At 58.4% G+C, this 136,248-nt stretch overlaps 5 protein-coding genes and 1 non-coding gene across 16 annotated transcripts in view; 4 read left to right on the top strand and 2 right to left on the bottom strand.

The window, feature by feature from the left end:
* MTG2 (mitochondrial ribosome associated GTPase 2) overlaps positions 1–1,479 on the top strand; it is a 12,641-nt gene extending 11,162 nt beyond the window's left edge. For all 4 annotated transcript variants that reach the window (XM_054724182.1, XM_054724181.1, XM_054724184.1 and 1 more), the window contains exon 7: positions 290–1,479. In XM_054724182.1, coding sequence (XP_054580157.1) covers positions 290–684 — 395 coding nt within the window. In that variant the 3' untranslated portion in view covers positions 685–1,479. The remainder of the gene's footprint in view (positions 1–289) is intronic.
* Positions 1,480–6,591: 5,112 nt separating this feature from the next.
* HRH3 (histamine receptor H3) lies at positions 6,592–9,745 on the bottom strand. Its single transcript, XM_008157098.3, has 3 exons — positions 9,484–9,745; positions 8,407–8,573; positions 6,592–7,564 (listed from the first exon to the last, which is right to left on the bottom strand). The coding sequence occupies exons 1-3, from the start codon at positions 9,743–9,745 to the stop codon at positions 6,641–6,643; spliced, it is 1,353 nt and encodes a 450-aa protein (XP_008155320.1). The 3' UTR covers positions 6,592–6,640.
* A 14,376-nt stretch (positions 9,746–24,121) lies between these two features.
* Positions 24,122–63,884, top strand: OSBPL2 (oxysterol binding protein like 2). Of its 7 annotated transcripts, none has more exons than XM_054724175.1 (15): positions 24,123–24,220; positions 24,750–24,892; positions 33,924–34,088; positions 37,237–37,381; positions 40,198–40,273; positions 47,518–47,652; positions 48,313–48,410; positions 51,644–51,826; positions 53,931–54,038; positions 54,711–54,800; positions 56,235–56,358; positions 57,934–58,062; positions 58,913–59,036; positions 59,922–60,012; positions 63,685–63,884. In XM_054724175.1, exons 3-15 carry the CDS (start codon positions 34,052–34,054, stop codon positions 63,785–63,787), a joined length of 1,443 nt encoding a protein of 480 aa, XP_054580150.1. In that variant the 5' UTR covers positions 24,123–24,220; positions 24,750–24,892; positions 33,924–34,051; the 3' UTR covers positions 63,788–63,884. The 7 variants fall into 7 exon arrangements, with proteins under 7 accessions (XP_027989362.1, XP_054580150.1, XP_027989359.1 ...); XM_054724176.1 differs by lacking the exon at positions 24,123–24,220 and adding an exon at positions 24,249–24,629; XM_028133561.2 differs by lacking the exon at positions 24,750–24,892 and having other exon boundaries at positions 24,122–24,220; positions 37,273–37,381.
* Positions 63,885–76,394: 12,510 nt separating this feature from the next.
* ADRM1 (ADRM1 26S proteasome ubiquitin receptor) lies at positions 76,395–82,940 on the top strand. Of its 2 annotated transcripts, none has more exons than XM_028133586.2 (10): positions 76,395–76,598; positions 77,407–77,620; positions 78,455–78,571; positions 79,910–80,033; positions 80,551–80,637; positions 81,169–81,250; positions 81,708–81,829; positions 82,180–82,337; positions 82,471–82,573; positions 82,712–82,940. In XM_028133586.2, the coding sequence occupies exons 2-10, from the start codon at positions 77,408–77,410 to the stop codon at positions 82,816–82,818; spliced, it is 1,113 nt and encodes a 370-aa protein (XP_027989387.1). In that variant the 5' UTR covers positions 76,395–76,598; position 77,407; the 3' UTR covers positions 82,819–82,940. The 2 variants fall into 2 exon arrangements, with proteins under 2 accessions (XP_027989387.1, XP_008155324.1); XM_008157102.3 differs by having other exon boundaries at positions 81,708–81,940.
* LOC114228236 (small nucleolar RNA U3) lies at positions 81,328–81,538 on the top strand. Its single transcript, XR_003614378.1, has one exon. It is a non-coding gene; the product is annotated as a small nucleolar RNA U3 (small nucleolar RNA).
* A 307-nt stretch (positions 82,941–83,247) lies between the features above and the next one.
* On the bottom strand, positions 83,248–131,540 carry LAMA5 (laminin subunit alpha 5). Its single transcript, XM_028133532.2, has 80 exons — positions 131,248–131,540; positions 126,008–126,160; positions 117,483–117,600; positions 117,131–117,249; positions 116,883–117,053; positions 116,664–116,761; positions 113,492–113,607; positions 112,971–113,089; positions 112,768–112,858; positions 112,423–112,557; positions 112,257–112,316; positions 107,256–107,396; positions 107,041–107,178; positions 106,821–106,955; positions 106,596–106,730; positions 106,368–106,505; positions 105,835–105,887; positions 105,519–105,624; positions 105,333–105,385; positions 105,134–105,239; positions 104,621–104,720; positions 104,328–104,484; positions 104,060–104,198; positions 103,709–103,851; positions 103,532–103,638; positions 103,289–103,442; positions 102,749–102,909; positions 102,567–102,675; positions 100,612–100,709; positions 100,319–100,520; positions 100,107–100,233; positions 99,422–99,561; positions 99,035–99,150; positions 98,738–98,949; positions 98,189–98,393; positions 97,838–97,982; positions 97,491–97,631; positions 97,193–97,354; positions 96,931–97,032; positions 96,755–96,838; positions 95,850–96,080; positions 95,433–95,546; positions 95,152–95,279; positions 94,913–94,993; positions 94,601–94,815; positions 94,122–94,222; positions 93,740–93,920; positions 93,486–93,635; positions 93,005–93,156; positions 92,828–92,938; positions 92,593–92,704; positions 91,893–92,057; positions 91,573–91,769; positions 91,257–91,373; positions 90,964–91,118; positions 90,587–90,728; positions 90,401–90,503; positions 89,780–89,890; positions 88,830–89,009; positions 88,592–88,740; positions 88,343–88,513; positions 88,107–88,243; positions 87,877–88,030; positions 87,595–87,728; positions 87,358–87,520; positions 87,150–87,272; positions 86,907–87,055; positions 86,678–86,810; positions 86,458–86,601; positions 86,137–86,267; positions 85,860–86,036; positions 85,635–85,776; positions 85,360–85,505; positions 85,097–85,289; positions 84,854–85,024; positions 84,587–84,749; positions 84,334–84,467; positions 84,159–84,252; positions 83,853–83,972; positions 83,248–83,713 (listed from the first exon to the last, which is right to left on the bottom strand). The coding sequence occupies exons 1-80, from the start codon at positions 131,497–131,499 to the stop codon at positions 83,550–83,552; spliced, it is 11,079 nt and encodes a 3,692-aa protein (XP_027989333.2). The 5' UTR covers positions 131,500–131,540; the 3' UTR covers positions 83,248–83,549.
* Between the last annotated feature and the right edge of the window lie 4,708 nt (positions 131,541–136,248).

Genomic DNA, 136,248 nt, shown 5'->3' with positions numbered 1-136,248 from the left:
GAGAGCTGGGTCCTCCTTTTAAAATCATTTTTGAAGCCAAAAAGACTGGAATGTGTAATTCCAGTGAATAAATATTCCTTATTAGATGGATCTGTCACTGTGCCTGTCACCCAAATATTTCCAAGCATCTGTGAAACTCAAACCTGAAATGTCTTTGTGGCAATTGGCCTGATGAGTCACCGAGACAGTAACTCGATTGACTTGGGGTTAAGGTGTTCCTTGAAAGGAAAGTCTTAGACCTCGGGGAACGGGCCGGAGGTGGCCCGGCCCCCTGCTCTGTCTCCCGCAGTGGCTGACGTGCCGGGCATCATCCGAGGCGCACACCAGAACCGAGGCCTGGGGCTGGCCTTCCTCAGACACATCGAGCGCTGCGGCTTCCTCCTGTTCGTGGTGGACCTGGCGGTGCCGGAGCCCTGGACCCAAGTCGAGGACCTGAAGTACGAGCTGGAGAAGTACGAGCAAGGCCTGTCTGAGCGGCCCCACGCCATCGTCGCCAATAAGATTGACCTCCCTCAGGCGCGAGCCAACCTGCCCGCGCTGCAGGCCCACCTGGGCGGGAAGGCCGTCGCCCTGTCGGCGGTCACGGGTGAGAACCTGGAGGAGCTGCTGCTGCGCATCAAGGAGCTGCATGACGAGCACATGGCCGCCGGCCTGGCGCAGGGCCACCAGCTGTTCAGGTGGTAGCATGTGGCTCTTTGCGGTGGGAGCTACAGGTGGCACCTTCCCACTCAGCTCGGGCCACCTCGAAGGCCCCGGCGGCCTGCTCCCGGTGCTTCCCGCGCCCTCGGCCTGCTCTCCGGCCCCTGAGATGGGCTTGTCCCTGAACTACCCCCTGAGTAGTAGGAGCCATGCTGCCCTGTGTGCAGGGAGCCAGCACCGCCAGATCCGAGCCAGAGGCATTGGTCCGGTTCCTAAGCGCCAGCCCACACATGAGCGACTGTCACGCTGGACCTGCGAGTCCTTGGCTGTCCCCACGCCCTGCAGAGCGGCCGGGGACAGGAACGTGCTCTGTCGGATGCCGCCATCTGAGCAATGCGGCGCCTCCCCTGTTGTCCTCAGACTGCGCCGAGCTCTGGGAGCTGAACATGGCATTGGCTTCACGACTGAATGCACCCAATATCCGGCCGGAGACGCAGCTTCTGACGCTCATCTGTGCAGAGAGTTATTAGCTGATGGTGGCCGGGCTCCGAGAGGACATGGGCCGGGTCCCCCCTGCGCTGTCCCTGCAGGGAGCAGAGAGACTGCTGGGCCTGCACGCACCACCAGCCTATTGTCAGCACATAGAACCCTGGGGGCCTGGCCAGCTAGGCCATGGAGATTCTGTCTGCGGATTGGTGGCAGCTAAGAGGCTGGTGCTCCATAAGCCACCCTGCCCACCGGCTGCAGGGGTCGGTGAGGGTGGCGCGCTGCTGCCCACTCGCTCATCCACCAGAGCACACTGCAGCCACTGTTTCCCCAAATAAAATCTAATGCTTCTGACTTGTCCCTGAGGGCCCTTCAGGGAGGACGTGGAAGGGACGGGAGGAGTCAGGAGCGAGTGGCAGTCGGCACACTGAATGGGTATTCAGGAGCTGAAGTGTGCAGGAGAGCATGAGCCCTGTCCTGCTCCCTGTCTGCACGCCAGGGCCCTGTGTTCTAGGACCAGCGGTGGTGTTCGCGTCCGGTCGCTCGCTCAGGCCCACAGGCTTTCACAGGACACGAGGCCGTTGCCCAAGGCCTTGTGTCTCGGTGGCTGCCCGGGGAGATGTGCCTTCCCTCCGGGACCCAGGGACCCTGCACGGAGAAGGCACGACAGACGTTTGGGGAATAAGGTGTGAATGATGGCCTGTGTTAGCTGCGTCCAGGTTTCCTTTACTTTGAAGATACTTGTAAAAGGCAAGTAGTGGGTGCCGAGTGGCTCACCTCCTGTGCCGCCGCCAATCCTGCCCCTGCCATCCCTCTGCCATTTCTGTGAGTCATCTGTCCTGAGGCTGGTCAGCTGTTTCTTCATTTCAGTCTGGGCACCCGCGCCCACCTCCCATCCACGGACAAGGACTGCGCTTTCTCACGTCCCCTGCCCCTCACCCCAGTGACTTGGGTCTGCATGTGAGGCTGGCCGTGTGCACAGTGGCACGAGGCGCAGACCTGGTCCAGGAGCTGCCTGGTCCTGCGTTTACTGCCTCATTTTCTCTGCCTCTGGGTACTGTTTCTGTCCACGGTGGCCGTCACCTGGTTGCCTCTCTGGAAGCAGGTCTGAGGATGGGGACCTGTGCTTCAGGATGCAGGGTTTCCTAGATTCCCCAGTTTCCAGCCCTAATTTCCAGAGTTCCCGTGTCTAGCTGCAGGGCTCCCCAGGGGGCAGCCGCTGCTTTGCCCTGTCCCCACCCCCCACAAGGTCCCCACCCTGCCCGTCTCTGGAAAGCTCTCTCATTCCTCCCTTGCCGTTTGTGGAGGCTCATGCCTTCCTCACTCCTTTCGTGTTGTAGTGGAGCCTCAGCAGGAGCTGTGGGCACACAGGTGTCGCCTGGGTCTCTCAGGGAAAACCAGGGAGCAGCATGCTCGCTCGGAACTAGAAATCTGTCTTGGAAAGCACCTCGGCCTCAGCAGACATAAGCAGGGCCAGTGGCACGGCTCTGCCCTTCCCCTCCTGCTGGGCCGCCTGCCCTGCCCTGACAGACAGGGTGCGAAAGCCACTGCTGTCCCCGCTGAGGCGGGCCTTGCCGCTCTCCTTGCCTGGCCACTGAGGGGAGGACAGTTTGTTGACACCATTCAAAGGAAGCCCAAGGACCCTGAGGTCGCCAGGGAGAGACCCGAGAGGAGCACTGCCTGCCCGCCCGGCCTCCTGGCCTCTCGGGAAGCTGAGGTTCTGCACGCTGAGGGACCAGCCGGGCGGGAAGAGGGTAGAAGGCAGAGGACTGCCCTCACCCCTGCAGCTCAGCTCTGAGCTAGGTTTGCTGGAATTGCATTTAAAGATCAACTTGGTCCTGTTTAAATCTGGGAACTAAAATTTGGGGTGACTCTGGGGGTCACAGATGCATTTTTAGTCCATTGCAGTTTCCACAGTGTCACCCCTTCGTCCTCTCATCCAAAGCCACCATTCTCCCTTCTCTCCTTTCTTTCTCTTCTGAACATTTTTGTGCTTCAGAGATTTGTCTGACAAACTTCCAACTGGGGCACTAGGTCTGGACACAATGCCCATTTCCCTGGGGCAGTGCCCTCCCGTGGGCCCCACAGCCTAGTCCCAGGCTCTCGGGGGCCCTCCTGGGATGTGCCTCCCAACATCACTTTGTTTCCCATTGAGGGAGGGGCACTGAGATGGTCCGTGCGAGGGCACAGTGCTGCGGGGACCACCTTGCGTGCCGCTGCCCATGGTGCCCAAGGGAGGACCCAGCGGAGTGGGCGGGTGGAGTCCTGGCCCCCCTGACTGCTGAGTATGGGTGCATCACCCTGTCTCTGAGGCCCTAGTTTTCGTGTCTACGTAGTAGATGGGGTGGCTACAAGGATGGGGTGCGCCAGTAAATGTTGGTGGAAAGATTCTTTGTACCCCCAAGCCCAGTCATGAGGGTCAGGCTGGGATGGGGGATGCAGGGAGGTAGTGGCCAGCCACATGGGTCCCGTCCCCCCCCCCCCACGGCTCAGGGCTCCAGAGTCCCTGCCCTCCCTCATCATGGCCCTGACTCCCCAAAGGAAGTGTTGGTTAACTGTGCCTTTTTTGAAAGATCAGGGTTGCCTGCTGGGCACCCTGAGAGCTTAGGGTCTTTAGTCCAAGCTGGAAAGGACCCTCACCCCACACAGAGCCAGCACCAGGGCACCTGCAGCCAGTGCCAGCCCGAGGGGCCCAGGCAGGAGGACGCTGCAGGCTGTCTGGTCCTGGGCTGACCCTCAGCCCCTCCAGCCTGGCCACAGCCCCTCCTGCATCTGGAGAACTGGCAGGTGCCCTGCTGGGAGCCAGGTCGCCCACTTCTCTCCAGGCACTGCTGAGCTCCCCACCCTGTGCCTCTGGAGCCCAGGGAATATGGAAGGAATGAGATGTCGGCTGCTCCGAGAGGCTACCTTGGGTTGTGAGCTGGGCCACCCTCCTCTGGGGCCTCTGCCCTGTTTACAGCCCTGCAGCCCCCAATCTCATGGAAATGGCCCCACTTATCTGCCAGATGTTTGTTTATGCGTCTCCTAGCAGCCAGCCTGGCACACAGTAGGTGCTCAATAAACATCCGCAGCAGGAGGTCGGCGGTGGTTGAGGGGCTTTGTCTCTGGCCCATTGTGGGATTCGGGAGAAAGGCCCCCCGGCTTGTTTGTTTGCTGCTGGGCCAGGCCCAATGGGCTTGGTGACTTTCTTCTCTCCTCCCCCTCCCCTTGCGGAGCAGCACTTTCCAGAGATTGAAGGCAAAATTGCTTGAAAGCCTGTGCTTTTATCCTCCAATTTGTAGCCATTTAGCAGGGCTGGGCGGAGGGGCAGTGAGGGCTCTGGCTGTGCTGTGCAGGAAGGTGCCCGCCGCTGCTGCTGCAGAGAACGGAGAACGAGTCCTTTGTCCTAGCTTGGACAGCCCTGGGCTGAGGGACAGGCGCCTGCGGGGGCTCAGGCTGGGTCCTGTGTGCAGGCAGCATCAGCCTCCAGAGCTCTGGGCCCCGCACATGGTGGTGTCCACTGTCCCTGCTCCACCTTGCCCTGTAGCTGCTCCAGCCTCTGCTCATGCAGCACCCAGCCTCCAGGGAGCCCCTTTCTCTGGTCGTTAGGGAGGGGCCTGCCTAGACCAGAGGGGTCCCCATGGTACAGGGGAGTGTGAGGGGCGGGTGCCGGCTGGAGGAGTTTCCGGGGCTCCTGGGAAATAAAGTGCAGTCACCTGGGGTGGCACGGTGTCTGCCGGAGGGTTGTCATCCTCATGTCTCCAGGCGGCTCTCTGCAGAGCAGGACTCCGCGTCTGCACTGACCTGCCTGTGCTGTGGAGAGGCCCTGGGACCCATGCCCAGCTGTCACTGTCTCTGCGTGGGGAGCGAGGTGTGGGCAGGGCCAGCACCATGGGGACAGAGGGGGCGCTATCTGTGAGGGGCAGGGAGGGCCCTGTGGCTTCCCACCCCGGAGTCTGGATCTCCCGAGTCGGGCTGCCCTTGCCCCTTTCCTGGGGTAAGGCCGAGGTCTGCTGCCACGCGGAGCCCAGGACTCATGCAGGTCCTTCTCCATTGTCACCCCCAGTCCTGTCTCCAGGCCTTTGGGCAGGACGGCTCCTCTCCCAGAGATGCCTCCCCTCCCTCTGCTACCCCCTCACCCCCGGCCCTCAGCTCCAGCCCCAGGAGCCCAGGAAGCTTCCTAGGTGGAAGTCATGGCCAAGAAAGATGAGAACCTCATCCTGGGGGCAGGCAGGCTGCGGCGGGTGGGGCTTGGGGTGTCTTCTCAAAGCAGGAATGAGTCCCCTGGGCAGGTGATGGTCCAGCAGGGGGGCACTGCCCCTTACTAAGAGTAAGCCCTGGTGTGCCAGCCAGGCTGCTTTCTCCCCACTGCAGTCCCCCACTTAGAAGAGAACACTGAGGCCAGGGGAGGGGCAGGCCTGGGTCTCACACCCAGCGTGGCCTGGTGTCTCCCTAGCACCCCGCTTCAGCCCACCCCCCCACAAAGTCCTCAGGAATCAGCACCAATAAAAAAATACACTTTACTGTGGACCTCAGAGTCTACAGGGCCGGCTCGACGGTCCAGGGGGCGCGGAGCATGCAGGGTGCCACAGGGTGCACAGAATGTGATGAAGGGACCCTCCACTAGGCACCCGGGCTTGGTCCCTCTGACTGCCCTGCAGGCCTCAGGGCCCTCGGGGCAGAGCCAGCCCTCGGACCCGTCAGCCCAGCAAACGCTGGTTGAGCAGAGGAAGTGGGTGGCAGCCTGCTGACAGCAGGTGTCCGGGCTCTGGCCACTCTCAGAGCCACCAGTCGGGCCCAGCACCCAAGCCGGGGGCAGGGTGGGCAGAAGCAGCTGGTGCAGCTCAGCCGGAAACAGCAGCATGAGGAGAGGGCGTGGGAGCCCACACCTGCCAATCCTGCCCTGAGCTCCTCTGCAATCTTGTCTCTCTTGATTAAACATCCAAGGAACATCGAGTTCACAGATGTGTGTTCTTCTTCTTTGTCTTCCTGAAACACCCAGAATGGAAAAGCAGAGAACAGCAGCAAGCTGTTGGCACTCTGGGGACAGAGAGAGTTGGAGGAAAGAGGGCTGAAGGAGTCGGGCCGGGCATCAGAAGGGGCAGGTGGCCGCAGAGCCAGTGGCCTGGGCTTGTCTGGAGCAAGGGAGGGTGTGCAGCTGTGTGCAGGTGTGCGCACATGCAGGAGCAGACTGCTGGGCAGGAAGCATGGAGCACACGCCATGCGCTTGCTTTGGGAAGAACACCACGCGGTAATGGTGCAAACGGTGGACCCGCTGGTTGCCACACTGTGTGTGGGGAGGTGGGCATTGTGGCTGAGACCCCTAGATTGTCTCTCCTGGGGAAGAGTTAGGATTTGGGAGGCAGGGCTAGCCACTCACATTCCAGTTCAGGCAGCAGGGTCCTCGGCCAGCCCACCAAGCTGCCTCCATGGCAGGCAGGTGGTCTAAGAGAGGCCACATGGCAAAAGTGTGGGCCGAAGAGGAGGCGGCAGCTGCCCAGAAACCAGGTGTGGGCAGAGGAGCCCTGGGGCCCGCTCACTTCCAGCAGTGCTCCAGAGAGCTGTGAGGCTGGACCTTGAGCTTGTGGGGGCACAGCAGCTTGGTGAAGGCCCGGCGAAAGCTGTAATGGCACAGCGGGTAGAGGATTGGGTTGACTGCCGAGTTGGCCCACAGTAGCCAGAAGGATGTCTCATACCAGTAGTCGGGGACGCAGTGGCCGTGGCAGGCAGCCCGGATGATCATCAGGAGGGTGTACGGGGCCCAGCAGAGTCCAAAGATGCTCACGATGATGGCCAGCGACTTGGCCACCTTCTTGTCCCGGGACAGCCGGAAGCGCTGGGTGATGCCCTGGGACACCATCTTCATGCGCTTCTCCAGCGATGCGGAGGACGCCGATGGCTTGGAGCCCCTCTTGAGCGAGCGAGGCCGCTCTGTGCCCCGCGAGGAGCTGCCTGAGCTGGAGGTGGGCGAGTCTGCGGTGCCCCCCCCACTGCCCCCCAGGGCTGCCTCCCCTGCCTCAGTGCCAGGGGCCACCTCGCCGACCCTGGCGCCATACCTGTGCAGTGGCATGGCCTCCCTGTGCCCCCTCTGCCAGCAGCCCCAGCAGCCAGGTGCGGCTGGCGGAGAGGGCTGGGCCTCTGGTGGGGGCTCCAGGCCAGTGGCCTCTCGGACCCCGTCCAGCCGGTCGCGGGTGCGCTTCTGGATGTTCAGGTAGATGCTAAGGTTGAAGAAGGTGACACTGAGGAAGGGCGTGAAGAACTCGAGCGTGGAGGCCGTGATGAGGAAGTACCAGTTGTAGAAGAACTCTGCGTAGCAGTGGCCCTCAGGGATGGAGCTGCTGCCCGACAGGTGCTCCCAGCTCAGGATGGCCGGCCCATACAGCAGGAAGGCCAGCACCCACACCAGCGCCATCTTCCACACCGCCTGCCGCGTGTTGCCCTGCTGGGCCCGGTAAGAGACCTGCGGGGGGACATGCTGGGTCAGGCACCTTTTGGATATCATCTCATTTAATCTTCACAACACCCCCTTCACTCTCCCCACTTTCTTTCTGGATGGTTCAGGAGGGAGGGACAGACCAGGTGGATCGACTAAGGGGGAAAACTGGGGTTCAACCCAGGCCTACTGACCTCAAACCCATGCTCTTTGCACTCTGTCCCATGCCCTTTTAGATAGGACACATGTGGCTCCTGAGCAGAGAGCCCCTCAGGTGCCCAATAAAGCCACCAAGGAGAAGACATATGGGCAAGGTGAGACTTCTGCTCCAGTGCGCCAGCCTCGGGCCCATGTGGTACTGTCATGGGAGCCCAGGCGGTCCAGGGCCCCAGCTAATGGTGGCCACTCACACCAAGGGGAACTGGTGGAGCCAGGAGCTGATGCCTGTCTTCCTGGGATGCACAGAGACACACAAACACACACAGAACACATACACACATAGAGGCTGAGACACACACACACACACACACAGGGCAGGGGGGTGTCACCAAGGGCCTCTGGCTCAGGTCCTCCCTCAGCTCCAAAGATTTTGCACCTGCCCCAAAAAGGAGGCTGAAGTGACCCCCTTCCTTCAGGAACATCTGATGCCAGGGCCAGGTGGTGCCTCCTGCCTGTCCCAGGACCGGTCTACTGGCAGCAAATGGCTACTGAGTGGGCAGCTGGCTGTATAGAATGCCTGGCATGTCAGGTGTGAGGCAAGCGGGACCAAACTCACCTGGCACTGCCCACATCCCCTGCCGGGTGCCTTCTGGGCCCTCCTGACCACCGCCCCCCAAGAGTGAGCATGGGCACCTGCATCCCAGACTCACAGCGCGGGTGACCGACAGGAACCGGTCATAGCTGATGAGCACGATGTTGAAGACGGAGGACGTGCAGAGTAGATAGTCCACCACCAGCCACAGCTTGCAGAGGCCCCTGCCGAAGGGCCAGCGGCCAGTCAGCACATAGGGCACGTACAGTGGAATACAGAAGGCGCCTGTGGGAGAGCAGGGCGTGGTGGGTCAGAGCCAGACCAGGGTCTGTAGTCAGACCCTCCACAATGCAAAGACAGCCAGGACCTGTCAGTTGCCACCCTTCTTGGCAGCAACCTCACCTTACCCACCCCCTCCACCCTGTCTCCTAAGACACACCCTCTGACCTGGAACTGGCCTTCGACCCTGTCCAGCCCTCCCAGGCCCCAAGAGAGGAAGAGGGAGAATTTCCTCCCTCTAGCCCCCTGGACCCCAGCCCCTATCCTGGCTTTGGACAGCCTTTCCTCTTCAGTTCAGAAACCAAGAAAGCCTTTTTCCTGATTCGGAGGGCACCCGGCCACTGCCACGCCAGCCGCTCCCGCCGCCAAGCCCCTCTCCAAGCGCCTGGCAGATGCACGCGCAGCCCCAACAGGTGTCTGGCGCTCCAGCCCCCTCCGCGCGCCCGCCCTCAGCCCGCAGCAGCTCACGGACACGTGAGAGCGCTCTCCGCCCCCCCTCCCAATGCCCCCTCCCACAACACGGCTCTAAAACCCCCATTCCATGTCCCCTCCCCCAAACCTTCCCGGCGCCCTCCATGAGTCCTAAGTCCCCCATAGCCTTTGTTTGCTCCAGCAGGAGCCGGCGCTGTACCCGCGGCGCTGCGCCTGGCGCCTCGAGCGCCCGCCTGCTCCGGCCCCTTCCCCAGGAACATCATTCCCAGCCTCCGCAACGCGGCGGAGAGGCAAGGAACTTCGGCCGCGCCCATCGCCCATCGCCCCACGAGTCCCAGGCGCCCCCTCCCCAGGCCAGCCCGCCCCGCCCCGCCCCCCACTAGGGCGTGTGCCCGTACAAAAGGCACCCAAGTCCGGCGCTCCAATTCCCGCTGGTCTGGTGGGCCGAGCGCTCCAGGACTCGGGCAGGGGTTGGGGGCTTTACCCACGAGAAAGTCGGAGATGGCGAGGTTGAGCAGAAAGAAGTTGTTCTGGGTGCGGAGGCTCGAGTCGGCCACGAAGGCGAGCATGACCAGCGCGTTGCCCAGCACCGTGGCCACGATGAGCAGCGCCATGAGCGCGGCCAGCACCGCGGTCCAGGCGGCGGAGAAGCCGCGCGCCCCGCCCGCCGCCGCCGCCGCCGCCGCCGCCTCTCCAGCCAGCGCCCCCGACGCGTTCAGCGGCCCGTCGGGTGGCGGGCGCTCCATGGCCCTGCCGGCTCACGCAGCGCTGGTACTCGGGGCAGGGCGCGGACCGCCGGCTGGGCAGCCGGGAGGGGCCCGGGCCCGGGAGCCTGGTGTTTGAGGGCTTTCAGCCCCGCCGGGTTCCCCGGGGGATGCCCGGCGCATGGTCCGCGGGCGCAGAGGCCGGGGCGGGCAGCGCCGAGGAGGCCCAGGCTGTATTCCAACCCGAATAGGGCCAGTGGCACAACCGCAGCGGCCCGAGCGGAGACGGAGCCCGAACCGCTGCCAGAGCGTCTGTGCGCCCCAAGTGCAGCGCGCTGCCAAGTGCGCCCCGTGCCCAGCCGGCCGCCCCCCGCGCCCCGCGCCTGGCTCAGCTCCGGCACCATTGGCTGCAACCCTCGCCCCGCCCCCGCTCCCGCCCCGCCCCGCCCCCGCCCCACCCGGCGCCGGCAGCACCACGGACAGCGCCGCGTGCCCGCCAGCCGCCGGCTGGGAGCCTGGCCAGGGCGCGATGAGGGCGGGGCTGGGGGCTCCGCCTGCTGTCAGCCGGCCCGTGCGCTCTGGAGCCAGGCTCTGGGCTGCTTGGCCTGCCCCGTGCCCTCAGCCCCGTGATCCCTGGCCGGCCCTCGTCGGGAGTCGGGAGCCGGGATGCCTGAGGGGACCTGGAGTAGGAGTAGGGGAAACACCTGCACCCGCGCGACCCCTCCTCATTCATCCTTGGTGCCAGCGAGTCTGAGGGGAGGCACGTCTTAAAGAAAAAAAAGGGAGGGATCGCTGAGAGCTTGTGCTCTGGTCAGGGTCAGTCCCCCCTCCCATCTGCGTGGCACTCTGGGTCTCAGTCTCCCCGTGGACAGGGCCCAGCGAGGGGGGCAGGGTGACCTACAAGGCTCAAACAGATGTGGAGTTACATAAGGAAAGATGGGGAGCCTGTGGGCCCTGCCAGGAGGGGAGCTTGCCCACCAGGCGCTCAGGCGGGGCCCCAGGTTGAGGGGGGAGTGTTCAGCAGCTTGGAGCCCATGGCCCCTGGAGGACAGCACCATGAGGTGGTCAGCGCTGCATGGACAGAAGAGGCCACTGTGCTCGCTGGCACAATCAAGGCACCAGTAGCTGCAACTGCATTAGCGCCTGCGGGAAGGGGTGGGGGAGGAGAGGCAAGGGAGGGAATGCCCCTCCCTCCAGGGATGTTCAGATAGACAGGGTCAAGGACAGATTCAGCTGGAGACACTCACAGACAGACAGACACGCCCACACGCAGATACACAGACACCCACACACCAGGGAAAATCACCCAGCATCAGTCTGGGGCCTAAAAACGGCAGTTAGACAGACACACACGTGAGACAGCGACAGCAAGGGGAACAGTGCCCGAGGGGAGGGAAGCAGGGGCTCCCACTCCTGCAGCCACACCTCTGCGGGCCGTGGAGAGGACAGAAACGCAGTGTCCGTGTGTGGGTGGGGGCTGGGAGGCTGGGGCAGAGGCTGCAGACCGGACCCCAGGCGCGGGCACTCCTATACTTACAGCAGTTTCCGGATCCTCTGGGGACCACCCCTCCCACTAGCCCCAAGAGGTACTTCAGAAACTTTGAGGAGTGGGGGCTGGGCTCCCTCTGCCCTCTCTCAGAGCTGGGGGCGCGAGGGGACCCACACTCTCGCTGCAGCAGACCCACTATGCCGCAGCTTCTTGCAGCCTGTGCTGGGCATGTGGGGCTCCCAGAAGCCTTGCTGAGCACCTGGCTATGTCCCTCCCACCACCAGCAGAGCCTGCTCCTCTTACCAGCTCCCCAGCTCTCCCTCACTGCACCCAAGGTGACTGGTGGTCACCCAGGACCAGGCACTTACTTGGTGGTGAGACAAGCAAGGTGAAGAGTTCCTGGAGTGGGCAGTGCGGGCTGCTGGACCCCATCGCTCTCATCACCAAAGCCTTCCTGTGCCTTTGGTGCTGGGCCAGGGCTCACTGTCCATGCTCCCGTGGGATGGACTCCACCAGGCCCTGCTCCTCCCCAACCCTCCCGCGGCTGGCTCTGGCTAGAGACGCTGCATGCCCCCACCCCTGCCCCAGCCTTGGGAGATGGAGTCGAATGGGGTTTCAGAGGGGGCTCTGGCTCTCTCACTCACTGGCTGGGAGCCTCCTCCCCAGTCTCAGTGGAGGAGTATGTGTTGCTTACCATCCAGGATGGAGGGCCCATAAAGGGGGCGTCTGTGTAGTTGATGGCTCCTTCTAAGTCTCAGTGACCCTGTGGCTATCAGTATTCTGGAGATTTCCCTGGTGGACTCACCTCACAGCAGCTGGGGTGGGGGATGGGCTCAGTCAGACTCAGGGGTGGTCTTCCTCTGTAAATTGAGGGCTTTGGGAGAGGAAGGGCCAGGGCTGGGCCAGGGGTTTGAGAATGGCCGTGGCCCACGTGGAGAGCACCATCATTACATGTATGATCTTATTAGCCCCCTATTTACCCTATGAGGTTGGTAGGACCAGTGGGCCCTGTACAGAGCTGGACACCAATGCCCAAGGTCACACAAGGCCAGGCACCTCTCTCTTAATGGCCACACTCCTGGCCAATTCCTGAGGTCAAAGCCCCTGAGACCAGCAAATGCACCAACCGTTGGGGCATAGTGTCCTCTCGGTCCAGCCCAACCCAGCCAAGGCAGTTCAGGGTGAATAGGGCAGGTCCCTATTGGCTGTCCACAGGGCATCTTGCCCAAGGAGTGGGCATCCAGGCCCCAGTTGGTGGGGAACCCTAGGAAAGGCTGGCTAAGGGCTGGGATAGAGGACAGACCCCGACTCTCCACTCACTCAGACCCCCAAACAGAGGGAGTAGCCTGGGGCTCTGGTTTCTCCATTGTTGAAACAGTCGACATTTTGGGTGAAATATGTCCAGTCCAACAAGGAGGCCATGGGGAAAATGCCCCATTCACACCAGCCCTAGCCAACTAGCAAACCAGCGCCTGCAACTTCCCATGCTGGAGGAGGCACACCCGCTGACTGAGTGACCATCCATCCACCCATCCATCCATCCAGAGCTCTTACTGCCAACCCTCAGGCACCCGGCTGTCCTGTGACAGAGGGAACGCAGTCAAGCAATGTGTGTGCAGGCTCCAGGTGCTGGCTGGGAGGAAGGAAGCAAGGCCAGGGACGGAGAGCACCAGCACAGGGCTCCCCTTCAAGAGACAGCCTGCCATGTGAGGTGAGGTGAGCTGACAGCCCCTGGTGGCAGTCTGGCCTTTGGGGTCTGCTGCTGAGCTGGAGCTGAGGCAAAGGACACATCTTCCCAGTGGGTGGGACTTGAAGCTCCTGGTCATGCACTTTGTGTGGGCAGGAAAGTGGCCCAAGTGAGAATACCTACGCGTTCAGAGGCAGTGCCCAAAGGCCTGGAGGGCTGGTCAGGGCCTGGAGGGACAAGGACCTGGTGGAGGCAAGGGGTTTGGGGCTGGAGCCACGTGGGTGGACATGTGATTGTGGACCCCAGCGTGAAGGCCCTCATGTCAAATGCAAACACCCACCAGGAAGCTTTCATCAGGAAGAGGCGGTTTAGCAGGCCCCTGGCACAGGCCACCCAGAACTGGCATGAGGTGGTCACGCTGGAGGCCCTGCTGGGGCGAGGAGTGTGGACACCTCCCCAGGTTGATCTGGCTACTGCCACCTCTGAATGTCCACCCCACCAACCACACAACCAGGCCGAGCCCCCACTGTGGCATGTTTTCCAGGAGAAGAAACTGCCACCTGGTGGCGAGTTGACCACATTGGGCCCTTCCTCACATACCTGTTCAGGTGTGGGCTTGACCCTCTGCCCACAAGGCTGCACCAGCGCCCAGGTGTGGAATCCCACACGGCCTGGGGCCCACTTCCCAGACAAAGATGCACTGGTTGCACTGCCTGACACACCGTCCTGGAGCCACTTGCTTCACAGGACACAAGAACAGCCTCCCGAGGGCACACGGCACAGGTGGGCACCGCCCTGCTGATGCAGTCTACAGCCCCTCATCTCCAACAAGGAGAGCTAAGCACCTGGGGCCGGGGTGGAGGTGGGCCTGGGCCCACTGGCCCCTCCCAGTGACCCACTGGGGAAATTGTGCCTCCACCCTCTGGGCTCTGCAGGGTTAGAGGTCCCCTCCCCAAGGGGTGCACTCTGGCCTGGGCACATGGGTGTCTTTTGAAGCTGACATATGAGAGGTATGGGAGACAGAGGTCAAGGCTGACTACAGGGTTTTGGCTCAAGCATCTCAGAGGATGGCGTTGACAGGAATGAGCTGGGGAGTCTGTGGGTGGAGCAGGTTGAAGGATGATGGAGTGCTCTGATTGGAGTGTGTCGAGCTTGATGCCAGTTGGACATTCTGGTGGGGAAGTTGTTAGGCCCCCAGGGTCCAGTCCCGGACCTGGAATCAGAGCTTGGGCCAGCCGCGGCCTGCCCTATTCCTTCTGGGTCTGGGGCCAGGGGAGCTCTGCACTGGAGACACAAAGTTAGGGTCACCAGTGTCAGGCCAGCAAAACACTGTCCCATGTGTCCTGTGCTTCTGCACGTCCTGTATGTCCGGCGCTGTCACGGGCAGCAGGCTGTGCCTCCACGCTCTCGCTGTGCTGGAAAACCTTTCTCCTCCAACCAGCTGCAGGCCCCGCTGCCCCCGCAGTGCTCTGCCCTGTGCGTGGGGATGTGGCCCACTGAGGAGAGGAGCCAGGGGGCCGAGGCCAGCTGCCGGGCAATTGTCCTGCCAGCATGGCCAAGGCATGTTTCCAGGGTCAGCGCTGTGACCGCTCTGAGGGGACCCATGTTCGCTTTCTCCTTCTGTGGCAGCTCACTTAAATAAGGAAATGCAGATTTTTCTTTTTTTGTTCCTTGTCTTTTTTTACCTAGTGACATTCTGAGCCAGCTATGGGTGCAGCCTGATGAGCTCAGAGTTCGGGTGTGATCAGAATGGCTCCTGATACCACAGATTTGAAATAAAAGCCAAGTCTGATTTCCCTGCCTTGAGGGTCAGGGCTGAATTGGGACCAGGCCCAGTTGGCAGGAAGGCGAGAGAGGACAGGAGAACCAGGGGCACAGTTGCCGTGGTTTGGCTACAACTCAAAGAGGCTTCAGGAAGGGAATGTTTCTTGTTTGTTATCCACGGCTAGAACATCTAGGAAATGGGCTTCAGACACAGCTGCATCCAGGAGCTCGGAGACAGCTGCTTCTTTCCGCCTGTCTTTCCCTGTGTTCACCTCCTTCCCAGCAGGGACTTTCTCCCTGACATCTCTCCCTGCAGCTCCGCTGCTCTCCTAACTTTCTCTTCACGCCCCAGGAAGAAGGGGAGCTGCCAACAGCACCCCAGAATGAGCCCTGCTCAAACAATCCTGGTGGCTGGCTTGCGCATGCAGCAGTGTGGGTCTTAGGTTGTGGGTCAGTGTCATTTGAACCACCCCTGTGGATGGAGGGGAGGCTGTCCGGCAGGTGGAGACATAGTTCTCCCCAGCAGCTGCCCTGGGGATCCTGTGAGGGGCCTCTGTCTGCCCTTCCCCCAACAGTGTCTTTGTTGGCAGTGCTGAGGAGCCGGGGCACTGGGCCTGGGCACTGCGAGCTCTATAGGAGACCCCCAGGGGAGGCCCAAAGCTCCCTGCCCTCAGCCTTGGTTGGGTGGTGGCCAAGCCATTCTTTTGTCTGGACTCTTGGCCAGCCCCTGGCCCATTGCTGGCTGCCATCTGCCTGCCCTTGAAGGTCCTGCCCCCACCGGAGAGTGTCCCTGCTCTGAGCCCTCTGCCCACAGTGCCACCATCACAGCGAGTTGGAGCAGCCTGACCATCCACAGCCTCGCCCTCCCTTTGGGGTTCCTGTCCTGCACTGGGCCTCTCCTGCGGTGACCAGGTTGGGTGGCCCCGATCACAATGCTGATGAGGTGAACTGGGCCTGGTGTCCTGATCCACTGTGCAGACCCCAGGTCCACAGTCCCACCCTGACCTGGTCAGGGCCCCCAGCCCGGCCCAGCCTGCACGCCTCTTCCCAGCACACACACTGGTAACCCCCACCCCAGCCCTGCCCGTCAGGATCAGCCCACCTGATCCCTTCCCACCTCGCCTCTCGGAACCTTCAGGACTACCCCAGGTCCCTGAAATCTTGCCCGTGCAGTTCCGTACTGGGGCCCAGACCGCGCATATGCTCCTGCATGTGAATGTGCCTGTGGCGTGTGCCTAGTCCCAGCCCCTGGGCAAAGGAGCAGCGCCCTGATCCCCATGTCGTCTGGGCTACCCTCCCTCTAGACTCTAGAGTCCAGGGGCAGCCTTTGGGGGAGCCCAGGGGCTGGAAGGAGGGCCCCGCTCAGAGAGCTGCTTCCTGCAGGAGAAGGCAGAGCTTGGCCCCAACTCGCCTCTGTTACTCCCCAGGCTCCGGGGATTCAGGCAGCTCCCTGGAAAGCCTGTGCCTGCCAGGACAATAAAGACTGAGGCGCTGCCTCTGTGTCAGGGGCTGGGATCAACTAATGAAGACATCCCCTGAGGTCCTGAAGGAGGAAGCAGGGGGCCTGGGGCGACCCCCAGGAGCAGGGCCAGTTGTGTGTGTGTCTCTGTTTATGTCTATGTGTGTCTGTCTGCCTATATGTGTGTTTATGTATGTGCATTTCTGTTCATGTGGCACGTGGGTCTGGCTGTTCTCATGTCTGTGGGTCAGTGTGTATGTCTCTGTGGCTGGGTTTCTGACTTGGGCCAGGAGCAGGGCTCCTGGAGGAAGCTGGTGCTTGTCTTCCTTCCTCCCTGTGGGGACAGGCCAGGTCAGAGAGATGTCCCCCTCCACAGTGCCCTGGCTATAGGACCAGGTCGTGGGCCAGGGCAGAGGTCAAGTGATTACTCCCGAATCAGCCCCTCCCCTGGGTCGGGGCACGGCTCTCAGCCACTCACTAGCCACGCACACTCATACAGCAACCAAACACCGGAAACAAGCTGTCCCTCCTGGCACATCCTGGATGCGTGGGGGCCACCAGGCCAAGGCGGGCAGGAGCTCAGCAGTTGGAGGGGCTGGGGGTCAAGGGTGTGGCAGGGCTGGGGTACCCGAAGCAGCCCCTCCTCCAGCCTTGCCGGGGCTTCGCTTAGGAGGCTGGCTGTTTGCTTGGGACCTGCCTGGCCAAGTGGCTTTGTGCCTTTGTCCCTCTCACCCGCAGCGGGAAACCAATGGCAGGGCCGGGGCAGCCAGCGCAGCTCTGGCCGTGGACTAAGGACATGGAGTCGGAGCCCTCAGCCCCAGACCAGAGCTCTGCCTTCCACACTGTCACAGAGGGGCCACCTAGCTTCTCCCTACGGCCCTGGGTAAAGGGCAGCTTGCCACTCCAGTGGGACCCGCTGCCCTCTCTCCAGCCCCCACTCTCTCCCCCACACCCTGCCAGGCCTCAGTTTGGGCCCACCTTTGCCGGGCATTGCCTTTTCCTTTTCCTCTCACATTTTCTAAATGTGCTGCTGATTCCGGCAGAGCTGGAAACGCCCTGTGACCAGTAATGAGGCTCACCGGGAGGCCCCTCTCCTCCCGAGGCCCAATTTTCCCATGTGTTCGATGGCGCAAAACTGGATGAGCCAGTGGCTGAAAGCCACCTGGGGAAAACATCTGGGGCTTCCTGGAGCCTGTCCTTGAGTGACTCACCTGTGTGCCATCTGGAGGGGGTCCCAGCCTGGGATGTCCTGATGGAGGAGGAGGGGCCCAGAGGCCTGTCCAAACAGGTGGCTATGCTCCTCGCGTGTGGAGAAGAGGGCATAGAGACCGTGGTTCCACAGGGCATACATCTGACAGCACACCGATGGCGTATCTCCTTCAGGCTTGGCTGGATCCAGGAACCCGATAACTCTCATCAAAGCCTGTCTTTCAGCCCTTGGCGCAGGCCTGCTTCCCGCTCACGCAGCTGTCCCCTCAGGGTGGCACCTCCAGGCTGACATTCCACAGCCCCCAGCCCCAGAGCAGATGCGGGGCCTTGTGCCCAAGCCCACGGCATGACCAATCATGCCAAAGCAATGTGCCAGGGGCCAGTCACGTGCCCCTGTCGGGAGCTAGCAGTGAGGTCAGCCTGGAGGGGTGGGGGCCCCACTGGAGAATTTGGGGTTGTTCCTAGAAGACGGGGTGGATGCTGGGCAGAGCACCAGATGTTTGTCAGGGGGCCCAATTCCATGTCCTCTGCCCCCCAAGTCCATCCTACATGGGCTTCCTCTACCAGGGGCTTTCCATGCCTGACTTCCTTGGCCTCACCAAGCCCTGGGGATACTGAGGCTCCTTGAGACTCTCTCTTAGCAAGTGGCAGAGCCTGGACTTGCATGAGGTTGCTGGCTCCATCTAACCCTTGGTCATTGCCCAGATCAGACCATCCCACCCATCTCTTGCAGGCATTTATTGAGCACCTACTATATGCAGCTTGACTAGGAACCCAGAAGGTCATGCTGTTATTGAGGCCAGTGAGTGACTGGAGGTGCCAGCTAGCTTTGCCTCCCGGGGGTACCTTGGAGAGGATCTAGCCCTGAGGGTCCCCTGAGCCCGGGCTGTGGGATTCCCGGTAGACTGCCTTCCTGGGCTGGGGCAGTGCTGGCTAACTGCCTAGCATGAGGCCTCTCATCAGCCCCTTTGCCTTGTCCCCAGAACAAGCCTGGCCTGCTCGCCAGCCTGCCACCCTACTGGAGGGGTCAGAGCCTCCCGCTGGCGGTGTGCAGCTTCTGAAGCCCCGAAACTGGAGAGCAGCACCCATGGGCCCTGAGTCCTGCACTGAGCCCACCTCACTTAGGATGGCTACAGAACTGGGGACCCCACCCCCAAGTTAAGAATTTCAAATGGTGACAGCAGAGCAGTCAATTTAGCACGGAGCCCCACGAAACCACCCAGGTTGCAGCCCCGTGGCCCTGGCACTCCCAGCCCACACTCCAGCCTACTGGGCCCCCTCTCACCCCTCCACTGTGAGGGCAAGTCTGGGGTGTACCTGGCAACCGCTCTGACTGGCTATCCCCCCGATTGTGGCTGTCGCCCCTTTCCCCTCCCCTGCCTTCCTCTCCCCTGGATGGAGTGATGGAAGTAGGGAGCACGCCTATCCCCAGAAGGACCCAAATGCCCGCTATTTCTTACCCCACTCTCCAGAGCAGGGTGCTCCTGCCAAGGATGGAGGTGGGGGCCCTGCCACCAGTCCCCACCCTGCCTTCCACACTGTCACAGGGGGGCCACCTCAGTTTTCCTCATGACCCTGGGGAAAGAGATGGGCTTTGTTTAAAAAGCTTTCCCAGACCCACCGGCCTCCTAAGCAAAGGCCCGGCAAGGCTAAAGGAGGGGTTGCTTCAGGGTACCCCAGCCCTGCCACACCATTGACCCCCCCCCAGCCCCTCCACCTGCTGAGCTCCCGCCCCGCCTTGGCCTGGTGGCCCCCACGCATCCGGGGTCTACCAGGAGGGACAGCTTGTTCCCGTGTCTTCTTGTTGTATGAGTGTGTGTGGCCAGGAAGTGGCTGAGAGCCGTGCCCAGACCCAGAGAAATGGATCACACTGCTCCCCCCCATACCCCACCCCTACCCCCCAGGTATGTTTAAACTCCCCCCTCACCCCACTCCACCCCTGCACCGGGGCTAGCCCCATCTGGAAAGTTAAAGCCCCCCCCCCCCGCTCCCTCCTGCCTCACTGGTCCCTGCTCGGATGTGCGTGCAACCACCGGAACCCCTGGGAAGGGTGGAGAGAGAAGGGCAAAGCCCCCTGCTTGCCCTGTGGCCCCAGGTCTGAGTCTGCTCACGGGGGCACGCACACCTGCCCCATGCAGGGCAGCAGGGCAGCAGGTGCTCAGCAGGCACTTCGAGAGGAAACTAGCGTTCAGGGCGCAGCCACGAGGGGGACAGCGCTGAGGCTCCGCCCCACAGGCTGCTGGAGCGCAGTAGGGCCCAGTCTGTGTGGCAAGGGTGTCAGGGCCTGAGAGCTGAGGGTTCTGCCTTGCACCTGGCACCGCCCCTCTTCCCAGGCAGTGATGTGATGGTGAACCCACACCTTGAGAGGTGTCCAACTCTGGGCCTGCCCTGGCCGAAGCTGGAGGACACCTGGAGGCCAAAGGCAGGCCTAGGTGGTGTCAGGGGTCTGCACAGGTCCTCTGACAAATGGCCACCCGTGATCTCCTCCCCTGAGTCCTCTGTTTTATTCAAGCTGGCAACGCCTCAGTAAAATGCTGCTGTGGCACCAACAGCCCTATGGGATGAAGTTCTAGCCAGTGAGATGTCAGCAGAAGTGCTTGGTGTATCTTCAGGGACAGATACACCAGGGACCTGACTCACCTGGTGGGGCAGCACCTCTGTCCTTGTTCTTTCCCCCTCTCCTACTTCCTGGTCAAATGCACATGTGATGGCTGGAGCACAAGCAGCCATATTGGGCCATGAGGTGACAATGAGAATGGGAGCCAACACTAGAAGCGTGGTACAATAATATAGAAACTGGGTCCCTGATGATGCCTGGTACCCTACCTGCCTGCAGCTCTAATTAATTCTAAAGGGCAGGCAGCCAAGTCGGCTCAAATGTCCCCCAGCAAGGTGGACGGCCACTCCAGCACCCTACAAGACATTTCATAGAAAAGTCTCCCAGTGTTTAGTTTTGTATTGATTTCAGAGAGGAAGGGAGAGGGAGAGAAAGATAGAAACATCAATGATGAGAAAGAATCAGTGATTGGCTGCCTCCTGCATGCAACCCAGGCATGTGTCCTGACCGGGAATAGAACTGTGACCTCCTGGTTCATAGGTCCAAGCTCAACTGCTGAGCCACACCAGCCAGGCTCTCTTTCATTATTGGTGTTTCTATCTCCCTCTCCCTTTCCCTTCCTCTCTGAAATCACTACAAATATATTTTTTAAAAAGTTGGCAGAATTTAATGGGCGCAGATTGCTCAGGTCCCGAAGCCATGGGAAAAAAAAGAAAAAGCCCTTTGAGGCTGCTATTGATAACTTGTCTCTCTTCAGGTGGTGGGTTCAACACTAAAAATACCCTCTTCCGACAACAGGGCGCCAAGCACTGTCACGTTGCACAGGAGATTAGAAAGTTGTGGGGGAAGGATCAGCTTGGGCCACGTGAGGGGCAGGGCCAGGCTGCAGTGGCCACCGCCCTGTGCTGCATCCAGGTAGCAGATTCCCCAGCAATCCACAGAAGCGAGTGGGGGTGTAGGGAGAGAAGTGAGCCTCAGGCCGTGCTCCCGGGGGCAAAGGCCGGGTCAGCAATGCCGGGCCCCAGCATTCTTGGGTGCCCAGCCCTGCTGGAGCGCAGGAGGCAGCTCTGGCCACAGACAGAGATAAGACATCAGCTCAGGCCCAGAAACCTGCTGAGAAGGTAAGAGTGGAGTTGGTGAAAGGGCAGTGGGTTATGGGTAGGGCTGGCATCGCTGACCTGCTCTGCTGTATGGCCCTGAGCAGGCTGCTCCCCTCTCTGAGCCTCAGTCTCCCCATCCGAAGTGGGGAGCAATTGCCTCTGCTCAGCCTCCTCGAGGATGATGGATGTGAATGTGCTTTCTCGGGGCAAAGCCCCGGCATGCACTTCCATGTGGCTGGAATCTCTGACCCCAGCAGCCAGGCCTCAGCCCGCAGGGTCCGCTGGCTGCCTTCCGCAGGCGGGGAGTCATAGGCCATTATAGTCCCTGATTCTGACTCGGAAGGAATTGTGACAGGGAGGCTCTAATCATCCCTGCCTAGGGAGTCACAGACTGGCAGGACTGTGGGGTTCACTCTTGAGGATGGCCTGGTCTGAGAGTAGTTCTGGTGGGAGTAGTCACCCCAAAATGACTAGACCAGCATGTCTCAAGCTCTGAGGACCACATATGGATGGGTCCCTGGGGTCCTGAGAGGACTCTGGGACCTGAGCCAGGCCCAATGCTCAGGATGGAAGGGGACACCGTGATGACCCCCCTCCCCACTATGTAGCAGGTCATCAGTTAGTTGATATCATGACCCATGAGGCCCCTAAGGTCCCAGCCACCCAGGAGCACCCGGGCATCTTGTTCAGGTGTAGATCCTGGTCTGGGACGTGTCGGGGCTACTTCCGCAGAGCAGGCCCAGTCGTCTCCTCATCTGCGAAGTGGGAATGGTGACACCGTGTCACTGGTCGGCTGCTGCAAACGTGAAACTGGATGAGGCATAGAAATCACAGGCCCTGGATAATGTCAGCTGTCACTGTTGTCATGTCATTACTGCATGGCCCAAACCTCTGTCTCCTTTTCTGCTCCTGTCCTTCGTCCCATTCCTGCAGAATTTTGCCTCTGGAATTAGCCTCCTCATCTAGCAAAGATTATGAAAATGTTCCTGAGTTGCACCTTCTCTCCAGCCTCCACCTGAGGGAGGGTTCCCCCCTAATCATTGCCTCAGGGCCCGGAGGAGGCAGCAGTGGTTGGGAACCCAGCCTATTGCCTCTTTTTAAAGGGGGTGGCATGAGGTGATCCATGGGCAGACTGGAGGCTCACTGGACCCCAGCCTCTCCTCTGGCCCCAGCTCACTCACCTCCAAGTTCATGGCCAAAGATTGGGTTGATAGATCGAGCCTCTCTAGGGCTGGTCCTTTTTTTAAAATATATTTTTATCGATTTCAGGGAGGAAAGGAAATTGAGAGAGAGAGATAGAAACATCAATAATGACAGAGAATCAATGATTGGCTGCCTCCTGCACGCCCCACACTGGGGATGGAGCCCACAACCCTGGCATGTACCCTGACTGGGAATCAAACCGTGACCTCCTAGTTCATAGGTTGACACTCAACCACTGAGCCACACTGGCCGGGCTAGGGCCTGTCCTTTGAATGAGGGTCAGAGCCTTAGGGATTAGTCAGGGTGAGGGTTGTGGAGGGTGGTGGTTTTCCAGGACTCTGCCGGGTCAGGGCCAGGCCTGCAAGGGAAGCTGCAAGCATCTCCCTGGCAACTGTCCTTGTCCTTGTCCGGGCTTGGGGGCCGGCATGCACTCCATACCCTTCCCTCTTCTGTTGCAGTCTGTTTCTTCAAGGGTAACCATGGAAACACCTTTGTTTCTGAGGCCCAGCCCCGCCTCCCTCTGGTTTCTCTCAGCAGCAGAGGCTGGGAGAGATTCTTCTCCAGCACTGGCTGACAGTGGGCCCACCAGTGACCTGGCCCAGCCTGGGGATGGAGATGGCTGGCTTTCTGGTCCCAGAAATGCTGCCTGAGCTCCACCCTTGCTACAGAGGCCCTGCCACTCACTTATGCCCTACAGTTTACAGGGAGCACCAGTGTCTGCCAATAAGGCCTGCTCCTGACCCCCAGGCACCTTGGTCCTGCTGGGGGCGACATGTGTGTCATTCCCCACTGCTGAAATGGAGAAACACTTTCTGAGAGGGAGTGCAGAGACCCAACTGGGGCTGGCTTTGTGGGACAGGTAGTGGTGAGCAGGGCCTTCAGGATGCGCTCTGTGATCGCGGGGACCAGCAGTGCTCTGGGGGTCCATTCACTGGCTTTAGCAGAAAGGAAAAGGTAGCTGGCCAGATAACTGAAAAGTCTAGAATACAGCATGCTTAAGGTGCAGCGGGTCCCAGGTGACTCGGGGTATTTGCTCTTGCTTTCCCCTGGGTTGGCTTCATTCTCAGGTGCTCTCTCCATTCATGGTGACAAGATGCTTCAATAGCCCCATACTTACATCTTTCTGTCACCTACCTCAATTCTGGGAAGGTCTGTGAGCAGATGGGAGAGTCTCAGCCATCCCTCTGGCCTGAGCTCTCTGATCTCCAGCAAAAGTCCCAGGGCTGACCCTCCTTGGCCAGTACAGGGTCACCTGCTCACCCCTGAGCCAGCCTGGTTCCTGTTACTCCACCCACCCCAAATCAGACCCAAGACAAATGAACAAGGGTGGGAGGCACTGATTTGCAAAGGAAAATTGCGGTGCTTATAAGCTCAAGGCCACACAGCTAGTAAGGATGCAAGCTGGGGTCTCATTCCAGAGCTCCTGGGCTTAACCATGGAGCCACTGCAGGTCAGGAACTCCCAAAGATTTCAAAGGGAACGGTCAGGAATGCAGCCAGGGGGTAAATAGGCGCCGGGTTTTGCTGAGCAGTGAAGGGCATGCCAAGGAGTTTGGGCGGTGGGGAGGCCAGCAAGATGCTTGCGTTGACGGAGGCACCACCCGCCCTAGGAGGCTGCGAGCCTTGGGCACAGAGCCCGCGCCAGCCACCTGACTCGCTGTTTGTAAACTCAGCTCTCCAAGCCTCGCCCCTTCCTACCTCTCGCCCGCCCTCTTCGGGTCAATATCTGCATAACCCCGCCTCTTCATGCTATGACTGGCTGTCCGCGTCGTCACTCCTACGTATGGGCGGGACTTTCGAGGAGCATAGACGGTGTCACTCCAGCGAAGTGATTAGTATAGTCCCGCCTCCCAGCGCTGCTCTCGGGTCGAGCGCTGATTGGGCGGGCGGCGGTCTACGCGGTGGCGCGGGGCGCCTCAAGTGGCCGGCGCGGGCTGTCAGTCGGCGGGGCGGCTGGCCGCACTTCCGCCTCGGTGTCAGTGGGTCGCGCGGGCCTGCGGGGCGGGGCGGGCAGCGAGGCTAGGCGGCCGCCGGACGGACCGCAGTCCAGGTGAGTGACCCAGCCCGGACCCCTGCCCGGAACCCGCATCGCCAGAAACGGCTCCCGGCACCGGGCGGTCGGGCGGCTGGGAGGCCGGACCGGGCCCGGGTAGCCGGAGCCCGGCGCCCACCCCTCGGCAAGCAGGCCCCGGCCCTGGAGTCTCGGCCGCGAGGGAACTTGGGAGGAAAGTTGGTGCCGGTGGCGGGGCGTTGGGCCTGGGTCCCGGGCGGCAGCCGAGACCCCGCGTCGCCAGGCAACTGTGGCCCCAGTCGGCCCTGCCGCCGCAGCCGGAAGTCGGGTTCGGGGTGAACTTGGAGGCCGGGGCGCCTGCCGGCCTCTGTCGCGGCCGGGGTCATCAATACGGTGGGCTCGCCGGCCGGCGGGCGTTTGGACCCCTGGCTTCACTCGCATATTTGAGGTGAGAAGTCGGTCCCCGCTGCTGGAGACCCCGCCCCTCCCCAGGGGCGACCACCTGTGGAGACTTCTCCGCAGGTTTGTGCCGGTGTCCACCCCCCACCCTGCTCTGTCTTATTTTTAGTTTGTCGACCGTAGCAGACTCCGCGGACTGTGGAGAGCTCTTACCTGACGCGTCTGTTAGCTAAACTAGACATGGCATCAGATTTTAAAAGGTTCCTTCCTTCAGCTACAACGCGGTAACCGGGAGAGTAGGACTGACACTTGGTAAGTTGTAAGCACAGATGGAGACCGGTTTTCAAAGGTTCCTTCCTGCTCTACAGTTAAATTCAACAGTTAATCAAAACCCGGTGGTTGACTTTATAAGTTGGTGAGCCCAGAAGCTAGGTGGCCCCTTAGTTCGGGTCGCTCCTGAGTGTGTGTGTGTGGCGGGGGGCGACGGGGGGCGGGGACACCTCTCAGGAAACCGTGCTCAGGTTTTTGGGGTTTTATCCTGAAGGGTCAGTCTAGGACAAGCTCTGGACCAGGAGCCCGCAGCGCTCGCTTTAGTCCCTTTCTGGGTCTGCCCGTGCCCATCTGGACATGGGTCTCATTGCCTGTGTCCCCGGAGATGACCGTTCACAGCTAGAGAGCAGAGGCCCCTCCTGACTGTGCTGGGCTTGCCATCTCTCCTGGCCTCCGTTCCTTCCTCTGACAGGTACCACCCACCTGGTGGGGCTGATCAGAGAAGCGGATGTAATGATTGCCCCAGCAGTCTCTGGCACGTGGAAGATGCTCCAAATTGTTAGTTCCCTTTCCCTTGCTGAAGACAGGAAACTTACTGGCTACACTTCCTCCTTGACCAGCCGCCCGGTGCCAGAGCTGGTGTTGTCATTTAAAACATGGCAGTGAGTGATGAGTAAACAGATGGATCTCCTTAGTCGAATTTACCTTTCCTGTTTGCCTTCTGTGCCCTCCTGTGAGCAGCTCTTACCTGAGGTGATGATGCCATGTAGCAGTTGTTCCAGGATGGCCAGAAGCACCTATAGTTGCTTCATCCACGTGGTCTTCACAACAACCTGCGAGACCAGTACTAACATGAGCCTCCATTCACTCATGTGGAAGCTGAGGAGTAGAGAGGCTGAGTAACACACTCTACATCCCACAGCAGTGAGTGATGGAGCAGGGAGGCATTCTGGCTCTGGAGTTCACACTCTTTGTTGTTTTTGCTGTTAATCCTCACTGGAGACCGCGAGAGAAATATCGATGTGAGAGAGACACAATGATGGCCGGAGCTCCAGTGGCGCAATCGGTTAGCGCGGTACTTGTAAGAGAGAGACACATTGATAGGTTTCCTCCCACGCACCCTGAGGCATGTGCCCTTGACCAGAATCGGACCTGGGACCCTTCAGTCTGCAGACCGACACTCTAACCACCGAGAAACCAGCTAGGGCCTAAGTTCACACTCTTAAATTCCTCTCTGTACAGCCTTTTAAAACCAAAATTTTCATTTACAATGGCCCCTTGACATTTTCCTTTAAAACATTCTAATTGTGCTGCATTACAATGTGTCCGAACTTTGTTTCTTGCCACAGAGATAATAGATTTTCATTCTTTTGTGAGCACAAATATTTATAAAACCATTTTATTTCTTCTAAAATAAAGTGGTTCTTGGTGAAAAGAATATCATAACTTAGAATAAATAGACTGAGAAAAAAACAATAACATAAATGATTCTCTGTCGTGCTATTCCAGATTTAGCCAAAGCCCCTTGCCTTAGTCAGTAGCAGAGTCATTACTGTTCACGGTGTGAGAGGGGGAGTTGGAGGAGCAGAGTGATGATGGATGTCCACAGTGTCAAGGACGAGGTTGCCCTTGGGGATCCGGCTCTGAACGGTCTTAATGCAGGTATCTGTTTAGTGTGCACGGAGGCACCTGCCCTCCTCTCATGCGTTCAGGGCTCAGACTCTTACCTGTTTGACATTTTGATGTTCAGTGTTACTTTAGTGTTTAAGAAGTGCCACTTGCTTCTCATCCTAGACTCTCTTATTCATGCCCTCCAGCAAACGGTAGCAAATGAGTCTTAGATAGGATCTGTGCTAAAAGGTTGCTCAACTTTCCAATTGTATTACATCCAGCTAATTACATAAGTAACAACTTTTTTTTTTGTTTTTGGTGGGGAAAGTTTTGAAACATTTATGTACTTGTATACTATCTTCCAACGGGGAATTAGCTGTCTCTTGCAAATGACTGCTTTGGTATTCCCTGAGAAGCCAAGGCCTCCTCTTCTCCTGGGAGTTTGGCTGTGGCGGACATAGGCTTATAGAGCTTATGTATTTGCAGGAAAGCTGTGACAGTGGGCCTCGAGGTGACTAACGTGTTCCATTTAAGAGGTTAAGAATCTTTCTGGAGATCAGAGGGACGAGCCCAGGCTGGGGGCTCTCGGGTTCTGGCTCCCTCACTTTCTAACTTTGCCCGCAAAATGGATTATTGTGTGGAATATGTGTGAAGAAAATGTGAGGGAGTGTCTGGTGTTGTACTAGGTGCCCAGTTCACCTTCAGTCACTGACCTGAGAGCATTGAAATTGACCCCACCCGACAGTGACGCATAGACACACACAAAAATTCAATTTAGAAGTGAAGCCAAATAAGTCTTTGTTAGGCAGATTTGCATGCTATTGAATGTTACCGTGATGCTTTATAATAATGTCACAGTGATACTTTATAATAATGATGACTATAAAAAGACCCCTGGACCCATGAGGACCTGCTGTCACTCAGCTGAGGCCCTGGACAGTATGCGGACAGTGTGGGTGTGGCTGACTCCTGGTCACTGCTGTACTTCCTGCTGGAAGGCTGACGTTCATAGAGTTTATTTATTTATTTTTTATTCCTCACCTGAGGATATTTTTCCGTTGATTTTTAGAGAGAGGGAAAGACAGAGAGAAACACCGATGTGAGAGAAACACATTGACTGGTTGCTTCCTGCACAAGCCCCAACCAGGGCCCAGGCTGGGGAGGAGCCTGCCACCGAGGCACTTGACTGGAATTGAGCCCGGGACCCTTCGGTCCACAGGCTGATGCCCTATTCATTGAGCCACACCGACAAGGGCGGTAGAGTTTAGCACTAACAAGGGCGAGGCTTGATTCTGAAACTCGGTGTACTTCAAGGTTGGTCTTTAGCTTATTGAGACTGAACGGAAGTCAGTATTTAAACATGACTTAAATATTAAGAAATACTTAAATCCTAAGTGTTAATATTTCAGGGACTAGTTCGACACTTTAAATGCAGTTTCCATGGACAGTGGTTAGTTTGTATCTCTGCTATAATTTTTATGTTTTCAAAGTGTTTTTGATGGTAAATCTCAGGTGTTGGCCCTGCCAGGGTCAAGCCCACCGTGGATACATGGTGTGGAGGACCCACCCATGCCCGCAGCTCTCCTTAACGACCATGTGATTAAATGGTCACCTAGCCATGCCCATGAACATCATGTTGCTTCTTTCCTTTTCTACCCACATTCAGAAAAGAACTTAGCGTCCCATGGCAGAATCTCAGAGCATGTCGTGCTATCACTGGGACCTTCTGGTGACAAGTACTCTGACCTGTGCCCTGGGCTAAACAGTGCAGCACGCCTTCCGAAAGGACTGTGAGCAGCAGGGACGCTGGTAGACTTTTGCCTGGTGTTTGCGTCTGTCTCTCCTTGCTTTTTCTGCGTGTCAGTGGGATCTTGCGGGGTTGTTTTGAGACGTGGACTCTGGGATTGTGCTGACTGAGCTAGCCCTGGTCCGGCAGCGGGTCTGAGAAGAAGGGCAGTGGGAAGGTGTGCTTCTGTTGACCTGGGCATCTCCCTCCCACAGCTCTATCGAGTCATGCCGGCATGGGAACCGCTGAGTGGCTCTTGGTTGGGCAGACCTGTCTGACTTGAGCTGGTCCCTTGACCAGAGGGTGGAAGCACTGGCCTTAAAAGGTGCCAGGAGAAGCTTGTTCCAGGCTGGTGTCAGGTGCTTGGGGAGAAATGGTCTGCGGATGGTTTGTGGGGAAGTTGTCCTGACTTCGGGTTCCAGAGAGGACGATGGCAGCCAGCGGGGAGGGCAGGCTGTGACACACCGGGTGGGCGCTGTGTGTCCCACTGAACAAAAGAAGGCTGCTCCCAGGCTGAGAGAGAAAAGTCAGCTGTCATCTGGCACCTCTACACTGGACTTGGCTGCAAAGTGACTTCCACTAGTGCCTTAATATCAGGGTGGCTGTGTGATCTGATGTCCCGCAGCAGCTTTCAGGACTGCAGCGGTGGCAGATGTTAACAGGCACCTGTCTGACACCGAAGAGGGGCCAGGGCCACCTCGTGCTGAGCTCGGGTGAGTTAGGCTCAGAGTGCCAGGATTCCACAGAGGAATTAGCGTGGGAAGTGTCACACCACCCTCGGAGCAGGTAGTGAGGAGGGAGGGGCGTTGTGGTTTCCCGTGCAGGTGCAGCACCCAGTGTTGCCACGGTTCTGTTTATAAGGCAGTTCTGCATGCATGGGGTTGACTGCCGATGCTCATCAGGGTAGAAGGTCCCTGGCTGACTTTGTAGGGTTTTCACTCGGCTGCTGGGAACCTCATAAGAAGTGTGGCTTTGGCCCGGCTGGTGTGGCTCAGTGGTTGAGCATCAACCCATGAACCAGGAGGTTACCAGTTTGATTCCTAGTCAGGGCACATGCTCCGATTGTGGGCTCGATCCCCAGTGGGAGGCATGCAGGAGGCAGCCGATCATGCTTCTCTCTCATCATTGATGTGTGTGTGTCTCTCTCCCTCTCCCTTCCTCTCTGAAACCAATAAAAATATCTTAAAAAAGAAAGAAGTGCAGCTTCGGGAGGGAGGCCCAGGGATGGGCACATCCCACCGTGTTGCTGTACCCTCCACCGTGCTTGGAACCCCTGGTGGGGGTCTTAACCCTATTCTGGATCAGCGACCCCTTTGAGAACCTAGTGGAGAGTCTGAGTCATCTTCCTGGGGAAAAATGAACACAAACAAAAGTTTGTCATTTTCCCTTTTTTATTTTTCTCTCTTTTGGGGGAGGGTGTAGTAATTCAGGGATTTTCCTGACCTTGGTTTAAACCCCACCCCCATTAGTGCTCAGGAAGTGTAGTTGGGAGTGAGCGGGCAGGTCTCATGTTAGGATGACCAGTTTCTCAGCACAGTGAAACTGGTTCGGAGGCTGAGCAGGTGGAACTCGTATGAGAACTGACAAGGAAGGACCTGGGGTGGGAGAGGCAGCAGGTGAAAGGGCGAGGGTCTCAGACTGGATTCTGTCAGATGGAGATGGCATCCGAAGCATCTGGCCTGATTGCATAGATGCTTCAGGCAGGGCAGCGGGGCTCTGGGGACATGGGGGTCGGGGGTGGGAGCGTGGGCATGCTCCACGCGCCCCCCCCCCCCAGGGCTTCCCACTGTCCTCAGGGCTGCAATGCTGGGTCTTCCAGTTGTCCAGCCGCCACCTGCTGGTTCAGGGCTCTGGTTCTGCTCTCGAAAGTGGACAAGCAGAGGGCAGTGAGTGGCCCTACTGACGGTCTGATTTCTCTGACTTCTCCGCTGCTCTCGGCGCATGGTGCCCGGGTGGGCGGGGCTGCTGCCCTGAGCTTCCTTCCTCTCCCTGCATTGGAACTGCTTTTCTCTGCTGGAACAGAATGACAAGGTTCATCGACACCAACACTTTGCGTGGAAGAGCCTCCAATTCACCTTGTCTGGGTTTTGAAGCACTTCGTTCTGGATTGTTCTGGATTCATGTCCCTGTTCCTCGAAGTATCTGGTGTGTCTCTGGCGCTCACTGTTGAATATCAGTTTCCAGGGGAAGAAGGGACTTGGGGAAACTTGTGGGTGGTGGGTCTCTAGGCCATCACCTGTTGGGTCCCTACCAGAAGTGCTGGTCCCTTGGCTCCTTGGGTCAGGCTGGTGTCCCCTCTGCCTGCCGGTCAAGGCCACCCTGTTGGCCATTTGTGCATCTTCCTTGGTGAAATGAAATGTCTATTTAAGTCCTTTGCCCGTTTTTGAATCAGGAAATTTTTTGTTGTTGTTGAGTTTTGATGTCTTTCATTTCTTTTTCTTGTCTGATTATTCTGGCTAGAACTTCCAGTACTACGATCAATAGCATTGGTGAGTGGGCATCCTTGTCTTGTTCTGAACTTTGAGGAAAAGCTTTCAGTCTTTCACCTTTGAGCATGTTGTTCCCTGTGGAGTTTTTATCTATGGCTTTTATTATGTTCTGGTAGTATCATTCTATTGGTAGTTTATTGAGTGTGGGTTTCGTTTTTGTTTTTATCATGAATAGTGTTGAAGTTGGTCAGATGATTTATCTGCATCCATTGAGATGATCATGTGTTGTTTTTCATTCTGTTAATGTGATGTATTACATTGATTGATCTTCATGTGTTGAGCTATCCGTGTATTCCAGGAATAAATCCCATTTGGTGTATAATCCTTTGAATTTGTTGCTGAATGCATTTTAATGTATTTAGTTTGCTAGTATTTTGTTGAGGATTTTTGTGTCAATGTTCATAAGGGATGTAAGTCTGTAGTTTTCTTTTTTGTAGTGTCTTTATGTGGCCTAGTGTCATGGTTGTGGGCTGGCCTCATAGAATGAGTTAGGAAGTTTTCCCATCTCCACGTTTTTTGGAAAACTTTGAGGAGGTTTGATGTTATTTCCAATTGAAATGGTGGAATTCACCAGCGAAGCCATCAGATACAGGGCTTTTCTTTATTGGGAGCTTTTTTATTACTGATTCAACCGCCTTGCTTTTGTTGTTGTTGTTGTTAATCCTCATCCGAGGATATTTCCCTTGTGATTTCTTCTTTGATCCATGGGTTGTTTAAGAGCATGCTATTTAATTTCTGCAGTTTTGTGGGCTTTTCAGATTTACTTTTGTTGATTTATAACTCATCCTCTTGTGGTCAGAGAAGATGCTTTGTATAATATCGGCCTTTTTAAATCGATTGAGGTGGATCTGTGGTCTCACATGTCCTGGAGAATGTCCTGTGTGCACCGGAGAACGCGTATGTTGCATGTGTCTACCGGATCTTGTGGGTTAGTTTGTTGTTGAAGTCCTCTCTTTATCCCCTGTCTGGTTGTTGCTTGTTAATGCATTTTTAAGTTATTAAATATAATTTATATTATTTTGAACAATTCAAATTCAGAATTCATAGTTAACCTCCAAAGAGGACCCAGAGTTTTTGTATCATTGGTGAACTTTCCATGCTCTGTGAAGATTACATCTCGGTTGCCTTGCCCATTTTTTTTTTTTTAAATATATATGTCTTTATTGACTTCAGAGAGGAAGGGAGAAGGAAAGAGATAGAAACATCAGTGATGAGAGAGAATCAGTGATGGGCTGCCTCCTGCACGCCCCCTACTGGAGATTAAGCCCGCAACCCAGGCACGTGCCCTTGACTGGAATCGAACCCGGGACTCTGCAGTCCGCAGGCCCACGCTCTGTCCACGGATCCAAACCAGCCAGGGCACCTTGCCCATTTTTATAGAGAAGAGAAAGAACACGCAACTCTGCTCTTTAGTGAGCTGACTGTGGACATAAACCCTCCAGGTCCACAAGCTCTTAGCCAGTCGCCTGATTCCCAAGTGACTAGATCTGTTTTTCTAAGAAAAACGTAAAGGTGCATTTGTTAGACTTGAGAGAGAATCATTGATTGGCTGCTGCTTGCATACCCCGCACTGGGGATCGAGTCCACAACCTGGGCATGTGCCCTGACTGGGAACAAACCGGTGACCTTCTGCTTCATAGGTTGACACTCAACCACTGAGCCATGCCAGCTGGGCTGAGCCAAAATAATTTTGAGGAAATTTAAGTTGATTTCAGTTATGCTGATAATAGCTAACTTATATAGCAGCTTCTCCAGAATTGAAAATTGGCTTCCTGTTGATGTGAAACAAATATTTTAACATGATTTTTCATTTATAACCACCTGCCTGTTCTGAGAAAGACTTCAGCACAATCCCTGAGCTGTGTCTGGCCTCTGATGTGGGAATGGAAACTAACCTGCTCGTGTGACTGTCCCAAGTCAGTCGTTTTACCATTTCTTATACAACTGTAGGTGATGGTTTTATTTTTAATTTATTTTTGTTAACTCACCCGAGGATATTTTTTCCATTGATTTTTAGAGAGAGTGGAAGGGAGGGAGTGAAGAGGGGAAGAGAGAGAAAAAAAAACATTGATGTGAAGGAGACACATAGATTGGTTGCCTCCTGCACATGTCCTGACCAGGGCCAGCAGTTCAGGTATGTGCCCTTGACCAGGAATCGAATCTAATGCTCTAACCACTGAGCACACCAACCTTGGCTGTAGATGAAGATTTTAAAATAAAAATAACTTCAAATAATGATTACTTATTGATGTTGGATATTTGTATTATAAATGTTTCCTCTCATATTTTCTGAGATGAATTTTGTTATTTTTTAAAAATATATTTTTATTGATTTCAGAGAGGAAGGGAGAGGGAGAGCGATAGATACATTAATGATGAGAGAGAATCATTGGTTGTCTCCTGCATCCCCCCCCCCAGGGATCGAGTCTGCAACCTGGGCATGTGTACTGACCAGGAATCAAACCTGATCTGGTTCATAGGTCGATGCTCAATCACTGAGCCACTCCGGCCAGACAAATTTTGTTATTTTTAAATATTTTTGTTTAATTCTCGCTGAGGATATGCTTGTTTGTTTTTCATTGATTTTTTAAAATCCTTTTTTAAATCATGTTTTTTTGTTTTGTTTTAAATATATATTTTTTATTAATTTCAGAGAGGAAGGGAGAGGGAGAGAGATAGAAACACCAATGATGAGAGAGAATCATTGATCGGCTGTCTCCTGCACGCCCCCCACCAGGATCAAGCCTGCAACCTGGGCATGTGCCCTTGACCGGAATTGAACCCAGGACCCGTTAGTCCGTAGGCTGATGTTCTATCCACTGAGCAAAACCAGCTAGGCCTGTTTTTTATTGATTTTAGAGAGAAGAAAGGAGAGAGAGAAACTGATGTGAGAGAGAATCATTGATCAGTTGCCTCCCATACGTGCCCCGACCAGAGAGTGAACCCACAAACTAGTTATATGCCCTGACTGGGAATCGAACCCACAGCCTTTTGGTGTAGGTGATGATGCTCCAACCAACTGAGGCCCCTGGCCAGGCTCATGCATTTGTCATTAAATCATTGATTTTATTTCTTTGCTAAGATGTAATTGAGATTGATTTAAAAAATGACAAATGGGTATTTGAAAAATGTTTCTAAGCCATAAAACTTCTGAAAGTTAAGTATGCCAAAATGTTTCTCCTCTTAGATCTCCACCACCTATTGGATTTTACCCCACAAAGCTCCCCGGGTGAAGCACCTGTCACTGTCAATGTAGACCCAGGCAATGATTCAGTAGGAGACTGCAGATCGGGGCAGGGCTCCTGGCTGCCCAGCATGAACGGGGACGAGGAGTTCTTTGATGCCGTCACAGGTGAGCACAGAGAACGGGTCCATCATTCGCTAGTTCATGGAGCGCGAAGCCCCCACCCGGGTCTCAGACCTACTCTTCAGATTGAGGATGGTCAGGAAAGCATGTTCCCAGGCTTGACTCTCAGATCTGGGGAGAAAGCTCAGCTTTAGACGACAGGAAATAAAAAGAAAGGGCAATTCAGTTTTTAGTCTTTAAAAGAATTGCTCTTGCATGTAAATGCTCTAAGTTCAGTTATTTTCCATTTCCCCACAGCCTTTCTAAGTAGCGGCACAGAGCCTGTAGTTGGAAAGCTGCTTGGGTGTGCCCGAGTGGAAACAGCGTTGATGGAGTGTTTGTATGAGGGCGGTGGGGCAGCCGGCTGGGTCACTGGGCTGGGTGGGACATACAAACATAGAGCAGCCCCTTCTCCCCATCACAGTGACCACTTGAGGTCCAAAGCTCTTAAAGTTCAAGACAGCCATTTACTTTCTACCCGCCACCCTCACGGCCCACTTTTGGAATCTTGTTTTGGGTACCAAGGTGTTAGTGACAGTCTTTCCAAGTGCAGTCAGGGGGCCACCTGTGTAGTTACTGCCAAAACGACATGGTGCCCAGCACAGCACAAGGTTCTTTGTGACGGCTGTCACTGTCCCTTGACACGCTTCGCTGTCCCCTGAGCCTTGTCAGCACGTTCTTGGGGCGTGCGTCCATCACCACCAAGCTTCTCTTTCCCAAAGCAGGAGTGGGGGCCAGTGCATGGACAGGCAGCCCAGATTGCTGATTTATTCTTGTGGGAAACCCAGGAGGAAGGAGGCACTGGGCACGCCGCCATCCCTCACGATCAGGTGCGCCCTGTGGAGGTTCCCCCAGAGGTGTGTCTGACTCACCCGCCCTTCACACTTCAGCTCCTGATGAGACTGAGCCCCCACTCAGTGGCCGGCTCAGGGAATTGCCCTCAGGCCTCCAGAGAGGCTGGCCTCCGTGGGTCCCTCTCTCCTGGGAACCAGTGTGACCGAGACTGGTGGCCGTCTGAGTTTCTGCCAGAGGACTCCCCCGGAGAGGTCTGGAGCTCACGTGGTGTGGTGTTTGGGTGGTGCCTCTCGTCTGTCTGCACGGCAGTAATGCTCTGCATGGACTCAGGAAAGGGGGAAAAGGCAGGTGAAATGATTTGTCGCCTCCATCCTTTGGTTCCAAAGCAAACAAGGGGAGGAATGGCAATGGGAAGGGTCCCCTTGCAGTGAAGTAGCCGCAGAGATGCAGAGCAGCCTGCTTCACTGTCTGGAGCACTGGGTTCCCCTTGTAACTCACCTAAAAAGTCTCTGAACCCAGCAGTTATTAGAGGAACGACTTCAACAGGCAACCTCTTCCTCCGGGAAGGTCTTCAAGTCCATGAAACACGTACCGCCTGAGGGTGAGAACTTCCCGAACGGGCCTGTTGGAGGGAGGAGCAGGTCACAGTGATTTCAGGTTTCCTCCTCTGAAGGAGCAGGTCACAGTGATTTCAGGTTTCCCCTTTTCTACAGTCAATACATGTTGACAGAGCACTGGCTTAATTAGAGGCAAGACCTTCACATAACTGTCAACGACATGTGGCCTGTTTACTGGGCACACGTCCGGCTGTAGTTGAAGCAAACGGTCCACATAAATCTCTCAGCACTGAGGGAGGGGTGTGGAGATGGGCCGCCTGGCACAGGGCAGTGGGCAGGCCCTGCCGACATTCTCTTAAGTCAGGATGCTTCAAGCTAAGTGTAGACTGGGGGTCAAGTAGATGTGCTTTTGGGATTGGCCGTGAACTTTAGAGGCTCTTTCAGAAGACAGTGGTCAGTTAAGAGGTTCATTTCTTTCTTTCTTTTTTTTTTTAAATATATTTTATTGATTTTTAACAGAGAGGAAGGGAGAGGGATAGAGAGTTAGAAACATCAATGAGAGAGAAACATTGATCAGCTGCCTCCTGCACACCCCCCACTGGGGATGTGCCCGCAACCAAGGTACATGCCCTTGACCGGAATCGAACCTGGGACCTTTCAGTCCACAGGCCGACGCTCTATGCACTGAGCCAAACTGGTTTCAGCAAGAGGTTCATTTCTAATATATCCTTTCAAAATCATCGTGCAATTAATCTCACTCCTACATTGTATAAATTTGTCAATGTGGGAGAATATGAAAGGATATTTTGCTTATTCTCAGGCTTAGCAGCAGAGGTTGTAGGTTTGGGGTCTGACAACAATTAGCCCCTAGCTTTACACCTGGGCCTCCCCTTACTTTCTGTGAAATGGCGCTGTTGGGGGAACCCTGAGCTCCTTGTGAGCGCAGGCCCCTGCTGAAGTAGTCTGGGTCGTCACCGTCACTGGCAGGAGCCACCTCGCCCTGGCAGCCCAGTCCCTTTGCCTTGCTCGGGTGCAGAGCGCCCATGCTCCAATGCCTGCACCAGCTCTTTCTCGTGGGAGGGAGCATGCCTTTCTTCCCCACCATTGCCTGCTCCTTCGGGAGGAAGCCCTTTGGGGGGAAGGGTACTGGAGCACGTCCCAGTGGGCGCTCTTCTTGAGGAGTCTGGGTGGCCTGGAGAACATACTCAACTGTAGTTTATGTGAGGCCTAAATAGCTCATTTCCCCAGTTTTCTATGCTATGGAGGAGTGCTCTAGTTAAACCAGTCACTCGCTCTCAGTGACCATCAGTCCGATCGGTTCTGGTAGTGGTATGGCACAGTGTCTGCCTTCCTTAGAAACCAGGCCAGTGGGCTGGATCTTAAGATGAGGTGTGGAGGAGGACTGCAGATCTTGTGCAGACAGGACACGCTGCCTCCTCGAGGCCCATGTTAGAGCGTTGTAGAGGCTCCGGCCCAGAAGGGTGTGAGCCATTGAATAAAGCCACAGGAACTTTGTTCTAGGGTCCTGAGGCTGAACCTCAGGTCAGTGACAGTCCCCAGCAGGCCCGAAGGAACCTGGTGTATGTGAAATTCCGGTCAGAGTGGACGGTCTGTCTCCCTTGGAAGCTCCCCCAAGTGCTCCTGCTTCTCTGCCCTTCGTTCTTGGGAAGCAGACTTAATTAATCTGAATGTGCCCGTAGAAGCAATCTAGACCTTCAGGGTTCTGCTTGCACAGAATTCTGGGAGGCAGGCTTTTATCTTCCACGTCCTGCAAAAATGACCACTCTGTTTGTCTTGCGCAGGCTTTGATTCTGATAACTCTTCTGGGGAATTTTCAGAGGCCAGTCAGAGAGCCCCCGGAGGGCTGCCTGTGGACACCAGCAAAAGCAACGGCATTGGGGAAGCTGGGGAAAGGCCCCCCCAGGAGAATGGGATTCAGAGGCACAGGTATGGCGTTCCACGTGTGTGATTTAGAATCTTCCAGTGTGTCCGTGACGGCCCCCAACACGCCGAGTCCTGAGGGCCATGTGGGCCAGCTCCTCTGACAGAACCCAGCATCCTTGCACCCAAGATTTCCAGAGATCAGTGATGGCGCTTGTGCGACTCCTGGTCCCATCATCTGTAGAATGGCAGGATGGCCACCCTGCCCCACAGTGCTGGGAAGCCTGAGCGCAGCGGGCGACCTGGCACCACACCTGGGGCCTGGCACACTGCAGGGGGACCCTCCTCCTTCAGTGCAGGGAGACCACATTCCAGTCTCCTTTCAGTGTTTCATTCATAGGCCAGGAGATTCTGACGACAGTGACCTGATGCGTCAGCGGGGTGGAGCTCGTGAGGTGGTGTCAGTGAAAGGTGGGCCTCTGTCCACCCCGAGCTGGCTTGCATCTGGGCTCCAGGGCGCCATCCACCTTCACCCTGACCTGTTCTGAGCTTTAGGCCCAAATGCTTACTCCACGCCTGCCCTGGAGGACTCAGACTTGTACTTGTTCGGTCGCTTGCTCGGCAGATGTTGGCACACCTGCATGCTAAGGTGACCTGGCCCATGCAGGCCCGACCTCCGCTGTCAGCCCCTCCTCCGCACCCCGCGACTGGTCCATAGCCAGACATTGGCGAGTCAGCCCGGAAGCTTCCCCTTTTCCTCCCCTTCCCATTACCCAACTCTGACACACGCCTGGGCCCTTTCAGTCCTTCTGTCTGCTGTCACATCCACCCCATCCCCTGGGTCTCCTGCAGTCACCCTGTAACTGCACCCACACCCCCTCTTTCTTCATGCTGCAGCAGTCACTTTTTCAGACAGGTCTAACCAGGCCACGTCCACCCCCCACTTAAAACTCTCAGGTGGGCCCTGGCTGGTATGCTCAGTGGTTAGAGTGTCAGCTCAAGCACCGAAGGGTCACAGGTTCCATTTCCAGTCAAGGGCATGTACCTGGGTTGCAAGTTTGATCTCCAGCTCTGCCAGGGCACATGCAGGAGGCGACCAATCCAAGTCTCTTTCTCTCCCTCCCTGCCCTCCCTTTACTCTCTAAAATGGAAAAAATATCATTGGGAGCCCTAGCTGGTTGGGCTCAGTGGATAGAGCGTCGGCCTGCGGACTGAAGCGTTCTGGGTTCAACCTGGTCAAGGGCACATGTCCGGGTTGCAGGCTTGATCCCCAGTAGAGGGCATGCAGGAGGCAGCTGATCAATGACTCTCTCATCATTGATGTTTCCCTCTCTCTCCCTCTCTCTGTCTCTCTGAAATCAATAAAATATATATTTTTAAAAATATCCTTGGGTAAGGAATTAAAAAAACAAAGAAAACCATCTCAGGTGGGTGTTCACATGGTACCCCTCTTTGGGATTCACGAACAGCACCCTTTTCCTCTCAGAAGTATCTCGGTGTGGACAGTGAACTCTAAGGTCACCTCCTCTAGGCTGAGGGCCAGCATCCTCTCCTCCTCTCTGGCCCCCTCCCTATTGTCTCTGGGCCCAGCCACAGTGGCTTCTCTTGGGTCCTCCAGGGCCCCCACATCGGGCGGTGCCTGCCTGCCCCTCTCCACCTCCATCTCTGCGGTCTTCTCCCCCCTCCTGTTTCCATGCTCCCTTCTCAGCCCCCTGCAGTCCAGCCCAGATGACAGTTGCCGATTGACCAGGTGTCAGTTGCTAGCAGCCTGGCATGTGGCGCTCTGTAAATGGCAGTTTTTCTCATTTTTTCTCCAGCTGCCTCTCTCTTTTCCCTCCCATCCCTGAAAATGAGCAGTGTGCCCTGACTCAGCTGCCCTAACTGACATCCCAAGGGGGAGCTTGGGGTCCTTATGGGGCGAGAGCACTGCTGTCATCGTTCCAAGCAGAGTGCTGGAGCGGAGGCGCTGGCTCATGGTCTTCCCGCCCTGAGAGCACTGACCCGTCCAGGGGAGCACCTGGTGGCTTCTGGGACGCAGGGAACCACTGGCTCAGTCTTCAGTCTCGGGTCCATCTCGCTTCCTGCAAACCCGCACCTCTGTCCCACTGGGCACCCCTCCCTCCCAGATGGAGTCAGGGTCTCATCCCAGCCAAATTCCCAGAAGGGAGACCAGGCCCCGCTTGGGCCAGGGGTTCCCCATCCCAGTCTCCTGTGAACTGGGTCTCATGGTGCAGACATGCCTGTGGGGCTGCCTCTGGTCTGCAGGGAGGTCACTGGGCAGGAATGTGCCTCAGGAGCACACACACATTGAAAGGGGCAAACAATGCATTTCTGAAAAGGTTTTCTTTCTTTTAAACTATTTTATTAAACATTTTTAAAAATATGTGTTGTTTTTTATTAATTTCAGAGAGAGGAAGGGAGAGGGAGAGAGAGAGAGAAACATCAATGATGAGAGAGAATCATCGATCAGCTGCCTCCTGCACGCCCCCGACTGGGGATCTAGCCCGCAACCTGGGCATTTCAGCCCACACTGGCTGGGCTGAAAAGGTTTTCTTAATGTAGTTCCCTCTTGGGGACCTTGTGCCCTGGCCTCTGTCCATGGTTCTGCGGTGCTGCAGGCGGCTGGTACACTCCTGCTCTGGGGACAAGGCAACCTGTCCCCAGCTCTGGAAGGAGAGTCATTGGTGTGGTCATGGTCATTTTCTCCCAGGGTTCCTCCCACAAGTCCATTCCTTTGGGACTGAGCTAGCAGGCTGATCTTTTTCTCCCCAGGCATGCCAGGAAAATTAGAGAAAAATGGTCATTGAGCAAAATCACCAGTCATAAGGGAACCTCATGTTGGATTAATAATAACATGTGTTGCTGTGGTTACTGTTTTTCAGGACGTCCTTGCCGGCCCCGATGTTCACCAGGAGTGACTTCAGTGTGTGGGGGATCCTGAAGAAGTGCATTGGCCTGGTGAGTGGGCAGCCTGTCCGAGCTCAGCGTTAGGCAATGTGAACCCACAGAAGGGTTCACTCCCCACATTTTTTTGCTTTGTTTTGTTAATCATCACTCAAGGATTTTTAGAGGAAGTGAAAGGGAGGGAGAGAAACAGAGAGAGAGAAACATTGATGTGAGAGAGACACATTGATTGGTTGCCTCCAGGGCCAGAATGGAGCCTGCAACCAAGGTACCCTTCAGTCCATGGGCCGATGCTCTGTCCAATGAGCCAAACCGGCTAGGGTGACTCTGCAGATTTATAAACAGCATGGAGTAAAGATGATGAAACTGGGAAGGCACAAAGACGTAAGGGGAGGAGGTGAGGAAGCGAGGTTACTGATGGACAGGAGGAAACAACTCTAGGTTAAACTTGGAACGTTTCCCTCAGTGTTCTGTGATGTGCTCTTGGTAATCGGTGTGAAATGGGGGTGTTTGTGGGGTTCCTGGACACACACAGAGGGTGAGACCCAGAAGGCCATCCATGAGGGCTGCAGGCAGAGTTCTGATGCTTGGAGTCTGTGAAGTATTTTCCCGTGCTTCATCTCACTTAATCCTCACAGAAGTCCTGGAGTGGGTAGATAGGAGACTCGGTAGAATCCTATTTTCTTTTCATTAGCCAGAAAACAGAGATTTAGAAAGCTTAGAAACTTGACCCGACTGAAAAGAAGTAAGAAATGGTGGACCTTGAAAATGACTTCAGGCTTTGTCACTGCTGCAGTTAAATATTTACCCTTTGTTCTCCCTGCATGATCTACAATTATAATCTGCTTCTTGTTGATATTTACTGCTGTGTTGCTGACAATTACCTGAAAGAGAAGTTGGGGTGCTTCACTGGGCTGGAAAAAGTTTAGCCAAATCAGAAAGCAGGTCTAATTAAGCAAGTTTATTCTATATTTATAAAAGGCTAAGTTGACTTGTGCACGTGTGATACATATAAAGCTCTCACTGTCGCCAATCACACGCATGTGTTTCCATCTGTCATTGTTGATTGTGAATTTGGTTGACACTTCTATTATAGAGAAAGGGTGAATAGCAATACCAAAATATTTCTTCTAATTAATTTCCTTTCAATGTGCACGAATTCGTGCTCCGGGCCACTAGTCTATATATACAAAAGGCTAAGTGGCCATCTGTCCGTCCGTCCAACCGACTGACCGGCCGGTACATATGATGCGCACTGGCAATTTAAAAATAAACGTTTATTCGCGCATGCGCGATACGTATAAAGGGCTCGCTGGTGCCAATCGCACGTGTGTGTTTCAATCTGTCATTGTTGATTGTGAAGTGGGTTGTTTTTGTTGACATTCTGACGCTGAAAGAAAGTGGCATTGTCGACAAAATATGTCTGAAGACCAACTATTGATACTTCTATTATAGAGAAAGGGTGAATAGCGATATTAAAATATTTCTTCTAATTAATTTCCTTTCAATGTGCATGAATCTGCACTGGACCATTAGTATTTCTTATATTTTGCTAAAGGATGGGGCCCTTTTTTTTTAAAATATATTTTATTGATTTTTTACAGAGAGGAAGAGAGAGAGGGATAGAGAGTTAGAAACATCGATGAGAGAGAAACATCGATCAGCTGCCTCCTGCACACTCCCCACTGGGGATGTGCCCGCAACCAAGGTACATGCCCTTGACCGGAATCGAACCTGGGACCCTTCAGTCCGCAGGCCGACGCTCTATCCACTGAGCCAAACCGGTCAGGGCGGGGCTCTTTTTTAAAATATATTTTTTCATTGATTTTTTTTAGAGAGGAAGGGAGAGGGAGAGGGAGAGAGAGACAGAAACATCAATGATGAGAGAGAATCACTGATTGGCTGCCTCCTGCACGCCTCCACTGGGGATCCAGCCTACAACCTGGTCATGTGCCCTGACCGGGAATCAAACTGGTGACCTCTTGGTGCATGGGGCGACACCCAGCTGCTGAGCCACGCTGGCCAGGAAGGATAGGGCTCTTTTTAAACATGACCACCATGATACCGTCAGGTGTGCACTCTGTTCAGGGTTCCCGTTGTCTGTGGGTTTGCATCTGTGTGTGGGGTTCTTCCATCGGGAGACAGCTTGTTGCTCTTGCTCTGAGTTTTTTTTTTTTTTTTTTTTTTAAATGAATCTTTATTGTTCAGATTACAATTGTTTCTCCTTTTTCCCCACATATCTCCCCACCACCCAGTTCCCACCCCTCCTCTGCCCTTACCTCCCCACCCCCCGCTGTCCTTATCCATAGGTGTATTTTTTTTTTTTTTTTTTTAATATATTTTATTGATTTTTTACAGAGAGGAAGGGAAAGGGATAGAGAGCTAGAAACATCGACGAGAGGGAAACATCGATCAGCTGCCTCCTGCACACTCCCCACTGGGGATGTGCCCGCAACCAAGGTACATGCCCTTGACCGGAATCGAACCTGGGACCCTTGAGTCTGCAGGTCGATGCTCTATCCACTGAGCCAAACCGGTTAGGGCCATAGGTGTATTTTTGTCCAGTCTCTTCCCATACTCCCCACACAGACACCCCTTTCCCCCTGAGAATTATCAATCCACTCCCATTCTATGCCTCTGATTCTAATAAGTTTATCAGTTTATTCTGTTCCTCAGATTTTTAATTCACTTGACTTTTAGATTCACTTGTTGATAGATATGTATTTGTTGTTCATAATTTTTATCTTTCTTCTTCTTTTTCCTCTTTTTAAGGAATACCTTTCAGCATTTCATATAATGCTGGTTTGGTGGTGATGAACTCCTTTAGCTTTTTCTTATCTGTGAAGGTCTTTATCTGCCCTTCAATTCTGAATGATAACTTTGCTGGGTAGAGTAGTCTTGGTTGTAGGTTCCTGCTATTCATCACTTTGAATATTTCTTGCCACTCCCGTCTGGTCTGCATGGTTTCTGTTGAGAAATTAGCTGATAATCGTATGGGAGCTCCCTTGTAGGTAACTAACTGTTTTTCTCTTGCTGCTTGTAAGATTCTCTCTTTGTCTTTTGCTCTTGGCATTTTAATTATGATGTGTCTTGGTGTGGTCCTCTTGGGATTCCTTTTGTTTGGGGTTCTGTGCGCTTCCTGGACTTGTAAGTCTATTTCTTTCATCAGGTGGGGGAAGTTTTCGTTCATTATTTCTTCAAATAGGTTTTCAGCATCTTGCTCTCTCTCTTCTTCTGGTACCCCCATAATTCTGATGTTGGTTCGCTTGAAGTTGTCCCAGAGGCTTCTTACACTATCTTCAACTTTCTGAATTCTCTTCTCTTCATGCTTCTCTGGAGGAGTGTCCTTGGCCTCTTTGTATTCCAAATCTTTGAGTTGATTCTTGCAATCCTCTAGTCTGCTTTTGGGTCTCTGTATAATATTTTTTATCTCAGTCAGTGTATGTTTAATTTCTAGTTGGTCCTCATGGAATTTATCGGCCTTTTCCATGAAATTCTTGAAAAACCTTATAACCGTGGTTTTGAACTCTATGTCCAATTGCTTGTTTTCCTCCATTTCTTTGGTTTGTGATCTGTTTCCTTGCCTTCTCATATTCTCTGCTTCCCTGAGTTGGTAGGGTAGTTTTGTGTACAAGGTGTTCTATTGGTTCAACGGGTCAGCCTCCCAGTTACTTGAGGTGGACACTCTTGGTGTACCCTTGTGTACTGTGTGTCCCCCAGCAGGAGCTACAGCAAGGGCTAGTTTTCTCCTCCTTTGCTTGGGCGGTTTTAGAGCAGTCTGACTGGAGCTGCAGTTGGTTAAGCTGCCACAGAACAGGCCATTTATATGTAAAAGCCGCTGTGTGGAGCCTGGGCGGGTTTGTAGGATGTGCGGGGCGGGGCCTCAGGGCGGGGCCTCAGGGCTGGGCGGGGTCTCAGGGCGTCACTAGGCTGGGGCGCGGCCAACAGATATGGCTGCCGTCAGCTGTCTCTGCCTTTCCCGTTTCCAAGTCCCTGCGCCCCATGGTCCAGCGCAGTAAACAATGATTGCTGGGCACACCACTGCAAAAAAGTCACTCTTACTTTCCGACCCGATGGCCGAGAGTCCAGCTTCTCCCCGTAGGTGTCTGGGTCCCCCGAGTGTCCCCAGAAACTGGATTTCAGAGTGATCGGGAGCTTGTCTCCCTGCGGGTTGAAGAAAAGCCGTGCACCCAGCCGCCCGCCGCCGGCCCGATTCTCGTGCCTCCGTACCTCAGCTTTTCAGCGATTGTGCTCCTTTCTGTTCTTAGTTGTCAGTCTTCCACTCAGCCAGCTTTCCCGTGGTTCTGGGTGGTAGACGTTTTTGTCTTTTAGTTGTGTTTTTGAAATTGTTGTGTGAGGCAGCAGATTAGTTGTTTAACTATGCCGCCATCTTCTTGCTCTGAGTTTTAAGAACTGCTGGGCTCAGTGCCAAGACCCATGCACTCATTAGGGCTGCAGGTCAGCGCCGCACTGACTCGCCTCACGTACTACCTGGGCTGTCTGCGGTGAGTGTGGTGTCATTAGGAGGTCAGCACCAATGAACGAGTCTTCCTCAGAGTTTTCAGATTATGTGTTTGATTCACTACCATCACCCTGTATGCTGGCATAAGTGACTAATATGTCTTTTTATGTATTTTTAATTTTTAAAATATATTTTTAGTCATTTTAGAGAGAGGAGAGATAGAAACATCGATGAGAGAGAAACATCAACATCAATCAGCTGCTTTCTGTATGCTCCCTACTGGGGACAGCCCACAACCTGGGCACGTGCCCTGACTGGGAATTGACTGGTGACCTCTTGATGTATGGGTTGACGCTCAACCACTGAGCAACACTGGGCTCTTTTTTATGTATTTTAAACGAATGGGGTTTAACCTGCTGGACATGCTCCAGTGCACAGGTTGATCCATCTGTGGCTGTGAGAGCCTCTTCAAGGCTCCAGCTCACCCGGTACGTTTATTGTCCCAGCCTGCAGCCAGCCACTCGTGCAGGGAGAGAGGCCTCGGGACCATGCTGGGCCCTGGGGAGCTGCGGGCTTGCTCTCATTCCCAGTCTTTTTTATGCATTCTATGGGAGACAGCAGCTGTGCTCTGATTTGTTTCAGGGATGACAGGATTGATTTGACCTCTTCTGGCTCCTTATGTTTCTCTTCTCCCCCACACACCGACACTTCCAGGGGTTGACGCGGGTGCTGCCTAGTGCTGATGGTTGAGCCTAGCATGTAACCAGTGACTCCCTCGCTTTATCCCAAGTGCACAGCAGTTCTGGGAGCAGGATCAACTCACCCAACAGTGTGTTTGCCCCAAAATCCAAGTCCTTTGGTGCCCCTAGCTCTTGCCGTCCTCAGGGTGCATCTCCTATCCCTGCTTTGGGGGAAGGGGCTCCTCTGGGTGGTTGTGCGCAGGGCTGTTCCATTTTATTCTCCATGCGTGCAGATTGCTTTCCTAAACAAAACTTTATTTTGACTTTGTAAGTCCTAAGTCAAAGCTCTCAAATAAGAGTATCCCTCTATGTACTCATTCAGCTTCCTGTCCCTGCCCCTCCCCGAGAGGCAACCAATAAAAATTCTGTGCTCCATCTTTCCAGGAATCATAAAGTGATGTTGTGTCTCTCCTCCCATTTTCCTGGATAACTATAGGCTTCCCACCACCTTACCCACCCCCAGTGCCAGGGCTCCCCAGCTGCTTCCCACTCCTTCTGCCCTGCCTGCTATTGGGTGTAGGGTCATTTCTGGACCCAGGGTGGTGCACGTGCAGCTCTGCCCATGCAGCAAATCTGGGGGGTGGGGGGGACACCACTGCCCTCCCACCAGCAGGTGTGGGGCTGCCTCCCACCACCGCGCCCACAGTGGGTGTCAGGTTCTGATGAGCAGGTGAGCAGTGGAATCTCATGGTCACTGTTTCGTCTCCTGGCGTGAGCCAGGCCAGCATCTTTCCTGAAATTACTGTCTGGGTTTCTTTCCCTCCACCTCTTCTCCTCCCTCCTCCCTTCTCTAGTCTCCCTCCCTGTGAGCGGCTTCCTCCTGGAGGGGCCTCTGCCTTATCTAAGTCTGTCGGACCTCCTCCCTGCGCAGAGCGCACTGCCCCTCAGTGTCCCTGCAGCGTCCTCCTGGCTGCTCCTGCACTGCTCGCTTTGCCCGAACAATGCCTGAGAGCAGGTATCAGAGTGGGTGGTCTCCCTTCCCTGCCTAAGGCATCCAGTCACCCTGGATATGATGGGAGGCTAGTGATTCTTTTGTTTTTTATTTTATTTTGTTTATTTTTAAAAAATCTTTATTGTTGAAAGTATCACATATGTCCTCTTTTTCCCCTATTGACCCTCTCCAGCCCGCTCCCACCCCCAGGGCTTCACCATTGTCTGTGCCCATGGGTTATGCATAGATGCATACCATACCTCCCACCCTCCCTGCCTTCCCTGAGATTCCACACTCTGTTCCATGCTTCCATAGCTCTGGATCCACTCCGTTCATCAGTTTATTTTGTTACTTAGATTGCACGAGTGAGGTCATGTGATACTTGTCTTTCTCTGACTAATTTATTTCACTGAGCATGATACTCTCCAGGTTCGTCCATGCTGTCTCAAAGGGTAAGAGATTCTACTTTTTTACTACTGTATAGTATTCCATGGTATAAATGTACCACAGCTTTTTAAAAAAACATGTATGTATTTTTATTGATTTCAGAGAGGAAGGAGAAGAGAAAGAGAGAGAGAGAGAGAGAGAGAGAGAGAGAGAAACATCAGTGATGAGAGAGAATCATTGATCAGCTGCCTCCTGCATGCCCCATACTGGGGATCGAGCCCGCAACTTGGGCATGTGCCCTTGACTGGAATCGAACCCAGGACCCTTCAGTGTGCAGGCTGTTGCTCTATCCACTGAGCCAAACCAGCTAGGGCTGTACCACAGCTTTTTTATCCATTCATCTCCTGATGGGCACTTGGGCTGTTTATAGATCTTAGCTATTGTAAGTTGTGAACATAGGGGTGCATACATTCTGGGGGGAGGGCCACTGGAGGCGGCCAGTTGGCAGCTCCTGCCCCCTTGGTGTGCATGTGGTCTGGAACAGGGCAGGGGGCATAAAGTGGCAGAGGACGGGGAGCCATCCTATGGGAGACAGAGTGGAGCTCACCATGTGGTGGGGAGGGCCTGGCTTCCCTTCCAGGTGGGCTCACCCAGCTCAGCGGGTTTCAGATCTTGTTCCCACAGGCCTTTGCTGCTCCAAGAAGTGACTGACCGCGTGGGGCAGGCCAGGGGCTGTGCTTTCTGGGAACTGCCTGTGATGTCCTCGCTGTCCCTCCAGGAGCTGTCCAAGATCACAATGCCCATTGCCTTCAACGAGCCCCTGAGCTTCCTGCAGCGGATCACGGAGTACATGGAGCACATCTACCTCGTCCACAGAGCCTCCCGCCAGCCCCAGGCCCTGGAGAGGATGCAGGTGGGCAGGCCCTGCGCTGGGGGAGCCAGACCGCGGCAATGAGTGGATGTGACCCTATTTGACTGGTCACGTCACGGCAGAGACCGGGCACCTCTCCAGGGGAGAAGAGGCAGCACAGTGCACACACACTCTGGGTGCTGTCCTGCCAGCAGCTGCGACATTTGTGCTGGGGCGTGTTCTCCACAGGAGCGCATGGGGCCTGCGCCTCAGCTCCTCCCAGTCTTTTCAGCACCACACCTGTGCTTGTGCATGTGTGCGCGCATATGTGTGTTTGCCTGTCCACATGTGTTCCCATGCGTGTGTGAGTGTACCTGTGTGTGTTCATGCCCATGTGCATGTATACAGAATGTGTGCCATGTGCATTCATGTGCCCATGTGTGTTTAAAGGGGACAAACGCATGGCCCTTGCCACAGGGCCTGCCGAAGGACAGACTGGGACCTGGAAAGCAGCAGGGCTCCTGCTGTCTGTGGTTTTGAGGAAGTGGTGGTGACAAAGGGCACTTCCTGGAATCTCTGTGACCTTGGACACATTACAAGGGGAAGACTGAACAGTCACTAGATAGTGAATCCTGATGCAGACATGCCAGGTGCCAGCAGCTTTCTACAGCCTTGGGCCCCCTTCCTGGTGGGGACTGCTCACGGCCCGTGTGTTGTTTGCAGTGTGTGGCTGCCTTTGCAGTGTCGGCAGTGGCTTCCCAGTGGGAGAGGACCGGCAAGCCGTTCAACCCACTCCTGGGAGAGACATACGAGCTGATCAGGTAAGGCCAGGCCTGAGTGCCATGCGCGGTGCTGTGGAGGACGGAGGGTGTGGTTCTTCCTGCAGCATGATTCTGCCCTCTGACAGCCGACCCTGTGGATGGCAGGTTCACTGAGGGGCCTGGAGCACTGCTGGGGTGAGGAGGGTTCGCATATGGGGGATGTCAGGTTGATCTGTAACAAAACCCTAGTGCTGTGAAGTAGAGTTGGAAATGGGATCCTGTGTTGGACTCAGGAGTGGAGAAGGGAGTGTCTGTGAACGAGCTTGTTAGCTTTGGCCTGAAGTGGAGATGGGTCCCGTAAGCACATTTGCCCACTCACCGAGCATCTCAGGAGCGTTGTACAGAGAGCAGGTGACCTAGACTGTGGGAGGGCTTCGCTCCCAGCCACCACTGACCGCCATGCAGCTGCCCCTGGGCTCAAAGGCCTGGCCAGCACTGACGATGCAGGGACCAGACCATACCTTATTTTATTTTCTTAATCCTCACCCCAGGGTAAGTTTTTATTGATTTTAGAGGGAATGGAATAGAGAGAGAGAGAGAGAGAGAAACATCAATTGGTTGCCTTTCGTATGTGCCCTGACTGGGAATTAAACCTGCAACCTTTTATTGTACAGACGACACCCCTGCAACCTGAGCCACCTGGCCAAGGCCACACCTTATTTCAAGTGCAGCTGAAATTCCTTCCGATGGAGTTTCTCGCAGGCAGCTTCAGCAGCCCCCCGGCTGCTCCCCTCCTGCCCTAGAGCCTGGGACAAGACCAGGGTCCCTGCCTCTCGGGCTGTGCGGTCACTCAGAATGAGCCTTGGTCCAGTCGGCCTGGCTGAGAGTACCACCCAGAGCTCACAGGCAGTGTGGTGGGCCCCCAGGTCAAAGGGGTCACAGCCTGGCCGGGCTCGGGAGCAGTTGGTGGCATTTACGGTTTTTCCTGTTTCGCCCACCCTTGGGTCCCAGGGGGCGTCTATTGTAGTCTTTTATTAAATACTAGTTTGTCTTTAGTTATGATAGCATGCTCTGCTTAGGAAATGTGTAAAATTAAGAAAAGTGAGAAAGATGAGTTGGACAGCCCTGTGAGAGTCTGGCTGAAGTTTGGGCCGAGTTCCTTTCCTGTGCGCGCACACACGCATTTCCATAATGCAACAATGCTCATTTATATCCTTTTCCATCGAACTTTATGCCACACTCATTTCCCCGTGATTATTGAAACTTTTTCTAAATTTAGTATTTCATTGATGATAAGACATTTTTCATGTTTTAGCATTTCTGTCCTAGTTTAATTTGCAGCATTTTTTCTTTCTTTTATAAAATAAAATAATGGTGTGTTATGTGGTCAATGGCATCTTGGGCTCAAAGAAGTGTAGTTTCTTTGAAGTTTCTAACTGTGGTTGCCAGCCCTTTACTACACATGTGTTGTGATGATCAGGTGAGTGAGTGGCTGGGGGAATTGGGGTGTCGGTCTGCTTACAATGGCGCTCAGGTGAGTAGAGGCTGCAATGGTGTGTGCAGCTGTGTGTCAGCTCTGGTTGCAGACCATGTGGGGGCGGGATCATTGTTATGGAGACGCAGGCAGGCCTGAGCACCTGCAGGCCCCCCGCTCCTGTGGTGCGACAGTGGCTTAGTGGTCACGCCCCAGAGGCTGACCGGTGTCTGACTTGCCCGCTGGTGCAGTGGCTGCCCCTCCCCTGGCTCCACTGGTATGGGAATGCCATCTGGATTCTTGGTGGGGCTGCCTGGGCTGGTGGTGAGCAGTGGTCTCGAAGTCTTGCTAAGTGGAGAAAGCTGGATGTGCTAGCAGAGAGCAACAGAGTGTGCCTCCCGGGGCTTCTTTGCAGATGACAGGTGCAGCAGGTGACCATGGGTTACAGCATGTCACAGCGAGAGAGACGGTGAGCAGCCCTGTGCCTTCAGTTTAGACACTGGGAAACTGAGGCCCAGATGCCAGAAAGATTTGCCCGAGAGTCACCACTAAGGGGGTCTTTTATTTGAATTCAGTAGCGTTGTCCTGATACCTATGCTGAGCGGGTGTCCGCCTCTGTCTGCAGGTGTGAGTGCCCGTGGCCGGGATCCGGCCTCATCTAGATGCTAGCAGAGGGTTAGTATCTCAGTACGTTCAGAGCGTCATTAAAATGTCTTGAACAAAAGGGGAGCTAAGGCATAACGTGAACAGAGCTTTGGCGGTGGAAATAAGCCACATGGGTTGAAGGAACATGGACTAGTGCTGAGTGCTGGGTGAACACCTCATCTGTACCCCATCCAGGCCTGACCGGGGCAGGACCACCATTCCACGCCTGAGAGAGAGAACTCATGCTCTTTCTGAACTCCAGTTCACTCTCCCATCTCAGTCCCAGGTCCCCGTGTGCCCGTGTCTGTGGCTCATTGTGCGTCCGGGGCCCCAGGACCCTGGGACCTGAGCAGCCTTCCTGTTTGGGAGCCACAGAACCTCCCGGGCTGCTGCTGAGAAAAGACTGCTTTGCTTAGACAGGCATTCATTGTGTAAATTACATGCCTTGGCAGGCAACCTTTAAAAATCTAATTTTTCAACTTTTTTTCCTCTGTAATGGTTGGAAATTCAGATTCCAGTTAAGTTAGTAATTATGAGGTTGAGCTTTTATAATTATTAAACTACAACTGTAGGTGTATTCACAGTTCCGGAACAATTAAAACATGACATTCTTCTTGAACAAGAGAGTGTACTAAAAATCCTATTTCCTGGACAGAAATATCTTGGAGCGTGAGACATCTCATCACCAACCTTACAGGAGCCTAGAGGAGACCGAAGAGAGCCCCCTGGGAAGGCTGGGAGTCATGGCTCCTGGCGGGGGGCAGTGGGCAGCCCTTGAGCACTGGCACAGCGTCTGCCCTGGGTGCGCTCAGGCACTGGCTCTAAGTGGTCGCCAACCTTTCGGACCTCACGGACCACCAGTTGGCGACCACTGGTCTAAGGGATGCTTGCAGACCTCCGTGTGCTTGGGTGGCCCCGTGGAGCACAGTTTAATACATGTGTGTGGTGCGTGTGTTGTCAGCATTAGGCAAGTGTGACATCAGAGCACGTGTTGCCTATTTCTGCTATGTGTGGCAGCATGGAGTGGTCCCCATTTCCCAGTGCCTCTCCGGGACAGGAGGGCCCTGCAGTCACGTGCACGTGGCCACTGAGCTGACAGGGACGCTGTGCTGTCTTTGTGGGTTTTGCTGTCACTAATGGGCTCCCCTTCTTTCTCTCTTGTTTTCGTACCTAGGGAAGACCTAGGGTTCAGGTTCATATCCGAGCAGGTCAGCCACCACCCCCCTGTTAGCGCGTTTTACTCTGAAGGACTCGGTCAGGACTTCCTGTTCCACGGCTCCATCTACCCGAAGCTCAAGTTCTGGGGGAAGAGCGTGGAAGCGGAGCCCCGGGGCACCATCACACTGGAGCTTCTCAGGTGAGCCACCCTGGGCTGGAGCCGCCTCCCTCCGCCTCCACCAGCCAGGCCAGCCATGCTGTTTGTGGAAGGAAACCTCTTCCCTGGGGGCTCTTCTCTGGAGGGAGGTCACCACGTGCGGAGGGGCTGGGGCTCCCTGCCAGCAGCAGAGCCCTCCCGAGTCTGCTCCCTCTGTTAGTGCCCACCTGGACATGCCCCAGGCGGCCTGGGCGTGCTCCCACGTGGCCTGGACACACTCCGGGCACTGTTGTAGCAGTGACCTATCCTGTGCGAAGACCCCACACTCAGCAGCTCAGGACGTGGTTTCTGAGCAGCTGGGACCTGCGCAGGGGTTATGCTGGGCTCCTGGGAGTTGGCGTCAGGACTTGGGGCACAGCACCTGTTTCCCTGGCAGTTGGTGCTGACATCCCTCAGAGCTGGGGATCCAAGGGGAGAAGCCACCAGGAGGGAGCCACAGTGTCTTTTATGACCTAACCCAGAAATGACTCAGCTGTGACCCTCCCCCACACGTGTGCTGTTGGTCACACAGACCCGCCCTGCTGAGTGCAGGAGGGGTGAATTCCGGGAGCCACAGCAAGGGGCACCTTCAAGGATGCCCCACCCCTGTCCAATCTAAATATACATGCCCCCGATCTGATGTCGATCAAAACACTGTTAACGTAAGAAATGTTCAAACCCGTGAAGAGTGTTTGCGAGTTTATTTGAGCCAAACTGTGGACAGTTGCCAGGAAGCAGAACCTCCTCGTGTGGAGACAGTGCTCTGGAGAACAGCGGTCTGCACCTTGTTTATGCATCACCGTCACGGGAGGGCGTGGGTGGTGACAGGAACTCCATGGGTGGTGGAGGAGGGAGGCGGGAGAAAGCAGAGCGGGAAACCTCTGGGATTGGATAAAAGTCAAATGATGGACACGGCTTCTTTTACACAGGCGGGTGCAGGACAGTTAACAATGAACTCAATGACAACGGCGGGCGGCGGGGGGTGGGGGTTGGGGGTGGGGGGTGGGCAGGTAGTCTTCGCAGAGTGGTGCCTGTGCTTTGAGGGGTCCAGAAAAAGGGAAATTACTTTGACATTCCGCGATATGTTGTCTTAGATGCAAAAGGACAACAGGCTCAGTTAAGGTAGAGATGGACCTCGTCAGGGCAGAGACTCACCCAGAACAGGACTTCGCACCATCACTGCTTTGTAATTAAAGATTTTAATTTCAGACCATCCTTGTGGCTACTTTAGGTCTCTGTGTTTGCAAGACCGCCAGGCAGGCCTTCTCTGAATTAGTCAGATTAGCATGTGGCCTCTTTTCGTCCACAACACCTCAAAGCAAAAGCTCAAAAGCGGAGTCTGTAGCATCTGCCTGGCTCCCAGAGCCATCGCAGAGTCCAGGCCACAGGAGGGGGGGGGGGTCTGAGCTGTGGCAGCACCATGGGGGAGCATTGGATGGAATCTGTTCCCTGTTGGCCCCACCTGGCTGGTTGCCAGGGGTGCATGGGGACCTCGGGGAGCAGCGCTTCAGGGAGACTGCGCGGTGGTCTTCACTTTCCTGGAACAAGGCAGGTAGAGTTGAAAGGTTGCAAACCTTGTTGGTTCAGGTGTTTGGGTTCCAACTGGGAGATTCAAGGAATTGCAGATATTTGTCATAAAATACTCCGCACCGAGCTGATTTTGCCGCAGCCTCCCTGGGGACACAGCCTCCCTGGGGCACAGATCTGGCGGTCTGCTCACTTCTTGTCTGTGGGGCCTTTTCTTCTGGGGTCAGGTCACGGGGGAGGATGAGGAACAAAAGGGAAGGTGTGGGCAGTGCTGTTGCAAAACGCAGACCACGCATCCCACTGGGAGCACCTGGCGGGAGGTGGTGGCTCTCACATCCTCACAGAAGAGCTCTTTGTCTGTCTCATTGATATCAAGTAGAAACCTTTGTTGTTGCTACAAAGGAAAGAAGAAATAAATTTCAAACGAATGCTAAGTAAGGAGCCGCTGTTGGAGGGAGTTCAAAGCAGTGCTCTCTGCTGCGGGTATTAGGGCAATTACTCCCTGCTGCTGCTTTCCTCTGTCCTGCACCCCATGGTGTCTGCTGGCTCTGACAGGCGTGTTTTCTGGTCTCTCTGACAGACACAATGAGGCCTACACCTGGACCAACCCTACCTGCTGTGTGCACAACGTGATTATCGGGAAGCTCTGGATAGAGCAGTACGGGACGGTGGAGATCCTAAACCACAGGTACCACACGCTGCGTGGGGGGCCCCACACACCGCTGTCCTGGAGCGCTGGCTGTGATCTCAGGACTCGCTTTCACTCTGCTCTGCGTCCTGCCCCTCGCTGTCCACCCTCGGTGTCCAGACAGGGAGCCCTGGGCCCGTGTTGGTGGGAACTGGTTCTGGTCAGCGTGAGGCACCATTCACGCTCTGTGTTGAAAATTTTCTTTCTAATCACAAGTTAACTTATTTTGAAATTTTAAACGATACAGTGACCATCCTCTGTCCTGTCCACACTGCGGCCTGTCATTCCTTCTTCCTGGACATCTGTGACACCATTCTGTTTTCCACACCCTCATTGAGATGTAGTTCACATGTCCTAAAGTCCACCCAGTAAAAGTGGCACCTGAGGATAGAGTGATATGTACTAAGTGTACTGAACTGTGCAGCTGTCACCGCGGGCACTGTTGGAGCCTTCCTGTCACCCTGGAAAGGTCCCTGTGCCCTTGGCTGTCACTCCCTGATGGCACCCCCAGCCCCAGGCAGCCTCTGTCTGCCTGCTCTCCCTCCGCCCCCCCTCTTGCTTCCTCTCCCTCTCCCACTCCTGTTCTTGCTCTTGCTCTCTCACCTTCTCTCCTGCTCTCTCATCTTTCTGGACGGCTCAAGTCCCACACCGAGGCCTGTGCTTCTCCCGCAGGACTGGGGATAAGTGTGTGCTTCACTTCAGACCATGCGGGCTGTTTGGGAAAGAGCTTCACAAAGTGGAAGGACACATTCAAGACAAAAAGTAGGTCCACGTGCGGGTCTGCTCCGAGAGCATGTGTGCGCTTCAGAGGTCGTTAAACCAGTGATGTCTGTTCAGGGCAGAAAAAATTAGGACCCTTTTATACCCGTTTTTACTTAGAAAAACATTTCATGATTGAGCATAATAGGAGATAAAAGCAGCTTTGGTGTCATTTCAAGGGTGGGGAGTGGTTGGGCCCATGTCACCCTCTCGCAAGGGTAAAAGATAAATGGACACGAGGAAGCAGGAGGTTTCCTGAGATGCTGCTGCAGGTTTGCAGACGGCGCGACTGGGAATCACATGTCCTCCTCCCGCACCATGCGTGCAGGTGGTCGGCGAAGCTCGCACGTGGCTCTGTGAGCTTCATCTGCATGACATTGGTTCTTTCCAGTCCATAAACTAGGGAAGTTTAAAGGCTTTGTGAGCAGAGAAATGGTTAGTATCATTTTAACAAATTTTCTGAGTTTTCCCCCTCTTTGGTTTAGTAATCTCATTTTGGGTCTCAATTTTCTTATTTTTCCCCTTAAGTACTTTGGGCCATGTACTGGCCAAGGCTCCTTCCCGCCCCAGAATCTGTACGTGTTCAGTAGAAACACGCTCCTCGGGAAAGCAGGTCTTCTGCCCAGCCCCACCGCCCTCAGGAACGGCCATGGGTGTGGGTGCAGCACCCACTGTGAGCATGTTCAACTCTGGTCTGGTTTTCTGTTTTCTACCCCACATTTGAGTGAGCGATTTCCTGACGCTGGGCCTGTTAGTGAGAGTGCGTGCCCACCGAGCTGTGTCTCCTGAGAGGAGTGCGTCCTCCAGGCTGGGCCTCTGAGACCAGGTGCCCCGGGCCCTGCCCTGGCAGAGCAGCACCTCCAGGAGCTCGGGGCCCACTGTGCTCTCCCCCGAAGATGCAGCAGGAGCAGCCCGACACTGGCACTGCTCCTTGGGGAGCCAGCAGGTGGCCCATCTGGGAAGGTCCCCAGAGGTGGTTACTACCTGAGGAAGCAGGTGGGCAGAAGGACACAGAAACTGCCTGTCAGTGAAGCTCTCACGTGTGGCCTTGAGGATAAAGCAAACTCAACCGGAGGAGGCCTGTTCCCGGGGTTTATAGAGAAACGGCTCGAAGTCAGCGCGCTCACGGGGAGATCGGCACACGGGGTTTTACATCTGAACATGGACTCTTCCGCTTGTCTCCACCCTCGTCCCCCTGTTGGCTGTCGTCCCTTCCCTCTTCCTTTCCCTTTGGAGTATTCGGTAATTAGGACCATCAGTGTCGAATGGCAGGAGCAGAGATCCTAACATGCAAATTTTCGTCTTTGCGTTTTTGTGCAGAGGTAGCCTGAGATTGGTGAGAAGACAGCCAGACAGGACTTGATGCCACGGCTGAAGTGGGAGCGCTGCATTGGGGTGGCGGTCTGTCTGAGCTTGGTTTCTACCCCTGTGTTCCAGCAAAAAGAAGCTGTTCATCATCTACGGCAAGTGGACCGAGTGTTTGTGGGGCATAGACCCTGCGGCGTACGAGTCCTTCAGGAAGCAGGAGCGGAGGGGTGAGACCCCGAGGAAGTCACAGCCGGTAAGACGCTGCCCAGCTCCTACCCCACTCCTGCCCGGCTCCTGCCCTGCTCCTGCCCGGCTCCTGCCCGGCTCCTGCCCCGCTCCTGCACGGCTCCTGCCCCGCTCCTGCCCGGCTCCTGCCCCGCTCCTGCCCGGCTCCTGCCCCGCTCCTGCACGGCTCCTGCCCCGCTCCTGCCCAGCTCCTGCCCCGCTCCTGCACGGCTCCTGCCCCGCTCCTGCCCAGCTCCTACCCCACTCCTGCCCGGCTCCTGCCCTGCTCCTGCCCGGCTCCTGGCACTGTTTGGCAGAGGCTCCGGGAACCAGCCGGTGGGCCTCTGGGTTGGGAGGGTTTATCTGCACTCTGACAGAGTGTGTGCTTATTATTATTTCAATAATATATATGAAAATATATCTCCAGTCCTCTGACTCTGACAGCGCGGAGGACACGGGTCCTGTGTCGCAGCGTCTGTCTGTCCCCCGAGAACAAGCAAGGTAGATACACCAGGCGCCTCCATTTCCTTCTGGAAATGCCATGTTCTGGATGCCTCTTAACAAACCTCCTGTCTGCCTGCCCCGGTTAGCTTAGACCTGTTCAAGCGAGGGAGTGTCCTTTCTGCCGCTTCCGTTCTGAGCCCAGACGACACCCGCAGTCAGGGCTGTGCCAGGCAGGGAGGCTTCTCCCGGGAGTGTGCATCCCGCCGCCCTCAGGCCTCGGAGCTGGACCTGGAAATGGCTTACAGAGGCGTCCCATCTTCTAGATGACACGCCCCTCTCAGGCGGCGCAGGGCCTTCCCGGCTGCTCCGCGTCTTCATGTGGTGGTTCCCATGTGCTGTCAGTGTGGCTTCCAATGACTTGTGTCGCTCAGAGAAATGAAATTCCACTTAGAGACTGTGCAGACCGGCGCGTTAGACCCATGGCTGATGCCTTCGGTGTGTGCACTGAGCTTCGCTGTCCTGGGCAACCTGGAGGGGACAGAGTCTTGTCCCGGTTTAGTTCTGGACCTCACTGTGTAGCCTGCTGTCAGGTGGCAGGCCCTTAAACTGCGTGGGTCACACTGAAACTTGTCACACCAGCACACTGTCCCCCAACAGCTGCATGAATAACCACTGCTCCATCTCCAGGCCCCCTTGGGTTTGAAAGGTAACCGCAGGTGGCATATCTCTTTAAAGGGTTTGGTCTCCAGTGGGGTGTGGACTAGAAGTGCTGGGATATCATGCGATCACCCATCTGGACCACGTCCTTATTGAGGGCAGCATGGAGGGAAGTGCCCTCTCAGAATGAGCTGTTCTAGTCCCCTCAGCTTAGATGAATGTGCTTTTATGGTGCCAGTTCATCCTTTCATGGTGCCTGCCTCCCAGGAGGACAGCCGTGCCTGCCACTGACTCGGCACCCTGTGTTTGGGGACCCCTGTGCAGGAGCCTGTGCAGGGGGAGGTGAACACGGCAGACGCAGGAGCCAGTCTGTAGGTCACAGCGGGGCAGCGGCGCCTCCCTCCTCAGCAGCGCATCTTGCTCTGCGTGGGCTCAGAACGAGGTGAAAGGCACTCCAAGAGCCACTCCCTCCGGCTGCTGACCAGTGTGCTCTGCGTTTCAGGGCATCGGCGTGGAGGACGCTGACACTGAAGTGGTGGACGCTGTGCCTGAGGTCCAGGACACTGTGCAGGTCATTCCAGGCAGCAGGCTCCTCTGGAGGATCAACACCCGGCCCCCCAACTCTGCCCAGGTCAGTGCTTCCCCCCTACCTGCCCTTCCAACCCCATGTGCACACCAGCTACCTCAGTCCTCTGTCCCAGAGCAGACAGAGGACCCTCCATCCCTGATCAGACTGAGTTCTCAGTGTGAGCCTCCGAGGACTTCCTGTCCCGCAGAGCCTCCGCCAGCCCCGACCTCAGCCCACCCTCCCAGCGACACAGCAATGCTCTGTCTACATGAGTCGTGGTGGCATGTTGACACAGAATTGACACGCATGTCTGCACACATCACAATATCACAGTGGCCCCGGATACTCCTGGGTAGAGGTGCCTCGGGACACATGGTGTGCCCTGGAAAGTCTGTACAACCACATCTTACCCAAAGGGGTTTCCAGAGTGGCTTGCAGGGGTTGTTTTCCCAGCATGTCAATTTAAATGCTTCAGTGCATTTTCATATTTATTTTTGAAAATTAAACTTACAATTTGTATTACATATAAATTTGTTACATGCAATAATATATATGAAAATACATGATAAATATAACACTATGTAATAAATTATATATTTTTATATTATGAATTATTTATATATAGAATAAATATACAATGTATTATAATTTTTTATTGTATTACCATGTCCAGTAACATAGCAGAGCATGTAAAAAATAAACCACTCATCCCAGAGATGTTGGGGAGTCAGACCTACAGGTTGGGCATCAAGTGGGGTGGCCCAGAGGAGCCCGAGGCTGGTGCGTCTCAGGAAGGAGCCCTGCCCCTGCATGATCCTGACGGGGCGTCTCCGGGGAGCGTGTCTGTGGCTCCAGAGTGGGCGGTGCCCAGGAGAGAACGCTGTGGCCGTCACAGATTTCTGTCTGTCCTCAGATGTACAACTTCACCAGTTTCACTGTTAGTCTCAACGAACTGCAGACGGGCATGGAGAAGATCCTGGCCCCCACAGACTGCCGCCTGCGTCCCGACATCCGAAGCATGGAGAACGGCAACATGGGTGCGTGCCTGGGCATTGGGGGCAGTTGCGTGGCCGCCCGGGGACGAGCAGAAGGAATGCAGCGGCCTTTCACGAGCAAACAGGCGCTAGGTCCCCCGGCACAGAGCACGCGGACTGCCTGGGTGACGGTTTCAGAGTTCCAGCCTGTAGGAGACCAATCCTTTTGTAAATAACAGTAAGGTTAAGTTACTAGAAAAATGCGATGAAGAGGAATACACACAGAAGTCAAGTCCCAATACTCGATTCTTAGGTAGAATATAGGGCTGCCTTTCAGAACCCGCATGCTGTTCATTAAAGTCCCCACGGCTTGTCGTGTGGGGCCCTGCTGCAGGTGGGATGAGACAGTCCTGAGTCCGGCACCTGGCGGCACACGCTGGGTGACCGCTGTACAGGGTGGCAGGAGGGGTCAGTGTGACGAGCGGCTGCCTCCTGCTCACCACGCATCACTCTGAGCTAGGTCAGCAGCACGACTCCCGGTGTCCATGCAGGTGCGCCTGCTGCAGTTCGTGGGGTCAGCAAATTGCTCAGGGACGAGTGTGGATGGCAGGGCGGTAGGTGGGGGCCTGTGGTCAGGGTCCTCAGTCCTTGGGACAGCACAGCCGCTGACCTGAAGGTTAAGGTTGAATGTGACCATCTGTGTGAGGGAAATAAGGACCCATGCCAGGGCTCTATTGACACGGCCCCTGTGGGTGACATGGCCCCAGGAGCTGAGCGCCTGCCCGTGGCTGGTACTGCACTAGGACCCCATTGTCCCTCGACACCCGAGGCCTAGGCCTTTGGGTTTGGGTTCCTGATGACAGTTACTCTCCATGGTTTTAGAACAAGGGTGACCAGGAGCGTCACTGTCCACCTGACTCCTAACCCAGCCTGTGTGCTTGGGCCTAGATCTGGCGAGCCAGGAGAAGGAGCGGCTGGAGGAGAAGCAGAGGGAAGCCCGGAAGGGGCGTGCCAAGGAGGACACTGAGTGGCAGACAAGGTGAGGCCCTGCGTGGATGAGGGGACAGTCAGGAGGGCCCCCCACCCACCTGGAGACAGTGAGATGGGCCCCCACACACCTGGGGACAGTGAGGAGGGCCCCCACACACCTGGGGACAGTGAGATGGGCCCCCACACACCTGGGGACAGTGAGGAGGGCCCTCACACACCTGGGGACAGTGAGGAGGGCCCTCACACACCTGGGGACAGTGAGGAGGGCCCCCACACACCTGGGGACAGTGAGGAGGGCCCTCACACACCTGGGGACAGTGAGGAGGGCCCCCACACACCTGGGGACAGTGAGGAGGGCTGCACACACCTGGGGACAGTGAGGAGGGCCCACACACACCTGGGGACAGTGAGGAGGGCCCCCACACACCTGGGGACAGTGAGATGGGCCCTCACACACCTGGGGACAGTGAGGAGGGCCCCCACACACCTGGGGACAGTGAGGAGGGCCCCCACACACCTGGGGACAGTGAGGAGGGCCCCCACACACCTGGGGACAGTGAGGAGGGCCCCCACACACCTGGGGACAGTGAGGAGGGCCCGCACACACCTGAGGACAGTGAGGAGGGCTGCACACACCTGGGGACAGTGAGGAGGGCTGCACACACCTGTGGCTGAGAAGCCATCTCTGCTTCGGCTACGATGGTGGCAACAGCTCCTTGTCCAGGCTGTACCCACCACGCTGATAGGCTGATGCTCCCAAAAGTAGTGCCACCTGCTGGTGTGAGACACGTCACCTGGGACCGGCCTCCCCATCCTGGCCCCTGGGTATTTGACCTTGAGTACTTTTTTTTTTTAAATTTTTATTTATTTATTTATTTAAAATTACTTTATTGATTAAGGTATCACATATTTGTCCTCAACCCCCTCCCCCCGTTCCCTTCCCAATCCCCCCCACACGCAAGCCCCCCTCCCCCTGTTGTCCGTGATCACTGGTTAGGCTCATATGCAAGCACACAAGTCCTTTGGTTGATCTATCTCCCTTGTCCCCACCCTCCCCTACTTTCCCTCTGAGGTCTGACAGTCTGATCGATGCTGTTCTTGTTCTTCAGTCTATGTTGTTCATCTTTTCCCCTAGATGAGTGAGCTCATGTGATACTAGGAATACACTTATAGGAACTGAAAATGAGACAAGCAATAATGGTTATGCTGAGAGGCAAATGAATCAGTCTGTAGTGAGTTTCTTTCTGGTTGAGTACTTTTTTAAGTATGGTAAATTAAAAAGAAAATGTAGCCAGAATCAAGCCACTAACTGAAGGGAAACGCAGTTCTCAGAGAAGAGGTACTGTGCGCCCAGAAGCCACCGACGTGCTGCTGGAGCAGCGTGCTGTCCCCACATGTTCCCCATCCTTAGCCCGGATTGTGAGAGGTCGCAGGCCAAGCCGAGGGACCCCATTGGTGCACAATTGGGGCCAGGGAGGGACGCGGGAGGTTGGCCAGCAAAGGAGGGACCACAGGAGGGCTCCAGGGCATGTCCGGCCATCTTGCTCAGTCCTGATTAGCTGGACCTCAGCAGCAATATTACCTACCAGTCAGAGCATCTGCCCCCTGGTGGTCAGTGCATGTCATAGCAAGTGGTTGAATGTCCTTAGCATATCAATAGCATATTACGCCTTGATTGGTTGAATGGCCAACTGGATGACGGGACACTCAGCATATAGTGGGGGGGGGGGATTCCCTCAGCCTAGCCTGCACCCTCTCCAATCTGGCAATCTGGGACCCCTCGGGGCATGTCTGACTGCTTGTTTAGGCCCGATCACTGTGGGATCGAGCCTAAACTGGCAGTCTGACATCCCTCTCACAATCCGGGACTGCTGGCTCCCAACCACTTGCCTGCCTGATTGCCTCTAAATGCTTCTGCCTGCCAGCCTGATCACCCCCTAACCACTCCCCTTCCAGCCTGATTGATGCCTAACTGCTCCCCTGTCGGCCCAATTGCCCCCAACTGCCCTCCCCTGCTGGCCTGATCACCCCCAACTGCCCTCCCCTGCTGGCCTGGTCGCCTCCAACTGCCCTCCCCTGCCAGCCCGGTCAACCCTAACTGCCATCCCCTGCAGGCCCCAACTACCCTCCTCTGCAGGCCTGCCCTCCCCTGCAGGCCTGGTTGCCCCCAACTGCCCACCCCTGCAGGCCTGGTTCCCACACCCCCAACTGCCCTCCCCTGCAGGCCTGGTCGCCCCCAACTGCCCTCCTCTGTAGGCCTGATCGCCCCCAACTGCTCTCCCCTGCTGGCCTGGTCACCCCTTACTGCCTTCCCCTGCAAGGCCTGATTGCCCACAACTGCCCTCCCCTGCCAGCCTGGTCCCCCCCCCGCAGCTGCCCTCCCCTGCCCGCCTGGTTCCCCCCAACTGCCCTCCCCTGCAGGCCTGCCCTCCCAACTGCTCTCCCCTGCAGGCCTGGTCGGCCCCAACTGCCCACCCCTGCAGGCCTGGTTCCCATACCCCCAACTGCCCTCCCCTGCAGGCCTGGTCGCCCCCAACTGCTCTCCTCTGTAGGCCTGATTCCCCCCAACTGCCCTCCCCTGCCGGCCTGGTCCCCCCCAACTGCCCTCCCCTGCCGGCCTGGTTGCCCCTAATTGCCCTCCCCTACAGGCCTGGTCCCCACACCCCCAACTGCCCTTTCCTACAGGCCTGGTCCCCACACCCCCAACTGCCCTCCCCTGTAGGCTAGGTCACCCCCAACTGCCCTCCCCTGCAGGCCTGGTCCCCCCCAACTGCCCTCCCCTGCCGGCCTGGTCCCCCCCAACTGCCTTTCCCTGCTGGCCCGGTCGCCCCTAACTGCCCTCCCCTGCAGGCCTGGTCGCCCCTAACTGCCCTCCCCTGCAGGCCTGGTCGCCCTCAACTGCCCTCCCCTGCCCACCTGTTCCCCCGCAACTGCCCTCCCCTGCTGGCCTGATCGCCCACAACTGTCCTTCCCTGCCGGCCATCTTATGGCGGCCATCTTGTGACCACATGGGGGTGGCCATCTTATGTGAGGTTGTGATGGTCAATTTGCATACTACCTCTTTATTATATAGGATAATTTGATATGTGGAATTTGCTGTTTCAGAAAACGATAGTTTGAAAATAGTCAATGTTCTTTCGTTGTATTTTTTTTTTAATTGTAAAAATAATGACATTTTATCCTGAGAAGACAATTACTTCTACCTCTCGACTCCTCCATACCCACTCCCTCTCCCACCGTGCAGAGGCCAAGGGTGGGTGACAGTTGTGCTGGGAGCCTGACAGAGGCTAATGACAGTGACTGGATTGGCTCATAGACAAGCTGGAGGCCACTGTGACCCTCTCTGTCCTTGATCCTGCCCCTCCTAGTTAACAGACCATGCAGACCTGGCCAGCTCGAAAGGGTGGAAATAGCACTGTCACTGTTCTCACCTGGAAAGGCACAGAGTGGCTTGGGGTTCAGCGCCCCTTCTCTGTGATGGCCCCGCCTGAGTGTATTCTGTTAACTCCATGAGGTTTTTGTCATGAAGTGAGGCTGACATTGGGGATGTGTGCAGGGTGAGTGTAGGTGTGAAAATGTGATTACTAAGCCTGAGTTGAAGTGGCTGCCTTTAGAAACGCACGTTTCTGGGTGATGGCTAATTAGAGGGTTCTCTGTCCTACCTGAGAAGGCCGGCGACAGTGACTGCCCAGCCACTCCCTGAGCCTCTTCTGTGTTGCAGGTGGTTCCACCAGGGCAGGAATCCACACACTGGGACCCCCGACTGGCTGTACTCAGGGGGCTACTTCGAGCGGGATTTCTCAGGCTGCCCGGACATCTACTGAGGTCTGGGAGTGCCCCAGGACCCGGACCCCTGCCAGGCTGGACTCCGCCATGTGGCTCCTTGAGTTCCGGGTACGGCAGCACCAGCCTTTCTAAGGACCGTGTTCACAGAGAAAGCACCATCCTGGCTGAGGACTCAATCCTAATTAACTTTTGATTGCCAACCATTCATTACTGTTGCCGTCTCTTCATAAAGCTTTCCTTGGGATCATCATGTTTTCATTAAGACTTGAGAAGGAACATTCTTCAACTCCTTTTATGTGACAGGTCAGCTGGGGCGTGCTCAACCGACAGCAGCCTTGATGATACATTTGAAATTGATGGAAGGAACAGGAAGGAGGGACCGTGTTCCTCCTTAGAATGCCATGTCACAGAGTATCCAAAAGTAGTTTAAATTGGAACCAATAACAGAAAAGACAGATCTTGAAACTAACCCTGCAGCGAGCTCTCTGCGGCCAGGAACTGCTGTCTGCGTCGGGAACAAAATGAGTGTTTCAGAGCATTGGATTAAATGAAATGGGTCGCTGTCAGGTTCTGTGTTTTTTTGCCAACCTTCAATGATGTAAAGATAACTTTTAAATATTTAAGTTAAAGCTGCTTGACTAGGATTTGCTGAAGACATGCATTAATTGCCAAGACATGCATTAATTGCCAGCTGTATATGCAAAAGGAAGCATTGCCATGACAGGGTCCAGAAACACTGTAAGTTGTTGACGAGGGCTCCCAGCCTTGAAGGGAGCCCTGTCTCTGGCCGTGTCTGCTCTGGTCACCAGGGCTGCACTGTCATTGCAGGCCAAACCCATGTCACAAAACAAGTCGCTCGTTAGGACGTTTGGTCTGTCACCACAGCACTGTGTCCTTGTTTTCCCAGCATATGTTTGAAACTCAGGATACAGGAGGCCACACCTGGTGTGCACTGGGGTGTCAGAGCAGAGGCTACTTACAGGTGAATTGGGGTTATTTTACAGAACACGGGTGTACATCCATCTCTGCACATGTCCTGATCAGGTGACTGTTTTCTTTCTGTAGAAATATCAACACGTAGATCATGGTACCACTCTCTAAATGGAAGACAATCTGCTGCATGCGGGCACGCAAACACAAACATGCACACGTGCACACATGCATACGCGTACATGTGTGCTCTCACGTGCACACCCACATGTGTGCACATGTACACATGCATATGCAGTTGTATGGAGTGGTGGGTTCCCTCTGAGAGGGTGTCACTATTGTGTGTCCGGGCTTCAGAATCACATTTGTAATTAAAACTCTTTTGAAAGCGAAGACTTGCTCTGAAGACTTGATTTTGTAGCTTTGCAACTGGAAGCCCCGTGTTGTAACAGAGTCCTGGGTGCAGCCGTGTGCCCATTGACCCAGTGCCCGTTTTCCCGAGAGCCCCCGGGAGTCGGCTGTGCAGACAGCCCGACCTCGAGCAGCGTGTCTTGTGTAGAGTGTATATAATGGGAAGGGACTCACTGGTGCCAGAGGGTTAATAGGGAGCCTAGTGTTGGGGCTGGATGGTCGCATCCGGGTTACTTGGCTGGTGCAGCTCTGTCCCAGGAGAGGTGCTGCCTTCCCGCAGTGTGTGTGTGGGGGGGTATCACCAGGACCTTGGGCTTCTTACAGGGTGTGGCCTACTCCTGAGAAGGTCTCAGAGAAGCAGGGCTGGTCCCTCACGGGCATCACAGCACTTTGCCACTTGGGGCTGCTTGTCTGTGTTGCTTCTCTGGACATGTGCTCTCAGCAGGGAAGTGGCGTGCGAGACTGAGCCAGCACAGCCCTTCTCTTCTCGTGGAATGGAAGAGGCCTCGGGAGGGCCCCATGGTTGTCCTGGCCCCCGTCTCCCTCTCAGACTGTCCCCAAGGCTCATGCTGTTGTGCTTGAGGAAGGGTCAGCTGGCAGATGGGCCACACATCATCTGGTCCAACCCCGCCGCTCTGGAGATGGGCCAAGTGCAGCCTGATGGGCTTGGAGCTGTCCAGGAGACATGCTGAGGATGCAGAGGACAGGCCGCCTGCATGCTGGGTCCTTGTTGGGTCACAAGATCAGGACCTGGGACAGGATGAGGGAAACGCTGCTTCCTCTCAGGACACCAGCTCTGGGAAAAGTGCTCCTAACGGAGGTGGTGGCTCACAGACCTCACGGGTCTCACATGTGCGTGAGGAACAATGAGATAAAGATGGTTAAAAATGCTAACAAGATCCAAAATTCAGAAGCACTGGCAGCCTTATCCTTAGAGGGGTGGGGTGGTGAAGAGCTGTGTCCTGCACAGGACAGCTGGACCCCAAGGAGAGTGGAATCAATAGTTCCTACTAGTTCTGGTTGCTCCTGTCCCAACGTTTGGACTTACAAGCATCTTTCAAGGGATCTTGCTGTGTCCAGTGGTGCAAAGGTTGGGTCCCTGGTGAGAGAGCATGTAACCTCTGGTTGAATCTGGGCATGTCCCCTGGTGGCTTCCCTGTGTGTAACCCCTCCGCCTCACTGTCTCCTCCGTCTTCAAGTGAGGAGGGTCCTGTAAAGTGAGTGTCTCTTGGGATAAGTTTACTCGACGGTCAGTCCCTCGCTGGATACACGGCTCCTTCCCCTGTTTGAGAACCAAACTGTCCTGGGTCAAAAGGTTTAGGAAGGTGCTGCTTGGTCCCTGCAGGGTGACAACACACAGACTGGGTCCTTCCTCCCTCTTGGTGCCTTGTACTGGGCTGGTCTCAACTGCTCCCCTAGCGCTGCAGCACGCCAGCATGCTGGTGATGGGCTCATTTTATAACCCGTAGCAAACAGAACCAACTGCTCGTAGGGTTTTTGGAGGACTGGTACTGACCTGTGAAGACCCAAGTTAAACCCTGGCTGTGGATAATGGTCCTTTAAGAATGGTTGTTGCTGACATTTTTGCACTGAGCAGTTTTCACCGTCTCAGCTCCTCTGGCCCCTTGGAAAGGGCTGCAGACGAGCCCTTGTGTCGGGTGCAGGTTGGGACTATGCGTTCTGTAGGGTGGGTCCAGCGAACAGACTGCTCCAGAAGACTGCTGGTCACTGGAGAAGGGCACCAGAGATGCTGTGGCATCCCTGGGAGGGCGCATGTAGTGGGTGGGGGTTTGGGTCTTTGAGCGTCGGGATCTCTGGTTGAGTCTCTCCTCTCCAGGCATTGGAGACTATGAAACAACTAAATGCACAGTGTACTGTTACTTTGACTTGAGGGTCCCCACCGTCTGACCACTGTCCTAGGTGCCCAGCAGCTGTGTGCTTCCTGGGAGGTTGAGCTGAGTGGGGACACGCATGCCAATAGCGAAGAAGGCTCTGGGCAGAGGGACAGCCATAGGTGTGAGTGCTCTCAGAATGCTCAGGTTCACAGGTCTGGGCCGCTGCCACAGCACCACATCTGATGATGGGGCCACAGAGCACCCAGCCCCGTGGAGCCCAGGCCTGGTGTCATGGTGCTAACTCCCCACAGGCCAACCCAGGCCACAGGAAGGTGGGCATGCCCCACCTTTCACAGCAGATAAGTGGAGGAAGTGTCTTCAAGCCCTACACACAAGGAAACCATGTGTGCAGTTGACAAAGTCACACTGTCTTGTAACCACCACTGTGTCAACATATACAGAGTGGCCAGATGATGATGATCTCTGAACGCATAATAATCTGGCCACTCAGCGTACATCCTATATAATAAAAGGCTAATATGAAAATTGTCCCCTCAACCAGGAGTTCGACCAGCAGGCAGGCCATCCAACCGCCCATGTCCCTTCCCCCTGGCCAGGCTGGCCGGATCCCACCCATGCACGAATTCATGCACCGGGCCTCTAATCCTATATAATAAAGAAGTAATATGCAAATTGACCATCACTCCAACACAAGATGGCCGCCCCCATGTGGACACAAGAGGGCCGGCAGGGGAGGGCAGTTGGGGGCGATCGGGCCTGCAGGGGAGGACAGTTGGGGGGGGACCCAGGCCTGCAGGGGAGGGCAATTGGGGGCGACCAGGTCAGCAGGAGAGAGCAGTTAGGGGCAACCATGCTGGCAGGGGAGGGCAGTTAGAGGCAACCAGGCCTGCAGGGGAAGGCAGTTGGGAGCGACCAGGCCTGCAGGGGAGGGCAGTTGGGGGTGACCAGGCCTGCAAGGAAGGACAGTTAGGAGCGACTAGGCCTGCAGGGGAGGGCAGTTAGGGGCAACCAGGCTGGCAAGGGAGGGCAGTCAGCGGTGACTGGGCCAGCAGGGGAGGGCAGTTAGGGGCAATTGGGCTGGCAGGGGAGGGAAGTAGGGGCGACCAGGCTGGCAAGGGAGGGAAGTTAGGGGTGACCGAGCCAGCAGGGGATGGCAGTTGGGGGCGACCAGGCCTGCAGGGGAGGGCAGTTGGGGGTGACTAGGCCAGCAGGGGAGAGCAGTTAGGGGTGACCAGGCTGGCAAGGGAGGGCAGTCAGCGGTGACTGGGCCAGCAGGGGAGGGCAGTTAGGGCCAATAGGGCCAGCAGGGGAACAGTTAGTTGTCGATCAGGCTGGCAGGGGAGTGGTTAGGGGGTGATCAGACTGACAGGCAGAAGTGGTTAGGGGCAATCAGGCAGGCAGGCAGGCGAGTGGTTGGGAGCCAGCAGTCCCGGATTGTGAGAGGGATGTCCTAGATTGGAGAGGGTGCAAGCTGGGCTGAGGGACACCCCCCTCCTGTGCACAAATTTTGTGCACTGGGCCTCTAGTCTAATAAAAGAGAAAGATGCAAATTGACTGTACCTTCGCTATGCCTACCAGCCAATCAGGAGCAAGTACGCAAATTAACCCAACAAAAATGGTGGCAGCCACGGAGCTGGAGAGAGCAGGAGGCTTGGGTTGCCCCCAGCGATGGATGAAGCCAAGTTTCCCGCTGCCCTGGCCTGCCCTGGCCTCTGCTCAAGGCTACAAAGTTTCAATTATAGAAGATAAATAAATCCCAGATACCTGCTTCCAGCTGGACCTGGCCTCCGCTCTAGGAGGCGCTGAAAAAAAAAAAAAAGGGAGGGGCTGGGAGCCTGGGTTGCTAGGGGGCGTGGCCAGCCTGCAAACAGCCATCAGCCCCTTACCCAGGTTGGCCAGGCACCTCAGTGGGGACCCCCACCCTGAAGGGGCTGTGGGCAGACTACAAAGAGCCATCAGCCCCTCACCCAGGCTGGCCACGCCCCCCCAGTGGGGACCCCTCACCCCATGGGGGCGTGGCCTGCCTGCAAACTACCACAAGCCCCTTGCCCAGGCCGCCCCACACCCCAAGGAAACCCCCTCCCTGATCCGGGACACTTTCAGGGCAAACCAGCCAGCTCCCACCCATGCACCAGGCCTCTATCTATACTAATAAAAGGGTAATATGCTAATTAGACAGGGAGACCTTCCAGGAGACCTTCCAGACGTTCCTCTGGACAAAGCCATGGTGGCGGGGCTGAGGTAGAGGCGGTAAGAGGCCAAGGGGGGAGTGCAGTTGTGGGTGATCAGGCTGGTGGGGGGCGGGGTTGTTGGGGGTAAGCAGACCAGCAGGGGGGCTAGTTGGGGGTGAGCAGGCCATCAGTGGGGGTCAGTTGGAGGTGATCAGAACAGTGGGGGGGGCAGTTTGGAGTGAGCAGGCCAGCAGGGGGGCAGTTGGGGGCGAGCAGGCCAGTGGGGAGGGAAGGTGGGAGTGAGCAGGCCAGCAGCGGGGGCAGTTGGGGGTGATCAGGCCGGCCGGCAGCGGGGACAGTTGGGGCGAGCAGGCTGGCAGGCAGAGTGGTTAGGGGCAATCAGGCAGGCAGGCAGGCAGGCAGGCGAGCAGTTAGGAGCCAGCAGTCCTGGATTGTGAGAGGATGTCCGACCACCGGTTTAGGCCTGATCCCTGTGAACCGGCAGTAGGACATCCTTCGAGGGGTCCCAGATTGGAGAGGGTGCATATATATATATATATATATATATATATATATATATATATGTGTGTGTGTGTATATATATATATATATATATATATATATATATATGTATATACACACACACACACATACTGAGTGGCCCGATTATTATGCGTTCAGAGATCATAATAATCTGGCCACTCAGTGTGTAGTCAAATGACAGGCGTTAAGACCATTCAGGGGGAAAGGTGTGGGGAACACACGGTGCTGGGAAAACAAAAGAATGTACCCTTACCTCACACCATATACAGAATGAGCTCAAAATGGATCGAGGCCCTAAATGTAAGAGCTAACCCTGTAAAACTCTCAGAAGAAGACTAGGGCACAAACTTTATGACACCAGACTGGCAATGACTTGGCTATGTCACCAAAGGCCTGGATGATAAAAGAAAAAATGGACCAATTGGACTTCATGAAAACTTTAAAAATGTTGTGCATCAGATACTATCACTAGAGTATAAAGGCAATCTATAAAATAGGGTGAAATGTTTGCAAATCATACATCTAAATATAGAGAGAACTAAAACTCAACAACAACAACCCCCACACCTGATTCAAAAATGGGCAAATGACTTGAATAGACAAATGGTCAATAAACCCATGAAAAGATGCTCAACATCACTAAACATCAGGGAAATGAAAATCAAAGCTACAATGAGATGCCATCTCACACCTATTAGGATGGCTACTGCCAGAAAAACATAACAAGTGTTGGTGAGGATGTGGCAAAACAGGTGCACTGTTGGCAGGAATGTAAAATGAGGCAACCACTATGAGGATGTGGCAAAACAGGTGCACTGTTGGCAGGAATGTAAAATGAGGCAACCACTATGGAAAACAGTATAGTGGCCCCTCAAAAAATTAAAATGGAATTACCATATGGTCCAGCAATATGACTTCTAGACAGACACCTAAAAGAGTTGAAAGCAGGGTCTTGGACCCAGTGTATGGGAGAACATATTTGGCAATGATGCATCTGATAAAGGGTTACTATCCAGAACATATAAGGAACTCATACAACTTCACAGAAGGAAGACAAACAATCCAATTTAAAAATGGGCAAAGGAGCCAAAACCAGTTTGGCTCAGTGGATAGAGCATCGGTCTGCGGACTGAAAGGTCCCGGGTTCGATTCCGGTCAAGGGCATGTACATTGGTTGCGGGCACATCCCCGGTAGGGAGTGTGCAGGAGGCAGCTGATTGATGTTTCTCTCTCATCGATGTTTCTAGCTCTCTGTCCCTCTCCTTTCCTCTCTATAAAAAATCAATAAAATAGAGAGAAACCAAGATGGCGGCATAAGGTAAACACCTAACTGTTGCCTACCACAACAATTTTGAAACTACAACTGGAAAACAGAGCGCACACCGTCCAGAACCACCGGAAAGTTGGCAGAGTGGAAAACCTACAACTAGAGAAAAAAAGAGAGGGGGACACTGAGCCTCAGGAGCTGTGGAGGTGCGGAGATCCGTGAGCGCAGAAAGGGCGGGCGGCTGAATACGCAGCAGGCTTGCTCGCAGCGCGCAGAGAGGGAGGGCAGCAGCCGCTGCATGGCTAGCTTTCTCGTTTGGTAGAAAAACAAAACCTCCGGACTGCACTGAAATCCAGCTGCGGTCGGGGAGAAACTGGTCTGTTTGGCAGTGGACAAGGCTCGAAAGCTGCCTTCTCTCAGAGGCGCACAGCCATTGATTAGGGCACGGAGAAACTGACCCTCTTAGGGCGGCGCGGACAGAAACCAAGTTTGTCTGCGCCATTCTGAGACTCCGCCCCATCCAAGCTGAGCACAGCCCTCCCAGTGACTGGATTTCTCGTTCGCGAGAAAAACAAAACCTCCGGACTGCACTGAAATCCAGCTGCGGTCGGGGAGAAACTGGTCTGTTAGGCAGCGGAGAAGGCTCGAAAGCTGCCTTCTCTCAGAGCCATGCAGCCATTGTTTCAGACACGGAGAAACCGCCCCTCTTAGGGCGGAGCAGATGGGGAAACCAAAGCTTGTCTGCGCCACCCTGAGACTCCACCCCATCCAAGCTGAGCACAGAAGCTCTCCCAGCGGAGACACTGCTGATCCGCACAGCCAACTGGCTTGGAGATCAACTCCCGCCAGTGATACCAACAATCCCAACCACTCTGAACTCCAGTTTCTGGGGACACGCGGGGAACCCAGATGCCTACGGGACTCTCGGCCATCGGTCGGAGAGTGAGAGTGACTTTTCTGTCAGTGTGGATGACACCAGATTTCAACCACTCTCATAAGGGACACATTCAAGAGGAAGACTCAGTGAGCACCAAAGCCCTACTCTGTCTCCAGCACAGCAATTCTTCCGTTATAGACACAGCAGGCCCTCACAACCAATTGGACCGGAGGTCAGTTCCTCCCAGTGTACCAACAGCAATCAGGGCTTTTAACTACACCAAGACTTTCCACTCAGCCCACAAAGGGGAGTACCAAGAGCGACCACCTAGGGTGATTGGGGAAGCTGAGCTACCGGCCCCTATAGGTCACCGACCACACAAAGCCACTCCATCAACACAGGGAGGCAGCCAAAATGTGGAGACATTGAAGTATGTCACAAGTAGGAGAGATGGAGGAAAGCAAACTAATGGACGACACAGTGTTCAGAACCACATTTATAAGGTTACTCAAGAATCTTCTAAAAACCGCTGAGAAACTTGAAGAGACCTTCAAGGACCTAAATGAGAATACCAAAAAAAATGGAAAAGGACCAGTCAAAAATTATGCTGTCTGAAATAAAGAATATACAGAGTAGACCACCACACCCGAAGAGTCAAACCAAAGGAATATGAGGAAGAAAAAAACACCCAACCAGAGAGGCAGAAAGAAAGAAGAATCCAAAAGTGTGAATATAGCATAAGGAGCCTCCGGGATAGCTTTAAGCGTACCAATATCCGAATTTTTGGGGTGCCAGAAGAGAGAGAGCAAGTTACTAAAAACCTATTTGAAGAAATAATGACAGAAAACTTCCCCCACCTGGTGAAAGAAATAGACTTACAAGTTCAGGAAGCGCACAGAACCCCAAACAAGAGGAATCTAAAGAGGACCACACCAAGACACATCATAATTAAAATGCCAAGGGCAAAAGACAAAGAGAGAATCTTACAAGCAGCAAGAGAAAAACAGTTAGTTACCTACAAGGGAGCACCCATACGACTGTCAGCTGATTTCTCAACAGAAACTATGCAGACCAGACGGGAATGGCAAGAAATATTCAAAGTGATGAATAGCAAGAACCTACAACCAAGACTACTCTACCCAGCAAAGTTATCATTCAGAATTGAAGGGCAGATAAAGAGCTTCACAGCCCTAACTGGTTTGGCTCAGTGGATAGAGCGTCGGCCTGCGGACTGAAAGGTCCCGGGTTCGATTCCAGTCAAGGGCATATACCTTGGTTGCGGGCACATCCCCAGTGGGGGGTGTGCAAGAGGCAGCTGATCGATGTTTCTAACTCTCTATCCTTCTCCCTTCCTCTCTGTAAAAAATCAATAAAATATATTTAAAAAAAAAAAAAGAGCTTCACAGATAAGAAAAAGCGAAAGGAGTTCATCACCACCAAACCAGTATTATATGAAATGCTGAAAGGCATTCTTTAAGAAGAGGAAGAAGAAGAAAAAGGTAAAGATAAAAATTATGAACAACAAATACATATCTATCAACAAGTGATTCTAAAAATCAAGTGAATTCAAAATCTGAGGAACAGAATAAACTGGTGAACGTAATAGAATCAGAGGCATAGAATGGGAGTGGATTGATAATTCTCAGGGGGAAAGGGGTGTCTGTGTGGGGGGTATGGGAAGAGACTGGACAAAAACCATACACCTATGGATAAGGACAACGGGGGGAGGGGAGGGAACCGGGTGATGGGGAGATATGGGGGGGGGGGAGGAGAAACAATTGTAATAATCTGAACAATAAAGATTTATTTTAAAAAATCAATAAAATATTTATTTTTTAAACAATTGGCAAAGGACCTAAATAGACACTTCTCCAAAGAGTACATTCAGATGGCCAAAAGACGTATGAAAGAATGCTCAGTCACTGATCATCAGAGAGATGCAAATTAAAACAACAATGAGGTCCCACCTCACACCTGTCAGAATGGCTACCATCAACAAATCAACAAATGACAAATGCTGGCGAGGATGTGGAGAAAAGGAAACCCTTGTGCACTGCTGGTGGGAATGCAGACTGGTGCAGCCACTGTGGAGAACAGTATGGAGTTTCCTCAAAAAATTAAATATGGACCTGCCATTTGACCCAGTGATCCCATTTCTAGGATTATATCCTAAGAAACCCAAAACACCAATCAGAAAGAATGTATGCACCCCTATGTTCATAGCAGCACAATTTACAACAGCTAAGATGTGGAAACAGCCCGAGTGCCCATCAGTAGATGAGTGGATAAAGAAGCTGTGGTACATTACTTGGAATACCATGGAATACTATGCATCAGTAAAAAAGAAGGATCTCTCATAGAAAGACAAGTATCACATGATCTCACTCATGTGGAATCTAATTACAAAATAAACTGATGAACAGAGTGGATCCAGAGCCATGGAAGCAGGGACCAGAGTTCAGAATCTCAGAGGGAAGGTGGGGAGGGTGGGAGGGTGGGAGGGAGGTAATCACCAAAGACCTTGTGTGCATAGATGCATGGCCCATGGATGCAAACAGTGGGGAGGTGAGGGTCTTGGGCAGGGGTGGGCAGGAGGGGGTCGATGGGGGAAAAGGGGGACATATGTAATACTTTCAACAATAAAGATTAAAAAGAAAAAAGAAAGCAGGGTCTTGGAGAGATCTGCACGCCCGTGTCCCCAGCATTATTCACAGTAGCTGAAATGTGGATTCCACTGATGGATGGAAATGGATGAGCAAAGAGTTACTCAGCCGTAGAAAGGAAACCCTGACACCTGTTCCGTGGATTGGTCTGAGGACATTGCTCAGTGACATAAACCAGCCACTAAAGGATAAACACTGCATGTGGGTTTTATCTATCAACTAGAGGCCTGGTGCACGAATTCATGGACACGAGGGGGGTCCCCTCAGCCCAGCCTGCACCCTCTCCAATCTGGGACCCCTTGGGGGATGTCCGACTGTCAGTTTAGGCTCAATCCCTGGCAGTCAGACATCCCTCTCACAATCCTGGACCGCTGGCTTCTAACCGCACACCTGCTGGCCTGATCACCCCTAAACACCTCTGCCTGCCAGCCTTATCACCCCCAACTGCGCTCCCCCCCCCCCCCGCCCCACCGCTGGCCTGGTCGCTCCCAACTGCCCCCGCAGGCCTGGTCGCCCCTCACTGCCCCCCCTGCCAGCCTGGTCGCCCCCTACTGCCCCCCCTCGCCGGCTTGGTTGCCCCAGGCAGCCTGCTGTTTGGTTGTTTGGCCATCCCTCACTAACCCCCCTGCCAGCCTGGTCACCCCATGCAGCCTGTTCGGTGGCATCTGGTTGTTTCGGTCGTGAGGGCCCCTGGCTTTTTATATATATAGATATTTATCATACTAGAAATTTAAATGAAATAAAAATATTAACTAATTAAAAATAACAAGCCCATTACTTATGAACATAAATTATATTTTCAATGAAAAACAGCTGTATTTTCTAAAACAATTTGTGACTAGCCCGTGGTAGTGGAACGCAAGTTGTGGTGCTGCAGGAGTCCCGTGAATGGGCATCTTAAAAACAACAGCAAGCCCTGGCCAGTTTGGCTCAGTGGATAGAGCGACAGCCTGGGGACTGAAGGGTCCCGGGTTTGATTCCTGGCAAGGGCAGTGCCTGGGTTGTGGGCTCGAACCCCAGTGGGGAGCGTGCAGGAGGCAGCCGATCAATGATTCCCTCTCCTCAATGATGTTTCTATCTCTCTCTCCCTTCCTCTCTGAAATCAAATGAAAAAAACATAAAAAAACCCCACATAGCAGTGAATGGAAACACCTTCACCTTTATGCTCTCCGTAAGAAGGATAAGAACACGTTGATGGACACGCAGACAGTAAGTCAGTGTGGAGGCCCCATGGCAGGACGCCGCTCCTCTGGGGCGGGAGCGCTGGGCTGCCCGGGCTCCGAGGGGCACAGGTGCCAATGCGGGCCGTGAAGGCAGTGGCAGGCGGCCTTCCACTCCTGGGTGGTGGGGGGGGGTCTACCCGCCTTAACGGAGGACGGCTGCCTAGTGTCCATTCTGACCTGCACACCAGCCTCTGAAACTCGCGGCGCGGATGGGAAGGAGGGAGGCCCAATGTCAGTACCTTACAGGGTGGGGTCTAGGGGCCCCTGGGAGAAAGGGGGAGACAGCCTGTAAGCACTGTTTCCTGGTGGGGTTGGGGCACCCCGGTCGGGACCACGCGCCCCTTGAGTTCCAGGTCCCAGGTCCGACGGGCAATGCGGGAGTCCGGGGCTGCGGTTCAGTCATTCCCCGGAAGACCCGAAGCCAGTCCCCGCGTCCTAAGATACCCGCTCCCCTGAGCCCTTGACGGTTTCCCCTCCGTCTCGGGAACTGGCGCCCCGAACCAACAGTGACCCCGAGAGACGCCGCCTCGCCCGCGGCCCTCCCGGAGTCCATCTCCCGCTGCCCGGCCCGCGCCCGCCTCGCCGTTCCCGGCGTTGCCGCCAGGGGCCGCCGCCGCGCCCCTATGACACAGCAACAATAGGGGCCGCTCTGGCCCGCGCGCCGCCGGCCCGCGCTTCCGCCGGAAGGGAGCCGCCGGCTTGGGGCGGGCCGGGGCGGCGTGATGGACCGCCGCCCTCGCCAATCGCTCGCGGGCCAGTGCCGGCCCGGCCTCGGACAAGGTCCAATCGGCGGCGAGAGCGGCGGGTAGGCGGGGCGAGCGGAAGCTTCCGGCGGGGCCGGGCTGGCTCCGAGGAGGAAGAGCGATCACGCACGGTACATCTCTCAGCCGAGTCTCCGAGTTGGCCAGGTTGAGTGGGGCGACCGAGGGCGGAGACGGCTACGGGGGAGGCTGGGGACCGGGCCTGCGCCTTCGGGAGACCCTCCAAGCTGGGCGCCGGGTCCGCGGAGGCCAGAGGGGCCAGGGGTTCGGGGTAGAGGGGCCTGGGGGCTGAGGGAGCCGGGGGCCTGGGAGCCGAGGTCTGTGAGCAGTCCGGCGCTCTCGGGGGTTGGGGGCTCGAGGGTCCCTGCGCGGGGCGAGGACTTTTGGGGTCGGGGACCGCGGCGTGGACTCTCGGGCCAGCCGGGGGCACCGCCCTGCTGCGAGCCGCCCGGCCCCTCCGCCCAGCGCGGAGCCGAGGGCGTCGGGCTGCCAGGTGTGCGGGGTAGGGCGGGCCGTGCACCCCCGCAGACTTCTGTGTTTGGAGGGAGCACACCTGCAGCTTCGCGGGCCCGTGTCCGACAGAGATCAGGCGTTAGGCCAAAGTCTTGCGTCCCATCTGATGTTAGCGGTGTCCCCGTCCAAGTTTTTAAATTCTTGCGGGGGGGGGGGGGAGGTGTGTGTCCCAGACTAAGGAACAAGTTTGCAAGTACAGAAAGTGGCCGCGGCAGAGGCCCTCTGCGTGCCGAGATTAATTTCTTCCAGAAACGTGAGACGCTGGGTGTTGGCTCCATCGCTCAGGTGTCCGCAGGCTCCGAGCCTGCCCGCCCCCCAGTTGGTTTGAGCGGGTTTTGGCAGCTTTCGGGTGCTCCCTGGCGCCCAGCGTGGCAGCAGCCTGGAGGGTTAGCGAGGGGCGCTTTCAGTGGGTTGGTTTGGTGACTGCTGGCCCCTCTTTCAGGATGGCGACTTCAGGCGCGCTGTTTCCAAGCCTGGTGCCAGGCTCCCGTGGGTCCTCCAACAAGTATTTGGTGGAGTTTCGGGCAGGAAAAATGTCATTAAAAGGAACAACTGTCACCCCAGACAAAAGAAAAGGGCTGGTGTACATCCAGCAGACGGATGACTCCCTCATTCACTTCTGCTGGAAAGACAGGACGTCTGGGAATGTGGAAGACGTGAGTCTCTGCCCTCTGGGTGGCCAGTGGCCGTGGCACAGCGTGGCGGGCCTTGGAGGTCGTGGGTGGGGTGCGTGGGGTTGCTTCGAGGCTGCTCTCAGAGCTGTTTTGATTTGCTTATAGGTCTTCCCAGTCCCACTGATTATGTAGGTTTCTCCTGTCACTGTATATGGTTGCTTTATTGTATTTTTATTGATTATTGATTTCAGAGGAAGAGAGAGAGAATCATTGATTGGCTGCCTCCTGCATGCCCTACACTGGGGATCAAGCCCTCAACCCAGGCATGTGCTCTGACCTGGAATCAAACTGTGACCTCCAGGTTCTTAGGTCGTTGCTCAACCACTGAGCCATGCCAACTGGGCATCACTCTATATACTTTAAACTTTGAAGATTAGGTACTAGAAAGGGAGAAGCCATGTAAAAATCCTGATCTTGACTCCAGCCCACCAGACAGCTTCCTCCAGTGGTCATTTTACTTAGTGTTCTTTGCCCTTCAGACTAAATTGTTCTGTGTTAGGTTCAAGAGCAGGTCAGAGTTGACTTTGACTCATCCAGGAATGTTCCCACGGTGTTAAAAAATCCTTTAAGACCCCGCGTTCCCTGTTCAGCACCAGGCCTGCGCCTGGCCTGCAAGCCTTTTCCTTCCTGGGTGCCTCTGACCCTGGCTTCTCCGCCCTGCAGAGACCCTGCTGGTGAGGAGGGTGGTTTTGGCCCTGTGCCCTCCTCCCCACCCCAGACGCTGAGACACAGTGCCCAGCACGTGTACCTGGGAGGCTCGGGGGCTTGATGATGTGTCACAGGAGGGTGACTCTTCCCTGCCGTGGCTCTCTGCAGGATTTGATTATCTTCCCTGACGACTGTGAGTTCAAGCGTGTGCCGCAGTGCCCCAGCGGGAGGGTCTACGTGCTCAAGTTCAAGGCAGGGTCCAAACGGCTCTTCTTCTGGATGCAGGTATGTAAGTTTTGTTTGGATTTTTTCTTTCCTCGTCATAGAACTAGGGTAGAAACCTGCTCACCAGATGGTAGAATTGGCTTCCACAACCAGCTGGGGTGACCAAACATGCTGCCGTGGAGCCTCCAGTTCCGCGTGTGGCCCTGAGTGCCCCTCAAGGTGTGGAATTCCTTGGCAGGCAGATAAGTGACTTCCAGGCTAGGCTCCATCTCAGGGCATTGATGGGCACTCGGCCTGTGGTTTGCTTGTCCCCCAGTGCCCTTCAAGGGTCATGAGGACCCCAGGGCAGAAGCCAGGGTGACCGTGTATAGTCTCCACTGCAATGTTCTCTCCGAGCTCTCTGAGCCCGCCTCTCCCCCAGTGGAGTGCTCTGGAGTCTTGGGGTCAGCACACATGGGTGCCAGGCAGTCCTCCATCAAGTCAAGCTGCTGCCATGTCTTGGCTCCTTCTGCTCCAGGCAGTGCTGTGAACACCGCTTGTGCCGGTTACTGCGTGTGTGAGGATAATCTGTGTGCTAAATGGAGTGGCTTGTGGGTACAGTGGGTACACGTGTGTGCAGTTTTGACAGGTGTCACCATGTTCCCCCCCGAGTCTGGACTTGGAGAGCTGGCAGGAAAGGGTTTCCTTCTGGGGGGCCCAGCTGCTCACCTGTGCCGAAGTAGTGGTGCCGTGGCCGGGCCAGGAAGAGCATGCCTGGGCGCGCAGCCCGGCTCCAGTCCAGCTTCATCTGCAGGCTCATGGGGCTGAGGTTTGCAGCTGCTGGGGCAGAGCTTGTTTCTCCAGTTTTGCCAAGAAATCTTGTCAGAGGTTCGCCCCACACTAGCTAGTTTACCAGTTTTGCTCATTTGACGTCTCTCCTCCTCCTGCGTGCCTGTCGAGTCCCCGTGTCCCCACACAAACGCATGCTCAGTGACTATAGACAGATCAGTCTTGGGCGCTTTGTCTTGCAGTTCTGGGCACTGACAGGGTGGCATGCCCGATGACACCCACCACACCCAGGAAGGGGCTCATTGTGGTGCCCTGTTCACCCCAAGGGGCCTGGGCCGGGCGTGGTGTGGGCAGTGCTATGTGGAGGTCTTTCATCGAGGGCATGATTGAAGGAAGGGCCTGGGGCTGTCTGTGGTCAAAGGGACAGGACCTGCCCTGGCACGTCTCGTGCTCGTAATGTTTTTGTCTGTAACAGGCACGTCTGTCGTGTGGGACTGCTGGGTCTTCTCCCTGGTGCCCTGGGAACGTGGACAGGTGACTTCATCTGTCTGAGCCGAGGTCCCTCATCTGGAAGTCTGGTCTCTGGTGGGCGGGCTGCTCAGCTGCGGCTGTTGTCCTGTCCTCCCACAGGAGCCTAAGACGGACCAGGACGAGGAGCATTGCCGAAAAGTCAACGAGTACCTGAACAACCCGCCGATGCCTGGAGCACTGGGGGCGAGCGGGAGTGGAGGCCATGAGCTGTCTGCACTGGGCGGTATGCTGCCCTCCCCTCGGGTGTGCTCGGAGGTCCCAGGAGGTGTCAGGTGGCCCTTGATGAAGCAGACCATTTGTGGTTTTAAAACTGATTGGAGAGAGAGAGGAAGGGGGAGAAGCATCGCTTGCTGTTGCACTTTTTTGTGCGCTCACTGGTGGGTTCTCACCTGTGCCCTGACCAGGGATCACATCCGCCATCTTGGCCTCGTGGGGTGGTGCTCTAACCACTGAGGTCCCTGGCCGTGGCCCAGACCAGTTGTTTTAAGTGCAAGTGAGGAGTCAAGCTGAAGCCCTTCCCAGGCCCCCACTCCTATCCTCACAGGCGAGAACAGTGTCAGAGACCCACCCACCAACTCACTTCATGCAACACGCGTGGAGGGGCAGTCCTGGCGGCTGTTTGGGTTAGCTCCTTTCTGCCTGGAGGCACCAGCAGTATGAACTCTTCCGAGAGCACCTTCCCCAGGCACTGCAGGGTGGGTGCAGGTGGGCCCTGAACCTGAGCACCTTCTGTCTTCCAGGCGAGGGCGGCCTGCAGAGCCTGCTGGGGAACATGAGCCACAGCCAGCTCATGCAGCTCATCGGACCCGCCGGCCTCGGAGGACTGGGTAACACCCTGTGGGCCCCAGAGCCTTTGTTTTAATTCGGACAGCCTTCAGTTGTGGTTGCTTTTGTGTTTGAGTCTGCTCCTAATTGGCTGAGTGGTGTCTATGTGTTCCCTGCGCTGCCTTCCCTGGAGGAGGGCCTGTGAGCCTTCTGGTTTGAGCAGGAGCCGAGTGGGCCCGGCCTTCCAGGGCCCCCAGTGAGGGCCCCGCTGTGTGGCTCAGGGGAGCCCGGCCGGCTGAGGAGGGGCCTGCTGCCACCTGTGGGGTTTGGGTGGGTGTGGCTCGCAGCTGCACCTGCTTCTCTGCTGGATTTGCGCTGCTGTTACCTTGACCCCAAGTGTAGTGAATGGAACAGAGGCGTTGACTTAGGAGTTGGCTTCCAGAACTCTGACCTGAGCAGGTGCCGCCGCTCACGGGTCCACACCGCCCCCTGCTCGTCCCTTGGCTTTCATGCGGGGCATCTCTGCTGCTGTGGTGGGCGAGGCGGGTGCTCCAGGTGAGTGACATCTGAGTGTGTCTCCTTGCTCCTCGTAGGTGGGCTGGGGGCCCTGACTGGGCCAGGCCTGGCCAGCTTACTGGGGAGTGGAGGGCCTCCGGCGAGCAGCTCCTCATCCAGGTGAGCCTTGCCCCTGCCCCTGCTGCTCCCTTGAGTGCCACCAGGAGTGAGTGCCCTTCTTCAAGAAGACTGGGCACAAGACTGTGCTTTCAGGGGTCACTTCTATAGTTTGTTACTGGAGAAGTTTCTCTGAACGTGTAGAGCACCCGAAACCATGAGGAAGTGCAGCGTTCTCTCCTGAGTGTGAAGCCGGCTCTTGGCTTGCTTCTGCAACTGCCGTTAGCCACTGATGATCGTTCGTCTCTTCTTAATGGAAGAGGAAGAGGGAGAGAATGCCGTCTGAGTGGCTTTTGGAAAAAAAAGAGATTGGGCAGAGGAGCTGCAGGACAAAATGGGCTTCTGGGAGGGTCCTTTCATAGCCCAGGTTCTTCCCGGTGCAGGGCCTTTGGGGCAGGACCAACGTGGTGAGGGTACCTATGTGGGCGCCTGGCGGCTCCACCTGCCCTGCTCTTCCCAGCTCCCGGAGCCAATCAGCAGCTGTGACCCCGTCCTCCACCGCCTCTTCTGCCCGCGCCACCCCAGCCCCTTCTGCTCCAGCAGCTGCCTCGGTGACCAGCCCGAGCCCCACGCCCAATCCAGGTAATGGAACCAGCACGGCAGCCAGCCCAACCCAGCCCATCCAGCTGAGCGACCTCCAGAGCATTCTAGCCACTATGAACGTGCCGGCCGGGCCAGGAGGCAGCCAGCAAGGTAACACGCTCCTCAGTTCCAGGGGGTGAAGGTGCCTGCTGCCCCCTGCCCCCTGGCTTTCCGAGGCACGGCCGAGCGTGTCCCTGGGCCGAGCTGCCGTCCTACACATGCGCAGCCGTTGCTCCCTCATCTTCTCTCGCCACACCACACCTAGCAGAGCACAGCCTAGTTTGTCACAGCCCTCCGAATGGGCGCCTGGGCCGGCCTCAAGCCCTAATGGCCGTGTGCTTGTGTCCTAGTTGACCTGGCCAGTGTCTTGACGCCTGAGATCATGGCACCAATCCTCGCCAACGCGGACGTCCAGGAGCGCCTGCTACCCTACCTGCCCTCTGGGGAGTCGCTGCCACAGACCGCAGAGGAGATCCAGAACACACTGACCTCCCCTCAGTTCCAGCAGGTAATGCCGCGGCCCAGCTGCCTGTCTTTAGCTTGGCGCCCCATCTCCAAAGTCCCTGGCCTGCTGCTGGGGCACCCTCGGTGCCTCTGGCCCCGCCCCGGCTTGCTCAGAGACGGCTGGCTCTTCTTTGCAGGCCCTGGGCATGTTCAGTGCGGCCTTGGCCTCAGGGCAGCTGGGCCCCCTCATGTGCCAGTTTGGCCTGCCTGCAGAGGCCGTGGAGGCCGCCAACAAGGGTGGTAAGTATTGCTCCTCCGCCTGCTATGGCAGGACTTGGCGTCCTGTGGCTAAAGGCACAAGCCTCCCTGTTTGCTCAACACAGGCTGGCTGTCCCTAAGGCCCAGGAAGTTGGCCTCAGGCTTTCCAATGCATTGTAGATGTGGAAGCTTTTGCCAAAGCGATGCAGAACAGTGCCCGACCGGAGCAGAAGGAGGGCGATGGGAAGGACAAGAAGGACGAAGAGGAGGACATGAGCTTAGATTAAGTTATTTGCTGTCTTTTATGGACGGGGTTCTTGGCTGTGTGGACGAGCAGTGTGTTTGTGGGCCGTCGCACACCCTCACACCTCTGTTCTAACTTGCTAATAAATAAAAGTTTTTTCTTTTACCTGCCAACTCTGGTGTTTCTGTGCCCCATCCCCTGTGAACAAGCTGTCCCTGGTCTGCTGTGTCTTGGGTATTGTGACTTTGAGGTGAAAGACCTGGGGAGGTGGGCCATGAGCTGCCCCCACGGCCAGGCTCTCTAAGCACCTGTCCCGTGCTTTCCTCTTTCTCCATTTAAAAGTCTGCACTCGTAAGGACATGTGCTGGGGGGTGGGAACGACGCGGGAGAGGTCAAGGGGGGGAAGGAGACGTGTAATACTTTAAACAATAAAGAATAAGAAAACGTGTTTTAAAAAAAAGTTGACACTCAGTTACATAAGCTCCTTTTTAATTTTTTTTCAAGAGAAGGGACCAGTGATTTACAGACTTCTCAAACTAGTAAAAATTGGTGGAAGGGAAATCTCACAATTATAAAAGATATAAAAAACCCATTTTATTGTATTTTAAACTTTCATTTAAAGTCAGACATAACTTAAACCATTTCCTGTAGACTCGAGTCTAGGGAAGTTCATACAAACTTCATCTATGAGACTGGTGGAGGATGGCATTGTCAGCGAGCTGTCTGAGCAGCAGGTGCCCTCCTGCATGGCTAGGGTCCCAAGGGGAAGCTGTGCTATGTGGCTGGGCAGCCACTGGCCCCCACTGCGCCCTGGACACGCGCAGAGCGAGGCAAGGTGACAAAGGCCCAGTTCACCATCAGATTCCTCATGCAGCCTTGGTAGAAAGGAGGCCAAGGGTATGTTGGGGTGGGGTGCCCAGCCTGTGTGTCTGAGGATCCTGGGATGCAGGGGAAGAGGAAGGGAGACAGGTTGGAGCAGAGACTGGCTTCCAGCTGGCGTCCACCACCGAGAGCAACCGACCCCAGTGCCTAGTCCCCGAGGGGCAGCTCCCCCACCTAGGCTGAGGTATCACTCACCGGGCAGGCCCCCCAAGTGCAGAGGCACTGGGGTGCTGTCTGAGGGCTGCAGCATGGGACCCAGGGTCTGGTTGCTCCGGGAGTCCACCTCCAGCCGGAGGGCGGTCCTGCTTTTGGTCACTGTGGGACACAGGCTCCTTGTGGCTGGCCTGGGAGGCCCTCTCACCAGCCGCAGAGCGAAAGGGCCCACCCAGTGTTTGGTTTCTGCAGCTTCGTCCTCCCGAGTCCCTCCCAGGCTCTCTGCTCTGCAGAAGCAGGGCTGCGGGGTGTCAAGAGTCTCTGGTCGTGGGACGGGGCCCAGCTCACCTGTCAGTTGGTGCCACTGCCCATCACACAGCTCCTTGGAGAGTGTTACCAACGTGGAGAACTTGCCTGCACCATCGTCTGCACACAGCAGGACCTGGGTGGGGGCTGGACATCAGGAGGGCCCTGCCAACCCCAATTCTGCCCTTTGGCCACGGCCCCCCCACCCCCGACGTACCTGCTTCTCCAGCACCTGCAGCTCTAGGTAGGGGGGCACCTGGAACTGGCCCAGGTGGAAGATGAGGCCTGTGGCTGCCTGGGGCCGCACCTCCAGCTTCAGGCTCACGTCAGGAAGGGTGGTTCCCAGGGTGTCTGCGGGGAGGGACTGTGAGGGGAAGAGGGCCTGGCCCCAGGCCCCTTGCTTCCTGGCATGGCTCCCCTGACCCCACAGCCCAGGGCACATGCAGGGAGTGGGGGGACAGCAGACTGACCTAGAGTGATGGCTCCCCTACTGCCGGCAAAGAACAGACCCATCTCCAGGGGTTCTGACGAGCAGGGTGTGACCCCCACCATTCGGTTGGGGGGACTCAGGGGCTGCCCGTCCACCATCAGTCTCCTCACACAACCGCTGAACCAGGAGCTGCTGATAAACATCTGTGGGGAACAGGTGGGTGGACGTGGGGTCAGGTTCAGGGGTGCTGAGGAGGGTGGGCTGGGCTGGGGATCGGGTAGGGGTGCTGGGGAGAGGCAGTTCTCACTGGGAGCTTGGGGCCATGGACAGGAAGACCCCCCACAAAGAGAGTGTAGGGCTGGGGGCCTTCTGCCCCCTGATACTGCTGGCCAGGCTCCTGGTTAGGCTGCTCCTGGCTCTGAGTCCAGACCCCATCCATCTGCAGCTGGATCCGAGTCCTCTCCCAGCGCACAGACACCTGGGGTGGGAAGAGGCACATCAGGCGGGAGCCCCCAGGGCCCCGCCACAGCCCTTCTCTTCAGTCCCTCACCTTGTGCCACTGGTCAGCTTTTGAACGCTGGTGACTCAGGACGCGGAGCTCGGGCCCTGGGCCTTGTGTCTGAGCCACAAAGTATCTGTGGCTCAGGAAGAGCGCCAGGGAGGGGCTGCCCGCCGCCAGGGGCACAGCGAGGAGCAGGAGTCCTCTCCGGGTGCGAGGGCGGACCACCATGGAGAACTGGGACCTGGAAGCCAGCAGCAGGCGGGTGTCAGCCTGGGCAGCCCTCACCTCCGCCCCACCTGGCCTGGTCTTACCAGTTCTTAAAGGGTGCCAGGACGGCTGTGAACTCCAGATAACTGGACAGGGGACCCCCAAACTGGTAGGTGCCATGGATGGTCCCAAGGGGCCGAGGAGGCGTACAGGCAGAGTCCTGGGTGGGCTGCCGGGTGTGCCGGGAGACCTGTGGGGTCAGGTGGGGATGCAGGGGTGCTTAAGGGCCATCTTTTGCCCACCCCCAGCTCCACCTGTCTCCTGCCCTTTACCCTCACCCCGCTGACCTTGTCTGTCCCCCAACGCCTGTGGTGCCCACCTTCTGAGCCACCGTGGCCCGTAGTCCTCGAGGTGCCTGCACTGGTGTCTGGGTGCCAGGGGCTGCTGGGGCGCACCCTGAGCTCACGTTGACACCACCCACATTCTGCTGCAGGTCAAGCACACGCTGGGGCCCCGTGAGCCTGTGAGGACAGCGAGGCAGTCAGCAGCTGGAGGCCCCTGAGCAGGTGGGGTCAGCACAGCCCCCGACACCCGCTCAGCTCACCGCTGCACAAACACGTTGGTGATGCAGCCGCTGAAGTTACGGATGGTGTTGGACTCCCCCAAGCCTCCCAGGAGGAGCCGACGGGGCCCCTCAGGCTGTGGCTGTGGCTGGGGTCTGGGGGGCGGCCCCTGGTGGGGCTTCATCTGCTGAAGCTGGTCGTCCACGTAGAGCCAGACCCTGTGAGGAGAGCAGAGTTTCCCCACCTTGTCCACACACCTGCAGCAGGTTGCACCCAAGACCCCGGCTCTGCTGCCGTCCAACCCAGTTCCTGGCTCACCCTGTGGCGTTGCTATAGAAAGCGACGTAATGGGGGGAGCCATCAGCAAACCCCCCCGGCGTCTTCAGCTCAGTCGTCACCAACCGGAGTGTCACGTGGCCCTGCTGCAGGGACACCTCACAAGGCCCAACCTGGGGACAGTGGTCAGGTCAGCGGGCCCAGTCAGGGGCCCAGACTTACTCCCTCCAGCCACACGGGCCCCCACACTAGGCTGCAGTCAGGTTCAGGGAGGGCCGGGCAGAGGTGAGACTCAGGGAGGGAGGGCTGGAGAGTCAGGCTTGGGGAGCAGCAGGCGGTCAGATCAAGGCTGGGTGGACACACCGGGGACGCTCTGTGGTACAGCAGACCGCTGTCCTGGGTGCTGCGGAAGCCGAAGCCGGAGTAGACGCTGCTGGTGAGGGGGGCAACATCTGGGAGCTCCAGGGGCAGGAAGCCATGGCCGTGGAACGTCATGGCCCGTCCCACCTACAGGGAGTGCACTGTGAGGACCCCAGCAAGCCTGCTGGAGGGGGCTGCTGGCTGGAGCGGGTGGGGGGCTCACCAGCAAGTCCGCGGTGCAGCCGGCACTGATGCCTGTGGTGTTCAGCCGCTTGAGATCCACATACTTGCCCAGAGCTTTGATGCCCTTGATGCAGCCACGCACGGAGCCTCCGGACGGGAAGAGCTGGCGCAGGCTGCAGGGCAAGCAAGTATTGGGGCACTGGGGAGGGAGGGGGGGCTGGGCGTGGCTGAGACAGCGTGGGGCCGCTGCCTGGCCTGCATGTGCTCACCTTGGGGGCAGCTGGTCCGGAGGCACGCCCCCCAAGTAGTAGGCATTGGCCAGCTCCAGTACATTCTCCTGCTCCACACTGAACACATTGGCCCTCTCCACGCGCACCAGCACGCGCTTGCGGCTGCCCCCCAACAGGAACACCTGGATCTGATGGCAGGTCGCGGGATCCTCAGCACCTGCCGTTTCCTGCTGCCAGCCCAACCCCACCTCGCCCTGCCGATCCTTCCGGCTTTAGCCTTACCGCCTTGCTGGCCACAGTCAGGGGCGGAGGGGGCTGCATCGGTTTGGCCTCCTGCAGGCCCTCGCCGAAGTCATACAGCAGCACGAGGCGGCCTTCCAGCACGGCCAGGCACAGGAACTGACCCTGTGGGGCGGGTGGGTCAGCATGGCGCGGGTCCAGCAGGGGGGCGCGGCCAGGGGGCGGGGCGGGGCGGCGGCGGCAGGCTTGCCTGGTGCTGCAGGTAGAAGATGATCCCCCTGTAGGACACCAGCCGCAGCTCCTGTTCGAAGCGCTTGGTGTGGCTGATCTGACTCTCCACTCTGATGCGGGCAAAGCCAGAGCCCTCCAGGTAGGAGCCGTCTGTGAGCCATGGGTCTCCAGTCAACTTGGTGCTGCAGGTCAGAGGTTACGGGGTCAGTGGAGGGTGGGCCGAGGGGGGAGAGGGGCGGGCCCAGGCCGCACATACCGTGCACAAGGCTTATCCACGGCTGTGTTGAGCTGGAAGGTCTTCTCGAAGTTGTAGAGACTGACCACCGCCTCGTTGAGCGTGCCCATCTCAATGCAGCCCCGGTAGCCGGGGAAGCGGAGGGGCTCCGGGGGCTGTGGGCACAGCACCTGGTCAGGGCGCCTCCCCACCCAAGAAAGGCCCCAGAGGAGGAGCTCAGACTGGGGCAGACCCACTGAAGCCAGAAACCCAGCAGGACTTGCTGGGACAAGATGGCCGAGTGCCAGGCCCTGCTAGGCTCACCGTGAAGTTGCTGGGGTAACCCCCCACATAGAAGACAAAGTCGTCAGGCTGCAGGCTGAGTAGCCCCTCGGCCCCAGGGGCCACCGTGTTGCCCTTGGTCTCGTGGCTCGTCTGTTTCTCCACAGTGACAGACATGTGGCCAAACTGTAGGGTCCTGAGGGCAGAGCGAAGGGGTTGGAGCAGACATGCAGCCTGCCAGGGGGTCGGGGAGCACGGGGCAGGCCTCTCACCTGTCAAGGCTGATGGCTGCAAATTCCTCCCCAATGTTCTCGTCGATGCTGAGGGTCGTGGGGCCCGCGCCCCCCAGGCGGTAGATCCAGTGCACCTTCTGGTTACGCAGAGCCACGCCCATGTAGTCGCCAGTGGCCTGTGGTGGTGGGAGACTCAGTGGGACAGGGACCCAGTATAACCCACCCACTCCAATCTGATGCCCATCTCTACCCAGCCTGCCAAGCTGGCCCAGTACCTGGCGGCTGCCCATATAGAGCACAAACTGATCCTCAGCGACCTGGTTGGATGTTGGTTCTGGGCTCTGGAGGTAGAACTTGAGGGCAGTGTAGGCAGCGAGGTCTGTGAGGTCCCGAGGGGCACGCAGCTGCACCCCCGAGCGCCCGTTGAACTTCATGGACACCTTGACCTGTGTGCAGGGTGCACGGCCCATGAGCATCCACCACCCAGTCGCCCAGTGCCCCCTTCTTCTGGCACTCATGCCCACCTTGCTGGCAGCTCCTCGGGCCTGGGCAATGAGCTCCCGCACACGGCCGATGCTGGCGGCCAGGGCCAGGCTGGCGTTGTGCCCGCCCCGGCTCTCTAGCAGGTTTAGCTTGGCCAGCAGCTGTGGCAGCGTCTTCTCCAGGGTGGACACTGCAGGGGGAAGGGTGGGGGATGTGGCCTGAGAGCCCTGCTTCCCCCGCCCACCTGCTCTCACAGGCGCTGCGTGCAGGGGGGCCCACCTGAGCGGCCGGCGTCCAGCACCACCTGCCCCAGGTCCTGGCTCTGCAGACCCCCGTACTGGCCCTGCCACTGCTCCAGGTTTCTCTGCATGTCTCGGAGCCGGGACTGCACTCGGCTGGCCGTGTCTTGTGCTTTGGTGGCCACAGCCTTGGCGTGAGCAATCTTCTTGCTTGTCTCGTCTGTGGCGGGCAGTGGGCAGGCTTCAGCGGGGTCCAGAGAAGACCACCCTGGCCTCCCCTCCCATCAGGGACATCACCAAGTCCCCTCCACTAGGACTAGCAACAGGGGCGCTGAGGCATGGAAACCCACCCTACCTCCCATGCCAGCCTCTTGGGCCAGAGCAGGGCCACCCGGATGCCTCCGCTCAGCCCTGTCTCCCTACAGCCACCACTGCCCCCCGGGCCACGCTCCTCTCCCCTGTGGCCCTGCGAGAGCCCCTGCGCCCTCGTGGCCACGCTCGCGACGATGCTCTGCTCTGGGCAGTCACAGGGCTTCCTCCAAAGCCCGTCAGACACGGCTCCTCTGCTGCGAGCCGCCTGGGCTCTGCCACCCCGAGCCTCCGCCTGGCTCTCCCGCCACACCAGCCCCTTGCACCCCCATCCACCTCCGTGCCTGCCCACGGACCGTACCTTCCCTGCTGCCCCAGCATCCTGACCCCCTCCGCCCCCCAATTTATCCCTAAAGCACTTCCCGTCCCTTCCCAGTTTTCACTTGCTACTTGGGTCTCTTTTGTTTGGTGTTTATCTCCCGACCAGAGGCGGGTCTCCAGGTCCAGGGTCGCCCCCTTGGGGTCCCCTTCAGCTGTCCTGGTCACCATGTTGCTGGCACAGGTGTGATGTGCCCCACCCCAGAGCCCCGTTGGGCAGCGCTGGCTGAAGTGGCGGGGCAGGTGTCTGTTCACCTCTGGGGACAGCGGTGAGGGCAAGGGCAGGACGGAGGCTCAGCCTACCTGTGTCCATAGCCAGCATGGCCTGCACCTCCTGGACCCGGGCTGCCAGCTGCTCCTTCTTGGCCCGGGTGTCGCGGAGCTGGGTCCCAGTGCCCTGGAGGGTGGCCCTCACTGCGGGGGAGGCAGCCATAGCACCCATGAGCCCCTGCCCCCGTGTATGCGTGCAGCCCACTGTGGCCCTCCTGACCATGGAGGCCTAAGGCTGGCATGCCCACTGACAGACGGAGACACCCTGACAGCAGGGCTCTGCCTCAAGGGTAAGGGTGAGAGCACCCTGAGTCTCAGGGCTGCCTCCCCGTCCCACAGCAAACATGTAATCCTCCCCATTTTGTAGATGAAAGCACAGAGGCTCAGAAAGGCCAAGCCATTGCCCACAATTCCAGCAAAAGGGGAACCCTTCCCACTCCCCGCCTGCCCTTTCTCATCCAAACGTCTGCCATGCACACAGCCTCCAGCCAGGGCAACAGGCTGGTCCCGTGCCCTCGGCCCTCCACAGCCCCAGGGTGGACACACCGAGCCAGTGGGAGCAGGGTCCCCACCAGGGGCAGCTGCCACGGTAACAATGCACAAACCCACACACGTGCCCAGAAGCTGAGGGTCCCTGCAGAGCCTAGCACTCACCGCGGCCCAGCCTCTGCTGCTCCCTGAGAACAGCCTGCTCCAGGGCACTGCTGTTGGCCCGCAGCTCCCGGGCTCGGGGCGCCAGGCCCTGCTGTACCGCCATCTGCAGACATGGGGACAGGACACACTTCACACCCACGCAGTGGGAGCAGCGGGGCAGGGGCAGGGGCAGGGGCAAGGCCTCACCGCCCACGTGTGGCCTGCCTGCTGCAGTGCCTGGCCGGCTGCACCCTCGGCGGCCTGCACAGCCCGCAGAATGCTGCTGTAGGCGTTGGCAGCCTCGATGGCCCGCTGGATGAACCGGTCCTGGTTGACTCCACGGATGATGCTGTGGAGGGAGGGGCGAGGGTTCGAGGGGGTGTAGCAGGGGCCCAGATATCCTCAGGCCAGCACATGGGCCTTCACCGTCAGCTGCTGGCCAGCCTGCCTGAGGGGCCTGGCCTCCTGTGAGGACAGTGACTTCTCCCTCTAGGACCCGCCGGACCAACTGTGCCCCTTGAGGCCTTGATTCCCCTGGCAGGGACCGGACTGTGTCCCTAGGGCACCCTCGTTGGGCCCCGCACCTGGAGAGGTTGTGTGCCAGCTGGTCCAGCTGCCACGCGTGGGCCTCAGCAGCCTCCACCAGATCCACCTTGCCGCTTGCAGGGGAGAAGGCGCGTATCTTCTCCAGCAATGGTGTCCAGGCCCCGTCGAGGCTGGCAGCCAGGCGCTCATACTCCTGGGGGCAGAGGGGCTTGGTGGGACCCTTGTCCCCACCCCCTACTCGCTACCCTGATCTGGGACCCCAGGGGTCACACTCCGCATGCAAACTCGTCCAACCCCGCCTGGGGTACAGCCCGGGAGGGGCAGGGCTCACCTCCTTGGCCCGGTCCATGCCGTGCAGAAGCTCAGAGACCCGGGCCAGGGTATCGCTGGCAGCCTGCAGAGTGTCCCTCAGAGTGGCATTGTCACGGGACAGCTCCTGCTTCCAGTGCTGGAGGGGAGGAGGAGGGAAGAGGAGGCAATAGGAACACAGAAGCATGATGGGGCGAGGGGGTGGGTAAGGGGTGAGGGGAGAAGGGGGTGAAGGAGGGTGATTGGGAGAGGTGGAGCTTCAGGGTAGGGAGGGTAAAAGGAGGAAGGGGAGAGGAAGGGAGGGGAGAAAAAGGGGGAGAGGGAGGGAGGTTCCGCACCAGGGCCTCCTCCAGGCGCTCCTGGTTGCGGCTGTTGAGTTCCTCGGCCTCCCGCGTGGTGCCCACTGCCCGGTTCAGGGCTTCTCGCAGGTCCATGAGGCCAGCCTCATGCTGGGCCAGCTGGTCACGCGTGCGGGCAGCCAGCGCCTGGTTCCCCTCCCAGCGGCTGGTCAGCTGCTCCTGCACGCGGGCCAGCACTGGCAGAGACCCAATACGGGGATGGTCACTTGGGCAGTGACCACTCCATACTGACCTCAGTCCTGGACTCCTGGCCGAGTCCTCGCCCCTCCCCACCTCTGCCCTGCGGGCTGACCACTTACGTCTCTGGGCCTCATCCAGCTCGGCCTCAGCCACTGCCCGCGGGGCCCCCAGGTCACGGGCCCGCATTTCCCCAAGCAGTCGGTCCACCTTGGCCAGTGTCTGACGCAGCTGCTCCCCGGATGGGGCTGAGGCATTGCCCGGGGACAGGTGGTCTGTCATGAGCTCTGAGGGTTCGAGGAGGGGCCATCAAGCCCGGGGCAGACCTCGGCCCACTGGCTTCCAGGCCGAGGCCCTGCCCCAGCATCACCAGCACATCCCAGGAAGCTCCCTGCCAGCCCGGCCCTCTGGCCCACAGCCCCACAGCCGCGTCCCTCTGCTCAGCCGCTCCCTTGGCCACTCCTGCTCCGGCCCAGCGCTCAGCTGGATCTGCACTTCTCCTGGACGCCTGGGCTGGACCAGGGCCTCTGGTCTCTTCTGGCGGCGCGACGGTGCTCACCATCGAGTGTCCCGAGAGGCAGGGTGTCTGGGAGGGATGCTCGGGCCCTTCTGCAGTGTCCACCGCCCTCTCGCTCTGGCCACACCCACCACTGCCCCCACCTCCCGACCGCCCTGCTGTTCCCTGGGTGAGTACCATCTCCCCATTGAAGCATCTGAACCCTGCCGGCTCTCAAGGTCGAGCCACCTGGAGGCAGCCCCTGCTCTGAGCCTTGAGCATCATTCAGCTCTCCAGCTGCCCCGCCCGCCTGGGCCAGCCCCTACCGCTCAGGGTTCGGTCCAGGTCCAGGATGGCCTCCAGCAGTGTCTGCGCCCGGCCCAGTGTGGCCTCTGTGCTGTCCAGCAGCTGTCCAGCCCTCCCTCGGGCCCCTGTGGCCTGTGGACACAGTACCCCATCAGCCCAGGGGCCTGGGGAGTGGCCTTGGGCCTGAGCTGAGGGTTGGGAGTGACAATGGAGGGTTTGGGGCTCAGGGAGAGGGCCTCGGGGCTCGGGTCCTGCCTGGCTGTCCATCCGCTGGGTGTCCTGCCCGAGACTCTTGCTCTGTCTCTCCAGTGCCTCCAGCTGCTGTGTGGCCTCATGGCGGGGGCCTGCGGGGCTCCGGAGCTGGCCCTGGGGGGGAGGGACAGTGAGGGCCTGCCACCTGGGACGGGCAGGCCAGGGGCCACAGCTCAGTACCTGCAGGTCCGCGATGGAGGCGTCCAGCCTGTGCAGCTGGGCCCAGGCCAGGGAGCTGGTGTTGATGCCTCGCAGCTGCTCCCGGATGGCGGGGAGGAGGGTGCCGGCCCGCTCCAGGTCGTCCAGGAGCAGGACCACGCAGTGGTCACACACTGCGGGCGGGCGGGCAGGTCAGTGCAGGGTGTGGGGCGGCCATGGGCAGGGAGGTGTCGGGGTCCACATGGTGGGGATGGGTCAGCCAGGGGCCATGGAGTTGGCATGGGGGCACTGAGCTGGGCTGAGGGCCGGAGGTCTCACTGGGAGGGGGTCCGGGGTCAATGTAAGGACAGGTGTGGGGTCCCTTGGAGAACTGAGAGGGAAATTTGAGGCCACAGGACTCCTCTGCAAGTTGAAGTTAGTGCTGGGGTCACCAGAGCAGTGCCAAGCTGGGGTGAGATGGGTGTGGTCAGATGGGTGGAGGGGAGAGCGGGGACGGACGCACCTTCGCAGTGCACGCCGCCGCTCCCAGGACCGCCGGGCACCGGCACCTGGTGCTGGTGGCTACAGGTGTCACAGCGCTCCCCGCTGAGCCCCGGGGGACACGTGCAGCGGCCCGTGTGCACGTCACAATGGCCCTCCTGGCACTGGCAGCCTGGAGCGGGGGCAGGGTAGGATGGGGCGTGTGGCTGGCAGAGGGCCCTGGGGACTCACCACCCTGAGGTGCCCACCCCACGGTGCCCTGCCCCTTGCACTCACGCCGGCAGCCCTGCTCGGGGAGCCCCCAGTGGCCGGGAGCACACTCTCGGCACTGGAGCCCCCCGGCCCCTGGCATGCAGTGGCACTGTCCAGTCTGGGGGTGGCACTCAGAGCCCCTGGAGGCTGGTCCACAGGCGCACGGGTGGCAACCCCCGCAGCCCTCGAAGCCGAAGTGTCCTTCCTGCAGGCACAGGTGTGGTCACAGCTCTGCCCAGCCCTCCAGACCCGGCTTCCTCCACTCCTTCAACCATAAGTTTCTACCCCGCAGCCCCAGGTCCCCTCCTGACCCGAGGCCCCGCCCCTCCAGTCCCGAGGCCCCGCCCCTCCAGTCCCGAGGCCCCGCCCTTGTACAACAAGGCTCGCCCCTCCCAGGCAGCCCTACCTGACAGCGGTCACAGCGAGGTCCTGTCACACCTGCCTTGCACAGGCAGTACCCGCTGTGGGGGTCACAGGCCTCTGTCCCACACGGGGAGCAGTCGCACCCTGCAGAAGGTGGGCTGTGAAGTAGTCCTCCCCTCCCCGAGCTCCCCCCCCCCCAGGCTTAGTGAGCTCCTGCTGCCTCCGTCTCCTGCCCCCATGGGAACCCCAGGCCCTCACTTTGTACCACCTCCTCCACCCCTGCTCCAGGCCATCCCATCCCACTCTGCCCTCCCCCCGCGGTCCAGGCTCAGCCAGGCCTGGCAGGAGCCTCACGGGATGCCTCAGCAGAGGCTGCCCCAAAGCCGCCCTGGGTCTTATGGGGAGGACTGGCTGGGTCCACCCTCTTCCTGCTGGGCCCAGCATGGGACAGCCTGCTCCCAGGGGATACCCAGCGTCCCTCCCCCCACCCCCAGCACTGAACCACCCTCCCCTGGGGCCTACGAGTGCAGTTGCCCGGCAGCAGGGCGTTGCCATAGAAGCCAGGGGCGCAGGTCTCGCAGTGGGGCCCGGTGGTGTGGCGCAGGCAGCTGTGGCAGGCGCCCGTCAGGGGGTCACAGTCCTTAAAGATCATGTTGGGGTCCCCGTTGCCACTGCAGTTGCAGGGCTGGCATGAGCTGCCCAGCACCAGCGGGTTCCCGAAGAAGCCAGGGGCGCACCTGGGATGAGGGCGGGGTCAGAGCGGTGTGGCTGCGCTTGAGGCCCGTCCCCCACCCCCAGCCCAGCTTGCCCTCCAGCCGCTCCTGCCAGGCTCACCGCTCACAGGAGGCTCCTACGTAGCCGGGTTTGCAGAGGCACTGGGTGCGGCCCCCTGGAAAGACGCAGCCCACCGCGAAGCTACAGAAACGAAGGCGGTTGTCACGCACGCACCTGCACACCTGCGCGAGCACCTGTGTATCCAGACCGGGCCAGCCTCTGGGAGCCAGGGGCCCTGCCTCATGGACCCCCACAGCTGCCCGGACCTCCCGGAAGTCCGTGCTGACTCGCCAGCTTACTTGTTGGAAGGCACCGAAACCGGGCAGGGGCAGCTGACGCAGGGGGCTGCGGGGTCCTCTGTCCCGGTGCGCACGAAGCCAGCCTGGCAGCGCTCACAGTGGTCGCCCTCGGTGTGGTGCTGGCAGTCCTGGGGCGGAGGGACAGGTCAGCGCTGACAGTGAAGGCCCCAGTTCCCACCCCAACCCTGCTGGGGGCCCTGCCCAGGGCGCCTCCTCAGACCTGTGTCCGTAACTACCGACCCACAGGTCCCTCGTGGCTCCCTCCGCCGAGTCCCACTCACCGTGCAGGTGCCCGAGCCTGGGATGCAGAGGTCTGAGTGGCCGTGGCACTGACAGGGGATGCAGCGACCCAAAAAGAGACCTTTGACGTCCCGGTAGTAACCAGGGGCACACTCCTGGGGGAGCATCGGTGGTCAGGGAAGGAGGCAGGGCAGGGGCCGCGCTCACGGTCAGATTCAGACCAGCGGTGGACAGGGCAGTGGGTGGTCAAGGGCTGGCAGGGACACGGCTGACAGATTAGCAGACAGATGAGCAAGCGGCTGGCTCAGCCTGTGGTGGGAAGGTTGGGGTGCTTGGAGGGTGGAGAGGAGGGTGGGTGACACCAATGGGGATGGAAGGCAAGAGTGGACACTGGGGGGGGGGGAACAGATGTGCATGGGTGGGGCAGACTGACGGTGCCTGCCCCCTCCCCACCTCACCTGGCATGAGTCCCCGAGGTAATTGGCAGGGCACATGCACAACTCCACATTGCTGGCCAGAGGCCCCCTGCCCATCTTGCTGGCCACCTCCAGTGCCACCCTGCGCAGGGAGACGGCCCTGGAGAACTTGGAGAAGAGGGCGCGGATCTGCAGCTGCTGCAGGCCGGCCAGCACCATCATGAGCTCCTCGCGGGACACGGCGCTGTGGGTCTCCGTGTGCCGAAAGTTACCCTGCAGGGCCACCACAGGTGCTCAGTGGGGCAGACCAGGAGCATAGAACAGACCCTCCCATCGGGTGGGTCTCAGGTCATGTGGGGCAGGAGGGGGTTACACTCGAAGCTGGAACAACCCATCCTGGGGGGAGGCAGCGCCTGGGTCCCTACCTCGCCATGCACAAAAGCCAGCTCTGGTATGTTAGATTTTGAACATACCAAGATAGTTTAAGCTTTTAGGAGAAAACTTATGTGCGTACTTTCTGATCTCAGAGAGACAAATACTTTCTTAAGGGAGACACAATACTAACTGCAAATGAGAAATTCATAAACTTGAGCACATAACACGTAAGAACTGTTCTTCAGAAGACATCTTAGAGAAAGACAGGCGAGCCGGCAACTGGGCGGCAACAGCCATGTCTCCAAAGTCAGGAGCGACTCAGAACTCCTCGAAAAAGATAAAGACAACAGGTGGAGAGGGAACTGGGCAAAGACACACACAGGAGGACCCAGCTGGGAGCAGGGAGTGGAAGCCAGCATGGGCTGGGAGCGTTGCCCACGGGCAACCTCAAAAGCGAGCGTGGGGTGAGCCCTGTCCTGCTCCTGGACCATTTCCCAACATGAGTGGGCACCACAGTCCTGGCCCCTTTTGGCCTTTTCTGGGCCACGTGGGTGCCAGCCAGCTCCACTCACCTCCACCAGCTGCAGCTGCCCCTGGTGCACGTGCCCGGGCTCCGGGTGCCCCGGCTCCAGGAACATGATGCTCATCTGGTTGCCCTGGGGAGGCGGGCAAGTGCGTGGTCAGGGCTGCCCACTGTCCTGGCTCGGCTGTGCCCACCTGCCCACCCGCCACGCCGCCCGGCAGCCACCTGCAGCAGCACGTCCGGCCGGCTCTCTGTGGGGAGGAACACGTCTCCCCGCTGGCTCTCCGAGTGCAGCTCATAGCGGAGGGTCCCCCCGTAGGATGACACCTGGAGATGGGACAGAGGAATGTGACCCGGCCAGACCCTCTCCATAGACCCAGCGTCTCCGCAGAGGTCTTGAGCAACGCTGGGCTGGGCCTGTGGGCTCATGGAGCCCCCACGCCTCCCAGGACACGGCACCCCCCTGAGGCCCGATGTGCCCACTCACCCGGTCCCCCAGATAGGAGGGCGGCGCCTGCCAGTACAGCTCGGGGACGGTCTCGGGGAGGTGCTGCAGGTCCGCGTGGAGCAGCCCTGCCTCCACCCGCAGCTCGTGGGGCACCACTTGCCGGTCACTGCTCAGCAGCACCCAGCCCTCCATGTCCATGAACTGTGGGCACACGGGCAGGACGCTCGGTGAGCACCCCCACGTTATAGGGCCCACCCCCGACTGCAGAACCCGCCGGTGGGGGAGCAGCGTGTGCCCTCCCGGAAGCGGGGAGCCTCCCGCGGCCCTGCCCACGCACCTCCTGGCGGGTGTGGACGGAGCTCCTGCAGCGCTCCGTGGCACCGAAGCAGAAGCAGCGGGTGCAGCCTTTGGGGTTGGCAGCGTCCAGGGAGAAGGTTCCCAGGCGGCACTGGTCACATCTGGGGCCCTGAACGTTCTCCTGGGGCAGGAGGCCAGGGCAAGGCAGTTGGCCAGCTACGTGCCGGCCCTCAACCGCCTCGGCTCACCGTCAACCCCTTGCCAATGGGCCACCCTCCCAAAAGCTTCCGGGGAGCCCTCCCCCCCCCCGAGGCTGCCCTGCCGTGGATGAGCAGGACGAGGGGTGGGCAGGGCGCAGGCCCTGGCCCCCGGCCTCCCGTCCCTCACCTTGCAGTGACACTGGCCCGTGAGGGGGTCACACACGCTCGGCGCGGAGCCAGCCTGGTGGCAGTCGCAGGGGCGGCAGCTGGGGTAGCCGTAGAAGCCAGGGGCACAGGTGTCGCAGCGGCGCCCAGCCACGTGGGGTCTGCACCTGCCGGAGGGGTGCAGAGGCGGACTGGGCCTCCCCTCTACCAGGACCCGCACGCTGTAGCGAGAGGAGGCAGGCGGTCCCCCGCCCCCCAGAACTGAAGGAGAGGGCGCTGCGACCGAGGAGGGAGTGTGGGCTCAGGACCTCTGGACCCAGAAATGCTACCCTGCGCCCCAGGACCGCCTCGCGTTGCGGGCCGCCCGGCTCACTTGCACTGGCCGCTGTCCTTGTCGCAGGTGGGGTCCCCCAGCTCCTGCACGCCGGGCCTCGAGCAGTTGCACTCCTCGCAGCCAACCAGCGGGTGGCAGCCGAAGGTCCGGGGCTGGCAGGTGACACAGCCGGGCGGGACGGTGCGCGGTGGGCAGAGGCAGTGGCCTGTGAGCTCGTCACACAGGCGCCCCTCACAGTCGCAGGCTGCGGGGAGCGTGCACAGCTGGTGGCCCCTCTGCCCCTCGCAGAGGCCCCAGACTGCAGCCCTCCCCACCTCCCGGCCCTGCTCCACCCAGCTCTGGGCCCTGGCCTCAGGCGGCTGCTCTGATGTGGGGTCAGCCACCTGGGATCGCCGCCCTAGAACCTTCTGGACAACCCTGCAAAGCCTGGGCCGGATGCTGCCTGAGGTCCCACAAGACAGGAGGTGGCTGGACTGGTCTGCCAGGCTCTAGAATGTTCTCCTGACCAATGTCCACATTTCCTGGTGGGAAGCTCCTCTGAGATTGGGCACCACCCCCGCTGGCGAACCCGTGGACGGAAGTACTCACGCCTGCAGCTGGGGAAGCCCCAGTAGCCGGTGGCGCAGCGGGAGCAGTCTCGGCCGATGACGTGAGGGCGGCAGGGACACTGGCCCCCATAGGGCTCACAGGTGGGGCTGGTGGCACCGGCCTCATGGCAGCCACAGGGCCGAGCCCCGTTGTTGTAGAAGAGGGAGAGAGAGGTGGCCGCATCTCGGCAGAACTGGGATGAGCTGGTGGGGCTGGGGTGAGGGGCAGGTGGTGAGGCCATCTCCCTGCCCGGAACCCCTGCCCTGCCCCCCCCGCCCCGCCCCGAGCCCAGCCCACCTGATGTGGTAGCCGTGGGTGGCACACTGGCTGATGAAGTCATAGGACTTGTCCAGGGGCTCCTCCTGGAGGTAGCTGGAGCTGTAGGCGTCCTCGGGGACCACCAGCACGTACTCCTAGGGCACCGGGGTCTGGTCACCTCCGAGGGCCCAGCAGAGGGCCCGGGTCAGGGGAGAGTGCCAGAGCCGCCCGCCGGAGCTCATCCCGGGGTCTCCGCACTGGCCGAGGCCTGGCCAGGCAGCTGAGACGGTGGGGGCATCACCCCCAGCCCTGGGCCCCCACGCTGGCCGAATGACTGGGGTGGTGTGACGAGTGTGAGGCTGGGTGTAGGAGCGAGGTGTGCGCAGGTTCAGGACGTCTCCATCGGGGCCCCCGCCTCAGACTCACCACCCAGAGCCAGCGGCCCTCGGGCACACGCAGGGTCACCGTGAGCTCGCTGTCGGTCACGTCCAAAATGGCCTGGCCCTCACATACCACCAGGCTGCGGCAGCCATAGCCATGTGGGCAGAAGGTGGCGTTGGCATGCCCTGGAGGGGCAAGAAAAGGCAGGTCATCCCCCAACACTCACCGAACCCCGGGCCCCAGGCCTCCTCCAGGCAGGGCTGTCCTGCAGTCACCAGGGAGGGACTAGGCCCTCACACTACTCGGACCAGCCATGGCCCCTGCGCTTGGCTGAGCGGGAACAAAATGGGCAAACACATAGAACACGTGTCATCAACAAGTGTCCCGTAGCAAACCCTCGATGGCCTGTGGGTGACGGGTGACCCCTAACTCCTAAAACAGACGTGAGGAGCAGGGACAGGAGGGGTTGGGAGGTGGGCCCGCCGGCACCGGACACTGGGTCGGCCCGAGGGCATCTCGTTTGAGAACTGACGACAGGAGGGGTGTGCGGACCTGTCACTCACAGCCAGGTGACAGGCATCGTGCCATGGGCCACGGGAGCCACACGCCATCTGTGCACATTGTGTGCTGACCACACGGGGCTGTGCGGACGAGGGAGCCCTGCCGGGCGCCTGGTCGGGAGTCTGCCCCGCCCCGCCCCGCCCCCGCCCACCCTGCCAGATGCGCTCACCCTGCCAGATGCGGCCCCCGTTCACGAGGACCTCCACGGCGAAGGCGGGGTGGGCGGGCTGGTAGCCGTGCAGCAGGAAGGCGTAGCGGCCCAGGGCAGGCACGTGGGCGGTGAAGACCACCGTCCCCTGCAGGGACAGGCTCCGCGAGTGGGCGGGTGTGTGGACACTGGGGTTCCCCCGCACATCCCGCCTCACCCACACCCGTCCTCACCTGGGGGTGTCGCAGCAAGGTGGGCTCGGCATCGGGGTCCACGGCGGTGGGGGGCCGTGGCTGGGGTCCAGACGGGGGCGCGCCCGGCGTGAGCTCCTGCGAGCGGGTCAGTGGGAGGCCGGGCGGCAAGGGCAGCACCAGGCAGTCCCTGAGGATGGTGGGCTGGGGCGGCTTCGGGAAGCGGGAGGGCAGGCAGGAGGCACTGGGAGGGGCATGGGGCTGAGTGCCGGCCTGGCCAGTGTGCCCACAGGCCGCTCAGCCCCTCCTGCCACTCAGCCCCTCCCACCCCATACCTGCTGGGGCTGAAGGCCCCATGGCTGCTCACGCAGCGGACCCGGGGCTCCACAAACTCCAGACTGAACGTCTCCATGGGAACCAGGGTGATGCTGTGCTGTGGGCAGAGGGCCAGGCGTGGGCGTGGGCACGCAGGTGGAGTCTGTCCACACTGGTGTCCAACCTGAGTCCTGCTCTTTTTAAATATATTTTATTGACTTTTTACAGAGAGGAAGGGAGAGAGATAGAGAGTTAGAAACATCGATGAGAGAGAAACATTGATCAGCTGCCTCCTGCACATCCCCCTACTGGGGATGTGCCCGCAACCAAGGTACATGCCCTTGACCGGAATCGAACCTGGGACCCTTGAGTCCACAGGCCGACGCTCTATCCACTGAGCCACACCGGTCAGGGCCCGAGTCCTGCTCTTGACACCAAGTCCCTGCCTGCTATGCCATCTCCTCCTCTGCACAACCTCAGCCCTTGAGTGCAGTTTCTGGGGCCTGCGGCACCTCCTAGTTGTCCCCAAGGGCGGTCCTCCCTGCCACCCACCCCACTGCCATCTGCAGGTTGACGGCCTGCCCCCCCCAACTCCCGGGATGGGTTCACAGCGGGCATTCCTGCCTGTGCCGTCCACTGCGATTGGAAGTGCAAGACAAATGTGACCGCGCAGACCCGTCGCAGCAGTGGCAGGAACGCTGCGTGACCACGGCAACGCACACATCGGTGGCCCCGGGCCAGCAGAAGGGCGCCCTGTGATTTGTGACGGAAAGCCCCTGAACAGAGGAAGGGTGCTGCCCGTCTCGGGGGTGGCTGCCCTGGGTGCTCTCCCGTGCGCATGGAAAGCTGGACACACCCTAGTCCACGACCACCCGCTGGGAAACAACGGGGTCCCAGCGGACAGCCCAGGAGCCGCCGCACTGTCCCGTTGTTAGCAGCACGCAGAACACACGGCTCCACGCAGTGGGACCAGCAGCCCCGCCCCGGCCACAGGGCTGCCCTGTCCGCGGCCAGGCTCTCGTTGGTACCGGATGCTTTTATAAAAACGGTGCGTCTATCGCTCCGAGAACTTCCTAAAGGCCGAGGCCCTAGGGAAGTGGCTGCAACAGACCGTACGATACTTCGCAGAAGGCAAACGCCATCGCTTCTGGTCTTGTGTTGAATAAACCCTGACGCTTGGTTCTGGGCTCCAAAGAGTGATGGAGATTGCAGTGTTCTGTGATTACGGCCTAATCACAGCGACTTGATCAGCCCTGTGAGGCTGAGGCAGAAGAAATTGCCACCCTGCTGCTGACTGCTAAGCTTCAGGACCCCCGTCACAGACGCTTCCCAACCCCAGGGCGGGGCCCTGTTCACACGGGGATCTGCTTTGGTAAATTATACCAAAAATGGACTTTTATGAAGACCACCATTTCTTTCCTACTCCGATGCACCATACTTCCTGAGGTGGCCATGTGTTACTAGTAAGGGAATGGACATGTTGTGCCCACAGGAAGGACCCTGCAGGTGGAAGGTGCTGGAAGAACAGACAGGCACGAGCTACCGGTGGCACTGGTGACGGGGACCTGGGCTCGTTACCTTCTCCTACTTTTTTTGATGTTGTTAATCCTCACCTGAGGGTAATTTTTCCATTGATTTTTAGAGAGAGTGGAATGGAGGGAGGGAGGAGGAGGAGGAGGAGAGAGAGAGAGAGAGAGAGAGAAAGAGAGAGAGAGCAACATGGATGTGAGAGAGACACATTGATTGGTTGCTTCCTGCATGTGCCCAACCGGGGCTGGGGATTGAACCTGCAACCCAAGTACATGCCCTTGACCAGCAATCAAACCCGAGGCCCTTGGGTGTGCAGGCTGACGCTCTAACCACTGAGCACACTGGCCAGGGCTCTTTTCTCTACCCTTTATGTGGGTTTAAGCTCTCCTGAAAGACCTGCCGCCATGGGGTCCTGGGCCACGCAGGTGAGGTGTCAGGGCCTTACCAGGAGGAAGTGCGCCTGCTGGGCCGTGAGCCGGACGCTGGCCTCTGTGTCTAGGTGGAAGGCCACCAGGTGGTGCTGCTCGTCCAGAGCGGTGCCCCGGCAGAGGGTGCTGGGAGTGGGGAGGGGCAGTCAGCAGGTGAGCAGCCCTGGGGCCCCAATCCCCCCACCTCCGCCCTGAGTACCTGTACAGGCAGGGGAGCAGAGTGAGCGCCCCCTGCTGGGGGAGATGCTGGGGAGTGTGCACCACCACACCCACCTCCTGGTGGGCCTCTGCATTGGCGTACTCCGCCACCAGGGCATAGCGGCCTGGCCTGGGTACCGCCACCTGCAGCTGGACGTCCACCTGGGGGGACAGGGCAATCAGAGGCCTGCCCAGCCCCCACCTGGAGAACAGGACCCCCCAGGCTCCCTGGGACACGCCCTTCTACGCCTGCTGCCTGGGGCCCTCCCCCCAGAACACCGCAGTCCCTCGGCCTCCCCGGCCCCTGGCCTCCCCTCTGCTGAGCACAGAGCCCAGAGGTCGAGCCTGAGCCTTGAGCCTGAACCACCCGCCACGCCCTCACATGAGCCAGAGGGCTGGGGCTCAGACAGAGGAGGCCCTGAGGGTGTCCCGCACCTGTGTCCTCTCACTGCAACATGGACCCCGTCTCCCAGGCCAAGGGTACCCTTCCCCGCAGGTCTTGGCCCCGCCTGCCACCCCCCGGGGTCCCAGGGACACGCACGTCATTGCCCTGGCAGACGACCAGCAGTGGGTGCGAGGGGCTGAGCCGCTCCCGGGGGCAGGGCCGGGGGAGGCTGTTGTCTCGCAGACACAGGGCCTCGAGCCCAGGAGCCGAGGGGAAGCCATCCAGGGGCAGGTGGGTGTAGAGCAGGCAGCTGTGTGGGGGACAGTCTTCGGTCAGCACGGGGCCAGAGGCCGGCGTGCAGTGACGGTCAGGCCCCACCCCTCGCCAGGCCGGCCTCACTTCTCCCCGGAACGCTGGGCGGCGGGCCGGAACGTGCAGGCCTCGGTCGCCCGCAGCTGCAGCAGGGCCGCCTCGTAGTAGGCGCTGGGCAGCAGTGCCACGTAGTCCTGCGGGGGGGGGGGGAGTCAGTGTGCGGCCCCCCCACTCCGCCCCCCCATCCTCTCAGCCCCGCCTCACCAGGAGCACCCCTTCAGCCTCCACGAGCAGGGCCCAGGTGCCAGGGTTCAACACGAAGGGCTCCCCAAAGCCTCTCTGGGGCACGGTGACGAAGGTGGGCTCCGTGCTGGGCGGGAAGGCCACAGGCTGGCTCTGCTCCGTGCCTGGGGTGGGGACGGGCAGGAAGAATGGACACAACCCGCGACAGGCACCCCAGGCCACACGCCCCAGGGCCAGCAGGGCAGGCGGCTTCCCCTCCTGTGCATGGGCCCAAGTCAGGGCTGGGGCTGGGGGGTGGAGGTGTGAGTGGATGCAGGGGTTTGGGACAAGGTGGGAGGGGGAGGGCGTGGGGGTGGCCCCCGATGCACTCACAGTTGGCACAGGAGGCTAACTTGCCCTCCTCCTGCACAGAGACCCGCCCGCTCACACTCAAGGGCCCACGGTTGACATATCGGAATACGAGCCAGAAGAGGTCAGGGGAGGTCACGTTCAGCCTGGCCACAATCCTGGGCTGGGGGGACATGGTAGATCGGGGTCACCCCTCCCTGGCCACTCAGAGCTGGGTCCTGTGGCCTCAGAGGCCTGCCCACCCCACTGGGCACTTTAAGCTGCGCCCTGGGGAAGGGCGGCCCACACCCACCTGGACGGGCGCCATTTGGGCGTAGCCCCTCCAACTGAAGTTCTCAAACTCGAGGGGGTTGAAGCCAAAGCGCACAGCGTGGCCCTCGGGCGTGGCCGCCTCCTCCAGCTCCAGGCGCAGGTGGTGCAGGTCAGGGAGGTAGTGGTCCGGGGCCGGCCTGGCCACAACACGGGTGTCAGAGCAGCCTGCCGGCTGTTGGGTGGGGCAGGCTCTGGTCCGGCACAGCCCCCCGGGTCCCCAGGGACAAACCCAGAGGACCAGCTATCTCCCACCGATGGGAATGGGGTACCCACTCGCTGCAGGTGGGGCCATGCGTGTTGGGGCGGCACCGGCAGGCGCCTGTCCTCGGTTCACAGCCCTGGCCCAGCGCACCGCCAACATCGCACCGGCAGCCTGTACGGGAGGGAGGGGTGAGGTCAGTGCTGCCGGGCCCTCACCCGCCTCAGTGCTCCTCCCACAGCCTGCTCAGGGGACAGGCCTGGGGCTCCGTCCACCTTGTCAGGACCAACGGGCTGAGAAGCCAACCGGGACTCGGCACAGGGAGGTTCTGAGTGCAGGCCCAGGAGGGAGGGGGCGAGGAGTGATCGGTGACGTCTGTCGGGTGCAGGATTGGAGGGAAGGGGCCAGAGGGCAGAGCCCTCTCCCAGCCCAGCTCGGGCCTGGCCAGGCATCAGGAGCAGCTCAGTGAGTCCCAGTCCAGCATCAGGGCCCCCCATGCCCAGACCCCACCCGGCTCCTGACTCCTCTGTCCCCCCAGGCCCCAGCCCCCCAGACGTGGTCCGAGGGCCCAGGAGGAGGGCACTCACTGCGGCAGCCGAAGTAGCCGGCCTGGCCCAGCCCAAAGAAGCCGTCCTTGCACACTGCACAGGTCTGGCCGCACACGTGGGGCTTGCAGAAGCACTGGCCATTGCCCTGGGGGGCGAGGGCGAAGGTGGGACTAGGCAGGGAAGGGTGTCCCAGTGCACCTGCCTCTAGAGCCCCCAGCACCTTGGCCCTCAGACTCACCAGCTGGCACTCGGCAGCTCCACCCAGTGTGCCCCTGGGGTCGCAGCTGCAGCCTGGGGGAGGGGAAGAGCAGGCCTGACAGTGTGGGAGGGAGCAGGAGGGCCTGGACTCTGTGAGGCCAACCCTCACCTCCCTGTCCCTCCAGGGTTCTCCCCCAACCCCCGCATCCACTCTGCGCAGACTCACGGGTGCAGCCCTCAGGGTTGCTGGAACTCAGCCCCCAGAACCCAGGTTTACAGCGATCACAGCTTGGCCCCTCCACGTGTGTCCGGCATGTACACAGGGCCTGTGCCTGGGAGAGGTTGAGACTGAGGGTGAGAGTGGGCCCCTCCTCCTATCTACAAACTCTCAGCCCTGGAGCCCTGGCCCTGCACCATCTCTGGCACCCCCCAAGTGGGGGCGGAGGACCCGCCAGGGGAACAAATGAGCCATGAGATTTCCCAAGTGACCAATTCGCGGGGGAAGCATCGGTCTCAGCCCCATCAAGGGCTGAGTGGCTCACCTCAGGAAGGACACGATCAGCGGGGGCCAGGCCAGCAGGGTGGCAGGAGCCGGCTGTGGAGACACCGCTCGGTCATTCCTTAGTCATTGACCCTAACGGCAAAGAATTCCCCAGGCCTGGCCAGGCCCCACAGCTCCCACACGTGTAAACAGGCATGAAGATGTGCACTTCCATGTTCTGGTCCCCACACCACAGGGGCATGTGCCTTTCCCCGCCCCAGCACATGATTATGAACAGGCAACCAGGGCATTCAGCACATGAGCACACATGTGAACACACATGTGCACACACACAGCATATGGACACAAACACAACACACGAACACACATCCAGGAACAAACACACGGAGATGTGCATGGACACTAATGAGGATCGTGGATACACACCCACAGCATACGAACCTCACATGAACGCATGCGAGAACAACCACATGGACACATGCACGGGCACAGAGCACACAGACAGTGGCGGGAACGTCCAGCACATGATGTGTGCAGTGTGTGAGCCCGACTCGCACATGGCACCAGCCTCACCTTCACAGTAGGGGAAGTTGTAGGTGCCGGGCACACACGTGTCACACCGCAGCCCTGTCACTCGGGGCCGGCAGTTGCACTGCCCGCTGCGGGGGTCACAGGCCGCATCCAGGGAGCCGTGGGCAGAGCAGTGGCAGGCTGGGGAGGGCGGAGGTGTGGGCTGGGCGTGCAGTGGGACGCCCCCCGAGCCTCCCCCGGCCTCCCCCGGCCTCCTGCAAGGACACTCACGGGCACAGGCGGGGAAGCCGTGGAAACCAGGGCTGCACTCCCGGCAGGTGGTGCCTGCGTAGCCCGGGCGGCAGCGACACGCCCCGCCTACACTGCAGAGCTGATCCAGCGCCCCCTGGGGGTCGCAGTCGCAAGCTGCAAGAGACACAGGGGCAGGCCATGGCACCGGCGGTGGCCCTCCCGCACCCGCCTAAGGGCTCCTGCCCGGCCCGGCCCTCTGCTCACCTCGGCAGTCAGGGTAGCCGTGGTGGCCGGGGCGACAGCGGTCACAGTGAGGGCCATCGAACTCGGGCCGGCACAGGCAGTGGCCAGCCTCGTCGCAGCCCTCGGGCAGGGTCCCCGCGGTACTGCAGCCACACACTGCGGGGCAGAGAGGGCCACAGGGTGCTGAGCGGGGCAGACAAGACCCCAGGCCCACCATGCCCACTGGGGAGGCCTCGCTCACACTGGCAGAGGGGGAAGTGGAAGTAGCCAGGGGCACAGCGGTCACACGTGGCCCCCTGGAAGCCTGCCCGGCACGTGCACTGGCCCGAGTCACGGTCACAGTCCCCGTCCACCGCTCCGGGGCTGGAACACGGGCACGCTGCGGGAGGGGTGGCCACAGTTGGTCCGGGGTCTATGCGGGGATGGGGGTGGGGACGGGAGTGGGGCTGGACTCACGGTGGCAGTCCTGGCCGTAGAACCCTGGGGCACAGAACTCGCAGTAGACGCCCTGGAAGTTGGGTTTGCACAGGCAGCGTCCCAGCTGCGGGTCCTTCTGGCAGGCGTTGTCCCGGGTCCCCCCAGCGTTGCAGTCGCAGCCTGGGTGGGGGCAGGAGGGAAGCCTCAGAGGCCCTGCCGACCAGCCCTCTCCGCAGGAAACCTCCCTTCTCCACAAACCCATATCCGTACATTCTTTTATTTTTTTATTTTTATTGATTTCAGAGAGGACGGGGGAGGAAGAGAGAGAGAGAGAGAGAAACATCAATGATGAGAGGGAATCGATTGGCTGCCTCCTGCACGTTGGACTGAGCCCGCAACCCTGACCGGAATTGAACCTGGGACCCTTCGGTCCGCAGACCAACGCTCCATCCACTGAGCCAAACCAGCCAGGGCATGTCCGTACATTCTCACGCGGCACACATATAAACTAAGAGACAATCAAAGGCAGGCGGGCACTGGGCTTACGGGGAGATCACTTCGCAAGATGTATAAACAACTAACCACTATGTTGGACATCCAACACTAACATAATATTGTATGAAAATTGTAATTGCAAAAATATATTTTTAAATTTTAAATCACACAAATAAAGGACAATAAAAATCCCAAAAAGGGGAAGTTGACGTTCCAGGGAAAACAGTGGTGAGTGTCGAAATGAGGGCGACTACACATACGTGGACTCTTGTCGTTTGTGATGTAGATACCAAGTCAACCATGGGCGTTCACACAGCCACACAACATTTAAACTCAGAATCGTGACACGGCAAGAGAAAATTCTAGTCGTTTTTGTTGTTATTAATCCCCACCAGAGGATATTTTTTCCATTGATTTTTAGAGAGTGGAAGGGACGAAGGAAGCGGGGAGAGAGAAACACTGATGTAGACACATTGACTGGTTGCCTCCCGACTGGAGCCGGGGATCAAACCTGCAACCCAGGTACGTGCCCTTGGCCAGGAATCAAACCCGTGACCCTTCGGTGTACAGGCTGACCACTGAGCAACACCGGGGGCAGGAAGGAAGGAGAAAAAAATTGTTCAAGTCTTAACTTGTGCGTAGAGGGCCATGACGACAACTTAGGTTTTGTTACTGAGAGAGAAGAGCAGCTCGACATTTGCCCAAAGTGTACGGTGACCATGGGCCAGAATTTACACACCGCAGAGAGGAAACACGAACCAGCCCACCAAGACCAAAACATGTTTGGTTGCTCAACCAGCAAAAGGCAAGAGAGGGAAAATGAAGCCGAAAGGGAGAACGCCGCCATCCCTGGACCTCAACTCCGTCTGAGACAAAACCCAAAGCCTCAGTTTGACTCTGAAAGGACAATGCGGTCGCGTCCTCCTGAAAAGACGCAGCTCGAACTACTCAACAGGAAAGAAAGCTGGTGCCGCAGAGCATGCAGTGCAGGTGCAGAGAAGGTGAGCGTGGAGACAGGGACGCAAATCCCAGGCCACGAGCATCAATGGGGACAAAAGGGATGTGTGCTGAGAAAATGGACTGGTGCCCCCCCCCCCCCCCACAAGAGAGGCAGCAAACCCAAGCCTCTGAGAGCAGAATAAACACGGTCTTCAGGTGCAGAAAGCGAAATAAACTACCAACATTTCGAGAGTTTGGCAAAACCAGACTCCTATAGAGACAGACTGAATAGGCTGTTCTCAGCATGTGGCACAAACCACACTCGGACAGAGTGGATTTAATAGCATAATTAACACGCGTGCTGGAACAGGTGCACTCACAAAGATCTGTATCCAACAGAGAATACATGTTCCAGCCACATGTTCATGGAACAACCCAAAAGGGTGGAAAACAAAATACCAAATTCAAAACACAAAAAGCAGAAATTGTCCGGCTGCTGAATCTGACTATGATGCAGCAAAACGAGGACTGAACCGACAAAGGGCAGCGCCAGGTCAGTGTGGCCCAGTGGCTGTGTCGATCTATAAACCAGGAGGTCGTGGTTTGGTTGGTTGGGGCACATGCCGGGGTTGCGGGCTTGATCCCCAGTGTGGGGGTGTGCAGGAGGCAGCCGATCGATGATTCTCTCTCATCACTGATGTTTCTATCTCCCTCTCCCTTTCCCTTCCTCTCTGAAATCAATAAAGAGATTAAAAAAAAAAAAGCAGAAAGAAAATCAAACCACCAAGAATGACAAACATGCTTCTAAAAAACTCTGGTCAAAAGCAAATAAAAACGGAAATGACTAAGTAGAAAAAAGCAATAGTGAGAACACAACAATCAACCTTGTGCAATGCACCTAGCCAAAGTTATATTCTGAGGCAAACTGATAGCTTTAGCCCAGGTTTCTCAACCTCAGTACCACTGACATTCTGTGCTGGACAACTATCATAGGGGTGGGGCCGTACTGTGCACTGTATTTTTTTTTTTTTTCTTAAAGATGTACTCTTCTTATTTTCTTTTAAATATCAGAGAGGGAGGGAGAAGGAGAGAGAGCTAGAAACATCAATGATGAGAGAGAATCATTGATTGGCTGCCTCCTGCACACCCCACTCTGGGGAACGAACCTGCAACCAAGGCATGTGCCCTGACCAGGAATCAAACCGTGAACTCCTGTTTCCTAGGTTGACGCTCAACAACTAAACCACACTGGCTGGCATTGTATGATATGTTGTACACCCCTAGCCTCCCTCCACTCACTGTATGCCAACAGCACCCCCAGTTACAACAACCAGAAAGACATTTTAGACGTTTTCCTATGGATCAAAATCACCCCCGCTTGAGAACTGCTGCTTTAAACCTTTGAATTGACAACTAAGAAAAACTGAAAAGGAATAATTCAAGAAGCTATCAAAAACAACAATAAACCACAAGAAAGGATAGAGAAGGCATTAGAGACTTTAGTTCCAAAATTTCTATATAAGGAAACAAAATATCTGCCCCACATGAGTCAGAGAAAAACCCAAGCAATCTTGTACTATAACCTTGTGCTATCCTTTGAAAACACCAATAAATTCAATGCATTTCTGTTAGGTCAAATGAAGGAAGAGATAAAAAGAAAGAAAGAGAATAAAAATAGACAATCAAAAGTCACGGGTTCGATTCCCAGTCAAGGATACATACCTGTGAACCCCTTTCCAAGTATTTTACAAGGTGACTTACAAACCAAAGCAAGATGGCGCAAACAAACAAGAAACCTTTCAACCAGTCTCATTAATGAAAGTGTCTATGTTCAATGGCGGGTCCATGTTAATAGAATTCATTCTATAGTAATCCACAGATTAAACGTGCAATACAGCTTGGGTGGGAACCTACTGAATTGAAGGTATTTGCAAACGATACATTTGATAAAGGGCTAATATCCAAAATATATTGAAAACTCATAGCCCTGGCCGTTTTTGGCTCAGTGGATAGAGCGTCGGCCTGAGGACTGAAGGGTCCCAGGTTTGATTCCGGTCAAGGGCACAGGCTCGGGTTGTGGACTCGATCCCAGTAGAGGGCATGCAGGAGGCAGCCAATCGATGATTCTCTCTCATCATTGATGTTTCAATCTTTCCCTCTCCCTTTCTCTCTGAAATCAATAAAAATATGTATTTTAAAAAACCCCAAAACTCATACAATTCAATATAAAAATAAAAACCCAAGCAGCCCTGGCCAGGGGGCTCGGTTGATTGGAGCATCATCCTGTACACCAAAAGACTGTGGGCTCAGTCCCGGTGGGGCACGTACAGGAGGCAACTGATCGATGTTTCTCTCTCACATTGATGTTTCTCTCTCTGTCTCTCTCTAACAAAACATATATATATCTCAATGAAAAATATCCTCAGGTGAAGATTTAAAAACACACACCCAAAAAACCCAATGGGCAGAGGACCTGAATAGACACTTCTCCAAAGAGGACATACAGAAGGCCAAGAGACATATGGAAACATGCTCAACATCACTGATCATCTGAGAGATGCACATCAAAACCACGAGGTACCACCTCAGACCGGCCAGAAAGGCTACCACCAACAAATCTACAAACAACCAGGGCCCGCGAGGACGTGGAGGAAAGGGAACCCGGGCACTGCTGGAGGGGGTGCAGACCGGCGCAGCCACTGTGGAGAACAGTGTGGAGGCTCCTCAAAATATTAAAAATGGAACTCCCATTTGACCCAGTGATTCCACGTCAGGTTATTTATCCAAAGAAAATGAAAACACCAACTGGAAAAGCTGCCTGCACCCCAGCGATCCTGCAGCCTTACTCACAACAGCCGCGGCTACGAAAGGAGGCGCCTGCAGATTCGACTGGGGCGTGCCGTCCACCGAAAGCGGGTCCCAATTCCAGAGACGCTCACGAGAAGGGTCGCCCGTGGGCGAGGACCAGGCTGTCGGTAATGAACCTTGCCGAGCCCCAAAGCAGTGACTGGATTTAACGCGTGTGCTAAGGCCTGGCGCCTGGCGCTGGCAGAGGGCTTCCCCGGAGAACAAGCTGGCGCCCCAGCCCGAGTGCCCCCGGGTGCCTGCCGGGCCGGGCAGAACCCTCTTTGGGAACCCTTCCTACAGAAGAACTGGGGCGTCACGGGAAGCTTGAGCTGCGAGGATGTTTATCGGAACATTATTTAAGAAGACCATCGGAAAGAGCCCAAGTCCCAGCACCTGGGAGTTGGCTGAATAAACGCTCCATCGTTCTGTGTGACACAGGACGAGGGGTGACATGCTCACAGGGTGGCGGTGGGTGGGAAACGCAATTCTGAAACAGCCGCAGAGCACACAGCGTGTGAGCGCCAGCGTGCGGGTCCACAGAGGTCCCGGCGGCGCGAGGCCGGGTGTCTCCTTTGACGGTAAGCTTACTTAAGAGTTTTGACCGTTTTCTGGCATGAATACGTATTGTTCGCAGAAAATGAAAAGAGCCCAAACGAATGTGACTAAAGTGAGTATCCCACCTCCCCGCAGGGCCTCCACGGGGCCTCCTGCCCCGGGCTCCAGGGCACCCAGGCCGAGCGGGACCTCAGGGACACTTACTCACGATCTGTCCAGCCTGCTGCACCTGTGCCACGGAGGAGTTGCGGGGGGAGGACACGGCTGGGGAGGAGACACGCATGTCAGCCAGGCTGGCTCAGCACATGGAAGGGAGGAGGCAGGACCAGAGGGTTCCCCCGGGGCCCGACCCCCCGGCCAGCACCCTCACGGTAGCAGTGTGGGAAGCCCGTGAGGCCCGCAGCACACGCCTCGCACCGCTCCCCCGTGAAGTTGGGCCGGCAGTAGCAGCGGCCGGTCAGGTCCTCACACGTCCCGTCTGTGAAATTTGACTCGCAGTTGCAACCTGGGTGGGGGCCGCCAGTCATGAGACCCAAGCCCAGGACGGGCGGTCTCCTCAATCTGGACAGTGGGAGGAGAGCTGTGGCCGGCCTCCCGGAGCGGTGGGAGGGCCCCGGGGAGGCAGGGGGCCGGGGACCCCGGGATACCGGTCTGGGCAGACCCTGCTCCCAGCCACCCGTCCCCAGGACACCCCAGCCAGGTGGACCCCACTCACGACGGCAGGTGTGGGGCGAGTCCAGGGGCTGGTCGGGGTCGCGATAAAAGCCGGGCAGGCAGTGCTCACAGTTGATGCCGGTGGTGTGATGCTGGGGGGGGGGGCGGGGGGGTGAAGGGCCATTGAGTCCAGGGTGTCCCATCCAGCAGCACCCTGGCCCCACCCCCCCACAAGTGCCGCTGTCTCCTTGGAGCCCCGCCCACCTGGCAGGCGATGCACACGCCCCCGCCTTGGTAGACGCTGTCCTGGTTCTGGCTGGCATTGTTCCTGTCCACCTCAGGGTCGTAGTAGCAGTCGTCCGCGTGGCCGTGGCAGTTGCAGGCTGGAGGGAAGGGCAGGCACCCAGATGTCAGCAGGCCCCCAGGACCCCACCTGGTGGGACCCCCAGGCTACATCCCACAAACCAGACAACCTCAGATGTGGCCAAACACACACATGTGCATATGCACTGTCAGTGTGCAAGCTTGTGCGAGTACAGCTGTGAACATGCATGTGAGTGTTGTATGTCCGCACGCGAGCACCCGTGTCCATGTGTGTACTGTACACACATGTGAACATGTACGTGCCCATGCATGTATCATGTGTAGGCACGTGTGCGTGAGTGTTTTCATGGGCACTGTGTGTGCATGTGTGCAGGAGTGAGCGCTGCCAGTGTGTAAGTGTGTATGAGACCTTTGCACGTATGAGCTTGTGCAAAAGCACGTGTGCACGTGGGGGCACTCACACTGACACTCGTTGGCACTCTCAGGTGTGGCCGGCTTCCACTGCTGCTGGTTGAAGCCGGGGCAGCAGCGCTCACAGGAGCCCCCACACGTGTTGTGCTGGCAGGCGCACTTCAGCCTGTGGGACACATGGCAGAGCGGGCTCAGACCCCGCAGAAGAGGGCAGGAGGAAGCCGAGGCGCAGGGGCTGCGCGGGGGGGGGGGGGTGAGCTCTGCGCAGAATACCGAGTGGTCACCCTGGAGCTCTGGGTCCTGGGGCTATGCCATCCCCACCAGGCCAGGACCTGAAGCTCAGGTCTTGCTCAGCAGGCAGCGCTGAGCTCAGTCAGGAGCCCATGAGTTCAGGGCACTCTCCAGAGGCAGGTGGCCAAGCACTGCTCCCTCTTCCAGCTGGTGTGTGTGGGGGGGGGGCGGGGAGACACCCGTGGGAGGGCTGGAACCCTGCCTGGTGCCCTAGAGAGCCGCTCCTGTTGGCTCAGGGGCAGGGGACAGCTGGCCGCAGCTGGGAACTGAGGTTGCGGCCACCTCCTGCACAGACACTCATGCCAGAGCCCCACCCGGCCCAGGCCATCTGTCCACCAAGGTGGGGCCAGAGTGGGCCCCATCTGAGCTGTGTGTTTCTGGGTCCTGGGCCAGCTCTGTGCATGACCCAGAGCTCCAATCCCACCACCCTGGCCCCGTCCCCATGAGGGTCTGCAGGGCCTTGGGAGTCAGCACTGCTGTCCTCGGAGTCCAGGGACACCCGGAGGGCTGCGTGGGAGAGGAGGGCAGGACGACCCGCCGCAGGGAGGCAACCACAGGCTGCAGCTGCTGTTAGACTTTCCAGTGATCGACATGGGCAGGCACCCCTAAGCTAGGGAATTCACGTGGGTGTGCCAGGTTGGTGATACCCAGCATGTTTGGCGAAGCCCTCACAAAGCCACTCTGGAGGCTTCTTCCCGATCCAGGGCACGCAGGAGCAGGGCCTGACCCAAGACCTCACGGAGCATCGGCAGACACCGTAAAACAAGGATGCTTAAAGACTGTAACCTAAGGGAAGCTAAAACTCGTGAAAAATAGGTGGAAAAATTAAGTTAAAAAGAAAAGAAAAATAGGTGGATGTGACAAAAGAACCAGTCAGAATTCCTATAAACAAAAAACAAAATTACTGCAGTTAGGACTCAATGGGTGGGCTTCCCAGCAGGTCAGGCGCAGCTGAGGAGACTGAGCGGAAGCAGCATCCGGAAGGCAGCTTGGAGACAGGTGGGGGAGCCAGACATCCCGAGACGGAAGGAAACCAGGACCCGAGTTCCAGAGGAGAAAGGGGCAGGTGAGGAGCCCAGCAGGCCGAGGGACAGCCTTGGTTAACGAGGAGTCTTATTCTCAGATTCAAAAGGCCCGAGTCCGGTCCTGCCCCGTGGCTCGATGGGTGGGAGCATCATCCTGTGCACCAAAGGGTGGCAGGTTTAATTCCTGGTCAAGGCACATGCCCAGGTTGTAGGTTTGATCCCCGGCTGGGGCATGTGCGGGAGGCAGCTGATTGATGTATCTCTCTCTCTCTAAAAAAAAAAAAAAAAAAAAATCAATAAAAACTACAACACATTAAAAAAAAAGCACGAGTCCTGAGGCAGAGAAAACGTGTCCACCCCTTAACACCACAGAGTGGGCCAGCAGAGCACCAAGAAGATCACAGAAGCTTCCAGAAGATGCCCAGGCAACAGTGCACAGGATGGGGGGCGCTCGCAAGCATCCAGAGATGCCGAGAGTCCAAGTGTTGAGAGACATGACCTTCGGCAGAATTTTATAGTCGGCTCAAGTCTCACCCACGAGTGAGGGCAAAACAGCAAACAGGGCAACGACAACAGAACTGGGAAAGACTCACCAGCTGCCAGAGTGGCTGCGCCCCCCCAGTTCACATGTGAAACCGACTCCAGTGACGGCCTTGGGGTCTATGGGGGTGATTAGGTCATGGGGTGGAGCCTTCATTAGAGGGACTAGTGTCCTTATAAAAGCACCCCAGAGAGTCCCCTGTCCCCTCTGCCTATCATGAGCGGATGCAGTGAGAGGACACCTCTGGGACCCAGGAAGTGGCCCCCAGCATCCCCCAAAGCCGTGAGAAGTGAAGCATGATCCGTGGTGTTTCGTAACAGCAGCCAGAGCAGCCAGGCACCGACAGCAACCACCACGGCTTCCCGACTGGGGAGGGGGCGGGAGACACTGGTGTGCGCCGGGGGGCGGGAGACACTGGTGTGCGCCGGGCGCCGGGGCCTGGGAGGCTGTGCAGCCCTGTGCCCTGCCTGGGCGCTGAGCTCGTCCCCGCCCACGTGCCGTGCGGGTGAGTCAGGGCGGGTGCTGGTGCCGCCCAGTGGGCAAGGGCAGACCTGCCTCTCTCCCGAGAACCATTTGGCTGCCTGGCGAGCTCCCCGCCCAGCCCGCAACAAGCCCCTACTTGGCACTAAGTTCCTCAGAGCCATGGCTGTGCCTGAGCATGGCCGGCAGGCAGGACCCTGCGCCCAGGGCGGCACGGAGCGTGGACAGCAGGTGGGTCCCAAGGGCCTGCCTGTGCCCTCCTCTTTCAGACCCATTGGCTGCAAAGGACTGGTTTGGGGTTCGCCTCTATGCTGTCTGGGCTTCACTTGTCTCCCTATAAACTGGGGTAGAGACAAAGCAATAAAACCCCAGCAGAAGGCACAGAGAAGATCCCAAATCCAGGAGCATGTGTGGGGGCTGCATGATTTTGAGGCAAGGCAGGTACAGGGCACACACCTACGGGCCGCTTGTTAAAGACGCAGATGCCTGGGCCCAGGGCTGCTGCCTGCACTGTGCTCCCCATCAGCTCCCCATCCAGGGCCTTGGGCCCTGCCCGTGGTGGGAGGTGAGGGTGAGGGTGGGGGGCGGCAGGGAGTGTGTTTGTGGGGTAGGCAGAGGACGGGAATGTGCAGCCGCAGGCTGACGCCTCCCTTGGCGACTCCTGTCCGTCAGGCCCTAGGCTCAGGGTCTGGACAAGAACTTCACCTTCACTGGCAGCAGGGCCCAGGCACTGCCCCCCGCCTCGCCGTGCACGTGGGGAAGACGCCACGGCGTGGCGGCCAGCGCAGCTCACAGGGGCCAGGGACGTGGCGGGCAGTGGAACCAGGCCTCCCCCCCAAGGTTGGCGGGGGATGAAGGGGATGGGCAGGGAGCCAAAGATCTCACCTAAAGGGGTCTGCGGGGTCTGTGGGGTCACACACATCCGCGTGGCCGTGGCAGACGCAGCGCCCGCCAATGCTGATGTCCTTGATGCTGTAATAGTACTGCACACCTGGCTGTGAGTGTCGTGGCCCCCACACCAGCCCGGCCCATCCACCAGGACCGCCCCCATACGGCTCAGACCCCCCGTGTGACCCGGACCCCCCACGTGGCCCGCGTGCTCACCCGGCGGGTGACGGTGGGGTCCCGCAGTGCCTTGCCCATGAGGTGGCCCAGCAGTGTGTTCGTGCGCAGGAAGCGCAGGCGGATGTTGGTGGCTTTGGTGAAGTCACGCAGCAATGGCGAGTAGGAGAAGTTCATGGCCCCCGGACGCCCGTTCACCAGGGACACCACAACCTGCAGACAGGATGGAGTCAGGCCAGCCCCCCGACGCCGCCACCACACCGCGGGGCCCGCCGCGGCCCCTGGCCCACCTCGCCGTTCTCCAGGGGCACGATCCGGGAGTACTCTGTGCTGCAGATGACATCGTCGTCCTGCGTGACGCGCTCCAGCCGCGGCACCCCGAATCGCTCCAGGCAGTCCCTCCGGGAGGCTGCGCAATTGGGAGGGAGGTGAGGGTGCAGGGCCAGGAAAGCGGCCTCGCTCTGCGTGCCTGAACTTCCCAGCGCTTTGTGGCCTGGTCCCACATCAGGGAAGGGAGCCACTCAGCCCCACCTGCCTTGGGGGTGCGCCCCCAACAGTCGTGACCCACACAGAAGCTCGGTGTGACAGAGCGGGGCGGAACAGCCCGGACGCCCTGCCAGCCCCGGGCCCCAGGAGACTCACAGGCGAAGAACTGCCAGGGCTGGTAGGTGTGGCCGAAGTCCACAGAGCGCTCCAGTACCCAGAGGTCCGGTCGCGGGGAGTTGGCAAACTTGACGAGCACGTAGGCCACGTGGAACACCTGCGGGGGAGGGGGTGATGCCGAGGCCCTCCTCGCGCCTGGGGGGCTGGCGGGGAGGGGTGGCGTGGGCTCCCTTCTCCCACAGTGGACATCTGTGCGTTTTCCGGTGAGGGCCAGACACACCCAGGGAGAGGGCCAGCCGCTCAGAGGAGCCCCTGGGCTCGATGACCACCTGTGGCCGCTGAGGCCTACACTGGGGGCACTGCCATTCCTAAGGGCGCCCACCTGGATCTGGGGGTACGGTGGCCCAGGGCCCAGACCTGCCTGCCTCCCCATCCCTCTCCGGGAGCCCAACAGCCACACTGGTCCTAGGGCTCTGAGGCTAAGACTTGGGGGGCAGCCTATCCACAGGCCCTACCGAGGGGCTGGGCACGGAGAAGACAGGAGCTCACCCTCCCCTCGACCCGTCACGCAGCTCCAGCGGGCAGTGGCCAGGCACGCTGCCTGCCCCCTTCGAGCCTGGCCTCATCGCGCAGCTGGCAGGTGACACCCCCTCTGGAGACGGGGCGCCTGTCCTAGTCTCACCTGGTCACATCCCATCACTCTCAGAACCAATCTGAACCTGCCCCTTCACTCTCTGACAGCCCCCAGGCGCTGAAGCCCACCCCCCCGCGGGGGCAGGCTCAGCTGGACCCAGCGCCTCTGTTGTGACAGGTCCCGGGGGGAAGACAGACTGGAACAGGGGGCGCTGGTTCTCACTGCCAAAGACACCCCTCACCCAGCTCCCCGGGATGACGCACACGGTGGAGGCCCACATCACATCGGCACCTGGAACCCTCGAGCCCAGGCCCCAGGCCCCAGCCCCCAGGAAAGGTCCCTGGGACCCCTGGGAGCATCAAGGGCTCAAAAGCACCTGCTCAGCCTGAGGCTTCAATGGCGAGGCGGGGCCACCCAGACCCCGAGGAGGGTGCGTGAGCAGGCTCCACCCTCACACCTCTGTCCGCACAGCCCCCTGGGAGCGCCCGCCCCAGGCTCGGTCTCCCACAGGGAAGGACGGCGGTTCCCAGGCAGCTCTGAGGACAAGCGAGCCCCTCCCCTCGGCCCCAATGCCAAGGGAACATCAAAGCCGACAGCCATTGTACATGCTGAACCTGGTGGGGTGTGGGCTTCCAGGGCTCCGTACAGGGTGGCGGGGGACACAAGCACCCCCAGTCTGCGCTCAGGAGGGGGAGGCCCAGAAACAGGGCTTGGACACGCTAGTCAACATGCCACACGTGTGAGTGCCTCCCCCGCACCCCACACCAGGGCTGTCACAGGGGCACCGCCTGTGGGCTCTGCGCTGTCCACAGACCCCGAGGGTGACGTCATGCCCCCCCCAGAGGAGCAGGTCCCCTTTGGGCGTCCACTGGTCTGGATTCACCCGGGACCAGTTGAGGCAGAGCAGGGGTCCCCCCCAGGGCTGCCCAAGGCCGCCATGGTGACCCCATGGAGGGACGGTGACCCCTCAAGGCCCAGCCCTCAGGAGGCACAGGCTGCGAAGAATGCCAGCGGGGGCAGGGCCCAGGCCCGGAGCCACGCCTGTGCTGAGGCGGCCCTCCCGGAAGGCCTGGTCCCAGGGACGGCCCCGTCAAGCCAGGGGCCTTTCCAGGCAGGGGCAGGGGGGAGTCTATTCACCCATGTCCAGGCTCTGAGGTCATCTTCCCTCCCCACTGGGTGGGGGAGGGTGCGCCCCAGGGGACAGACCCTGCACCCAGCCAGCACCTTGGCCAACCCTCAGTCATTCCAGGAAGCCCCAGGGGACCTGGGTGTGTGTGAGTCACCCAAGGCCCCCAGGAGATTGAAGGCTCCCACCCAGCCATGGGGCCCACCCCCGCCTTTCCCTGAGTGAGGCCACCAGGCTGCAGCCGTCACTGGCCAGCTCTGCCCCTCCCCGTCGGCGGCAGCTGCATTTTTCCCAGCTGAGGGCACTTGCACAAATATTGATTTGAAGACACTGATGGGGCAGGACCGGGCGTCATGGGAACGCCCCCCCACGCCCGTCATGCTGGGCCGTGCTTAGAGAAAGACCCCGCCCCTGCCGGCTGTCCACCTGGTCATCTGTCTGTCACACAGGGGCCCTGGCCCAGGATGAGGGGAGGAAAGGCATGAGCCCAGTGCTCTCTCTCCACCTGTCCCCAGCCTGGTGCCGCTCCCAAGGCCACACTGGGCATGACCCCGGAGAGCCCCGGCCGCCTCGTCCACCGCCCCGCCCCCCGCCCCCCGCCCACAGGCTCTGCTGCCAGCGCAGGCTGACCTTTCCCGCTGCAGCGTTCTCTGCAGAAGGAAAGAACGTCTTTTAAGCAAAAGCCAAACAAAAGCCTCCTGAGTTATTTTTAACGATCTGGCTATTTTGGGGCGGGCACGTCTCCAGGACAGCAGCCGGACGGCCTCTCGGTCACTACACCCTGGCCCCCATTCCCGGCCTGACCACAGAGGGCCCCCCGGAGGGCATCTGCTCCCCCTCCACCCGTGACCAATGCCTGACGGGGGCCAGGCCAGAGCAGGGGGCCCAGGGTGGGCTCCAGGCGCTGATGGCCATGTGGCCCTGGGTAGCCACATCCCCTCCTGGGCACAGGAGCGGTGGAAAGAAACACAGGGTCAGGAGTCTGGTGTGATGGCTGCCGAGGCCTGCACAGACGATGCCACCTGTCCCCGAGGTAGACAAGCAGAAGCAGCAGCCACCTGTCCGGGACGCCGCGCCTGATGCCGCACTCCACTCTGGAGTGCAGAGGCCCGGTGGGGGAGGGGAATGCTAGCTGGGAGCCGGGCTGAGATTTGGACACCAGAGAGGAATGAATCCCTGGAGGGTGCAGAGGGTGACCGGCAGCCTCCTGGGCTCAGGCACCTATGTCACCAAGGGCAGGGTGGTGGCTGGAACCCCCGATTGCAAGGTGGTCAGGCTAGCACACCCCATCTCTGCCCTGGCCCATCTCAGAGTAGGGAGAGCCAGGCCAGGAGGAGTGGGCCCAGCCCCCACCCACAGGCAGGCTGCATGAATCACTGGGCAGTCCTGACTCAGCCGGGCCCTGCCGGAAGCAGGGCTGATTCCTGGGGCCGGGCCAGGGTCCCAGGCTGGGGCCGGGTGGAGGCAGGAAGCCCCTCCTAGACCGAGCGTCCGGGCTAGCTCCCAGGCCATTCCCCTCAGAGTGAACAGTGGGGCACCCAGACCTCCTGGATTCCCTGCCCAGGTGCTGGGCCGGCCTTCGGTGCCCCTACCCTGTCTGCTCAAAGCACCTGGCCTAGCCCCTCACGTCTGCCCTCTCCCCAGTGTGCCCACCCTCTCCGCAGAGACCCCTCTGGAAACCTTGATAAAGATTAACGCCACAGCAGGGGCTGGCCCGGCCTGCAGGGGCCAGGGCAGGGCAGGTGAGTCCATGCAGGCCCCACCTGGGTAAAGAACAGCCGTCCACGCCAGGGTCAGGGAGGACCAGCTCCAGGAGAGACGGGGAATGGAGAAGTAAAACATGGAAACGCCGAGGGGACAGGCAGAGGCCCAGGGCCCGACTCTGCGGGACAGGTGCCCAACAGACCAAACAGGTGCGCAGAGCAGGTGGGATTTCAGGGAACGGTGGGGTGGAAGGGCCGCCGGTGGGTGTTCAGGAGCTCCCCAGCTAGAGGGCACCAATGCCCGGCGGGGGCCAGAACCTCAGTGCGCTCCCTGCTCCCATCGCTCCGCCCTGCAGGAGCCCAAGCCAGGCCAGGTGGCCAGCCCAGCACAGGAAGCGGAGTTTATCCCAAGGGGACCTCAAACACAAACAGTTTAGTCTCTGGTGAGCGGTGCTGCTGGAGGTCAACGTTGTGGGGTTTGTTTAAACACAGATGGGCCCTAGCCGGACAGAGCGTGGCCTGCAGACCAAAGGGTCCCAGGTTCAGTTCTGGTCAGGGGCACGGACCTTGATTGCAGGCTCCTCCCAGGCCCTGGCCCTGACCCTGGTCGAGGCTCTTGCAGGAGGCAACCAATCGGTGTGTCTGTCTCACATCGATGTTTCTCTCTGTCTTTCCCTCTCTTCTACTCTCTCTAAAAATCAATGGAAAAATATTCTTGGGTGAGGATTAACAACAATAAAACCAACCAGCCCTAACCGGTTTGGCTCAGTGGATAGAGCGTCAGCCTGCGGACTGAAGGGTCCCAGGTTCGATTCCGGCCAAGGGCATGTACCTTGGTTGCGGGCACATCCCCAGTAAGGGGTGTGCAGGAGGCAGCTGATCGATGTTTCTCTCTCATCGATGTTTCTAACTCTCTATCCCTCTCCCTTCCTCTCTGTAAAAAAATCAGTAAAATGTATTTTTAAAAAACAAATAATAAAACCAAACAAACAAAAAAACAGAGATGGGAGCCCAGCCAGTGTGGCTCAGCAGTTGAGTGTTGACCGAGGAATCAAGAGGTCCCTGGTTTGATTCCGGGTCAGGGCACATGCCTGGGTTGTAGGCTCGATCCCCAGTGGGGGTGTGCAGGAGGCAGCCCATCAATGATGTTTCTCTCATTGCTGTTTCTTTTATTTTTTTTTTTTGTTTTCTCATTGCTGTTTCTATCTCTCTATCCCTCTCCCTTCCTCTCTCTCTCTAAAATTCAATAATAATTAAAAAAAAAAAACCAGATGGAAAACAGGAGCCTTTGGGGGGGTCCAGCGTGAGGTGTCGGGGGACATCTGTGTGCACCCAAGTGAGCAGAGGCAGCAGCCCAGGCTGGCTGTGTGGTTGCTGAGGGGGTGCGGCAGGGGCAGGACGCACCAGGCCAGGGATGAAGGGCTGTGTCAGCAAAAGGCCCAGCAGAGGCAGGGCTTCATGGATTCTCACCAGGAGAGGCCTGTGCTGGAAGAGGAGGTGCCCCTGCTGGCCATCCAGGCCCTCCCCATGGCCCTCCCCAGGGAGCCCAGCTCGAGGGGCTGTGTCCAGTCTAGGCCCCACACCTGTCCTGGTGCTGGGCTCAGTAACCAGAGCCTGGCCAGCCTCGGCCGAACTTCCTGCCACTCCCCTCGAATAACCCCGCTGGCCCTTCTGGGGAGCCAGGCCAGCGGGCATGTGGGGACCAGGCGGCCTGCACAGGGAGCCCTGAGCCAGCCGGCCTGCGGGCGTGGCGCCTGGAAATGGGGGTCCAGCCAAAGGAGCTGTGTGCAGGGGGCCCTTGCTCAGGTACAAAGGCCCTAAAGCAGGTGCCCAGGTGCCCTCACCCCCCATGTACAGAGGAGGAAACTGAGGCACGGAGACCAGATGAGGTCTTGGTCTCTCCACACGGGTGCTCACTATCCCCAGGTGCCTAGGGCAGCCTCACCGGAGCTCTGCTCCTCAGCAAACATCTGATGTCCTGTCCCCCAGGGAGGGCATAGACCCCTCACCTGGCCCTTCAGCATAGGGCCCACTGTTCCCCACCTGGATCTGGGAATGTGGGCTGCAGCCACAGGTAAGGGTCACCAGGGAGATGTCCGGACAGGGAGGAGGACACACCATGGGCCTCAGCTCACCTGCCCAGGTGACTGGGCAGAGGGCCTGAGACCCCATGGCAGAATCCCTGGTAGGGGCAGAGCACTTGGGTCAGGACCTGCCTCGCCGTGTGGCCTGAGCCCAGGAGGTCAGAAAAGCACCGGCCCTGCACTGGGTTCAGGGGAGGGAGAGCCCAAGGCAACAGGAGGTCCCACAGGAGAGACAGGAGACAAGCAAGAACCTGTGGCCCCTGGGAGGACCCTAGGCAGGCCACACCACTGTGCTGGAACACAGCACCTCTGGCCCAGCCTGGGGCCTTCCTGGCCCCACCTGGAGGCTGGCACTGATGGCTGTCTCAGGCCTGAGGGTCCCTGGCAGAGATCCATGCAGGGAGCGGGGCAAGGTCCTGAGGCCCGAGCCCCTCCATGGCCTCCCAGCCAGGACCTGGCTCCTGGAACCTGTTGCTCCGTCGGCAATGAGAAGGAAGAGGGTCCCACATCTCCCACCATGGGAAAGGTCAGAACGGGATGCAACACAGACATCGAAGGAGGGCAGGCTCGCTGCCCCCGCCAGCTCCAGGCGACCCACCAGGCAGAGGAGGACCTGTGATACGGCCACGGCCCTTTCTCAGTCTCCCCGAGGCAGGAAGGCCTCCTGATGCCCAGCGCTGGCCACCCCACCCCCTTTCCAGGGCATCCGCTCCAGATCCCAGAACAAAGGCAGCTGGCAGCCTGCCCCCGGGAGTGCCCAGCTCCACTGCCCACTCAGCCCCACTTCCTGAAGGAAGCCCCAGCCCCACCCGGACCCTTGCCTCCAAGGATTACCCAAAGTGGGAGAACCCCAGTTGGGGGTTGGGACCCCTGGACTTGGGTTAGCTTAGCCGGGCCCCTCCTGCCCAGCCTGTCTCTTATCTGCGCCAGGGAATGTGCTTGGGGGTTCTGCCCTGGGGGCCTCCTCAGTCTGACGTGGGCACCAGGTGCTCCTGACACCAGACCTGGGTAGACCTGGAGGCACAGAGCCCCGGGCCACTGTGAGGGCCCAGAAGGGCCCGCCTGCACCTCCAGAGGCCTCCCCAGTGCTTCGGCCCCAGAGCCCTCACCCCCGCCCCACGTGGGCTCCTCGGCCCCAGACGGTGCTGAGGGCAGAACCTAGTCTCCGTCCCCAACCCCAGCAAGTGGCATCCCAAAGAGCCAGTCACTGCTTGTGGCTCAGGGAGGAGGGCAATGAGCCCCGTTTCCCGTTCCCCCCAGAATCCCACCTCTCGCCCAAAGAGGGAGCCTGGGTCCATTGTCACACCCAACTCCAAAGCACACTGGTGAGCAGTCCCTGGCCCCTGCCCATCCCGACCAAGGCTGGCAGCCCTCGGCCAGACCGAGACAGGGCTTCGGTGCGCTCGTGGGCAGGCAGGGACCGGGGTGTGGGGGAAGATGGCTAGGTAGGTGAAGAGAGGAAGGAGGGAGAGGAGGGAACCATGGCAGGTAGACGGGTGGGTCCAGCTCCCCAAACAGACCGAGAAATGGCCCCTTTCTCCTTCGGGTCATTTTATAGTTAGGGAAACTGAGGCTTCGAGAGGCAGGAGATGCACATGGTGACCCTATCCCTGGCCCAGGACCAGTCTACAGAGCAGGTGAGCTGCCTGCCACCACACCTCCGGCTCAGGCGGCACAGAGCCAAGGGGGCAGGGACCCCACGAGCTCCTCCTCAGCCCCACACGGCACCTCGGCTGTGGGCACGGTGCCCACCTGCTCTGAGGCCACTCTGGGGTTGCCATGGAGACTGGGCCCTCGCCCCTCCCCAGCCTGGCCAGGCCTGCCCCACAGGGAGGGGAAGAAGAGGAGCAGGAGGAGCAGCGAGAACCACCAGCTCAGCACAAGTTCCCCCTGACCGACCTGCCGTGCCAGAGAAGGGGACCCAGGTCACACAGGGTTCAGAGGTCACACAGGGTTCGGAGGACCCTCCCAGGGCCCGGGGAGAGGAGAGCACAGAGGTGCTGTAACCCCGTGAGCGCCCAGCCAGCCCGGGCCAGCTTCTCCCTGGTTGCCCCCCAGCCTCCCCCGCCAGGACATCACAGCCAATCCAGAGCCCCCCAAATTTCAGGCCACCCGTTAGAACTGAAACCCACTCCCCTCACTGCCTACCCAACCACTGGGCCAGGCCTGTAGACCTCCAGGGAGGTGCCCAACACTGTACCCCGAACCTGCCCGTGGGGTCTGCCCTTCCAGTGAGCTCAGGTGAGACACTTTGCCACCTTCTCAGACCCTCAGGGTCGCACGCAGCAGCAGGAGGCTTGGCAACAGGCAGGCGCACTGAGTCACGTGGCCTGGACTCTAGCTTCTAGACCTGACTCCTTCCCTGCCTCCCGGGGTGCGGTCTGGCAAGATCAACCTTGTCACCCCAACTCCAGGCAGGCCTGGCCTCATCTACTCACCCCCACCCCATCCCAGGAGGCGACGAGATTGCTAGCCCACTTCACAGGCCAGGATGTCAAGGCCAGGCATCAGGGCAAAGTCACACAGTGCCAGGACACACCCTAGACCGGAGTCTGACCCAGCAGGGCCCACCAAGGGGGACTCTCGTCTCTGGAAAATGCCGGGCCCCACCCTCCGGACTGCACAGGGCCGGGGGCAGGCACACCTGACCCCGGGCGGGCGCCTTTGCCGCACAGGTATCCCAGGAATGTCCACTTCCACCAGCCTCTCCACATTCCTGGGCCCCTCCCACACCAGCAAGCCAGAGCCTGGCTCCCGGCAGAATTCCTCAGAATACACACGGGGGCTCAGCATCTGCCGCCTCCATGCTGGACCCTTAGCACCCGCCCCCACCCCCCCTTTTCCCCACAGGGATGTGGAAAGACCATGTGAGGGGCCTGCGGTTACACCTGTGTCTGCGCGGGGCCTGCCCCAGTAGATCTGGCCAGACTCCTGGCTGGCCCAAGGGTGCACTCAGGTGGGGCCCCTGGGGTCGGAAATGCAGAGGTGGGGCTGTGACAGACCAAGGAGGACCCTACCTGGCCCAGGTCCAGGGTGACGTTGACCTCATTGTACTCCAGGCCGCGGGACAGGGGTGGGCTCTGCCACCAGCGCTCCGTGCCGTCGACGGCGTTGCTCACGGGGTGTGCCTTGTTGCTGTTGGCGGCCGTGCAGATGTCGCAGTACTGGCCCTGGGGGACGGAGCCGTCAGATGGGGGAGAAGGGCTGGGACTGCTTGTCCCCTCCACTCACTCTTCCACCATCACATCAGACATCCCAACCTGGGCCCTCGTTCACCAGTCACTCATTTCCTGTGTCTACTGCATTCTTGGCTCAGGAGACACAGCCCATGTGAGAGGTGGTCACATCCATAACGGAGAGACCACGAGTGGGAAGGAGAGGGACACCCAGTCCATTTATTTGTTTGTTTGTTTGTTTGTTTGTTTAAATATTTTTATTTATTTCAGAGAGGAAGGGAGAGGAAGAGAGAGTTAGAAACATCAATGATGAAAGAGAATCATTGATTGGCTGCCTCCTGCACACCCCACACTGGGGATCGAGCCTGCAACCGGGCATGTGCCCTGACCGGGAATCGACATGACCTCCTGGTTCATAAATTGATGCTCAAGCACTGAGCCACGCGCGCTTGCTTTTGTTAGAGAGGACGGGAGAGAGAGAGAGAGAGAGAGAGAGAGAGAGAGAGAGAGAGAGAGGGGAGAGAGAGAGAGAGAGAGAGAGAAAGGCATCGATCAGTTGCCTCCCATACACACCCTGACAGGAAACCACACCAGCAACCTTTTGGTGCATGGGGTAATGCTCAAACAACTGAGCCACACTGGCCAGGGCAGGGACACCCACTTTAGATGGGAAAATCAAGGTGGGCTTCTCTGAGGAGGTGGCATACACTATATGGAGGTGTGTACTCCGGGCAGAGGGACTGCCCACAAAAAGACCCTGGGGCAGGAAGAACCACTGAGCACAGAGGGAGAAGGCCAATGTCGCTGGAGCTGGGGGGAAGGGGCCAGTCAAGGGGCAACTCACTTGCTCCCGACAAACAGAAAGCTGGAGTCACCTGGAGGCCAAGGGCCCAGGGGGCCAGGAACATTAAGACAGCCAGACCTCCTCCCCGCCTCCCAATGGCGTGTCTCCCACACACCCCTGCCAGGCTTTCACCGAGAGCCATCTGGATTAGGGTCTCCAGAGAGACAGAACCAAGCCATCCCAGTGGCCTGTGTGGATAGGCCCGAGTGGAGGCATGTGGGCAGCCAGCAGGCAGGGCCTGGACCTCCTGGCTCTGCTGCTTCTGAGCGCTGGGGCCTGGCCAAGTCACGATAGCTGCTAAGCCTCAGTGTCCCCATCCGAAGAGTGGGGGTAATGCTGGCACCTGCCTCAGCTGTCCCAGGATTAATGATCCCACCCCAGGCCTGGCAGCTGCTTCCATCACAGTCCAGACACCTGCCAGGGGCCTGTCCCCTGGGGGGACAGAGGGCTCCCAGCATCCTGGCCTGCCGTCCCTATCATGGAGGAGCAGGTGCCCAGAACCTGGGATGGGGTGGGGTGGGGACAGGGCTGGGCCCTGGCCACTGGCCCAGTGGAGCCCAGCCCTCCCTCTCCCTCTCCCTCTCCCTCTCCCTCTCCCTCTCCCTCTCCCTCTCCCCCTCCCCCTCCCCCTCCCCCCCCTCCCCCTCCCCCTCCCCCTCCCCCTCCCCCTCCCCCTCCCTCTCCCTCTCCCTCTCCCTCTCCCTCTCCCTCTCCCTCTCCCTGCCCCAGAGGAAACCAGACCTGCCATCCCTCCGCACACACAAAGGCAGCCCTCAGGGACCTGGCAGTGATTGAGGCCAGAGTCTGGGAAAGGCAGACACTACCCCTCTCAGCCTCCCAGGGGGCCAGGCCTCATTGGAGGAGTTGGAGGTGGGCGTGTAGGATGCCCCACCCCCACTCCCAGGCCCCACACGTGCACTGTACCCGCCTCTCCTGGATGGGTCTGTTCCCCCCCCCCTCCTTCCGGGCACCTGGGAGGGCGAGACCAACCGGCAGCAGAGTGGGCTCCTGGGTCCTGGTGCTGGTGCTTTGAGTCCCCCCATCTCAGACCTTGCTCCTGCCTGGGGCCTTTGCACTCTGACCTCCTGTCCTCCATCTCAGCTCAGATGTCACCTCCTTAACAGTGCCCCACCCAGATCTAGTAGACCACCCAGGATGCTGACCTCCCCCTGCCCGTGCCCCCTCCCCGCCCCCCCCTCCTCCCCCCCCCCCCCCCCCCGCCCCGGTTCCCCCAGACATCACCTTGCTTTTTTTTATTCTCCCTCCAGACCTGGAACTGTCTGGCTATTAGTGATTCTGTGTTTACTGCCTCTCCGGAGGCTGCAAGCTGGGGTTGTGGGACACCCATCTTGTTTTTAACTGTGTTCCTGAGCTCACTACCACAGCTGCCACACCTTGGGGATAGAACCATGGAGGGCACCAGAGAAGTGGCGTGAGCCAGGTGGACCGTACTGCCGGGCTCGAATGGGGAACCTAGGCTGGAACCTGGAGCTCTGGCTCGGGCCTGTGGGAGCTCTTGGGCGAACAGAGGAGGGGTTCAAGGGTGTCACCAGAAGTGCTGTGCACATGGGTACAGGCTGTCAGGGACCTGGCTGGCGGGGAGGTTTCACGGAGGAGGTGGGCAAGGCATGTGGCTGGGGTGGCGGCGTTCCAGAGAAGGCTGCCTGTGGTCAAGACCCTCCCAGCCGGTGAGCCCGTGTGGCTGCGTGCGGGAGGCTCCGGCCAGGCCCCTGCAGACAGTCAGGAGGCAGCCCCAGTAGTCCTCACTGTGCTCCTCACTGTGCCTGGCCGCCCGCCGTGGGCAGGGGACGCAGTTCCCTCCACACCTTGGCTGCAGAGGGTCCTGCTGGGAGCAGAGTGCGGAAACAGGGAGTGGCGATAAGAACTTCCCCTCCCAATGAGTCACCACACCAGTAGTCTAGCCCCCGACTTGCCTACAGGGCCTGGGGCCAGTCCTGAATTCCTCCCATGCCCACCTGATGCTGAAAGGGCTGCCCGCACAGGACCGCCTCGCCAGCAGGGCTCCAGGTGGGACACCCTGCCTTGGCCCCGCCAGCTTCTGTCCCGTCTCCTCCAGGGGGTCCCCTGGGAGCTGCGAGCCTGCAGCCTTGGGCCCCATGTCCTCCGTGACCTCCCCCGTGTGGCACAAGACGGGGCTCTCTGGATGGAGACAAGGTGGGCTTTATCTCCCTGGCACCTCTCCAACCCAATCAGAGACCAGGGCACTGAGCAGGCCCACTGCCCCCAGAGGAGAGGGTGGAGGTGCTGGGCAGTCCAGGGACTTGTCTAAGGTCCCATGGTTGTTCAGCTCATGTCCGTCTGGCCGCCAGCTTCCTACCATGCCTCACCCCAGCAGCCTCGGAGCAGGTTCTAATCCGAGTGCCACAGGCTTTGGGGACAAGCTTTGGCCTCTCTTGCTAGACGGTGGACTAGGCAAGCAGGCTGACACTTCTCATTCAGGGCCAGCTCTGTCCCCTAACACCAGGGCTGCCACTGGTTGCCAAGTAGTCACTGTGTGACAAATGGCTTCCCAGTCTCCAAATCCAGGTAAATGGGGCCCTCACACCGTGCCCATTTTACAGACGAGGAGACTAAGGTTCTGGGAGGGAAACCACGCAACTAAGGAGAGGCAGAGGAGAGGGGCTTTGAGCTCTGCTCCAGGCTGCTCCTTTCCGCACTATGAGGGGGCACTGAAGGGCCCCTCCCTGCAGGGATCCATGCAGCTGGCCCTCCTCCAGGGTCTGCCATCTGGGCCAGGCAGCATGGTGGGGAGGAGTGGTCTGGGGTTCAGAGGAAGCCAGGAGCTTCCACTACTTGAGTGGCAGAATTTCAGCTGAGCAGTGAGGAGGCGGTGGGGGCTGGCCAGCGCCCCTGGGGCAGCTTTGGAAACCCCCTACAAGCTCCTTCCCCGGATCCAGCCCCTTTGGCGTCAACCAGATGTGCCAGGGCCCGCAGTGGCCTGGTTTTCACTGCTCACCCCAGCCAGGTCAGAGCTGTGAGGCTTCCACAGGTGTCTGCACCTTTTCAGGCCTCAGTTTCCCCACTGGAAATGTGAGCGTGAGACCTCCTAGCTCTGCTGTGCGGGGCTCAGAGGAGAGCATGCAGGTAATGGGGCGTCTGAGGGAGGAAGCACTCTGCCAAGAATGGCTCTGCCATACCTGGGTCCCCCAGCTCCTCCCTGCACTGAGGGCCCAGGGCGGGCAGAAGGGGAGGGCGGGAAGGCAGAAGGCGGGCAGTGACGGCTCCTTCATCACCCACCCCAGCTACTCAACCATCCAACTACCTTCCTCCCCTCCCCCAGCCTCTCCCATCAGGGAGGTGGCCGCCTGGACCTCCTCCCAAGGAGTCCCTCAGTTTACATCAGGCCTGGGGACCCCAAACTCTCCTGCCGGTTCCACAGGAATGGAAAGATGGGCCTAGCATAGGGTGTCAGGGACCCCAGGAGCAGACCCTACCTGCTCCCCCAAGGCAACCCAGGAGCCTCACAGGACCCCAGCCCTCAACCTGCCCTGGGGGAGAGGGTGTTACCATGTGTGGGCACCTAACCCATCCCCCACCTACAGGCTCCACCGTGGGAGGGCACGCCCTGCCCAGGGTCTTCAACCGGAGGACTTCACCACCTGTGGGGCAGAGACGCCGCCCAGACTGAGCTCCCCGTCCCCATCCCCAGTCAGAAATCCAGCTGTGTGCCACCCGCCTCCACCCCCAGGTCCCCACCAAGCCCCCAGACCCCCCAGTAGGGATGGCTTTTCCCTCTGCAGCTGGCAGGGAGAACCTCCGGGGTCTGGCCCCTCCCGCCCCGTCCCAGTCCCATCCGGACGCCAGCAGCAAGTTCCAGCTAGTCCTGGGGGAAGGCGCACCGGGTCCGCCCCTCCGCACAGGCGGCGCCTGCTGCTGCCAAGTCCCACCTCGCCCGCATCCCGGGACTCGGGGCCGCCGAGGTCTGGGCACCAGCCCGCCCCCTTCACCCCGCAGTCCGCGCCGGACGCTACGTCCCGCCTTCCGGGGGGGCGGGGGGCGATGGGAACACGCAGTTCTCTGGCACAGCCTGAATGGCCGAGTTGGGGTCCCTTCTGTTCTCTGAAATGTGGAACCGGAGAGTCGGGCGGGACAGGGGGCTTCCGTCCGAGCCTGGGCTCCCCCTGGCCCGGGGCGCTCCCCGCCAAGTCAGCCCGGAGTCGCCGAGTCCGGACCCGGGCGCACCCCGCCCGCGGCGACCCCGCCCGCCCGCGCTCACCTGGATGGTCTGGTTGGGGTCCCCGCCGGCCACGGGCCCCCCCACCAGCTTGCAGTAGAGGTCCTCGGTGGGGCGCGGGGAGCCGCGCGCCGGGGCCTCCTCGCCGCAGGTGGCCGAGGCGGCGATGCGGGCTCCCTCGGCCAGATTGAAGTAGGGTGGGTGCAGGCTGAGGTCGCCGTCCGCCCGCGCCGCGCCCAGCAGGGCCAGCGCGACCAGCAGCAGCGGCGGCGGCGTGGGGCGCGACCTCCCCATCTCGCAGGTCCGGGCCGCGCTCGTTCGGGGACTGCGCGCCGCGGGAGCCCCGTGGGTATGAGCGCGGGGCCAGCCGGCTCGCTCCGCCCGGGGACGTCAGGCCCCGCCCCAGCCCGCCCGGGCGCCGGAGCCCCGCGCCCCGGGGACTGGGAGGGGGAGGGGCGGCCGGCGGCCTTAACCCTTCCGAACCCGGCCGGCCGGCCTCCGGAAGGGGCACCTGCTGGCCCCGGGCCAGGCCGTGGGGACACAGAGCGGCCCAGGCCCCCCAGGGCGTGACTCGGGTCCCAGGCGACATCCCCGCGCCCCGCGGCGCCCCCGGTCCCGACGCGCCCGCCCGGCTGGTCCCAGCCTGGAGACTCCACTCTTTGTTTCCGTAACTTCGGGCACCTCTGGCGGCCGAGCGCCCCCGGCGGCTCGGGCTCCGGCAGGGCGGCCGGGAGTCGGCACGATCTCGTATCGCCCCGCGTCCATCTGCCCTTCAACGACTCAGCGCGTCCGCACCCCCAGAACCACGCAGCGTCCCCAGAGACGGCCGCACGGGACCCTAGACGTTTGGCTACACTCCCCCCACCCCAGTTGGACGGGGTGCCCTCTGGAGACCCCCCGCGCAGCCTCCCCCTCTCCCCCGGTTTTCGGCTTTATTTCCCTCATACGGTCCCATGGCTTCCTCATCCTGCAGGTGTGCGAGAAGGTGCACTCTGCTCCATGTGCGTGGCCAGGTGTCCATGTGCGTGGCCAGGTGTCCATGTGTGTGGCCCTGTTCGGGGCCCTGGAGGGAACCCCATTGGCAGAGGGACAGAGAAACCCCCATGCAGACCCCATGCCTCCCTGGGGTGCCAGGCCAGATCCACACATCCCCCCGCCCCCCGCCCCTGCGGTTTGGGAAAAGTATATGAAACGGGGAGATGGATGGGGAGGGACTGGACCTGGCGCCCACGCAAACAGTGAAGGAAGCGTGCTCAGGGCCTGGTGTGTGCCAGGAAGCCTGCAGCACATGTATTGAGCACCTGCTGTGTGGGTGGGGGGCGTGTGAACCTGCCCTTGTGCCAGGCGGTGCCTGTGCTTGGGGGCAATGTGGACCCAAACTTTGTGTGCCAGGCTGAACCCTCCTCTCAGGGCCCCTCCCCTGTACAGGGAGGGCACTGGAGGACGCCCAGGAGATGGGACAAAACCTAGAGGCCAAGCTGGGATTTTGTCCCAGCTGTTTCTGCGCTGGGGCGGCTCCTGACCAATCAGCCTCAAGGGAAACCCAAGGGGGCGGGGAGGGGCCACAGCTGCGGGCTGGCAGCTCCCCCATTCTCTGAGCCAGGCCAGTGGGTGTCCCACGGAGACCTTCTGGACAGTCCTGGGGGCCAGGTGAGTTCGTGGGGCCGCATCCTGCTGGTCCTGTGGGGGTCCTGTCCCCTCCCCACAGCTGCTCCCTGAAGCCTGCACCACCTTTGGCATCTTCCTGGCTGCCCTCCCCCTCCCCCCCCCCCCCCAGGCCCCTGCAAATCCTGAATCTGTAGGGGCTGGGCGGCCCCTTCTCTCTCTTAGGAGTTGAGAAACAGGCAGTGGGAATGACCCTCCCTCCCTCTCCCTCTCCAACTTCTTAATTCTGTAGCTTCACTTTTAGTTCTTCCACCTGGGGTGGGGGCGAGGAGAGGCAGTTAGTTCCCTTTGCAGAAGCTCAGGGTGGGGGAGGGCCGGCTCAGAGGGTGGGCAGGACACCTGGAGGAATCTGGCGTCACCGGACAGGCCTGCTCAGGGGTAATTTATGATCCCTTGCAAAGGACAGCTGCCTCCAGGCATAGTGGTCCAGGATGGGGGATTTGACCTATCTCACCCTCCCTCCCTCCCCGAACTCCCCCATCACAAATACCACAGCAGTACACTCCTGCCCCCAGCTCCCCATGATAGCTGGGGACCCTGGCAGTCTGGGGCTAGAGGCTGGGAAACCTCCCCCTGATCTAGGTAAGCTTCCCAACATCCCTGGAGGGACCAGTGGCAGAGGTGGTGGGTGGGCTCCCTCTGAACCCACTAGGGGCCAGGTCTCCGCCCACTGCCCAAGAGCAGGAGGGGCAGGCGGCTGCGAGAATGTGCCGAGTCAGCCCTAGCGCCTGCTGGAGGAGGGTTCAGCACAGCTGCCAGGGACAACTGATGGCTGGTGGGAGGTGGGGCATCGAGAATATGGTGCCCCTCTCTGCCCCCACTGTGTGCCTATGTGCCCAGCCAGGGAGGGGACAGCATGGAGAATGGGGGCCTTGAGGGGAGGGGAGCTGGGCAGGGGAGGGAGGCCCATTTCTGCCCACTACCACACTGCTGCCCAAGTCATCCCCAAGGGGCCCAGCGAGTGTGCCTCCTGCCTTCCTCAGACTCCCGGGCCACAGTCACCTTCCCTATTTAAAGACTGGAAATCGGAGGCCAAAAGGTCCAGGGGTGAGTCAAGAGCACAAAGTCAGCCCCTCACTGCCTTCCCCAGGTTCCTGGGCGCCTCCCAATCAGGTAGCCCAGTGTTCTGTCCTGAATGTCCAGCAGGGGCACACCCAGTCCTGGGGCGGGGGTGCCCCAAGTCCTGTCTTCCTCCCCCTACCCACTGCAATAGCATCCCCAGGATGCCCATCTGCGGGGCAGGTGTGGGGACCTGCAGGCCGAGCCCAGCACCTGGCTCAGCCAGAGGCTCTCCGGGAAGCAGCTGCATGGGCGCCCACTTGCTCCGCACACGGCGTCCCTGTGCTCACAATGACTAACAGGTGGCTGTGCCGGGCCTCCGGGCCCCAGGCCCCAGCTGTCCCTGGGCCCTGCACCCTTGAGAGGAGCGCGTGTCGAAGCAGGGCCGTGCAGTGTGGCGTGAGGAGGGGGCCGAGGCTTCCTGGCCTGTTTGTCTCCGAGGAAGGGGGCGAGGGAGCTAGTGCTGTGGTTTGAAGAAGTGTGGCCGCCCCTTCCTGGTGCCCTTCCAGGGAAGCCAGCGGCAAGTGCATCCATGCGCGTGAAACACGAAGCAGGTGCTCCAGGCTGGTGGGGGGCTGGCGGCTGGAGGTCCCAGGTGTGGAAGACCACAGTAGCCAGGCTGGGGAGGACTCACAGCTGAAGCAGCCTCATCAGGAAGCTGTACACCAAGCATGTCAGACTCAAAGGCTGAGACGGGCCAAATAAACAAGGTTTAAGTTTATGTGGCCGCAAAAAAACAAAAGCTTCAATTTTCATAGAAACGTAGGTTTATTTCGATAGAGACATGCTGACTACAAAGGGCTGAAATAAATGAGTCATCTATATATATAAAACACTAATGTGCAAATAGACCGAATGGCAGAACAATCAGCCAACCAAACAGCCGGTCGCTATGACATGCGCTGACCACCAGGGCACGCACGCAGAACATGGCAGGCGTTGGCGGCAGGCGGCAGAGCACGGAACATGGCGGGCGTTGGCTGGTGGAATGGTGGAGCAGGTGAGCGGGGGCACCAGACCAAGGCGGGGTGCCGGTCGCTGTCATCGGGGTGAGCCTCTGGTGGTTACTGAAAATTCTTTGCTCCCGCACACTGCGGTCCCGCCCGGCACTCGTACCTGTTGGTTGCCGGTGCCGGGGCTGCCGCTCACACCTGCTGCCAGTGCCCAGTGTTGGTCCCAATTGCTTGGCACCGTCAGCGGGTGCAAGCAAAGGCTGCCGGCCCTGATCGCCCCTCAGGGCTTCTCCCCCTCCCCCTGCTCCTGAGGGGCAATGATGGCCGGTAGCTGCCTCTCACCCACTGCCAGCGGCAAGGGCCCTGCTTGCACCCCCTGCTGGCGCTGGAGCCACAGCTCACACCCGCTGCCAGCACCCGGCACAGTCCCGATCACTGGGTGCCCTCAGCGGGTGTGAGCGGGGGCGGGGGGGTGGGAGGCTGCCGGCCCCAATCATCTCTGAGGCTTTCTCCACCTCCCCCTGCTCCTGAGGGGCGACCGGGCAGCAGCCGCCGCTCGCACCCACTGCTGGCACCAGCCCCCATCACTCCGCACCCTCAGGGGGTGCGAGTGGGGCCGGCGCTGTCAGCGCTTGGGAGCACCGGTGGTGGGCGTGGGGCTGCCGGCAGACAGGAGACCAGGCCGTGGTGGGAGGGGCAGGGCAGGGCATGGAGGATGGGCGGAGACCCGCCCCTGTGCCCACTGGAGCCTCCTGGTCCACAGTTCCTTTCAAGGTGCACGAATTCGTGCACTGGGCCCCTAATCATTAACATAAACTAATAGAACAGCCCTAACCGGTGTGGCTCCGTGAATAGAGCGTCGGCCTGTGGACTCAAGGGTCCTAGGTTCGATTCCGGTCAAGGGCATGTACCTTGGTTGCGGACACAACACCGGTAGGGGGTGTGCGGGAGGCAGCTGATCGATGTGTCTCTCTCATCGATGTTTCTAACTCTATCCCTCTCCCTTCCTCTCTGTAAAAAAATCAATAAAATATATATTTTAAAAAATAATAATAGAACAGGGACTCTTTCTCCCTCCCCACGTGGGAGTCTGTACTTGTTCTTCAATAAATTTCCACCTTTGCTATAAAAAAATAATAGAACATTTTAATAAAAATTAATATTTTTTCTTGAATGTTAACTTACCAGACACTGAATAACTACACAAATTAATAAGGGTAACACAAATAAACCTATTTTTCTTGTTCTCTGAAAGCAAAATATTTCCTGTTACACACCCCAAATAAGTCAGTCCAAGACTGATGATGTGACAATCGGCTGCTAAAATATTCACTGTTAGTATTAGTGGAGAGAAGTGGTGCGCCTG

This window comes from Eptesicus fuscus, chromosome 12 (assembly GCF_027574615.1).
Source record: "Eptesicus fuscus isolate TK198812 chromosome 12, DD_ASM_mEF_20220401, whole genome shotgun sequence".
NCBI classification, from domain to species: Eukaryota; Metazoa; Chordata; class Mammalia; order Chiroptera; family Vespertilionidae; genus Eptesicus; species Eptesicus fuscus.
This window is presented reverse-complemented; position numbering and strand designations above follow the sequence as displayed.

What these genes read in the sequence shown, in the direction of transcription:
- HRH3 (XM_008157098.3), bottom strand. Translation starts at nt 9,745, where the DNA reads ATGGAGCGCCCGCCACCCGACGGGCCGCTGAACGCGTCGGGGGCGCTG. An exon ending in CATCTCCGACTTTCTCGTGG is followed by an intron (nt 8,574 to 9,483) that starts GTAAAGCCCCCA and finishes GCTCTCCCACAG; the next exon opens with GCGCCTTCTGTATTCCACTG. An exon ending in TCCTGTCGGTCACCCGCGCT is followed by an intron (nt 7,565 to 8,406) that starts GTGAGTCTGGGA and finishes GTCCCCCCGCAG; the next exon opens with GTCTCTTACCGGGCCCAGCA.
- OSBPL2 (XM_028133558.2), top strand. Translation starts at nt 34,052, where the DNA reads ATGAACGGGGACGAGGAGTTCTTTGATGCCGTCACAG. An exon ending in GAGACATACGAGCTGATCAG is followed by an intron (nt 48,411 to 51,643) that starts GTAAGGCCAGGC and finishes TTTCGTACCTAG; the next exon opens with GGAAGACCTAGGGTTCAGGT. An exon ending in GGCCCCCCAACTCTGCCCAG is followed by an intron (nt 58,063 to 58,912) that starts GTCAGTGCTTCC and finishes GTCTGTCCTCAG; the next exon opens with ATGTACAACTTCACCAGTTT.
- ADRM1 (XM_008157102.3), top strand. Translation starts at nt 77,408, where the DNA reads ATGGCGACTTCAGGCGCGCTGTTTCCAAGCCTGGTGCCAGGCTCCCGT. An exon ending in GGCTCTTCTTCTGGATGCAG is followed by an intron (nt 78,572 to 79,909) that starts GTATGTAAGTTT and finishes GTCCTCCCACAG; the next exon opens with GAGCCTAAGACGGACCAGGA. An exon ending in CGCCGGCCTCGGAGGACTGG is followed by an intron (nt 80,638 to 81,168) that starts GTAACACCCTGT and finishes TGCTCCTCGTAG; the next exon opens with GTGGGCTGGGGGCCCTGACT.
- LAMA5 (XM_028133532.2), bottom strand. Translation starts at nt 131,499, where the DNA reads ATGGGGAGGTCGCGCCCCACGCCGCCGCCGCTGCTGCTGGTCGCGCTG. An exon ending in CCCAAATGGCGCCCGTCCAG is followed by an intron (nt 104,199 to 104,327) that starts GTGGGTGTGGGC and finishes ATGTCCCCCCAG; the next exon opens with CCCAGGATTGTGGCCAGGCT. An exon ending in AGCGCCTGGAGGAGGCCCTG is followed by an intron (nt 91,374 to 91,572) that starts GTGCGGAACCTC and finishes CCTCCCCTCCAG; the next exon opens with CACTGGAAGCAGGAGCTGTC.